This window comes from Amblyomma mixtum, chromosome 1, assembly GCF_055824585.1.
Source record: "Amblyomma mixtum isolate Tamu chromosome 1, ASM5582458v1, whole genome shotgun sequence".
NCBI lineage: Eukaryota > Metazoa > Arthropoda > Arachnida > Ixodida > Ixodidae > Amblyomma > Amblyomma mixtum.
Window position 1 is genome coordinate 78,115,559 of NC_143012.1, and position 144,179 is coordinate 78,259,737.

General features: G+C 46.1%; 1 protein-coding gene and 1 long non-coding RNA gene across 5 annotated transcripts; both read right to left on the reverse strand.

The window, feature by feature from the left end:
• Positions 1-1,682: 1,682 nt before the first annotated feature.
• On the reverse strand, positions 1,683-22,671 carry LOC149366861 (uncharacterized). The gene is made up of 5 exons (XR_016288815.1): positions 22,593-22,671; positions 16,800-16,827; positions 3,491-3,603; positions 1,880-1,900; positions 1,683-1,792 (listed from the first exon to the last, which is right to left on the reverse strand). It is a non-coding gene; the product is annotated as an uncharacterized LOC149366861 (long non-coding RNA).
• An 8,900-nt stretch (positions 22,672-31,571) lies between these two features.
• NfI (Nuclear factor I) lies at positions 31,572-99,222 on the reverse strand. Of its 4 annotated transcripts, XM_089552775.1 has the most exons (17): positions 98,500-99,222; positions 97,753-97,840; positions 97,291-97,414; positions 96,961-97,116; positions 92,816-93,007; positions 83,529-83,712; positions 75,697-75,753; positions 69,934-69,999; positions 60,595-60,675; positions 58,698-58,967; positions 53,359-53,439; positions 48,866-49,020; positions 47,360-47,483; positions 40,408-40,506; positions 38,557-38,675; positions 37,317-37,581; positions 31,572-35,682 (listed from the first exon to the last, which is right to left on the reverse strand). In XM_089552775.1, exons 2-17 carry the CDS (start codon positions 97,755-97,757, stop codon positions 35,627-35,629), a joined length of 2,034 nt encoding a protein of 677 aa, XP_089408901.1. In that variant the 5' UTR covers positions 97,758-97,840; positions 98,500-99,222; the 3' UTR covers positions 31,572-35,626. The 4 variants fall into 4 exon arrangements, with proteins under 4 accessions (XP_089408901.1, XP_089408918.1, XP_089408922.1 ...); XM_089552792.1 differs by lacking the exon at positions 60,595-60,675; XM_089552796.1 differs by lacking the exon at positions 53,359-53,439.
• Between the last annotated feature and the right edge of the window lie 44,957 nt (positions 99,223-144,179).

Below are 144,179 nucleotides of genomic sequence, written 5' to 3' on the forward strand. Positions count from 1 at the left end.
AAAAACGAAGCAAGATTAATTTTAGCCATCCAACGCAGTACAAGAAGCGCGCAGCCTAGCGTAGTACGCGAGTTGGTAATACGTATTGAAATAACGGTACCAGCGCGAAAAAACTAAGGACAACATAAAGAAACCAGCGCTTGTCCGTCTTTTTTGTCTTGTACTTTGCTGTTACCGTTGCTTCGGTAAGAGTACGCCGTGCTTGTCCACTCATCGCATGCGGGAATTTCGTGTAATAATGGCGGAATATTAAAGAATATTTCATTCTCCTGAAGCTTCAAACGTTGTGCGCATTTCACCAGTGCTTCCATTGCGGATAACGTAGGTACAGTATATCCGTTTGTGTATATTCCGTTGTATCCCACTCAACTCGAAGGCGGCTTAGCGTTTGTTTCTCTTTTTTGTGGTCATGTCGGTCTCATTCTTTGCCTGGTGCATTGCAGAATTACTAAACAATGACGAAAGCGTTCCTTGATATGAACTGGTCCTGCCTGTGAACAGCGCTGATATAAGGTTAAGACTTTGGCCCAAGTAGGGACTATGGTTGGAGACGCGAATGTAGAGTGTGATGCTAGTCCAAGAATCTAGACCCTATATACGGGATTGGTGGCGAGGTGCAGAGATGGTAAATTCAGTTTAGCGAGGGGTAATATTTTATTGTGACTCGTAGTCAGCCCAGAGTTTCATCTGTGTCTCTTAGGCTACCGGGTTCTTTTCGAAAAACAAACTCACAGGACTGTCTCTTAGGCTACCGGGTTCTTTTCGAAAAACAAACTCACAGGACGGTTACCGCTATGTTAGCACGACAGCTGTTGAGGTACTTTCATTTCATGATAAACTGAAGTAAATAATTAGAGAGTAACATGCATATATGCAGCCTGACTACGGCCACTGCAGGGCAAAGGTCTCTCCCATGTCTCTCCAGTTAGTAACCCTGTCCTTCGCCAGTTGCGGACATCGTATCCCCGTAAACTTCTTAATCTCATCCGCCCACCTAACTCTCTGTCGGCCCCTGCTACGCTTGCCTTCTCTTGGAATCCACTCCGTTACCCTTAAGGACCAGCGCTTATCTTGCCTTCGCGTTACATGCCCTGCCCAAGCCCACTTCTTCCTCTAATTCAACTAGGATGTCGTTAACCCGCTTTTGTTACCTCATCCCTCCACCCGCTTCCGATCTCTTAACGTTACACATCATTTTCCTTTCCATAGATCGCTGCGTTGTCCTTAACTTAAGCTGAACCGTCTTTGTTAGCTGTTGTATACTTTTCTCTTGAGCGATATTGGTAAACTGCCATTCATGATCTGAGAGAACCTGCCATACGCGCTCCACCCCATTCTTATCCTTCTATTTATTTCCCTTTCATGATCCGGATCAGCGGTCACTGCCTGCCATAATTAGACGTATTCCCTTCATCACCTCGCTACTATTTGGGAACTGCTGTTGGCTTTCGAGACTAAGGTCAAAATTTTTGGAGCCCTCCACTACGGCGTCCCTGTAGCCTGTGTCGCTTTGCGACGTTAAACCCAATAAAACAAAACCATTACGCTGCCGCGTCATACCATTGTCCCTTCCATTTTTTTCTTAAGTGACGCAAATGTGTCGACCACGAATGCAGTGATAGACAGACTACGCATCTTTTTCATTTAGAAAAGAAACTTTTCATTTCGAGGAGGTGATCAGAGCCCGCCAGCTTTGTCGACGGCAGTGCGCCGCTTCGGATGATCTCGGCAGGGCTCTCCTCGAACGCGGCGTGCCTGTCGACCGGAGCCCGTCACATGAAGCCGTACAGCTCTGAAATAAAGGCAGGAACAGTGAAATGCAGCCGTGGAAGGCAGCGCCTACCAATGGTCAAATAAGAAATGTCACTTGTACGCTTACCATCCATGTCGTGGCTGCGACCTGCGAGGAGGAAGAAGAAAACGCAATGTTCAGCGCAATGGCGCTCAAGCATTTCAACAACCTGATGTGCAATGATCGCTTTTGTACCAATGCGTGTGTTGTAGACTAGAATGTACCAATGCGTTGTGTTGTAGACTGTCCGCTTAGTTTGTAATCGCATCTACCAATGTATCTACCATCTACCACGCATCGCATCTACCGCACAAACTAGGCTGAAAGGAACTGCATTTTGACTACGTTCATAGTAAACGCGATCTGGATTTCAACGTTTCAACGCGAAATTCCCGTAGCCAACTGCACTGCTACGTATAGTTCGTGCTGAAATGCTCAAATACAGTTCGCTCTAAAACGCAGTTCGCGCCGAAATGAAGTTTCGGCAGGAACGAAGTCCATTTTCTCGGCCCGTAGCAAATGCACTTTGTTTCAAGGAGAGTTCTTTTGTTCGCGCATCTTATGGACACATGCGCCAGGAAGCTCGCCTATATATGCCTTGTCGCGTAAGAGACTCCAGACGAGAGGGCGCTCAGAAATCCTTGGCGACATGCTACCGAGATGAACTGGGGCGTTCTTCGAACGTCTTCAGACAGTCTTATGTTCGATCTCGGCCTTCGCGTTTACTTAGTGTGTAAGTTTTGCTCCAGACAAGTCGGATACGTCATTGCAGACAACGAAAAGTAAGTTTATTTTCACTCCCAAGAGGGGAGCTTATACTGCGTTCTATAACCTCTTGACGTTGACCTAGCGTCCTAGTATGCCGAAAAGCTTTAGTCATTCATTGTTGTAAAGCGAAATACGTTCTGTTGTTGCTGGCGCCAAATTTCATTAAGAATACGGGGACAGATCACCGAGAACAAAATAATGAAGTCCCAAATAACAACCTTAGATCCCATGCCCTTACCAAAATTTTTTTGACAGTCATAAACTGTCGATAGACATCGGTCTATGAAATCTATATATAGACTATAGACGAATACTAAAGAACAGTTTATAGGCAAAACAAATTCAATAGACCGTCTACAGACAATCTATAGGTTTATGGCCATACACGTTTAGTAGACTTTTGACTATAGACAGCCTATAGATGTTGGTCAAAAGTTTAGGGGAATCCGCAAGGTGGAGTAGATTTGTAATAAGGGAGTAATCACTCATTGACATTGGCTGCGCTTGGGTGGATGTCAATGAGTAATTACTCTCTTAAGACAGTCTATAGACTATGACTAGACAAAAACAAATATTTATAGGGAGGCAATAGGGTCTATATGACGTCTATAGACTGTCTATAGATCATTTTTATAAGGGTGGCGGCCAACGTAAAGATCTCGCATTGTTATGTGAGACGCCACACTCTTGCCAAAAACAAAAGAAAACAAAACAAAAACAAAACTTTAGTCGCAACTACGTATTTTTTCTGTAGTATTGCAGTGCTTTTCCGTGCTGACATAAAATTCTGTTGTCACTTCTCAAACTTTTCTTGTTACTACGAATTTATGGCTAAGAATACTACAGAAAGGCTGTCCTGACGACAAATATTTTCTGTTGTGTTTTTCTTTAGGGGGTAAGTGCACCGTGTGAAAGACACATAAGACGCACTCTCGGTGAAGATGAGCATGTAGGCCATGACGCAGAGGCCGAAGAAGACGACGACCACCGCCGCGCCGCTGCCGAAGTACACCAGGGCATCCGGGATGATGGGAACCTCGCAGCTGCAGCGCCCCCCAAGGGAAAACAAAAACAGTTCAGATTAAGTTTTATGGCCGAGAGTCATAAGTCGGATCGTGATCGAAGGATAACATGTTCAAAAGGGCGAAGCATCGCATCAAAACTTAATACCTGGGCATGCTAGCATATAAGACATGCCTGTGCGTTAGAATAACTTTGAGATCGCTGAGGCGACCTTCACTGGAGCAATGTGAAAGCAAAATGTCCACATAATATATCGACGTCCATGGCTATTTTAACGTCTGAGTGTATTTGTTCGCAACATCCGTGGCTGTTCTGACGTCCATGTACTATACCGACGTCCATGGCTATTTTGACGTCTAAGTGTATTTTTCGCGTTTAATCAACTAATTACACCTTATCAACCAAATTTTTCCCACGGCAACCTTTTATCACACACTATCTATCACAATCACACTTTCATGCATTTATCTTCAGAGAACGACGTAATAGTGCGGATAAATTTGCGGACACTTTTTGGTGACGCGACGGAGCAGTATAATTCTCTCGCATTAAAAGGGAATATCAAAATGGTGGTTATTCTAGAAAAAGTCCGTATTTGTCTCTGTACAGCAAGTGCCGTGGCTGCTCTCGGTGTCGTGATGAGGTTGAACGCCTTGCTTAGGCTTTTGGCTTAAAGATCACATAACGCGCGAAAAGGCAGATGCTTTCCACATTGTTAGATGAGGCAACGAGTGCGCTAATCATCACTCGCTTAGTTTGACAAATATTGTTCAAGAGACGAAGAACAACTTGCGGTACAGAGCTCTTAGGCCGAATATGCCTTTTGTGCTATAAAAATTAATCATCATCGTCATGAAATCTAAACTACAAGTGGTGCCAGTAAACCAGGCGACCAGTCCTCTCTGCTCTCCACATGTTAGAACGGCGCTTGATTGGACGTAACTTCCACCATTGCAAGCCGCGTTGACACCGACTGCCTAAGTGACGGACGCGTGACTACCACAAATCACTGTCCCGTAGCTTCAATTCCACAGCCTACAAATAATGTACAGAGTTTCAGTGTAAGTTAAAGAAGCCCAAGCGATCGAAACTAACTCCACAGCCCTCAACTATGCGGCTCCCTTACGGCAACACGTCTAGGTTTGGAACATTGAACTCCGCATACCAAGGCAATTCAACAGTTTGTCGCTAAAGGCAATCACTGGTTCCGGTAGCGTGTGTTAGGAATAGCTCTGAGTCTGTACCAACTATAACGTACTCAAGCCTTTGCGATGTCAGTGCACGTTAAAGATCCCCAGGTGGTCTAAATTATTCCGGATCCCTCCACTAAGGCACCTCTTTCTCTCTCTCTTCTTTCACTCTCTCCTTCCAGTCTTTCCTTCGGGAGAGCGACACACTGGCCTCCTTGCTAGTGTGAATTTCGGCCCTGTCGACGCGCGCTACAAATTTAAGTACATGGCTGACTACCCATCGGAATTCGTGCAAATGCAGTAAGGCGACCTAGAAAATTTGCAAAGCCGAAGTAATACACTGGCGTTAAATTACCACATCTTTCAGAAAACTACCAAACCTTTTTTTTTTGTGACGCGGTTAGACGCAACAGGATTGAGAAATTCATTTATCAGTATTACCAAATGAGATAAAAAAAACAGTGCGAAGTTTCTGAGAAAGCTCTATTGCTTTCCTTTGTAGCCGTATGGCTGCGCTTGGGTGACGTAAATGAGTGTTTACTCCCTTATTACGAATCTACTCTACCATGGGAGATTACCCTAAATATTTGACCAACCCTCCTAAAGCAGTACACAGAGAACAATTCAGAGGTATTCTGAAATTGTTTCGTCCTCTTCAGTGATTAGGTCACTAAATTAATGTCACGAAACCACTCTTAATGGCTCACTTCATTCTCAGAACTGAGTGAATAAATTTTCTTAGTTTTCCCGCAGTAATGTCATTATATACTGACATCTATGGCTGCCACCATCAACAGGAGAGCCGTATAGTACTGGAACCACCGCCACTGGAAAGGCAGTGATAAATAGGCGCATGTAGACTAATCAGTGGTTTCCAGTCTGGAGCTGATTTATTGGTTGTAGACTTCCAACGAACGCCAACAAGCCTTTGTAGAGAAATTCACCCATAGCGTAGTTTAGCCGGCACGCATGTACAGGCGCGGACAAAAGTAAACGGAGCGCGCAACTGTCTTCGAATATTTTTCACGCGTCACCTAACTGAAATTGCCAGCAGTGGTGCGCGCATGCTGGTAGAGGAGGTTGGTGGGCTTTCTTGTAGACAAGCAACGCTTCTTCACTACGAATCAAGAAAGCGTGAGTGCACTTCAAACGCAATAGCGTGCTCCGTTTACTTATGGCCGCGCCTGTACACTGCTTGGTCTCGCCGCTATAGAGAAAGACCGCGCGCTTATGCACGAAAAAGCGTGCATTTCGCTGTGCTCTGGAGCAAAGCAGCATTGCGCGAATTCGCCGCTCCAGAAGTGCTCTGCTTCGCCGAAACGAGTACGATTACATGGAAAAGCCAACTTAACCATGCAATTCAGCTCGAAGTATACCGGGGGTGCAAGAGCAGTGACTCAGTGGTTATAGTGTTCGGCTGCTGACCCGAAAGACGAGGGTTCGATCCCGGCCGCGTCGGTCGCATTACGATGGATGCGAAATGCTAGAGACCCGAATAGTATGCGATGTCAGTGCATATAAAAGAAACGCGGGCAGTCGAAATTATCCGGAGCCCTTCAATACGGCGTCCCTCAAAGCCTGAGTCGCTTTGGGTCGTTAAACCCCCAATAAACCAAACCAAACCAAGTTACCTGATTTGGTTAGTAAGCTCTATGCAGTAACATCAGCTTGGCACTACAGCGGTGTTCGAACCTCCAGTTAAGGGGATGTTAGGCGATTCTCAAACGAAATCATAAGCAAATGCTACGCGGCCGTCACGTCAATGAGCTTTGACACGCCACCTTGTAGGATTTAAAAAGCGCACGTTATGAGTATGTGCGAGGGTCTCCGTGCCACATTGTTTTCATATTGGTCTCGCCGGCTACCCACACAAGTTCCCAGCTTAATCGCATTTAAAAATCACTTTTATAACCGTAGTGAAAAAAGCTATAAGAAGCAATAGCCTCAATGGTTTGTCATTAAAATGTCATACAAATATCGACTAGTGTCTTACAAATGTCACTCATTTTTGCGGAGTCACATCTCTGTCATACAAATGTCATTCAATATCATACAAATTGTAAGAAATTTGTATAACGATGCCTGCGTGAGGTTATTGCTTCATAGAACAATTTTCAGTAATCTCATCCTTCGTCATACAAATGTCGTACAAATTTCATTCAATATCATACAAGTTGCATTACGTTTGCATATATTTTCAGTAGGGTCGCTTACTTCCCACACAACGCATACTTCTTCGTCCTTCCAGGGCTTCCGTTCAGAGTACTGCGCCAATTACCCACAGTAATTAAAGCACTTGAAAGACAAACGTTTTACCATTTTTGCCGAAAAAGTGGTAGATTATCGTTGCACTCACACCTATGACCTTCTACTACTACGGCTTAGAGCAAGCCCACGCTTCGTACACTTCTAATCATTCCTGTGTGTGACCACCAGCATTTCAGTGCTACTGCGGCAAATCCAATAGGAGGATTGTATACAATACGACCGCCCATAGACTAAGCTCAGCATGTCACGCTCCTTGAAACGACAATACATTAGTACAGAGCAGTGGGGAGAGCAGGCAGGCCTTTGAAAGAGCCGAGATCATTAGGGCAAGACCGAACACCCAACGAGAAGGTCACCGTATCGGAAAACTCAACTTTCTTTGGCCGTTTATGCGTCTGGCGACACCCGCCCCGAAGAGCACATTACGGAAATGAGCTGGAGGGTAGTAACGAGCCAGTTCATCCAACAAAGATATATCAAAGTGCAATGCTTTCCGTAAAACTTTATGATGCGCGAACGATCACGAATGATTACTTTTTAGAGATAAGCCCAACGCGTTAAGAAGCAGCCAGCTTCAAACACGACAGCTCTCAAAATCAGGAAGCGTGGCCCAAGCCCTGCACCATTCATAAGTTTATATTGCCGCGAAACTTTGTCGCGTTTGTTTGTTCATTCTTCAAAGCTGTCGGCACGCCACTTTATCGCTTTGTTTGTGATGCAGGACGCGCCCAGATTTATCTTGATTAATCACAACCAGGCGGAGCCGATTCTGAGTTGTTCCAGACTGTTCTAGTAACTTTCCCAGCTTTATCTCGAATGTTCGCAATCAGCGTTAAAGTGAACACGCCCGAGAGCGGCGGGCATTCTGTTCGACGATCGCCGAGCACGCTTGTTGCTTTCGCCGCCGCCGACTCATTCAGTCCATTCTGGGCGCAGGGCATCCCCATAAACAGTTTTCTTCCGATTAACTTTCGGCTGGCTTCCTCACTGCTTCGAATGCGGTCACCACTACGTGACAATATGTTGATCTGCGTATTTCTGATAGGGCTACATGCCCATGGTTTAAAGTGTAAGTGAAAGTTGCGCTCTATGCCGGTTAAAACAAGTAACAAAGAAAGTTTGCTGAGTATATCCTGTTGAGATTAAACCGCGCAAAGACATGAACCATGAACCTGGAACAAGAAAAAACCGCTGAAATTTAGGAACTCAAGTTGCTTAAAGTAAAAATAACGTTTTCGCAAACCAAGATGCTGGCGTTTAAGAAACAAGGCGGCTGGAAGTTACTATAAGAATTTTTTTCTCTGGGAAAGCGCCGACTTTGAGCAACCAACGTTTAACAACGAAGTCTGCACTAAGTGTTATTCGTTCCTTCATTGTTCATAAGCTCGTGTCAGCGCAGCTGACTCACAATACGAACTACGAGCAAATCCGCCTTAACATGTCAAGTGATCATGCCGTAACAGAACAAAAACGAAAGCCAAGAAAATTTAAATGAACCCACCCCCTCAACCAGGAAAAAAATTTGGCGGTGGAAAGTTGCAAGCGACATAGGTACTATCAGCAACGAATGAAACGCGAACAAGAAAACTGAGGTGGCAACACAAAAACACGAACGTATTAGCTCCTGTATTGCAAATACAAGCGCGGTTGAATAACACTTCTAAAGAAGAGCCTTCGTGCCTTCAAAATTAAAATAGCAGGAGGTAGTATTCAGCTTCCCCTGGCTAAGAGCTGCGCATTTTCCAGTGCGTGGTTCAGTTGCCTTGTTCGCGTTTCGTTTCTTGCTGATAGTACCTACACATAGCGCATATAATCTCAGCCAAAGTTTACCGTATTTTTAACCAGTTTAGCTGCTTATTTTAACCAGTAGTGGTTGAGGGCATAGTAAATAGTATTTCAATCTCATTACAAATGAAATCGCGTTTGGGAAGTAAAACCTATTTTCTTCGAAACAGAAAAACGTAACGCCAACCTTTGATAAATAATGCACAGCGCTCGAGTTTTTGAAGTTCACCAAAGAGAATTTTCAACACGTCTTCACTTGCGTTCCTCCCACTGTTTACCCCCGGTCGCTCCAGCCCGCGAGTGCTTTTAGAGTCCCTCCAACACCGATACCCTTATTAAGCCTTTGCGATACATTTCTCCCCGTACATTCGGGCCGTACAACGTTTGTCTTCTCAGCATTTAACTAAGCAAACACGGAGTAACTGCTACGCCTCAGCGCGGACAAAGCAGCAACGCACAAACACACCCATTCCTAATTCGAAGCCTTGTTAGCGTTTTGTGTCCGGTACGAAATGCGGCTCACGAGCCGGGCAAATTAGCAACCCGGGAGGTGCTGCCTCATTACGGCCTTTGTTTTCGGAGCAAGCAGCAAGCCGGGAGTCGTCGTCATCAGTCATCGTTAAGAGGACGCTAATACGAGGGAGCGACTCCCCCTTCTCCTACAGCCCGCTCGCTCGCCGTAACTCAAAATAAGCTTCCGCCATGTTGCTGGGGTGTTGCGAGAGGTTACACGAAAGTTGGAAACAAAAAACAAAAGAGCATTATCTGCTACTCTCTGTAATGAACTTGTGTTGTGGTGTTCCGGTCATGTGCATGGTGAGAGATTCACGACGCTTACGTCACGCAAATGCTTTCGACGATTGGCTGGCGAGGTAATTGCTTCAGGCTATGATTATCGCGTTGTTGTATGTGAACCCTGCATCAGACATTGGAATCGCGCTTCAAAAAGATTGGTTTATTGGGGTTTAACGTTCCAAAGCAACTCAGGCTGTGAGGGACGCCGCAGTGAAGGGCTCCGGAAATTTCGACCACCTGGGGTTCTTCAACGTGCACTGACATCGCGCAGCACACGGGCCTCTAGAATTTCGCCTTCATCGAAATTCGACCGCCGCGGCCGGGATCGAACCCGCGTCTTTCGGGTCAGCAGCCGAGCGCCATAACCACTGAGCCACCGCGGGGGGGTTCAAAAACAGTAGCGCTTGCTATTTGTGAGTGTCGAATATTTGTTTAATGCACTTCGAAGCTGCGTAGCACCAGCGGAATGACGGAAGCGCCACGGTGTGGGTCGTAACCCTCTCTTTTTTTTTCGTTTTAACATTGGAGGATGCGCCGAGGCTGGCCATTTTTCAAGCAAGCGCGCTCGCGGCGCTGGCCTTTTCACCCGAGCGACCCTTATTGTCAAACGATACTTTTGTTGTCTCAGAAAGGCAAGATTCTGGCGCTCTCAACCCTGTTGCCCTTCTTGGCTAACTGCATCGAGGTCACAGTTTAAGAATAAGAAACATTGAGCTCCCCAAGGATACAAAGGACTAGTTGCGCTGGCGGTCGTTTCGAGCGATCCTCAAGGAAGTCGCTAACTAAGCATGTTTTTGGAAAACTCCATGAAGACAAATCTGTCAGTTTTCATAACTGCATAATGTCAATCGGTAATAAAACATTTACTTCCAGTCAAACAAGTTCCCTTCTATTTATTTATTTCCATAGAATATGAATTCATTGACTCGGGTTCCTCTCGAAGCGAAATATTTCTATTCCCCTGCGCCTAATGGTTCACTACCTCGATAGTGGATAGATAGTGTTCGTCCGGCGGCTACCCCCCAAAAAATTGGAAGGGACACTTCAACTACGCCTGTTTGGGTATGACGCGATAACATATTAATTCCAAAATATGGTTAGCGATGCACCTATGCTGGGTAGCTGGGCAGGTCCTATGCTGGGTAGCTACCCTCTGAGCACAATCCAAGATCTTGTCCTGGAGATCAGGCGCTGGGCTGCGCAGGGCAGCCTCTCATTGTTCCTTAAAATGAGTATTGAGGGATTGTGACGGGGGGTGACGAACACAGCTCGACATGATGTGGTCGAGGTTGGCATTGGCCGGGCATAAATTACAAGCCGAGCAGGGATTGATAACTGGGTGGATGTGGTGGCGGAAGGTGAGAGTGGGACAATTATGAGTCTGAAGCTAATTCCACAGAATCGCGCGATAAGAGGTTTTAGGGTGTGCAGGGGGTATACAAGGCGACCGAGGCGGTAATGATGAGACATGTCATGAAAGTAGAGGTGGCGGTCCCGCGCAGTGAGCTGGGCCACATGGTCGAAGGCGAACTCCATGGCCGGCACCTGGACAATGGGACCTGAGCCACCTCATTACCAGCGTATGTGGGGGTCCAAAGAAGAGTGATGAAGTGGGTTGGGAGGGTGGAGGGTGTTTCAGGAGGAGGGAAAGGGTTGGATGGCTTAACCAACCCGCGCCAAAATAGTGGATGGCTGACTTTGAGTCAGTGACAATGGTGGTAATATAGGGAGTGGTTACAGCAAGAGCGAGGGCCGTTTCCTCCACCTCCTCGGAAGAGAAGGTATGGATAGTGGCAGCCATTTTGGGGCGTCCGTTGAAATCAACGACTGAAAGGGCAATGGAAAGGCCGAAAGGATATTCAGCTGCGTCGACATAGAGCACGTCCGTGGCGTTGCAAAGGCGTTTTTGAAGGTCTTCCGTCCGTTTTTGACGTCGTCGTGGATGGTGAACAGGGTTTATGTTCTTTGGTAAGGAAGGTTTGGTTTATGGTTTATGGGGGTTTAACATCCTAAAGCGACTCAGGCCATGAGGGACGCCGTAGTGGAGGGCTCCGGAAATTTCGACCACCTGGGGTTCTTTAACGTGCACTGGCATCGCACAGCACACGGGCCTCTAGAATTTCGCCTCCATCGAAATTCGACCAGACGTCCGGGACCGAACTGGCGTCTTTCGGGACATCAGCCGAGCGCCGACGTGTTAATGGATGTGGTAAGGGATAGTGTGCTTGGACTGAGTAATCTAAGTAAAGTCGATGGGTGGGGATTGAAGTATATGCCGACCAGGGGTGGTACGGGCAAGGCGGGCAAAGTGGGGGTGAGATGAGCCTCTGCCAGCTCGGGGAAGAAAATGAGGATGCCGGTGTGAAGATGTTCAGTAAAGGCACTAGAGGGAATACCAAGACCGTATTTATCGGCAAGACGGGGAAACATGTGCTTAACGCCAGTGTCGATGGATGCATGGGCCACGTTGTTAAATGCGCCATGTAGGTCGAGACTACGGCTTGTGTATCCATGCTGCCACTGGTGACCAGAATGTCATGCTTCAGACGGAGCACGACATCTTGGCATCAAAGTGGCTGGCAGATTAAACCCATCATTTCAGGGAGATATAAGAGATTGTTCTCCATCTTTTTTGCAAAGGTTCCTCGATATATTTTGGGGTGGGCCAACTCCCAAATTCTATGCCATTTTCTCCCTCAAGAATATGGTTACAATTAAAGGCCAAGAGTTTTTTTTCTCTCTCTTTTCGTTTGGTTGTACGTATAAAGTCAACGCAGTAGTTTTCTACGCTTAACGTTGCCTTCGTTTGTGTGGATGAAGTTCACAGAATCGAGTGCGTGGAAGTCTAAACTGGCCATCACAGGCGTGCGCAGACGCAGAGGGTGGGAGACGTGGCCTCCATACATATTGTCTAGGCGGGCCCAAATTTTACCACATTGCCCCTTGCAACCCACAATACACGAACGGACGCCATATATATTAAACACCCCCCCCCCCCCCCCCCCCATTATGGAGAGACCCTTGCACGCCTATGCGGGTCATGTACCGAACTTCGGTCCCTCTTTGTCTTCCAACGCTCGTACGCCGTCCGCGATGTGTATTAACAGCGGGGTCACCATGTCGCAACGACACACGACAATACAGTGCACGTCAGAGCAGCGCCGAACGCGGCACTGCAGCAACAGCATCGTAACGGAAAAGCACGGCGAAACAGTAGCGCAGCGCCAAGGAACAAGTGCGTGATTGAGTATTAGGATTATCATAGCGAAAAAAAAAGCATATAAAGCTTCCACCCTAGCGAGCACACTGCTTTTGCAGTGGAAGCACATGCACCCTTCATCGATAACCGCTTACTGGCTTTATTTATAGATTTTTTTTCTTCTCTAGTCACGAACATAACATAAGTGTTTAGTACCCAGGGCGCCTTTCAGTTCTGCAGGCCCCTTTCTGCGTTAGTATCCTTTGTAATCTATGCTTAACAAGATAAAAAGCGCAGGACATGCCACTCAGATAAGGTGCATGCCAGCGTGTCTCAGAATTAAGCCAGCTTTAATTATGCTTTTTCTTCACTATTCCTCGCACATTTTAACCATCAGCTGATGAAGATATGTGTGGACCCTGGCGAGACCCGGTATATGTTATCGCATCCTGGACTTCTATGCGTGTGTAAATTTTGACGGTATAAAAAAATTACAAGGAAATAGTCATATGTCTTCCACCTGTTTAGCTTCAGTGCTGTTTCCTCAGCCAGCTTTTTTGGCGTATTTTGTCGCCGTGTTGTTTTTTCACTGCCCCCCCCCCCCCCCTTTTTTTATTGCTGTTCTGATCCGTGCTTTTACTTTTCCGCGTGTTCAGACACAATATACCCTTGAAAGCCAACGAGACACCGACCTCAAACGCATCATAAGTACTGAATTGGCTATGAGGGGCGCCGCAGTGGAGGGCTCCGGAAATTTCGACCACCTGGGATTCTTTAACGCGTATTGACATCGCACAGTACACGGGCCTCTAGAATTTCGCCTCCATCGAAATTCGACCGCCGCGGCCGGGATCGAACCCGCGTCTTTTGGGTCAGCAGCCGAGCGCCATAACCACTGAGACACCGCGAACAAGACAACCAAGCAACGAACAGCAAAATAAGAAGCTTTTAGCCAGGAGAAGCTCAATTCTAGTACAGGTTATTTTAACATCGAAAGCGCGAAACTTCGTCTGTATTTCCTCTACAGGAGCTAATATGCTGGTGTTTTTGTGTTGCTACCTCAGTTTTCTTGTTCGTGTTTCGTTCGTTGTTGGAAGTATACAGTAAAAGCTTGCGTTAAGTTGGGCACCTATCGCTTCTTAAAGGGAAGCTCAAATGTTTTGAGAATTCCAGGATATTCAAGAATTCAAATCTACCTTCTAGGTAAAGCGTGCAAAGTATTTTTGCCCTAGCATTTAAAATGGTTAAATAATCGTAGATTAAAACCGCGACGATGTTCAGGCTTCTCCTCATTGCATTGAAGATAGCGGGAAAACTCGTAGTGTCGTCATTATAGTCGAAATTTCAAATGTCCGCTGCCTTCGCCTTCATGCAGCTGTGCTTTATCCGATGCAGCCAAGCAATGCTTCGTGAGCTTCACCTTTGACGGCATTGATTTTCTTCCCCGAAACAGCCTTTTCTTCGCCGCAAACTCCACGTCGTACGTGACGTCATTATTGGGGCCTCTATTCGTCGCTGTGCACTGCAGGGAAGCCTAAGCGCCGACGTCAATTTTTTCTTTTTGGTGATTACGCCACCATTCCAAATGGCAGCGCAAAATAATTTCGCAAGCTTTACCTGCATGTTTCACGCATTCGGACCTTTAAAACTCATCGAATTCTAAAACCACTTCTGTTGCCCTTTAGGCCATGCTCACGTCGGTTCTCATTAATTTCAAAGCTGCCACACATGCGGGCCTGCAACGCCGCATTATGTATATGGTAGGATACAACTTAAAAAAAAAAAGGAGCAGTTGCTAACACTGGGCCGCCGTCCGCGGTATCCTGTATTACTCCGCTGGCCAATCGCAATACTAAACGAAATCAGCTTTTTAATATCAAACAATCCATGTATCAGATTCTAAAGCTTAATCTTTTCCTTGTAATACGCTTTTTGTTTTGGTAACAAGAAACGTTTAAGCAGAAGACTACGTTTTCGTCGTGGTGGAATTCTCTGCGCGGAGTCTGAATGTGGGCGGAGCTTCACTGCAGATGTAAGCAGTATCCGACTAGCGACATTGCTACCATGGTGGGGGAAAAAAAAAAGGCGTGCAAAAGGGAAGTGCATAAATGCATTTCGACTGCGCGCCAACCCTTCTTTTGAAAACAACGGGCGAAACAAGATTCTTTTTCTCTGATTTACGCCACTTTCGCTCTCGCCTGCCAGTCACAGCGGTCTACTCGTTTTTGTTATCTTTTAGGGCAGCGGTGTCGAGTTTGCAATGAGCGTGCAATAAGGGAAGTTGTCCAATTAATGCGCTCTTTTGGCGCAGACATGTCACCAGACCGGGTCGCGTAGATTTGCAAGTGATTGGTTCAGAATTAGCCCCTTTTACGGCAGAAAGCCTTTAATGGCTCATACTGTCGTCCGTTAACAAATCGTGTCACACGCGTTTAACTCGAGAACTAAAAAGATAGAAGCCGCCGCGGTGGCTCAGTGGCTATGGTGCTCGGCTGCTGTCCCGAAAGACGCGGGTTCGATCCCGGCCGCGGCGGTTGAATTTCTTTGGAGGAGAAATTCGAGGCCCGTGTACTGTGCGATGTCAGTGCACGTTAAAGAACCCCAGGTGGTCGAAATTTCCGGAGCCCTCTACTACGGCGTCTCTCATAGCCTTAGTCGCTTTGGGACGTTAAACCCCATAAAACCAAAACCAAACTAAAAAGATAGAAGAAAACCAGTGGTTGCTTCAGATAGAGGCGGAGAAATTAACCCAGAAACCAAGTTTGATGGCTGTAGATTAATTAATTATAGGCAAAAATGTCGGCAGTGAAAATTTTCACAGAATGGTCGGAAAAACGTCGGATTTCTGTCAAATTAGATGGAGAAATGCAATTAAGCGTAATTAACACTTAAGATACCCGAAAGATGTACAGTTTGGGTATCGATATAACCACGGGAACGGTGTGACGTCACATCCACCGGAAGTCGTCACGGCATAGTGTCCTCGGCTTTCGCCTCTCAACATTTTGGAAGTATCCTCGCAAATTTTATTTTTTTTTTCTTCTGTAAAGCAGAGGAAGCGGCAGATGGATTTCTCATTTTTAAACATGCGTCATTAATACACCAAATGTCTCGTTACTACAATGCCTCCCACGCGGTACACTTCGAAGTGTACGAGACGATGACAAACAGTTCCAGTTCGTAGATATTCATGTCGAGAAATTACAACTTCGAAATGAGCAACACGAAGAAAACTAGAGAAGCAAGCGTTGCATGCCTGCAGAAATGAACTTTCTTTTTAGAGCCACGCTTACGTATTTTATCCCCTGCCGTATTTTTGCTAATACGCGTGGCAAACATCAAAGCGAAATATTTTTTTTTCTGGTCTATTTAGTTTATGGGGGTTCAATGCCTCATAGGCGCTCAGGCTATAAGGGCCGGCGTAGTGGAGGGCTGTGGATAATTTCGACCACCTAGGGTTATTAAACGTGCACTGACATCGCACAGTACACGGGTCTCTAGCATTTCGCATCCATCGTAATGAGACATGCAGTCGCGGTCGGGATCTAAAGCGCATCTTTCGGATGAGTAGTTGAGCACCTTAACCACTTAGCCACCTCGGCGGCTTTGAAGTTTTCTATCCACGAGGCAAAAATCAGAGGATCTCAGAAACCATAATCATAAGTTTCATAGTCATAAACCTTATATTCCCGGGCGTGTTTCTCAGGAAAAAAGAAATCTGCTGTGAGTGCAGCGGGGTTTCATTTATTTCGTTCTTTTCTGTTGCGTCTCGTCGCGCTGTTCTTTTTTTCCTGCACATTTGAAAAAGTCGGCGACATTTCATTTTGTTTTCTACGTGCAAGTTGACCATGGAGGGTGCAGCGTGCCCGTGTTTAAAGCGCGGAGCGTAGAAATTAAAAAGAGTCGATTTAGCATAAAATAGCGTTGACGTGTACGCCTACTTTAACACGAAAGTTGATTGATTGGAGACTCCACTTACGGCTGAGACCGCGGAGTTTTCAGGACAGCTGCCAAGAGGGGGAAAAGAAAAACAAAGATTCAGCATTAATACATTCGGTATGGCACTGAACAGGGTAACACAGAAGCACAGTTAAACCTCGTTGTATTAGAACCGTATACGGGTCGGAATAATGCTTAAAATAAACGTAATCTTCAAACCTTCCGGGCCCCGTGAAATAATGTCTTGTTTTAACGAAGTAAGGTTTTCTTTCTAATCGATGTAACGAAGTTTTTCTTACTACGCTCCGTTTCTTGCTGCGAATGAGCGCCGAACAGCTTGCTAGTGCGAATTCGATGAGACAACTTCCGCACTCCAAGAGGCCGCCTGGCAAAGTGCCAAATGTGCTAGCCATTTCTTGGGTGCTGGATGCTGTTATCAGACTGCAGGCTTTGGTGAGCACGAAAACGGTTCAATCGAATGGAGAGCGATCACTTGTATTTTGTGTACAGCACACAGAGCTAATTCTTCAGTTGCTCTGTGCTATTGTAAGGCCCTCGTTGCCGACATTAACAATAATGGCATATGAACTGCCAGCAGAAAATTTCTACGGAATGCCTGTCCTCGAGAATGAATTTATTGTAGCGCTGCCCCGAGACACAGCAATCACCCGATATTGATGCCAAGGGGTGAACATGTGAATTTCCTCAAATTTAAGAAAATTTCAGACGATTGCCATCCGTGATTGCGCCGAAATATTTTTTTTTTTTTGCCGCACATCCGCATCCCGTAAAGTTTTACTGCCGACTGTATATAGCAAAACCATTGTTGCACAAAAAACAAATATTCTCTATTCCGCAAACTTTGTCGTTATAAGCTAAACTTTCGACGGTGAATATTTATAAAGTGAGCGTGAGCTTTTTTAAACCTATGTTCACTTAAACCGGCCACAAATTTATTTGCATTATGTTTGCTGTGTGCAGAGAAATTACAGGAAGCAACTAGCCTTCACAAAATACTTTCATGATGCAGGAGATACGGGGCGACGTAGTGGACGTGGTACGTACAGTTGATGCAAAGCCGTCAAGCTGAGGCATATAGGCGCCAGTCGCATAACAAGAACGACACCTTGACAAGTTACATTTAACTAAGGAGCTCCTTCCCAGGAAAAAGTCATGGTTTTGAGGAAATAAAAGACGCAGTAACTGCCCCACTTCATGTACACCTCAACTGCACCGTGAGGGAAGGGAGGAATGTGAAAGTGAAAGAAGAGGCCGCGCCGTAAGGGAAGGAATAAAGGAGGGAGTGAAAGAAGAAAGGAAGAAAGAGGTGCCGTAGTGGAGGGCTCCGGAAAAAATTCGACTGCCTGACGATCTTTCACGTGCTCTGACATTGCAGAGCGCACGGGAGCCGTTTGTGTTTCGCCTCATCTAAAAGCTTCCGCTGCGGCTGGGTTCGAACCCGTGTCCTTTCTATTAGGAGTAGTTATTGACAAATGCGAATTCCAATGCTAAGGGGAGAAAGGAAAGACGCAGTAACTAACTCCGTCGAGATGAGACTGGCGTGCCAACTTTCGACCGAGGCGAGACGCAGACTACGCCCATGTGCTCTGCGATGTGAGTGCACGTTGGAGAAGCGTAGGTGGTCGAAACTAATCCGGAGCCCTCCACTACGGCACCCCTTTCTTTCGTCCTCCTTACACTCTCTCCCTTCCCTCACGCCGTGGAGGAGGTTTCCATGGAGCAGCGAGGCAATTACTGCACCCTTTCCTTACATCAAAACCAATTTCAGTTTTTCCAGGGCGTTAAACGACACATGCCTTTCGTAAGAGTGTGGTTTAGGCGTCCATTGAGACCGAAACAGTAACTACACCGTTTCTTAAAATTCTTCGTGTAATTTTAATTTGCCTTTATTTCAGGAGGGACGAGGTGGATAAATATACAGAGTGTTTCACCAAAGACTTTCTGCAATTTTTAAAAATAAGCTATTTGAATTAGATGCGCGCTTTTTCTGGCATAGCATTGTCAGTGGTGTAGTACATCATAATTCAACTAAGACGTGCTAACTAGCAGGCTTGTTAACCAATATTTAATAGTTAACTTTTAAACTATTACCGTTGGGCTCCGTAATTATTGAGAGGCATGTAGCCCACCGTAAGTAATGTCCATATCCGTTTTTAGAATTTCGAGAACGCGATTATCCTCGGCGCTGTGGCCCAACAAATTTTGGCTATTTCGACGAGTTAGGTTCACTGGAGAGGTTGCTTTGCCTGCAAGCTTCTCAAACCGCATGTATTTTGGCGCGATGTAGGCGAAATTTGTTGGGCCACAGCGCCGAGGATAATCGCGTTCTCGGAATTCTAAAAACGGATATGGACATTACTTACGGTGGGCTACATGCCTTTCAATAATTAAGGAGCCCAACGGTAATAGTTTAAAAGTTAACTATTAAATATTGGTTAACAAGCCTGCTAGTTAGCACGTCTTAGTTGAATTATGATGTACTACACCACTGACAATGCTATGCCAGAAAAAATGCGCATCTAATTCAAATAGCTTGTTTTTAAAAATTGCAGAAAGTCTTAGGTGAAACACCCTGTATATCTGCATGGCCAGGCATAACACTTTACTGTAAAAGTAAAGCCGGCAAGCACTGTTCCACCCACTGGGAAGGGTACCAGAAACATACACAAAAATACTTTTGAAAAGTAATTAAGTTACATTCCTAATTACTTTCAGGAAAATTAAGAATATGTAATTACATTAAATACACCAATAACCGCTCGCAAAAAAGTCACTTTACAATTGTTTAGATAAAGGAATTGGAATGATACGTTGGAATTACTTTTTTTATTTTCACACGCACAAAAAACTAAACTGGACACAGCCCCTACAGTAATTTCAGATTTCTCAATTTACTGAGTCGCAGGAGCAGCTGAGCTTCAAAGAGCACATGGGAAATTTTGCCTTTTATTTTGAAGATAGGGTGCCCTGCGCCATTCTGAATAGCAGTGCTGCTGATGCATGTTACGGCCACCCTGTCTTGTGCATGACGCAAAACTTTTTCAGCCTTGAGTTGCATTAAAAAATCTGAAACTCTCGCTTCGTTACTCCTGTGCTCGTATGAAGCCCAAAAAGTTGCGTAGCTTTCTCTCTTCCCTGTTCCAAAGTAGCAGCTAAGGCCTAAAACACGTCGTCACTTTCAAAGCGTGTGGAACGCAGAAATATTCTTCTGTGAACCCGCATCCCGTGAACTTCTCTCCATGACTGTACACAGCCCACTACGTTAGTATTAGAAATGAAAAAAAAACAACGTGAGAAGGACCCGTTGGTAGTTATTGGAAAGGTAAGGCGTAAAAACAACTTTAGATTTTATTCCATTTCTTCCTCTTGATTTCGACCAGGATGTCGTTAACCGATGTTTTATCCCTGACCCACTCTGCCCTCTTTCTGCCTCTTAGTGTTACGCCTTGTAGTGCCGGCGCCCACATTTCGCTGGCGGGCCTGTCTAAACCAGCGCTGCGCGCCCGCCGGCGCTCAAAGCAGGCCCAGACTTTCTCGGACAAGTCGCGACATGCAGCGTGACTCATCCCGCCGCCGCGGCGCCGACACGGACCCTTCCTCCTCTCCGTCGGTGCGAACTCCTCCGACGCTCGCCGGCTCTCGACCATTGGTCTAATTTGAACGGTGGCCAGTGATTGGAGGATTTGAACGGCTGGCTGCCGTAACCGTTACCAGCGGCTTTAAAAGCGGAGCCGCGCTGAACCCGACCAGCAGACGGGCAGCAGAAGAGCCATCACGCCGGAGCTACGCTCGCCGCCGGGGCCGCCCTTCTTCTTTGTGCTAGCCCGTGGTGCTCTTGACCCTTGTATCATGTAAAAGCCCTTGTACATAGTGTACATAAACGTCCTTTTACTCACCGTCGCCTCGACCGTTTCCTGGCTCGGACTCTCAGCCCCAACAACCTATCATTTTCCTTTCCATAGCGCGCTGCGTTGTCCTCGACTTAAGCTGAACCCTCTTTGTTAGCCTCCACGTTTCTGCCCCATAGGTGAGTACCGGCCGGTAGACATAGCTATAATATAATGTCTTGAGGAACATTGGTAAGCTGTCATTCATGATCTGAGAGAGCCTGCCAAATGCGTTCCACCCCATTCTTATTCTTCTAGTTATTTCACTATCCTGATCCGGATCAGCGGTCACTACGTGCCGTATTCTCTTACCGCTTCCAGCACCTCACTATCAGTTGTAAACTGCTGCTCCCTTCCGAGACTTCCGATACCTAGCATGCTCAGTAGGATCCTCAGTAGGATCCTCAGGATATATCGTTTCTGCGAGGGCTGCTCAACGAGCCCACAGCTGTCGATGCCACACCCCGTGCAAAAGAGCATGTAAGTGCGTAGCAGCCTCCTGTCGTGCACGTCCCCGGTTTTAGATTCACGAAGCATCCAAGAGCTGCGCTGAGGAACACAAGCGAAATGTTACTCGCTCCGGCATCGACACTTCGCCCTCGTTCACACGTATCACTTGTAGGCTTACATGGTTGAACAAGCATGAAATTTGCAGGCGTCTCGGCAGCTGGCGCCAAATTTCGCTCTCGTGTGCGTACAAGTAAGACCGAAAACGAGCAAAACAAGGCTTTTAAATTTGCTGAATTCATTTACACCTCTCAGCCCTTGCACGACTAGGAGAGCGCGCCGAGTTCTTTAGTGAGTGCGTCAGTTAATGTTGTAGCTTTGCGCGTGAGCACACTACGCTTCCTATAATCGTGGTCACTGTACCAGACGGGACATGGTACGAGGGCTAAAAGACGAGGACTGCAGAGCAGTTTGAAACCACGCACGCTGAAGCGTCGTCTGTGGAATTGGTCTTTTAGGGTTGGCACCACGTCCTGTCGTGTTCAAACCAACCAACTAGCCCATTATACGTCTGTGCAAAAAACGGTAAGATCCGCTGCCCGAGTATTGATTATCTATAAATATTTCTGACGACGGAATTACCAAGTAACGTCGGCGCAAGCGTGAAGGTGAGGTGGTGTGGTGGTGTGACACTTTTTATTAACAGCCTTTATGGTAGGCGTTCAATAGGTCCTGGGCCAAGGTGACGAGGGCGCGTTGCAGGTTCAGGTCCCAGGAGGCAAGCCAGATGGGCCACGGTGGGGGTGGCGGGAAAGGATAGGCGGGGGACTGGAAGGCTACGTGGCACTGTGTAAGGCAGTGTTCTATGTCTGCATATGTGTGTGGACACTTTGGGCACTGAGGTGTGGAAGTGTGCCGGTACAGATTAAGTTTTTGCCTGGTGTACGTAGGAGATTAAACTGTATTCGGCGAAGAATGCGAGCTTCACGGATCGATAGGGTGTATCAACGAGGGAAAAGCCATCTGCGAGAAACGACTTTGCCGCGACGGCTTGTCGAGTTGGTCCGTTTAGTTCATTTATGCTTGGGCCAGTAACTTCGAAAATGTGCTAGAGGCCCTGGCCCCTTGTACTAGACTTCGCATTACGACTAAAGGTAGCAGATGAAAACCACCAGTCACGCCGATTCTCAACGCGTGCCAGTTCCAGCATCGAACTTAGAGCACGACACGTTGTATATAACACGAGCTACCGGATAAATGCCAGCAATGAGCTGAAGCGGTGGACGCCGATGACGGACACTCAAGCAATTTGAATGCTCTTGTCCTATCTAATCGTGCACCGTCGTGTCCGGCGGACGAGTAACTCATGTCTAGATCCCGCTCAGTCTAGTGGTTTCATTGCCGCCTCAGGCACGACGCGCACAGATGTCGTGAGTCAGAGCCCGGCGGTGCCGAGCCCAGCCCGGTCGTCCACTCACCAATGTCCGGCATCCTCTCGGGCCGGGGTCCTCGGTCGAAGTAGCCGACGGCACCGCTGCCAACCTCCGAGGTGATCATGACTGCTCGCTGCTGCGTTCGGTGTACCACAGGCTCAGTTCTCGACGCAGGCTCGCGCCCCAACAGCTCAGGCCTCCGTGGCTGGAACGAAGTGCACGCGCGACAGCATGCCGGCGACGACCGACTGGGTGCGCTACGGTCGCCATGGTGGCATTCCTTCTTCCTTCTTTTTTTACGAGTTTTTTCAAGCGGTGTTTATTGCACCAAGGCATAAAACAGGATGACTAACTGAGTGAGGAAATGTTTGCTGATCCATATGCAATCCAGGAGAGACTGATCATGCTGCACCTGTGTGCAAACAGTATAGGACACACCACTAGACCAGAAAGAGACCAGCTGCTGCCTGGTGCTGGACCCGCGTAGGTTTCAAATGCTGGGTGGACCCACCACAGGATAGTGAATTTCTTCTTCGAGTTTTCGGGAAAGGCCCACGGGACAGCCGGGACGAGGAAACGAACCTCGCAAATGAAGCCGGTTTTGAAAGACTGCATGCCTACCTGAGCTAACCCCCAACCCGGATTCTCTTATGCACACGGGTAAGGTCATGCGAGTGGGTTACTGCGCATGGGGGTTCGGTTGATTGATTGATTAATTGATTGATTGAACAATTTTTATTCCTCAGAAAAGACGCTGCTCCCCGCCTATGGCACGCAGGCCTAGAAGACGTGGAGTTGCGCGTCTGCGGTTAGAGGCTGGCTGGCAGTCCTTGACTGGTAGTGACCTAGCTCTTCCGCCAGACGGATGGTGGTTCGCTGGAGCTCAGGGCCCGGGTTTCTTAGCAAGGTCTCACAGACTTCTTTACTATCAATATTTTTGTCCGCCCCGCGAAAATTTGGGCACTCCCAAATTATGTGGTCGAGGGTCCCTCTCGCCCCACAATGTGTACATCTTTCGTGCGACCTCAGCTCTCGGTACACGTGGTACGCCGAAGGTTCATAAATGTATTAGTTTCAAGCCGTTTCCACGCGACAGCTTCTCTATTATTCAATTTTGGGTCCGGTAGGGGTACCAGGGGTATATAGTGAACTGTATAGTTCACTATAATATGACTGTAGTGGGAGGAAGCTTTTTAGGCCAACGACACCGACGAATCCGATCGCCGGACGGTCAGCCTTCATGTCCTCGGCAGGTCGGCGGCTGAGCGAAAACATGCTGATGAGGCGACACTGTGTATATCGGTGCATATATTGGTGATTCTACATTATTCGTATTGGAAAAAAGCGAAACGAAAGGCTATATTTCACATGTGCACACTTGAACACTCACCAGCGATAAGCGCTTGCCAAATTTTAGTCGACGACGACTCCCGTCCCTTCCGCGACGATTAGGCCTAGCGAGTCCGCAGGCTTCGGTCTGTGATTGCGGCGGTTGTGAAGAGCGAATTCGCAAGTTTTAGTGAATGCAAATGGCCAACGAGTGTAGTTTTGACTGACCTGAAATCAACGATTGTTTACATCGCACGGCGCGCATACGATGCACTTTTTTTTTAGAAGCGCCGGTGTGGCCCAGATTGCCGAGCGGTGTTTTACGGCAGCAGTCGTCGCCATCGCTAGCTTGCGGACAAGTTATAGCCGTTTCAGTTAACACGAACGGTCATCAAACAGAGTTCTGGTAAAGTAGTTTAAAATAAAGTACTGGTAACATTGGAGGAAGCTGAGACAATTAGCGAGAAGCGGCTGTCCTACGCGATGTCATCAACCCAGGCAAGCGATCGCATCGGCGCTTCCCACAAATTGTCACACTGTGAAACGAGCACGGGTACAACCTGCAGTACAAAAGAGAAGGGATTATTTAATAGAATTAAAGCGCAGATTGCGTTTATGCCATCCAACGAGCACTAGCTCTTCGTACGCTGCATTGTAAACAGTATATATATGAGTGCAGTCGTCCTCATCGCCGCACTCTTGGGGAAATTTCATGCTCACTCGGTAGTTGTTCATTGATGTGCTGTTACCTCCAAGCACTCACTTAGCCCGAACACGAGCTATCTACGAAACAAACAGCAGAAAAAAGCGAGCAGCGGGTATCGAAGTGAACTGCAGCCACAAAGCCGAAAGCACATGCGCGGCTGAGGGCGGGGCGAAGCGATGGCGGCGAACGTGCGTTTGTTCATCAACACTGGGCCTTGTTGTAATAGCCGAGAAAAGACATTCAGCAAACGTTCCGTGAATATTCAGAGTGACCTGCCGGCACGGATCCATTAGGGATGCCCAGCGGATATATTTATGGTCCATTGGGATAGGCTAGCTCGGGCCGAGATGAGATGAAAATTCAAGTCAGAGCGCGCCCTGTTGAGACAGCGAATCGCGTCCTCAATTCCGCTAGCATCAAAAGCCAGCGTGCCCGTCACTGGGAAAGCCCAATGGATTTCAGTTACCTCATTTTCACAGCTAGCGAACGTAGCGCAGAATATTCCAACATCGTCGCGTGCTCGTAGCAATCACGTTTTGTTGCCCTGTTCGTTTTCGTGCACAAAAAGCAACCCCTTAGTTTCTTCAAATAGTCCTGGTCCATGTACCCCAGCTATGTGTCTGCATGGCTTATGCGCAGTTTCGTTCGTGTACTCAGCACATCCATTTAAAAGTGTAGAAATAATTTGGTTTGTGGAGGCTAGCTAAGCCAGGCGAGTGAGTCTGCTTGAGGACCAGTTAGTGGGACAAGTTGGACTGCTTGAGGACCAGTAAGAGACAACCTGAGGACGTCTGAACATCCTGTCTCGGAGATCCTGATGTCATACTCAGGACGTCTTTGCGTTGTCTGGGAAGGGTGAGGAGGAAGACGGCGGCCGACGGCCCGTGTGCTTGCTGCTTCGGTTGGTCCGATCGAGGAGATCTGATTCGTTGATCGCTAGTGTAGTTGGCGCCATCTATGACAGCCTCTTGTAACAGCCACTTTTTCCAGCTATCCGGATTTTTCGGTACGCTGACGCGGTTTTTGTGCAGAACGGTGCCCTTACGCTGTTGTGTAAAACCGCCCCTGCATGGCGCGCTTCCGGTGATCGAGGGCGCTTAATTGGTTCATTTACCGAGGATAAAAGTCTACATATGCCACAAATGTGCCAGGTTCATCATGCAAAGCTTGCCTGCGTCCTGTGTAGCTTCAGCTTCAATTTCGGAGCGATATACCTATATGGTGGATAAGACATTGAAAGTACTGGGATTACATATGGCATATAAAAAATACAATATCGTCCCCACTTCTTCGTTTTAATTCACTCCAACTTTGCACTGCTCTCCCCAAAGAGCCAGAATGACAGCGCGTGAACAAGCAGCAATCGCGCTGCAGTTTTAATGCAATAGCATTAAAATTGTCATCACACCAAAAAACCCTGCCAATGTCCACAAGAAATTTGCCGACTAGCTGAGAGGTCACCTGACCTCGTGACGTCCTTGCAACCTGCCCACCAGGTTTGCTTGCAACCTAGTTGCAAGACAGCAACTTCGACAGAAAACCGAAATCAAAAGTCAGAAAAAGATTCTATAAGCAAATGTCCGCCCATTCACAGCACATCAGATCCCTGCTGCTGTAGCTAGCAGTCCAAATATGGTGGCTGATGGACCGAAAATTGCCAAAAAACTGATGCAAACACACAGAATTTGCAACAGAAGCTGTGATGAATGTGAAATCTAATGCTATTATATTCTACTCTTAGGGTGACTAAGCATCTGCATAGCTTTTTTGCCTTGTGCATAATTTTGAAGAAATAACACAGCAAAATTCAGTGCACTGCACTGATGAACAGTAGCAATCAAGGGAAGATGCATTCTTGAGACCAAAAATATGTACAGGTACCGTCAAAAGTAAATGGAAGGCAATATTAACGAAAAAATTTAATCACTGCCCGCTCAATTCATGCATCCTTGAATACATATGTGCAGACTTATTGTGACTGTGCGAGTAGCACTGTGCACCAACAAACATGGACCATTATGCTTTAGATTTGAAGAAATTAAATTTTTTTCACAAAGTCGGCTTCCATTTACTTTTGACGGCGACTGTACAAAGTCGTATTCAGTGGGACAAAAAATTTGCTCAAATTCAAGGGTTGGTTATCCACCAACTTCCACCAATTTCAACACTAAAACCGGTTAATGGAGATGCAAAAAGGTTTTATTGGCTATCTCAACAGCAACAGGTACAAAATCCAGTCAAAAACTGCTGGAAAAAAGACAACAAAAAAAGAAAATGTCGGGGAGGAGCAAACAAACAAAACTCAACAAACAGAAACCCGCGTGCGGGCTGGTGGTGGTGGTGTGCGCCTGCATCGCTGTGCCTCGCACCGGCCCCGTCGGCCTCGCCTTTTCTCTCGCACTCTCTCTCTCCAAGGATGCTTGACTAGAACCCTCAACAAAAAGATACATATCCCACCACCAGACCTCTGGGGCCGCGGGCAGCCGCCGCAGTGAACTGCACACGCCCACGTTTGATTGCAATCTGAGCTGCAAGCTTGAACCGTGCCCACACATACGGTTCACAGAAACAAACAAGACCGCCTTGACTCCAAGACACCCTGTAAAGAAAGGCTCTGCTTGATTCTCGCAAATTATCAACGATAAAAATTTCAATTCTCAACGACAACCTATGTATTGCACCTGACTGCACACACACATACTCCACCTCAGTAGTTAGTAGTTCACTGCAGTGTAGTGGAAAGCCATACATGCCCTCTACCAGTAGGCAGTGGGAATGCCTGCCAGCTAATGTAGATTTGCACCTTGTCGTTTAATAGTAGTCTACTTGGGTTCACTGATCCAAGAGACTACAATTATGATCGAATGACATAGTAATGCAATAAATAACAAGAGGCTACTCAATGCATGGAGGTTTCTGAAAGAGGCGAGTTTTGAAGGCACTAAACTTCACAGCAGAAATGTGTGCATGGTGCAGTTCCAGCACACCTAGCAGCATGGCCAGCAGACTACTGAGATGGAGTATAATGTCGCTCCAAATGGCTATTTCACTTTTTTTTTTCTCCAGAGAAAGTACTGTCCAAGTATACTCAGCAACAGCTTTTCTTGGCATTGAAGGGAAGGCTACAAGGGCAGAGCGTCCGTATCTGTTGTTCTGCCAAATAGCTCGGCCTCCCGACAGCCTGGCTGCCTGGCGCATTGTCCTCTTCACTACGTCGATGGTGTAGCTCACGCCATCTATGGACACTTCTTGTAACAAAAAGTACCTCGGAGGTTTGTTGTCGGTTTATTGGGGTTTATCATCCCAAAGCGACTCAGGCTATGAGGGACGCCGTAGTGAAGGGCTCCGGAAATTTTGACCACCTGGGGTTCTTTAACGTGCACTGACATCGCACAGTACACGGGCTTCTAGAATTTCGCCTCCATCGAAATTCGGCCGCCGCGGCTGGGATCGAACCCGCGTCTTTCAGGCCAGCAGCCAAGCGCCGTAACCACTGAGCCATCACGGGGGTGGGGGGGGGTTTGTCATCAATAAACTTATTTTTTCCAACTTTCTAACATTAAAATTTGATAGCTGTGCTAGAAATGTGCCTAAAATAACAAATATTGACAATATAATATGTTTTAAAAGAAAACCAAGGACTGCAAACGGGGACTATTTCACTAGGTAAAAAGACAGGGCGTGCTTTGGCTCTGTAGCTTCCACTTCATTGCCAGAAAATGTTCTCACAGAGTATAGACAAGGACACGAAGTTCAATGAAGAACAACAAAATGGGAACCGTTTCGCGTACTTCTGGACAACAACGGTTGCAGCATTCTTAGGGGCCAGATTTGTAAAACTTTAGTACTTAAGACTTGCTCAGGACTAGCTGGCACTTTAACAACTGGCCCACCAACTCTTTTCATCGGCCAGCAAACCAGCACGGGCCAGTCACATAGTCGACCTCTCGTACGACCAGCTTTGCAAACCTGGCCCCAAGCTTTCAGGCCGACCACCGTAAGGACATGACGCAGAACTAGGCCACTCATGTTAACCAATGGCTTGCCAGACGACAACCAATGACAACACAATATTCGAGCAGGACTTAATTGAGGTCCCCTGCGTCAATGCCGCAAGGTAGGTTTGCCGTCAGCAAAATACGGCTAGCAGCAAACAAATGCAAGGCCACACAATCTGGCAACATCGTGAAGTTCGGGCAATTTTGAATGCCGAGTGCAGTTGCACAGTGGGGTCACAAGGATGCAATGAGGGGCACAGCATAAGTGAGCTTAATGCAAGAGGCACTGGCGTGAGTTTTAGTCAGGCTATGGGTTCAAGATTTGGACAACAGCAAAGGACCGAGCACTGAGGTCGCCATATCGTTCTGGTTGTTGCACCAGCCTAGTTAAAAAATAAAACGACCAAAATGGTAAGAACCATCCGGAACCAATGGAACCTGAGTGGTTTCAACTTCCAAATGGTTCTGGTTGGTTCAAATGTGTTTTGACCCATTCCAGTTGGTCTTTTTCAACTGGGTTGGTGCAAGAGGGTTCAGAGAAAAGAACGGTGTTGAATAAGGGGCCTGACGGCAACAATCTGTCTCAATCTGTCATTTCTCGGGTGTAGAGCACTTTTTCACAGCCTCCTAGGTGCCCTGTTGTCTCGGCCATGGATGCTCGTAGCATGTACCAAACATGACCGCCCTCTCAATGCATCCTGGGACATTGCATGATCACCTCGACAACAACAGTGTACAGCTTTCTGTGAGAGCACTGAAATGTCAAACAACGAGAAAAGTCGCTTTCTCTCCCCCTCTTCTGTTCACAGTTCCGATTATTTGTGAGATAAAAATCAACAACTCACACTATACACACCGCTGGTCAAGCGTACTGAGAGTGCCCAACTTTTGTTCGGGAATAAGCACATTAGAAGCGCAACGCTAAGATGGCAGTCAACCCTCTCAAGAATAAAGAAAATTTTCCGCACTGCAATACCGCCTTCCCTTGCATCCTATTAAATGCTGAAAAATCAGCCCATACTGTTTTGTACTTAATATAAATCTAATGCTGCCTTGTGGTTGTGAAGTTGTCGTACAACTCGTACTACCTTCAAACATTTATGCATGTTTGCCAGCTCAAAGCACACCATTGCAGTGCGGGGCTGAAAAAAAAAAACAGCACCTTGCCCGAGGGGTTGAAAGGATGTCTTAAAATTCCACATGTGCATCCTCAGCATGCTTGACCGGTGCCCCTCATCGAGCATGCTATATGTTCTCAACTTTCTGAGCACAGCTATAAAAAATAAAACAGCCACCAACCCTACTAAGCAGACTGCAAAACCACCCAAACAAACAACACTGCGACTCCAAGGTTGCAGTGAGCTGCAGTTGTGACATCGGAAGCTAATTTGCGATGGGGAAGAGCACAAGATGCCGTTGGCTTGCATCATCATCATCATCAGCCTGAGTGCTCCCACTGCAGGGCAAAAGCCTCTCCCATGTCTCTCCAATTAACCCTGTCCAGGTGAAAATCTTTCCCAGCTCAACTGGTTTATGGAACAATTTCCAGTTGGTTCCAGTTGGAACCAACTGGAAACCAGCTGGTTTCAACTGGAAATTGTTCCATAAACCATTTGGGCTGGGAAAGATTTTCGCACTTGTCATTTGTTCACAAGTGGGTGAATCACACAAAGTCTGACTGCTTACACTTCAGTTGCCAGTCATCCTCCTTATCCATTGGCTCTGCGGACTGCCTCTAATGTGCAGATGTCCTCTGCATCCGATACAGGCACTTAATCGTGACCATGTTCCCTTGCTTATGGAAGCTTCCGACCATGTTCCCTTGCTGATGGAACATGGTGACAACACTGGTGGAACGGACTTTTGACAATTCTGCGTGCCTTACCGTGCCCGCAGTTATGATTCCTTTCTCTGCAAGACGGAAGGACTTTCTACAGGCAAAGCAACAGAAATTTTCTACAAACACATTACTCCAGCAGTCCTTCACTAGCATCCAACCATACGCTTTCCTGCTTTCTCGTACCTACTTTCTTGTTTTACTGCTGCGTACCGAGACAAGTCACGCCCCACTAAACAATGGAATGTCATCTGTCTCAAAAGGACACTGAGGACTAATAGAAGTTGGCCTGTATCAACAGACTACCGCGTGCTAACCACAAAGAGGCCACTGCCATCAAAAAAAATGCTTCATAAGCTAGAAATGACAGGTGGCGCCATCACTGGCCGATTTTGCACTTAAATGCGTGCGCTGACACTCATTTTGGGTCGCGGATCTCAGAGGCTACACTATACTGCCATTAACTTCAGACCGACAGCATCCTATCTTCATCAGTAAGAATGCCACGAGCTTAAGTTGATTAGCAGGAGGGTATTTTAACCCAATGTTCTCGCCAAAAAATATGTCTTTTGCTACCAAACAAACATGTACATAGCTGGAAAAGGCCCGAGAATAAATTTTTACAGAAAACAACATCTGGATTGAGTTGCCCACCGGGTCCCTTTAAAGGGAGCCCTTATCTGTTATTGGCCTTTTCCTTAGTGAAGCATATCGCATCATTTGTGGCATCAAGTGCTCACTATAAAGTGCGTGCATGATTAACATTACTGCTGAACCTGCTCATGCAACAAACATGTGAAAAAACGTGCCTCTGAGAATTCGCACAAACCATGACAATGCATTAAGAGTTTCAATGTGACCAGACAAGGACCACGTTGCATGAATAAAGTATGCCTTACTAGTCCATCAGCTTCCGGCTCTCCCTTTTGACCTCAGTGCACATAATCGACAATGCATTAGTTCAGTTCATTCTCAAAACTAAACAAACCGCTATCAAGTGCTAAAAATTGATTGCGAGACACCCTTCTGAGATCACAACAGCAGTTCACTCTCAACCTTTCACACATCTATTCTCCCAAAAGCATTTCATGGTTTCGCACACTCACAGCAGCCAGATAAGGGGTCAGAGAACAACACCAAGTTCTTGCACTGTGTCTAAAAAACATTTGCTGGTCACGACAAAGAAAAAAAATAAACGACACCGTCTCGGGCAGTGATGCTTGGAGCCAGACAGCTTCTCAAACGTTAACACTCGACTGACACGGTTCTGCACCAGAGCCGCAGGTAGTGGAAAAAAAAAACAAAAACAAAAAACAACGACATTCCCTGCTAGAATGGCAGTCTGTGCAAAAAAAAAACGCACCCTGGCGACGTTTATGTGCGCTTCCCTTCAAGAATGCAGTTTGGCTTGCAGAGAGCTTTGGCGAAGAGCGCGAGTCATGAACACTTCAAATGGCAAGCAGAACTGACTGCAGCTAATGTGTGCATCCCCCACAGACAATTAAGAATCCTTAACCAACACAGCCATTGTCACTAGATCCACTGCGAAAGGTCCTTTCCTGCTTCGGAACGTTTAGCCAAGATGCAAACTTGACCCTACACAAGCATTTCTTCAGTGCGACTCCTCAAAGCTGGCTCTAGTTGAGAGCATTTCTAGCGGCGTCTATACTTTTTAGAGCCTATGGAGCTGCAATCATGCGGTAACAAACAGCATAGACCCTGGCAACATTCGCACAAAACTACCGTAAAAACCAGAATATAGGTCGAACTTTTTGTTCAAACAACCATGGCAAAAAGTCGAACCCTGTCTTGTATACGTCATTGGTTGGTTTGGTTTACGGGGTTTAATGTCCCAAAGCGACTAAGGCTATGAGAGACGCCGTAGTAGAGGGCTCCGGAAATTTCGACCACCTGGGGTTCTTTAATGTGCACTGACATCGCACAGCACACGGGCCTCTAGAATTTCTCCTCCAAAGAAATTCCAGCCGCCGCGGCCGGGATCAAACCCGCGTCTTTCGGGTCAGCAGCCGAGCACCATAACCACTTAGCCACCGCGGCGGCTGTATAGGTCATTGGCGGAAAAACTACGGAACTCTTGCAACAATGGGCAGCTGAAGTTAACAGCCTCTATCACCATCGCCATCAGCAGCAGCTCGGTATGGTGACATTGTGACACCGCCAATTTGCGTTTTCGTTGTCACAAAGTTATTTTGGTTTGTGGCTGGGTGTTGTCGGCGTGGAAATCTCCCCCCGCAGAGATGGTGCGCAAGTCTTTTAGTAAATGCAGCATAAGCAATGCGCTAGATGGCACAGACGATAGTGCTTTACGGGACGTGGGCAGCCAGAAGCAATTGTCATCCGACTCGAGTTCGGACAACTCTGATGACTCGGAGTAACGCTTGCGCACTTCGTGCCCTTCTCTGTATTGTACACCCAGCCAATTCTTTAACAGTATCGCGCGACCATTGCCTCACGTGTTTGTCGGCACCTTACCAAGGAGCGGCGAAAGAGGCGAGTAAGCGCATGTGTACACATGTGCGTATCTCGCTTGTTTCGCCGCTCAGCACCGTTACTAAGGTGCTGACAAGCACGCGGGTTGATGGTAGCGCGATAGTGTTAAAGTACTGGCCTAGTACACATACGAGCAGCAACTAAATGAAAATAAACACTGTCATCGTTCTGCAGCCGATTGAGTTGCATTTGTTTCAAGGCAAGGGTGTCTTTCAGTACTTTTGCCATTGAAAAAGATTTTCTTCATTTCTAGAATCGCTTAGTTGGGGGGTCGACCTATATTCCGGTTTTTACGGTAAGCAACACAGAACCACTGAGCTCTTTTCAGTGTTCTCCGTGCTGCAGTACCAAGCAGCTACTCAATGGCAGTCCTAAGAGCAGAGCTGAAGCTATGTGCATCAAAGAGCTCCGTTAAATTCATTGCTCATTTGCCATGGCTCATCAACCTATAGGGTGAGCCGCGAACATGTGCCAGCAACTTCTTGCTTCAATCAGTGTCTCCTTTGATCAGCCCTTGCATTAAGTATGTATAAAAAAAAAACCTGTTGAGAAACACACACACACACCTTCTGCAACCCATCGCAATCACCTGCGCCTCGGAGAAAAGTGATCTAAGTAAAAACTCTGCCTTTAACTAGAAAGTGATCATGATAGATGCGTAAGTAGCAGCGCCGCTACGAGACAAAGCAAACAGAATTTTTTTTACAGAAAACGATGAGATGAGAGATCACTAAGCCTGTACAGTATTCAGCGGCATGTTTTCAACAAAAAAGAGATGAACAATGCAGCTTTGAGCGCAACGACGATCAACAATATAGCTTGCAGAGCTGACGCTACGGGAGGGTTAAGGAGCGGCTAAAAAACGAGCCCTCTAAAAAACTACATTCGCAAGAGAGCGGCGAGCTTGTAAAAATAGAGTGCTCTAACAAATCTAGCACCCGCTCTCTAGGAGCAACCAGCAATTTGGCTGCACCATTTTGTTCGTTGAAGCGAGAGACATTGAGCTCTGGAAGCTTGAAATGAGAGCTGCAGAGTGGGCATTGTGCAGGCCACACCTTCCGCGGGCGCCAACGGAACGAAACGCCGTTGACCGACACCCCGCTGTGAAGCGACGGCAATGAGAGCTCCCCTTCTCCCATGTCCTCTACGGCTCTGGTGCAAACACTCCTTTCAACTCGCTGTAAATTCCCACACTGGAGGCCATACGGCGCGATGCAGTCTTGCATGTTTCTGTCTGCACCTACACACACACGCGAAGCCAAATACATCAGGGGTTGAAGTAAAAAAAAAACAAGCCCAGGGGGAAAAAAATAAACGGAACAACAGACTGCAAAAAGCAGCAGCAGCAGCAGAGCGGCGGCAACGTCATATTCTACAGAGATTCCTGTAGTTGTTAAACAGCAGGCTACAGAACAGCTTTGGGCTTTGTTTTCGTTATTTTTTTTTTCCTCCATGAGCGCACCGGTGTAAGTGAGCGGACGAGCGCGCCAACGAGACACAAACAGAAAGCCCGTCAAGTGCTGGCATTTTGCATACGGCGCTAGACTCGCAAACATCTTCCAAAGGCACGTCTAATCTAGCATGTATCAACAGCAGAAGAGCACGGGAGCGCCCCTCGCGTAAGGCTACGGCGAGAAACGAAATTGGCACACACACTCAACTTGGAAGGGCGGGGGGGAGGAGGACTGGCAGGGGGCGCCCTCTGGATATTTTGTACTAGCGCCCTCTGCAGGCAAAAATGGGAAGAAGTGGGGAGGGGGGCAACAAGCGAAACAATGGCACTGCGCGGCCGCGGAGGACGGGCCGCCCCTCGCAAAAAGGCACTGAAAAACTAACCTGTCGCCAGAGCGCGGCGCAAAAAATGAACAAAGCACGGCGGGAGCGGGGCAGCGGGCGACGCCTGCCCCTACCTCCCCAGCGCATCATTATATATTATGTCGCTCTGGCTGTACACATGGCCGTATATACAGAAGAACGCAAGTGCGTAAATGTGTTTGTCTGTGTTCGTGTGTGTGTGTGCAGCTGAGGATAGAAAAAAAGATTTAAAAAAAACACAGTCGCTCTCGACCCCCTGCGAAGAGACGAGACACGGCAACGAAGAGACGATGATGCACCGGGCTTTCTGAGCGCCGCTGGCTCTATGTACAGTGACGATGTGTCGCCGAGCTAAATTATTGCCTCAGGTGTGAGCGGGGCACGGCCAGCCCTCTAAGGGCTGCGGCCCCCGTTGCATAGATTTGTAGAGCAAAGTTTTGTAGGCATACTTGTGACTCTTGAAGACTGGCGCCAACCACTAAACTGGCTATATGACGAAAGGAAAAAAAAAAAAAAGATCCAAGAACGGAAGGCTTGCACGTCATTTCTGCACATGCCACCTGCAACGCACGTTGCCTACTCTCGTGTGTGTCCGCGTGTACAGGCATGTGTATATATAGTATATATAATATGTGTATATATGTGTGTATATAATGCTATAACGTTGTATATATAACTGTCTCTAGCGTGGAGCTTGTAAAAAAGGCCCTTACTCCTGTCACTCTTTTTTGAAAAAATGAGCTACAGAGCAGCATGTCTAAAAAGGGCTATGGTACAACAATCGAGTCTCTGCCTATCACAAGAGAAACCACGTGTCTTGTCTTTTCTTTTCTGGCCTTGGCACCCGGGCTGGGAACAGAGGGGGACCCCTTGAGCAAATGGCTCAGGACGGCTTGGACGCCTCTTCGGCTTCCCCGCTGGCCACCGAGAAGAAACGTTCTGCGGGAGAGGTCAAACAAGACACACATCAGGCGAGCTAAGAAAGCTTACAAAAATTCTTGCTTAAGAGATGCACCAATGAGACCACTGTTCTATGTTGCTTACACCAAAGAACTGCTGCCTGAAGTCTGTTTCAATATGAATGAGACAACTTCATAATCACAAACCAACTAAAGTACAGTCGCTGACCGATATTTCAGACTCCAATAATTGAGACTAGCGCAATATTCCAGACTTTGCTGAGGAACTGTCGCACACTTCATAGGAACGTGTACATTTTCACGACTGATATTTTGGACTTTGCGGAATCTAAAAGCTCGAATTTTCGGACTAAAATAGACGCCAACAATATTGTGGTGATCATTTTTCAACTGAAAGTTAGTATTTCGGCCTAATATAGACGCGAGCGGGCATCGCTGTCACAACCAACCCCTTGCCGCCACCATGAAAGGCGCCATCTTGAATTTAAACGGAATCTGCTCGGCGGGTGCAATTGGACTGGCTTGGATAGGCTTGGCTATTTGTTCTCCATCATCGCCATTCCAGATAATCAGATGCTCTCCATTGCCATCGAGATGGCCTACAAAGGGCGCGCGATCGCATTAAAAACGGTACAGCGGGACAGCTGCAGCGTCCACTGCAGCTTGGACGACGCACCCCATGGTGCAGGGCAGCAAATGCAGTAGACGGGGAGAAGGGGCGGGATTGCATTTGGAGGCGCTCACGGGTCCCGTGGGTTACCTCTCGGTCTAGGCGAACGTCACTGCCCCATGCAAATTGACTATTCTTGCTTTGCGCAGCGAGTGCATTCATTCGCGGCATGACCGCGGCCGCATCGCACTATCTGGCATCATGATGTGATAGGGTGCGGACATGAAGAAAGCATGGCTATGACTCAGATAGAGTCTAATGTTATGGCTTGTAGGCGGAACATGGGGAGTGGCGATTTCCACGATTTTGAAAGCCGGTTTTTCGCAGAAAAGGGCATTTTTTTAAGTTCACGAATTTTTCGGACTGTTTGATTATTCGGACCATTTTTCGTGTCCCGCTGAGTCTGAAAAATCGGTCGGTGACTGCAATTCTGGATTCTATGTACAATCCGGAGAAATGCCGTTAGAAGCACTGGAGGAATCTCTGGGGGGGGGGCGTTGTTGTACAATGGATGCAGGCCATACTGGATGCAGCGCTGTGACAGGGGCAAAGCAATGGGGGAGACTGGTTGACCATGGCGGCAGTGCCGTACTGGTCATTTTACTGAATCATCTTTCAAATGGTATGGAGCAAGCTCTGCACTGAAGCAGGGCATGGGGACACAGTCCATGGGGTGGGGGTGACGTGCCTAGACACCCACCAGGTGCCACTCAGCTTAGTGACGCATCTAGATGAACATGAAAATTGGTTTTGAGAAAAAGACGATGCAGTAACTGTCACTTCTCGGTGGACACCTCAACTAATCGTGAGGGAAGAGATGAAGGAGAGAGTGAAAGAAGAAAGTGAGAAAGAGGTGCCACAGAGGAGGGCTCTGGAATAATTTAGACTCCCTGGGGATCATTACCGCGCACTGACATCGCACAGGACATAACTATTGTGCTACAGAATGACCAGTGATCAGCTGATCAGTGCTGCCAGCTCACCGTCATCGTGGGGCGGGCCCATGAGTGAGTTGTCGGGCGGCGGTTGGGCCCCGGCAGGGGGCAGCAGGCCCGCCATCATCTGGTAGTCCATGTTCTCGTCGAGCGCGATGAAGGGCGGGTTCCAGCGCGGCGGCAGCGGCGTGGGCGTCGTGGTCGTCCGCGCCGATCGTGGAGACGCCAGCAGACCGCCTGCTCCGGAGGGGCTGAGCACCGTGGACGACAGCGTGGCCGCGCCACCCCCCGCAGCGCCCGGGTACGAGAAGAGCTGCGAGCAGAGGCCCAAGCGTTAAGCGAGTGTTGTAACCAGTGGTTAAAGTCAGGGGGTGGAGTCTCACACTCCCCACTAGTATTTACAAGGGATCTGAGACCCCGATGCCAGAATGTAGGGAGTGGACAAATCTGAAGCAGACAATCATTTTTTATTCTTCTCGTCAGTGATGATCGGAACATCTCTTCTCTATCATTTTCGAAAATTTTACAGTGATTTTCAGTAAGAATCGCTGTACAACCAAGAAAAAATGCACTTCCCCTCTGTAGCACGTGTTTTAGGCCTGACAACAGTCATTTCATAATGGCGCCACACGTAAAGAATTCCAGTGGACCCGAGAAAAAGGGGCACTCCTGGAGCAGTTCTGAAAGCAGCTTTGCTGACAATCTAGAATTTGTTTCCGACAGCGACTCTGACTGCGTTTGTAAACTGGAGAAACCTTCAGATGAGCAACCGAGATGCTGACAATGGTGATGCACATGGTAGTAAATGTTAACCACTAATGATAAAACCTTGCTTCTGTTAGGATGAAGCGACATCTATGCACTTTGTAGCGTGTTGCAGCGTATCAGATCAAATAAACATGGCATATTTCAGTATTTTTTTAACCCATTATTAGGGCATGCCCTATGAGAAAGCTACACTGAAGAACAACTTTTTTTTTTAAATTTTTGTGTTATTTGTAACCAGAAACCAATGAAGTCTTATGTTTTCAGAAACAGAATTACCTACATGACTAATATTATGACTACACAACAGAATTTGGCGAATTTGGTACGTTTTTCAGGAACTAATCTGGCGGCTAAGGGGTTAAGGAGGGACACGTAATCGGGGCTCTGCTTTAACTGGAAAAACGTCGGTCCCATGTAAAGGCCACACCCTGTCAAAACCGCGAAAAGAAACAAAAACAAGTGTGGCCCTTGACACGAGTATACATGGTCGGTCAGTGAATGGAGCGAGCGACCAGCTCACCTGCCCCTGTGAGTGGATGTGGCCAAAGGTGTGCTCAGCCGTTGACCGGGCCAGAAAGGGGCTGGACGAAGACCGGACCGTGGCAGTCACGACCGAGTCACCCCCACCACTGCAGGCACCTGCATTGGGGAGCAATGCCACGAACCTTTGTAGTGTTTGTTTGTTCATTCTTCGCCGCTTTATCACTTTGTTTGTGATGCAAGACGCGACCAGATTTATCTCGATTGATCGCATCCAGGCGGAGCTGATTCTACGTTGTTCCAGAATGTTCTAGCAACTTTCCACGCTTTATCTCGAAAGTTCACTATCAGCTTTAGAATGAACATAGCCAAGAGCGCCGGGCCTTTGTGCAACGACCACCGAGCATACCAGTTGCTACGCTGCCGCCGAGTGATTCAGTTCTTTGTGAGCGCAAGTCAGCCCAAATAAGTTTAGAAGCCATTTTTGCTGTCTACCTGATCACTGGACTGCAGTCACCACTACGTGACAGCATGAGTACCCAATCCAACAAGAAAAACCAGGCTGTTTAGTAGCATGGTACAGTAACCCATGATTCGAGCAGCTTGGAGCCAGTCGCGAGAGAGTGTCAATGTTAACTTTTTCACACGCTATGCACACGATTGTGTTGAAAGCGAACTTGGAGCTTTTGCTGAGAGTGGGTTGCACCTGGCAGTGGTTTCTTTGTTTCGGGTGAATTTCACGTCCTTCATCTCACAAATACGTTGGCTTTTTTTATCCCATACAGTGAATGCAGTAAATAATATTTCGCAACACAGCCAGCAGGGCAGCATGTCGTCCATCATTTCTGTGCAGACATATTTTGCCACCAGTAATAACATAATTTTTTTTTTTTGTAATTTCAAGCCTAATATGCGCCTTGAAAATAGAAATATTTTCATGATCCTTTGGGTGTTTACTTGATATATCGTGGCATTTTGGTCTTGCTATTTTCACCAGTTATGACACTTTGTACGACATTTTGCACATCCCAACAAAATATCAACCACCAGTATTTTGAACTGATAAACTGAAAAATTTCTTTCTTAGGCTTGAATATACTATTTAGATGGAAAAATATTTCATTTTGATGGGAAAAAATGCCATACCAAAGCATTAACAGAAAACATAATGGTTTGTGACAGCATCAGTCCTGATATCTTCCCAAACTACCTGAAGTTGTCTTGTTCAGATGCGTCAATGTATGCATGTGTTACGTGTTGAATCCGTCAAGTAAATCCTCTTGCATTTTTATTGCATGCTGATTCCTCTACGACACTTATCAACCCCGACAGCGAAAAATTTGGCTGAATCCTGTATTAGAGTAGTGCAGTGAAACCTTGTTATAGCGAATAGTTAAAGAATCAAAACAGTAGTTCAACACAGTCGAAATTCACAATGCAATATTCTGCCAAAAACTCAAGTTGGAGAAGCAAAATTTAATCAGTGAAAAAAACGGCAACTTGGAGAGACCTTCTCTGCAGCTTTAGCACTGCTTCCGCTATGCAGCAAATCAAATAATAATTACTGTCCGAAAAATTTTCTAAACTTCGAATGTTCGCACACCCCTAGCAATAACCCCCTACGACTTATACTCACTGCCCTGCCGCGGTGGCTCAGTGGTTATGGCGCTCCGCTGCTGACCCGAAATACGCGGGTTCGATCCCGGCCGCAGCAGCCGAATTTCGATGAAGGCGAAATGCTAGAGGCCCGTGTACTGTGCGATGTCAGTGCACGCTAAAGAACCCCAGGTGGTCGAAATTTCCGGAGCCCTTCACTACGGCGTCCCTCATAGCGTCAGTTGCCTCGGGACGTTAAACCCCATAAACCAAACCAAACCAAACTTCTACTCACTGCTGGGGCTGGCCGAATCTTCCTTGGGGGTGCTGTCTTCGGGCCGAGCGCCTTCCACGCTGGGTGGACTGCTTTGAGGCTGCGGTTGGTTGCTGGGACCTGGACACGAGACACACGGCGGTCCCTCAAGACTCGCGTTGAAGCAGTATCCGCTACTTCTACCAGCTGACCACAAAACCCTAAGAGACTGTCCGCCTCCGAAAGGTAGCCTGCATTTAGTTTTTTCCGTTTCTGCAAAGACATCGAAAGCCATCTACTCCTAAGAACCCGTGCGATTTTTTTAGTTGACCTACAAGGTCTGTCCCGAAAGTAATGGGACAAGTCGCAGCATGGCACGTGCGTGCGCCAGATCAGGAAACCGCTTTTGTGGGAAGGAGGGGGAACCTTCAGCTCCACAATGCAAAGACCTCAGTTGGCTTCGAGCTAGTCAAGCGAGTGGACGTGTTCGAACGTGTTCCTCTGTTTCATCGCTGCGTCAAGGAAACCATGGAGCAAACGTTGGAACAGCGCTACGCGGTGAAGCTTTGCAATAAACTGAGTAAATCACCTACCCAGACATTTGACAGAGTGTGGGAGTGATGCAATGTCCAGATCGCAAGGGGTTCCAATGGCACAAAGCATTCACAAATGGCCGTGAAGACGCTCAGGACCACACAGTCAACATTACCGTCCGTAACCGTCATCGATGGGCGCCCGGACTGTTGCTCATCGTGAACGTCTTCACGACCATTTGTAAATGCTTTGTGCTATTGGAACACGCGACCTGGACATCGTCGTTCCCACATGCTGTCTTGATCATGTCGATTGACTCGGTAGGTGACTTAATCAGTTTATTGCAAAGCTTCACCGGGTAGCGCTGTTCCAACGTTCACTCCATGGTTTCCTCAACGCAGCGACGAAACATGGGTACACGCTCGAAGACGTCCGCTTGCTTCACCTGCTCGCAGCCAACTAAGCTCGTCGCATTGTGAAGCTGAAGGTTTCCCTTCCTGCCCCCCAAAAGCGCTTTCCCAATTTAGTGAATGCGCGCGTTACGCCGCGACTTGTCTCATTACTTTCAGGACTGACCCTGTATGGCTACCCTTCTTAAAAGGGACACTAAGAACAGATTACACTACTGCGTGTTAACAATAAACATGCAACTTTCACTGAAAACAGTGTCTCTATTATAAGCTACAGAAGGTCAGAAAATGAAATACAGGTGTCGCAACCGCAGGATATTTTCGCAAGGAGACTACAGTGCGTCCAGACAGTTTTTTGTGTACGGATCACTGAGGCCAGGCTACAACACTATTCATTTTTTAACAGTGATCATGGAGTCCTTTCAAGGACGGACTGCCCTCATTTTGAGGTGAATAAAGAAGTAGATGATATTTTTTGGCTTAGTGACAGAAACCTTCCGATCGCCATCAAGCCTGCCCTTACGGGCACATCAGAGGTACATAGGCTACAATAAACCATGCAATAAGCGAGATTTTTACACAATCGCTTGCCCTGCCGGTGACACTTTCAGCCCCCTTTGGAAGCCCCATGCAAAATTCTGCAGGTGGGCTTCCCCACATACCACAGTTGACACAAATGGAATGGCATAGCTGTGAGGGTGAGAGGACCAGTGCCATGATTGTGGGTGTTAAATATGTAACACAGTATGAAAGGATCAAACAAAAAAAACAATCAAACAAAAACCGTTCGATGTGGATGGCAGGCAATCTGGTTTGCATCAAATGTGGTGCGTGGTAAAGCACATTTGTGGAATTTTGCATGAAGTCCAACCCTAGCAGTGTTTGCATGTGACCACAATAAACGATGGAGAAAAAAGTGACAAGGACGCCTTTGTGCAGTTTTCCTAACACTTTAAACTGGATCTTCGGATAATCTGTCAGACACTGTGGTCTTGCCATAGTCAGATTTATGAATTAAAGTCAGCGCGGTATTTGATCACTGCTGAATATTTGGCAGTTCTCGAATATTGGTTTCTCAAATTGAATACCAACTGAATAAGAAACATCTGATTCAGGTTCAAAATTTAGAATACCCACACACCTTTTCCAGGAATACCGTATTTACCCAATTCCAACGCGCGCCTTTTTTCGGGGAAAATACGTCTCAAAATCGCATGCGCGTTGGATTCGAGTGCAAACCGAAACTGCCCCATAGCTGCCCATCATCATCGCCATTATACGATATGGGAGTTCACTAACTGCTGGAAAGCATGGGAGCACGTTTGCTCGTTTTCTGCGTCGCAGGAGCCGTTTTCAACCGGTGTGGCGCTTGTCATTGGTCGCGTGCTCAACGACCACGTACACGGCGACGGTATCCCGTGCACTGCCGCGGGCGGACGCCTCATCACTGCCTTTGCACGATCGAGATACGCGGCTCGAAGAATATGTTGATGAAACAACGGTTGTCGGAAACGCGTCATTTCGGCGGTAAAGTTCCAAAAACGATGAGACTCATTTCTGCTTTGCGGCCGATTCTCTGACAGAGATTACATCGTCCGCAGACGGGGCACGCCGTGCCGCTGACGAGGTCGTGCATCATGCCGATCTCACAGATAACAGCGCTTCCGCGCTCGTTTTTACGCTTGTTTTGGCCGCCGAAGATCTTTATCTTTCACTCAGATGCACTGACGAAGTCATTGATGCTCCGCAAGAAGCTTGAAGGATCCAAATGGTGCATCGCCGTTGCCGCAGTTACGCCTAGCAGCAGACGAACCTCCCGTAGCCGGAGCTCTCCGTTTGCGCTTGGGGCGTCTTCCTTTATACTGATGCTTTGTCAGGAACTTGCTTGAACGAAAATCTCGTTTCTCAGTCACATCCATAGCGGAGAAAGGAGAAAAACCCGGGCAGAAGCGTTGGTTCACGTCTCGGTGGCGGCAGAACGAAGAGCGTCTGCGCCCGACCGTGCGGTGGAATGCTCGTAGCCAATGGAAGGGCTCCGATCGTACCACGTGATTTGAAGGGCCAGTCGCGACGCTCGACTCGGGCGCGACGATCTTTTTTTTCGTATTTTCATAAAGAATGCGCCGCTGCCGAAGTGGCTTCTCGCAGAAGATGGGTAGGCCTACTTCCCCGCGAATATTCAAGAGCGGGCGACGCCATGGAGCGAAATGCCGCGTTCCCGAAATTCGGTCAAATTTGCACTTTCGCGAGCCACCGCGAGTGCTTTAATTGCATTTTTTACTAACTTCCCATTGATTATCGGCTTTGATTTTTTTACACATAAAAGAACAGGCTTGGGGGAATACAAAACGCAAGAAAATACAAAATCGACTTATCGAAAAAAATCGCGGTTTTTTTCACCCGCATCTCTCCTTAAAACATAAAAACGGGTGCAAATTATTTTCATTCGTGGAAGTCGCATGCACGTTAGAAGCGGGGCTTGTAGTTTTTTTTTCATTACCAATATTGGGCGCGCGTTAGAATCGGGGCTTGAATTTTTTTTTGTTTTTTGGTGCCGTAAATTGGGTGCGCGTTGGAATCGGGGGCGCGTTGGAATTGGGTAAATACGGTACTGTTTTCAAAAGGCTCTAAATACGCTGTCACCAGGGCTGGCAACCTTGACAAGCTAGCTTGCTCGAGTGAATTAAGGAGCAAGCATGTGACTGCATCAGCAGAACTTAGATCATTTCAAGGTTGTTTTTTTTTCACTAATTAATTAGCCACCTAATTAGAATGACTTTTATTGTAACCAACATCCACCGCAGCTGAAAGTTTGTTCCTGAAAAGATTTTCTTTCTATTTCAAACTCCCCAGTTTTAGAAACCTTCGACATTGTTTGCAGAAACATCCTTTGTTTTTGGGTTTCATTTCTTGGGAAATTTAGGGAGTAAATGAGCACGCTGTCACCAGGGCTGGCAACCTTGACAAGCTAGCTTGCTCGAGTGAATTAAGGAGCAAGCATGTGACTGCATCAGCAGAACTTAGATCATTTCAAGGTTGTTTTTTTTTCACTAATTAATTAGCCACCTAATTAGAATGACTTTTATTGTAACCAACATCCACCGCAGCTGAAAGTTTGTTCCTGAAAAGATTTTCTTTCTATTTCAAACTCCCCAGTTTTAGAAACCTTCGACATTGTTTGCAGAAACATCCTTTGTTTTTGGGTTTCATTTCTTGGGAAATTTAGGGAGTAAATGAGCTGAAATTCGGGCATGAATCAGATTAATCTAAATAAAGTTTCATAATTTTTGGGTTTCATGGTGTATTTTTTCCAGCAAAAATAACTGATATGTAGCATGCTCCTTTGGCTGCGTTAAAGCGCGGCCAAAGCACGGTAGCACATAAAAGAGGAGACTAAAGACGGCACTGGGCTACGGCTCGCGACGCCATGGACTTGATACATGTCAGTGTTATGTTTTCATAGCACCTGAGACATACGCCTACAGATTATTAGTGTTCATCTTTGTACACAACATGAAACGTTCTATTTATTTCTCATTAATTTCATAAACAATCTAGATCTAGAAATATTACTTTGCACAAAGAAACTGTTTGAAAAATAAAAGATTTTAAAATTTTTTTCTCATTTGTTGTGGAGCACTGCTGTGTCTCTGCTAGACTTGCCTGCCTCTTTTCGTACATTACGAAGATGCTCATCACAGCAGCTATCAGAAACGTAGAACAGCCTTGCAGCAGGGTGTGGTTAGTGTGGGTAGTGCACTGTTCAACAATTTCAATAACATTTTGGTAAACACTAATGCTGTTGAATAAAGCTTCTAAAACATAATTTCTGGAACTTGACTTTAGATTGACCAACGTCATGGATAACAAGGGTTAAAAAACCTAGAATCACCAAAAATTAAGTGACAACATCGCTCCAGAATAGCCACGAGACACTCCCTAGTTTCCATACGAGACTGCAGCTATGTTTACAGGCAGTCTATTTTCTTGAAGGTGTATTTTCGGGTATCGGGCAGATACCCGGGAAAAAAAAGGCCCTATTTACCATATTTACTTGCATAATTTGCGCACTTTTTTCATTAAATTAAGGCTTCAAAAAGAGGGTGTGCAACTACACCGAAATTTTCTGAACATATGTCCGAAGAATCCTACAAAGGTCATAACGCGCAGTGTATACTGTATATTGCCACCTATATATAGACTGGGCCCCCTCTCGCATCCCTCACTGACCAAAAAAAAAAAAGGCGACTCCAAATATAACACGCATACCCCCTCACACCCCGCACTCCACTGTTCCCCACAGGTTGGCATGACGCCGCGTGCGCAGTTCAATGCAATAAACACACAACGATACAGTTGTGAAGAGAGCAGTGGGATGCAGGGGAGATAACGGGTGTTATCAAATGATGCCCTCGTGTCATAACATAATCATAACAAAGTGAATAACTTACAGTCATGTTGTTTACATCAGTGACAGCAGGGCTACATTTAATGCTTCGAGATGCTGACTTTCTTCATGGCAATCGGATCAGTGCTGTTAGCACAATTACATGTTCCCTCATAACTTCATGTTTGGCAAGTACCGTGCGAAAAAGACAAAGGCCAATGCTAGGCCTAATTTTTGTGCTCAGACCAAAAACCACATACTGCACGCCCAAAAGCCACGAATGCAGACATTAATTGCAATGCTGCATTAAACGTGCACATTATCGTTAGTAAAATTCGTTTGCACTTTTCACCAGCTCAACTTACACCCAAAGAATCGACCATACAATGCGGCCAGGAAGTCCAAGAGCACACACATAAGGCAGCATTAAAACAAATGGCGGATGATTTAGTGTGGTTAGGCTAGAGGCGAGTTAAGTGTGCCAGTACTTCGATTTCAGTTTGAGGCTCGGTTTTCAAGGTCAAGCGGGCTTCAGACAAAAGATCACAAAATCGGACTTATGCTCCACCTTAAGGATATGGCGCGATAGTGTTAATGGGTTAATGCCCATGTATGAGGAATTGGTAAATCTCTACTTTACATTCCTAGATCTCTGCGAGTCCTCATACCACTCCTGGCGCAATAATGTACAGACCTGCGACAGCAGTGCTCATGAAACCCAGTTTGCTCAGGGTTCTTCCCGAGCACTATTAACCCTTTCAGGCGCCATTTTTTGTTTTATTGAAATCAGTTATTTTTTTCACCTCAGTGGTATATTCAGGCCTCAAGAAAGAGAATTTGTTAGTTTTTGAGAGTGAATGACAAGCGGGTAAGTTTTTACAACAATGTGCAGAATTCCGAACAAAGTGCCAGATTTGTTAGAAATAGCAACATCGAAATGTTCTCATGTGTCAGGTAAACACCCTAGGAATCGTAGAATCATTCTGCATTTCAAAGATGCATATTATGCCTGAAATCGAGCAAAAACAATTAATGTTTTCACTTGCAACAAAATTCGTCTGCACAAAAATGGTGGACAAAGTGCTACCTAGCTCACTGTTGAGTGAAATACTATTTACTGCGTGCGCTACATGGCACAAAAAACCAACTTATTTGCGACAAGAAGGGTGCTGAGTTCGAATGGAACAATGAAATCACTGCTAGGTGCACCAGTCTCTTGGAAAAAGCTGTGAGTTTGCTGTATACACACACAGCCGCCTCGGTGGCTCAGTGGTTATGGTGCTCGGCTGCTGACCCGAAATATCCGGGTTCGATCCTGGCCGCGGCAGCAGAATTTTTTTGGAGGAGAAATTCTAGAGGCCCGTGTACTGTGCGATGTCAGTGCACGTTAAAGAACCCCAGGTGGTCGAAATTTCCGAAGCCCTCCACTACGGCGTCTCTCATAGCCTTAGTCGCTTTGGGAAGTTAAACCCCATAAACCAAACCAAACCAAGCTGTATACACAGTTGTGTACAAAGCGCCTGAAAGGGTTAAGGTCACGGAGAGAGGTTTTAGAGAAACACCGGCAAAATCTGAGAGTGGGGATCTTAGTGATAGGGCATGATAAAAACTGCTGCACTTGTGGAGCACATCACAGGTCAACTGCCGGGTGGGGTATACATACCTGTGGACCGGATGATGGCAACAGGCCGGGCCATGGGCGCTGGCGGAGGCGGAGGCAGCATAGAGCTCGAGTAGAACTGCGGGAGCTTGGACGGGCTGCCCCGCACTCCCGCATCGGGGCTAGCCTGCAAGAGTCAGGAGCAGACGCCAAATCATCATCATCATCATCAGCCTGACTACGCCCACTGCAGGGCAAAGGCCTCTCCCATGTCTCTCCAACTAACCCTGTCCTTTGCCAGTTGCGGCCACCGTATTCCCGCAAATTTCTTAATCTCATCTGCCCATGTAACTTTCTGCCGCCCCCTGCTACGCTTGCCTTCTCTTGGAATCCACTATGTTACCCTTAAGGACCAGCGGTTATCTTGCCTTCGCATTACATGTGCTGCGCCAAGCCCACTTCTTCCTCTCGATTTCAACTAGGATATCATTAACCAGCGTTTACATCAAATCAGTGCACTGCTAAACAACAGGTCACTCACTCCAACGGGGTTGTCTTGGCAAACATAACACTCTGTGCAGCCCACTGACACACATAAACAAAACAGCAGACAATCCAATGAGAATAAGACAAGCGTGCGGGAACAATCACTTGAAAAGCGCGGTCTAACGACAACAGCATGCATTTTATGTGGGAAGCAATGTAGTACTGGGGACAAAAGTCTACAAGATGGCTGAGGTGCAAACCCAGCCAATCACACTCATTGACGTGTGGTGACTAAATGGGGTGATCACTGGCAGACATGAGACGTTGAGCACAGAACTGCTTTTCAGGTGGGTGTCCCATACATTTTTGTCCCTAATATAGTACACTGTCTCTCCTATGATGAGTGAAGGCCTTTGCCAGCCCATATACTCCATCGCATAAGAAAAAGTGAGAAGCTTGATGACCAACTGGTGAGGTAAGACTGCATCAGAGGATAAATTTGACATTTTGAGGTATTGCCATTGAGATCGCCAAATGGGACTTAAGAACCACCTTTTTCGCCACCTCTGTGACGGTCGACGTGAGCATATGGTGGTTACTCGAGACCTACAACACAGACCAGGACGCAAATTTCCTGTCACTATCGACAGAAGTGAGAGGTGCAAAATGGTCTCGACTGCCTGGCAAGATACAAGTGCCAGATACAGCATTCCACGGTTATAAAACTTGCTGCACCGCGTCACTCGAGTAGTGAGGCAAAACCTGCTGCCTGCCACCCAAGCGGGCACATGCTTACGGCACGGCAGTTCGACATATCCGTTTTATGGCAAACCGCATTCAATACAAAGGGTAACAATTACATGCATTTGTGAAAAAAAATTTAGGTACAGTTCGGTATGACCAGTAAATGGTAGTATCTGTGTTCATTATATACAGGGTGTGACTAAGCACAAGACTATGCCATGGCATCGTTGCAAGCATCATAACAAGACATGTGGTCTAGCGTGTGACAGTATGTGACGCACGTGACATGACATGGTGCAATGTGTCACCTGACTCGGCCCAAAGGGAGAGTCAACACACCTGCGTGCCGGAGTTGTGTGCCTCCTGGCAGACGAGGTTGACAAAGTCGGAGAAGGTGTCGCCGTTCTCCTGGTACTTCCCCGCCGGGTGCAGGTAGTACGAGGGCCCGCCAAGAGGTGGCGCTCCCAGAGGACTCCCAGCACCACCCGCCACACCTGTGCACAAAGGAACAAATAGGGAAATAACTGTCAGCAGTTCAAATGTCAGCAGTTCTTGCTACTTGAACTTCATCTCCAAGCCCTGACTGCCTGCTCGAGATAATGCCAGAGGACAAGTATACACCCAGTCTGCAAGCAGGAACATCATGACCTTTGGAACAGACTGCAAGATGCATGGAACCCATTTTCAGACCTCTTACCTTTTACCTGTGGCCTCTTAAATGCTACTACAAAGGGAAGCATTGTCGCTGAAATCAGCAGCTTTGAGGAAATGATCAAGGCATCTCGTAATGGAACATGTCACATACCACAAAGCCTTCCCAATGGGCACTGAAGCTACCTTGGATGTCCTGGGGACGTGTGGGACGTCCTGTGGACGTCCATTAATGCCCAGTGGGGTTTCACTGTCCATTGGGTTTATGCTGACTAGGGGTGTGCGAATATTCGAAATTTTCTAATATATTTCGAATATTATATTTTTAGTACTCGAATTCGATTCAAAATCCAAGTATTCGTGTTGTTTCGAATATTCGACCCGACGCGAATATTCGTATCTAGCCGAATATTCATTGTGAGCCCCGGCGTTCATTTCCATCCGCAAGCCCTATCGACAGATACATAACAACATGGCGGCATCTACACGGAAGGAAAATTCTTTCTTCCTCCAAGGGCCATGCCGTAGCTGACTGCGCTGGTGAGCTTTTTTGTGGCTATACCTACGAAGCTGGTATAGTCAGAGCTGTGCACGAAGTACCTCGCAATACGTGCCAGGTCAGTGCCATGTGAGAGAGCATTTTCTGTGGCTGGAGGAGTCGTTTCAGTTAGAAGGGAACTACTTCTGCCTGACCATGTGGTGCAGCTGGTTTTCCTTCACGACAACCTTTTACGTCATCCCAGCAACGCGCTTTTGTGCTGATGGCAAGCTAGCCTTAATCAATGCTGTGTACTAGCCATCTTCTCTGATATTTCCACTTTTCTAAGAATAATGTTCGAGACTTTGATACTTTTTGTGCAGCCACACACACCTTTTGTGTTCATTTAATCATCGATAGTTGAACTGTGATGTTCTTGGGTGCCCAAATAAATGTTTTGTAGTGATTAAATGCGTCTGTCCTTGATTATTCGATATTCGATTCGATATTCGGAGCCAAGTATTCGTATTCGATTCGTATTCGAAAAATTTGATATTTGCACACCCGTAATGCTGACATGTGTTTGAAGCTTACCCAGAATTTTATGCCTTCCCTCTTCCTTCACAGTGCTATATCAAATCTCTCACTCCACTCACTTGCCATGCAGGAATACAGATGATACACACAGCACCTAAAATCCCACTGTGGCAATAATCATTGTCCCCCTAACCACATCCACAGCAGGACAAGGGCCTCTCCCACATCTCTCCAATTAACCCTGTCAGGTGCCAGCAGCGGCCACTTTATCCCTGCAAACTTCCCCCGAACATCAGCTCCCCAAGTGACTTATGGCCACCCTTCAGCGACATTTTTTTCCCTCGTAGAATACACTTCGTTACACTCACAACTGGACCATAGGATGTATGTTCTCTGCATTAAGTGTTCTTCCCCAATCCTACTTAAGCTGTTAATTTTGCCAAGACATCATTAACCGAAGTCTGTTCTCCACGTTACTCCCTTCCTGTCCCTCCCTTATCACTTTCCTTTCCATAGACCACAGTGTTGTCCACATTACAGTTCCAAGATTTTTGTTAGCCTCCAGGTTTAGCTCCACACTTTAGTATTGGTGGGATTCAACTGACGCATACTCTACTCCTGATGCCCATTGGTAGGTATATATTAGTAATTCGCTGCATTTGATGACAGTGCACCTGCTAAATTCCCTGTCACCCATTCTTATTCACCTCATAACTTCTTTCTCACGGTGTGGTTCTACTGGCACTACTTGGACCCTATAATCCACTAGCATAAACTGTTGCTGCTTTCCTAGATTGTTATGTCTCCTCTTTTTGTGTCCCATGTCAGTGCTCTGTTGTGCAACATGTTCTTGAACCTACACCATCTAGCTCACATGTGCACCCTTGTTGAAAACTACTTTAATTGTCTTCGTATTAACTTTTCAGCCTACCACAGATATGTATGCGTTTATACACTCAAGGACGCACTGCAATTCATCCCCCGGATTACGTAGGCAATATGATCATAAGCAAACCAAAGATCAATAATGTGTTCATGAAGTCTTTTGCCTGGTGTTCCCAATCCAAACCTCACAATTATCTCTTGTAAGCATGCAGTGAGCAGTTAGCAGATACACTGTCTCTCAACCTGACACCCTTTCTTATTACAATTCTTTGACTCCTTCTGAGAAGGAATATGGTGAAATGTGTCAAACAAGCAGTTAACAATTGATGTACAATAAATGTGGCAAGAGTGATGGTATGTAGTTGGCTAAGGAGTGTGCTACTGCATGAAAGGAACTAATGTCAATAAGTTTTACACGTACTGCTGAGGACACATGAAAAACATTCTTTGTGCATAGGTGTAATTTTTTTCAGTGACCGCTTCATCTCATTATGACACATTACAGCATGACAGTCTGAATTTCACCTCAGCTAGGGTGGTCTCAAGCAGTAGTTTAACAACATAGATACTGGCCTCGGTGGTAGCTTGTATGTCCTGGAGACTTGTCTCCTATTGTACATCCTTAAGGTGGTAAAAGAAACTAAGTGCCCACAACAACAGGTAAGGGATGTCCCAAAACCAATGCCAATCTGACATTCACGAGATAAAAAGATATGGGAGTTTCCCTATTACCAAACAGTTGCATCTTGCGTCCATTTGCAGGGTGGAATTTTGGGCAAGTCGGTACTGATCCATAACATACAAGTAGCGCAAAACCAGGACGACGGACAAAAGGGGAGAGAACACGCACCAACAACACAGGCGCTAGTTGATTCATTTGCAGAGCATGCTGTTTTGGCTTCAGACTTAGATGTCAGTGCTTGATATGATCATCCAGTAATTCACTGTCCAATGTGCACAAAAGGAGCACCACAGACATCACAAATAATGATGATGTGCGATTACACTGATATTCATAAACTGAAGCCACATAACTAAAAAAATATAGTGCACTGTTAGTATTAAGCATCACCACTGACAACACAGTAACAAAATTTCAGCAAAACTGCAGTCAGTGTCTAGCATCTTCCTAAAATCCTTCCTTCCTTTTAAGATTTATAAGTTTCAGAGGTCTGAACAGGTTTCATGCCCCAGAAATTTTTCATATCCCAGCAGGCACTGCCCAATTTCTGCAGCATTACTGTAAATCGATTCTGTTATTCCACCTTCTTACCTGCACTTGATAAACCTCCGTTACCTCCTCTATGAACTTCCATTACTGCAGTTCTCAAATGCATGCACATGCTAAAAGATCATTCTAAACTGTTACAAGCACCTCTTGGCTTCTTTAAGTTTTGGTACAGAAAACATTAATCACAAGTACTGCTGTCTAATCCACATGGACTAAATGGAACTAGCTCAACTTTCCATAAGCTTGCAAAGCTGATACACCAAATAATACAATAGCGGAAAAAAAATTATCATGTGCTCTGCACTACCAGTCTGTTATTTGAAAAACTGTTCTGCACTGCTTCTAAGCACACATTAAAAGTTCACTGAAGAGGAATCTGAACTCTTCTTTTTGCCACGGGAACTCGATCTACACGTTCCCAGCGTTCTTAGAAACTTCGATTTCTTGCCCTGTGCGGCCAATTTCTCCAATTTAAATCGGATTAACGTACGGCCCCACTTTTTTTTCTTTTGAATTCCCCGCATACGATGGGGGGAGTCGACCAACGCATGGCGTGGCTTTCAGGCAGTCGCGTGGCGACTTTGCTCTCGCTTTTATATTGTTTTTTTTAGGTTTCCGTAAATGAATAGGTCTAGTCAGAGACTAGATAGCTGCAAATAAGGCCCAAGGAAATAAAAATACGCGTGGACTCCTTGCTTTCGCCGATCACTATGTATCACTCCGCCGATGGCAGGGCGGCAAGCCGCCACGGGACTGGGTGAAAGGTTGGTAGACTCCTCCCACCGTTTGGGGGGATTCAAAAAATCAAAAAAAGAAAGGCGGGAGCCTGACGTTGATCCGATTTAAATCAGGGAAATCGGCCGCACAGGGCAATAATTCGAAGTTTCAAAGAACGCTTGGAACGTGTAGATCAAGTTTCAGCGATAAAAATAACAGTTCAGGTTCCTCTTCAGTGCACCTTTAATGCATGGATGAAGACGGGCGACTAAACAGGGAAAGGTCAACAAAAATGACTGCGCTATCAGGCCACGGTGCTCGGGCAGTACTCACGCGGATGCGCTGGCTTGGGGTCGGCTCTGCTCAGGGCGAATGCCTCCATCTTTATTTTGGCATGCGAGGCACCCAGGGGCCCTGGAGGGAACACACACACAGGCCACACAGGCATGCAGCAAACAAAACTCACCGCGGCAGCGGGCCAGGCAACGCTCGTCGTCAGAGCAAACATGCCAACCACGCGTTAGGAAAACAAACTGGCCAGCAAAACAAGCAAAACAAAAAGAGCATTCCAGCATCCACAACCCTACATTACCGCGTGGAACCAGAACGCTGGTCAAGATATGTATGCAAAAAAGGAAAATCACAACTACTGCAGCGATTGAAGTACCGTGCAGAACCAGAACGCTGGTCAGGATATGTATGCAAAAGGAAAACGCCACAACTACTGCAGTGATTGTAGAAAGGCGGTCTCATTTCTGTAACAGTGCTCAATTCCGATACAGCTATGACAGTCAACTCCCAATATCTCATATTCAAAGGGGATTGACAATCTGTTCAAATTAAGAGCAGCTTCGGAATACATTTGATGGTGATACAATAAAGTTAAATAAACAAGCAGTTTGGATTGACAATTTATTTGAATTAAGGATAGCTTTTGAGTATATTTGATGTTGATACGATAAATTTAAATAAACAAGCAGTTCAAATTAAGCGAGCATCAGTTAACAACAGTCCCCTGTAAACTTTTCACTAGTGTTCCCAAGAAACTTGTGCAAACTGTGTACAAGAACATGACCAGTAGTTACAATAGAAAGTAAGCCTTCAGCAAGTGGCTACTCAGCTGCTTACACAATCATTTTCTCAATTACTTTCTGTCTGTCAAGTAGGGCGTCCAGCCTTGTCTCCTAATTGTATGGTACGTTACAATTACTGTGCACTGCTCAGCAGTCAAGGGCAAGGTTGGTTGTGAAATACTTGACAAAGCTGTTTTACAGGCATATCAAGAGGAGTTCACTGCAACACAGCTGAGAATACCACAATATTTCAAACCCACTTTTCTGCATGCACACCAGCCCATGTGAGACTGTGTAGATAAGCCTGCCTAGTAAGTATGACTGCTTTGTGAGAGCCACTCACCTTGAAAGTATGGAATCAGGATCGCCTCCTTGTATTCCTTAGGAAAAAGTGTGTCAAACCTTTTCCCTGGTATCACCTTGACCACTCTGCCACCTTTGTTAATTGCACATGACCACTATACTCTCTCCTTTCATGCAGAAAATGTGCTAATCATGCAACTTGAGCACCGATTGATAAGCGTTTTCTGTTGTTCAGAACTAAAACTACCGAAGCAGGGCCAGTCAGTTTATACCAGACAGTTATTAGCTTCTGGAAACTTTTAGATAATATTGCTAACCCTTTCCTTTACTTTCAATTCCTTGCTACCCTTTGCAGTTTCTGCTGCATTTCAAAACAAGAAAATCCCCCCATCAGCTGTGTTCCTTGCATAAAAAAAAGCAAGCCTTGAGTATTCTATGTTTACTATAACACATCTTATCATTCCTGTATCATTCCGTTGTTATAGTTAATATGTGTTTCTTTGCTATGCACTTTCCCCTCTATTACTGTTAAGTATTTTGTTACCCTGGCAGTGAACAGATGCCATGGATTGCTTTTCAAAGAGTGCAGAGCTCAGTCATGTGCTAACACATTCCGAAAAGACACTGACATGCCTTGGACATCCTGAAGACATCCTAGACATCTGTGGGACATCCAGGGGAGGTTTAATAATCATTGGGTTACAGCTGATCCCCCCCGGATTTGAATGTAATATCAACCAGAACCGTGGGACAACTGGGACAACCTCACATAAATTCACTTTGACAGTTGCCATTAGAAAAGTGAAAGACTTAGCGGGGCACTCGGACCACATTAAAAGTTGGCCCGTATCGACTGATTACTGCAGTATAATGAAAAGGAGGCTTATTCCACTAAAAATGAAGTTTTTATAAGGTAGAAAACACCAAAAAATGCAATGCAGTTATCCTCACCAATTTTTTTCACGATTTCAATGAGGTGATGTGAATGATCTTTCTTTTTTGTATGCCAATCCCCATGGCAATGCACACTGCCATTGACTTTTAGTCAGTGATCACAGAATCCATGTTCCTCTTGATGTTATCAGCAATGCTATGAATTTTAAGTGAATGGTGGGAGAAAAATATTCATTTTTAATTAAAAGTTTCCCAGCAATAAATGCATCTTTTGCTACTGAATGAGTGCGCTACGTTTTCATGAACCAGTCCTGTTCTATAGCTCCCCCAGAAGCCCATGCAGTTCGAACTTAGCTGTTACATTGAAACTGTGCCAGCATTCCCACACAGTACTTCGCAAATGTCACCTCGTGATAGTGACATTAGATCATCAGAATTTTTTTTCTTCTCACCTGCAGCTTAAAAAAAAAGCAATTTCTGGATTCCAATTGACAAGGGTTGTGTAGGATTGAAGTGGCCACCGTGGAAACTTCTGTTCTAGCTTGAAGTGGTTCTCAAACAAAAAGAAAAAGAAAACAGCCTGCGTTCTCTTTCACTAAGACTATGCATTAATGCGGACACTTGCATCAGCTTAACATATGTGCCATCTTGCAAATTTTCGGCACTAGAGAGGAAGGCACATGTCCTTTCCTGACCCTGCATGCATCACAATGCAAAACTGTCTTTTACAGCATTTAAAAAAAAAAGCATCAGTTCTGCAGTCTAAGTGACCCTAGACGTCACACAGTACTCACTATGACCCTAAGCAGTCACCTTCTGAAGAACTGTATACCAATAGGGGCATTCTGAACAGCCTTTTAAGTTGGTTGCTTCAACTCAATCCGATATTCGTGATTCCAGTGACCAAATAACTGCCCAGTTTCTCAGGCTTCACCACGACTCTATTTCTGATTTTCACTTAAATATGTATTCTTCCGTGTATGTATTCACCTAAATATGCATAGCAATATTTTGTTGCATGTTTCTGAAAGTATAAAAAACTGTTTAAGAGCAATGAAGAAAGGAAAAAAAAAAGAAATCCGACCTATGCAAGGAAATATGTTGTCTGTGTTCATGGGGACACAAAGAATTCAGAAATACATATTTTGATTAACACTGACAAACTTTACTGCTGAGGTGATGAGGATATACATAAGATGGTGACCAAGAACTACACCAAGGAAGCCAACTCCTGTTCTTTTGAGGGAGTATGTTTTTGTTACTCACGCAGTGAGTCTTTCCAATGTGTTGAACCTTGACTAGCATAGCCTCATTGGTCCTTGGGCCCAAAACAAGAACAGTTACAATAAATGACAACGACGATGAATTTCTATGATGCAAGGGCAGCTTTGGCCAAAGAGCGCCATGCACAAGATATTTTCATCTAAAAAGGTCAAAGACCGACTTCTCATGGTTTCACCCCAGATAAGCTGTGCGCTAGGCCAGGGGAAGCTTGTACCCATTGTATCATCAGTGAGTACCTGGTGGAACAGGCAGCATTTACAGTACAGTGTTAGAGTGAAAGTAAGGTCATTGTCATTAAAATCAGTAAGCAATAAATAAAGGCCAACTTGAATACAAGTAGGCCAACTAGGACCAATTAACTGGACAATACCAGTTGACACTAGTTGAAACCAGTTTTTTTCAGTTCATGATTTTCGCCCGAATTCCTTCCTACCATTCTTCAAACGTTTTTTTTCTGCCTTTTTTAAGTAGTGCTCACGCAAGAGTGCCCAGAAAACCATTGACTCAGCGAAAACCCCTAATACCGGGGATATCGGAAAGAGCTCCAAATGTCATGGTACTGTACTGCACTTGACGGGGACATGCTGTGGATGTCCCAGAGACATCCCACATAAAAGATTCCAGGGACATCACATCATGGGCTCTGTTTCAGCATAACAGATCTGCAGCTAACGCACTGGCTTGCTCAACTTCAATAATACGACTTGTCACGGTAGTGTGAAAAAATAAAATGTCCTTAAGTGTCAATCATCAGGTCCTCATGCGGTCACATCAGGCCAGTGCTCACCTCGCGATATGCAGCTATCACGTTGACTATGCAGTAGAGGCAGTAGTAACAGAACACCAGTTTCGTGCCTTGCGGCTGGCGTGGCGCACATGTACACATGTGAAAATTTTCATCTAAGCTCGCGAGCTAAGGCTGAGTAATGAAAAAAGCCTGTCTGTTTCTCTGGCAATGCCACAGCGTTGGATGGGGTAATAAGAATGGCGCCTGCGCAGCATGGCAACGTGAGACTGGTCTGACATGCATGTATACACTCTCTTTTTTAGCCTTTTCCATGAAAAGCGTCATTCACCAACACTATGTGCGTGTTATGATCGGCAAATGAGTGTCTGCTTGCATCTTTTATAGTCACCTGTCTGATGTTTCTGGAGCGATGTTTCTCACAGAAAGTAAACGAAGGGATCAAATGTTAGGCCTATTTCATGCCAAGTGTAGGAAATGGTGTGCTGTGTGTCAATGAATGATCACGAAAGCAAAGAAGCCATGTGAAATATGTGCCTTGGTGCACTACCTGCCCTCTCTGCTTTCTCTCAAGTTAATATCTGTGCAGTACAAGACTTTGACAAAGAAGAAAAACAACATACAGACCCAATATAATGTGTCCCTGATATATCCCTATAAAATCCCGTGTGGATATGGAAGGGATCGCCCTAGATCACACAGTCAGCAGGCATAAAGTTATACATAGAATATATTTTCACATTTCTCAGGGATATGGGTTCATGGGGTTTAATGCCCCAAAGTGGCTCAGGCTATAAGGGACGTCGAAGTGGAGGCCTCCAGCTATTTCAACCATCTGCGGATCTTTAATGTGCTCATGTCTGATGAGGATATACATATAAGGTGGTCGCCAGGTAACACACCAAAGAAGACACCTCCTGTTCTAATGAGGCAGTGTGGTTTTGTTACAGTGAGCCTTTCCAGTGCGGTTGAACCTTGAGGAATACTGATCGCCCACACAGGATATCTATGGGATATCCCTGGGACGTAACTTTCTTTACTGGGAAATCCCTCAATTAAGGGTATTTACTACCTGTTTCCCATGAAATCAAAGAATAAACTGAAATAAAATAGTTACTCAGTACAACGTTCAATGGCTGGCCACAACTATAAAAGTTTAGATTATCTTATCTTTCAAGACCGAGCTGAATCAGACACCCATTTTTTGAACATCTGTTCTCAACTTCACTTTCCAAGAATTTTTGTTGTCAAACTGTTCCCTTCTTAACGCATCTTATGGGTTAATGCATCCTGATAACAGCCCTCTACCTTTTAATAAGGAGGTCACCTGGAAACACATAGAAACTGACTGAGATGAAATAACTACTGCACACCATGGTCAACGTCTGGCCAGGGGCTGGCATAGAAGTGTCCCGCCGCTCCACCTCCGCCGGCTGCAGCAGCGTCCTCCTCGGCGGAGGGCAGCCTCCGCAGCCGTTTGCACCGTGGCGGCGCCCCTTCGCCCGGACTGGCCGCACGCAGGAGCCCCGCCCCAACAGAAGCCGGCTGCAAAGCCGGAGTCGGATCCGGAGGAGACGCGTAGCCGTAGTACGGTGGCTCCAATTTCACCGTCTGGCCCCCGTTGGATGCTTGCAGAACGGACCCTGTGCAGCAAAATAGTTTAAGACACCCTATGAACTACTTGACACATACACCCTTGAGGCACAAACTGAAAGACATTTGTACGTGAACAAGCACTGCCGTGTGTTTTCAGTTCACTTTGTTCTCAAGCACACAGCAAATCAGTTCAACGACCACAAGCAACTGCAGTTAAACCTAGGCCTCCTCAAATGGCAATAGATATGGTAAATGAAACAGGTGGTGATTTTAACCACCTCCTCTATGAATTCAACCACCGGGCAAGCATCAGTAACTAGCCATTGTCGCAAATACAAAGCCCATGTTTTTACACACACTTAAAAATTTGCCTACATGCATCGATATCACATGTGATCCACAAACACTGGACACAGCTCCGCACTTTCCTTGGTCATATATGTACTCCTTCCTGTTGAAACATTGGAACATCGTAGGCTGAAAGCCAGCACTAGTTAGATGGTACACAGAACAAGGCAATAGTGGACCAAACAATTTGTTGCCTGTTTTCTTCAATTTCAAAGGAGAACTGATCTTCCACTGAGCTGTGCAAGAGGCCAACTCAGTTTCTTGAAGCAAGCACCTGGTCAAAATATACTCTCAGCCTAAGGATGCGTCTGATTCAAACATAGCATTAGCCCTGGAGAATACTAGCACTTTTGAGTGTAAAAGAAGAGCCCCAAGAGAGTGTAGCTAGTATGCATAGGTATGCATCAAACAGCGTCGGAAAAAGAATGCACTAATTAAGTACTTTTTCCCTCGTTACCATCCTGCAAGTTTCCTGTACAAGAATATGCAATACGAAAACAACGGCAATGCAGCAAGCTTAAGCGTGCCCATGTTACAATCTCTCGGCACACAGAATGATGCCTAATGTTCAAGTAGCTACTGATGAACAAATGGCTGCCCTCTCTTGTATCCTTCCAGAAACTACCCGATCTTCAATCCTTTCTCGTGAAAAACTGCAAGAATGAAGCTGTGCACACCAACTACACTGCAGGTGCTGAAAACACCTCCAAACTCCATAAGCTGTCTGCCTAGCAATGCGATCACTCATTACCCAGAGAAGCAACTGTATTGGCAACTCGCTCAGCAAAAGGGTGCCAGTGGACAAACGTTCAACCTCACCGCACGACATGCACTTATGCATCCGCATCGATGAGCTGGCATTTCCTCACACGTATGTTCCCGACACCACACAGGCAGATCATGCAAAGCCTCAACACGAATACCACAGTCAATGCCACAGAGAAAAAAAAAAAGGATAAAGCTTCAACCTCGTGCTCAACATCTTCTCCGCCGCGGAAGTGGTCTCGCAAGAAAAAAGTGACAGACCAGCCAGTCACGGTGCAAACAATTACAGCACCCTGTGGAGGGCTAACGGCGGCCATCACCACGCAAACCACCAACCACAAAAACAAAAAGAAGAATGGAGGCGGGAAAACAAGAAAAAAACAGCGAGACAAACGAAAACAAATTCTGTGACCCTCGGGCATTGAAGAGAGGTGCCATATATCCATGCGGAGGTATCGTGAGGCAAAAGGGGGGTGGGGGGGGTGGGGGTGGGGGTGTGCACTGAGATGGGAGGGGGGGAGAGGGAAGAGGACAGTCGTCCAATCGAAAGCCTTCCCTTACCACTGCTTCTGGAGCTGTCAAAGACAAAGGCCATTGTTTGTCGCTCCAGGAAATCTTCCTTCATTTCAGAGAGACACCTCGCTGCAAAGAACAATGGGCGCCCATTCGTCATTGCCCCCGGGTCGTCCTGCGAGCCGCAGCAAGCCGAGACGAGTCCGACTCTGGCCACTGGCCTTGGAGGCACCTCTCCCTAGCTGTGCCATACATTCTGAATGGAATGCTGGGTACAGACGCCGGACATGTGATGCCGGGCTGGTAAGCTAGCAGCTGTTCTGGCTTAACTGCGGCTAAGCAGCCTGTGACAGCACCAGTTAAGGATGTGGCGAAGCTGCTAACTTGTAACAACATGATACCTATAACTGTTCGTCAAGAAAACATACTACTGCTGTGCAAACAGATACACTGCTTTATTTAGAACCGAGATGAGGCACTGATTATGGTACAAGATTGGTAGTAGACTGAACTGTGTCGCAATTACTTGGCTAAATAAAAGTCGTCTGTTAAGCGTAGCTTCCGAGAAAGCTGAAAGCACTGTCAGTAATACGTATCATTAGCTTTTGTCCTGATTTCCATATGCAATACAAACATACAACAACGATCGTTCATAACAGTTATTTTCAAGTGCAGGAAACAAAAATGAATACAGTGAAAAGAATGAGTCTTAACAAAAATGCGAAAATCTTTCCCAGCTCAACTGGTTTATGGAAAAATTTCCAGTTGGTTCCAGTTAGAACCAACTGGAACCCAGTTGGTTCCATCTGGAACCAACTGGAAATTGTTCCATAAACCATTTGGGCTGGGAAAGATTTTTGCCAGTAGAGGAACATAACTGCTGATTAGCTGACCGGTAAGCCAGAGAATTCACTAGGGCTGTTTAGTTAAGCATGCAGGCCTCCGTTGTCTCTGTAAAATCGATAAGTTGATGTACACCACAAAAGCAGCTGTAGCTAGCACTTTTTTGTACACACAACAATGGCACAACAATCCATTAGCGGTTGCATCAGTAATCAAGTATCTTTGTTTGTTATAGCTCCCTCTGGTCCTTAATACTAGTAAGAAAACAGATGTTTGAATGTACAATTATTTTATTGAGAGTTCTATTACTCAACACCGAAAAACCAGGCTCAAAATAGATGTAACCTTTGAAAAATTCATGCTATATATCAAAGCTGTTTTATGAACAAGTCAGTTTCACCATTTTTTCAGGCTACATGAATTAGGTCAGTGATAGCATCGGCCTCAGAGCTATTAAAGGACAATATCAAACGAAACATATGAATAAGATACGAGCAACAACCGCTGGTTCAGTACAAATATCTGTGTTGACACATCAAGGCTTGTACACACAATTCTGAAACTGACACTTGTGCCACAACAAAAACTTAACACAGGTATTTTCAAGCCACGACCCCTGACTTGTGTTAGTTGCCGTAATTTGACGAAAACTCCCTAATTCCTGCAAGATTAAACAGCCAATGTCTACGTGGCTGCAGTGTGTGGATCGCAGCAGTCACCATCACTGAATTTCATGTAGAATGGAACGGCAGGAGATGCCAGCAGCTGCGTCGCTAGACGCGAAACACTTGTAGAAAAGCGGCGTCCAAAACAAAAAAACTTCCAGAAGACCATCAAAGAAGCAGTGAATTTCAGCTCATGCAGAAACTCGATTCAAGCCAAGCACCAACCTAATGCACACTAAAACTCCCATGGACATCCAAAGGATGTCCCAGGGAGTTCCAGTGCCTATTAGGACCTCTGTCGTAATAACGAGAGACTGTGTGGCGCGTTACGGTACGATGCTTGGCACGACTATGCGACACTTGTCACAGGCCATCGTACCATTGACTGACAGATCATGGCAGCAGCTAGGGTATTATAGCAAGTGCTGTTGTGACACTGTATCATGGGGTCGCATGAGAGCCACTGTGGTTATCCTGTGCACAGGTGCAGACACCTAACATTGCAAAACTGGTCAACATCCCTTGTACAGCTACAGCTATGAAAATGTATTTTTCATATACCACTGCCCCAATCAGTAGTAGCTGCCTAACTATCCTGTGAACGAAAAGAGCGGGGGGGTCCCCCTACAGCAAATGGCCAGCGGACAGAATACTTTCTACAATTATCACCTTTCATGATGGGTGGCGCCAAGAAACAAGGAGCACCTGATTACAGACGATGCGAGCGAGCAAAATGCAAGGCTCTTCATTTCAGGCAAATCCAACAATCAAATGTTAAAAATTCTTCAGTGCAATTAACTTCTACAAGACCAAATCCTGCACGTTTACCTAGTTTTGTTGCAGTCGTAGAATAACCATTAAAACCGAACATGAACAACCAAACTTGCACTTTTTACTGTATCCAATTATTAGCTGCAATCAGCAACTCCAGCGGTTCTTGGCTATTGATGATGAATTAACTGCACGCAGAACTGGTCCCTGTGGCCTGGAACTCTAATTATTAGGCTTGGTGGACATGCCAGAGATGGTGTACATTTTAATGAAGAGGTGACTGGGCTGAAGACAGACGTCACACGTTGCCATCAGTGATCCTGCTTTGTTTCCTGACCAGCTGGAGTTCCAAATGCTAAGCATTTTGAAAACAGCATAATGGTGAGCTGCTTGAAGAGTGCAAGCAGTTGCTGCTTGCAGACAAGGAACGGCACCAACTGGTGCTGGCCATAGGACGATGATTGGAGTGCGTCAACGGAAGAAGCAAGCTCTTCAGTCCATGCCTCTGACCATGAAATGGCCGACGCCGCTGGTGTTGATGATTGCGATGATTGGTGGAGAAGACATTTCACAGACATCATATCAAGGCTCAGGGGTCATGTCCTCCGCAGTGGCCAAGGTACATCAGGCAGGCTGACACAGATGCAGCAGGAGCAACTCCTTCGGCAAACCTCTCGTCGTAAAGACAGCCATCGACCGGAGAGATCTTCCCATAAACGCCATCCTTCACTGCACATTTCCAACGCTGCCATCAAACAACTTATCTTCTTTTATCAGCCAATCTCTCTTTGAAACCCGCACCACAGGGTTTTCGAGGTACCGGAAGCAAACTACTCAAACAAATAAATATAAAGCATGCTCCATGCGCTCACGTTGCTTGCACCAATGAGCTGCCATGTAGATGATCACAGGAGAGGGCTCAGAGCTCTTTGGCAGTGAACTGCTGGAGGCACATGCTTTGCAATGCCATTATGCATTCCAGGAGCTTCCGCTTTAGTCAGTTGTGCAATGATGTCATCCAGTGGTCCAGCAATTATGTCTGCCTTCTCATAAGCCACCTCACGAAACAGGGTTGAAATCGTGGTGGTACCAGGAAGTCTCCAAGTCCATGCGTTGAAGGTGGAAGAGCGTTTCAACCTGGCCGGCCCACATCTATACGGTCTTGCAAGTGAATGATGGCAAGCAGAGCTTAGTTGTTGCAACGTCTTGTTTACGTGGTGTAGTCTTGTGTGGAACACTGCCTGGGCGTGGCAGGCTATACAAGTGTGGCCATTTGTCAGGCCAGAGTCAATGGGTGAGGCGGCACCATGCCAGGGAAAGGCGACCAGCTTTGCAGGCTTCTAGAACAGTTCTGCAATGATGCTGTGCTCGTATGCATGGCATGGGCCATGCATTCTTAATTTCATTTTCTTTCACAGCCAGAACTAAAGTGCTAGCTATGAGGGCCAGTCTGAACGCTTCCACGACAATGTGCGTGAGGGCACTACAAACGTACGTTAGACAGCCCGCAGTGCGAAAGTCGCTACTGACATCAGCACCACCGCATCTTCGCGATGTCACGGCGTGAAGGAGGTGACTTTCTGTGGTGGTAAACTTAACTCAGGCCTTCCTCACTCGTCCATATGAAGGAAGATGTTGGAAAGAGATTTGACTACGCTATGCAGCTAGTGTTAAGCACCTCAAGCTTAGGACAGACAACAAGATAGTATTTCCCACAATTAGAAACAGGCACAAAGCATATTTATTTCTTAAATAGTTCACAAGAGGACTATAGATAAAACAGCAGGAACAGTTTATAGTTTTAAGGGATGAAGAAATCTGAACAAACGAGCTAAAATAAGCACTTAATCCAGAATGGCTGTCATTCAACATGCTGTTCTGTGTGGGAACTGCATGCTTGGCATTGGAAATTATGCACACTTTCGCATCAATACTAACGATAACACTACGTAGCACTTATGTATGTGAAGCTACAAGTGACAAAGCATACAGCGATGGGGTTGATTGGTTATCGAGCCTCTATGTGCCAAAGCTCCAGGGCACAATGCAGTGAAGGCCTATGAATGAATGTCAGCCACCTGGGATTCGGCAGTGAAATTTGGCTACAGGAGCGTTTCACAGCGAAACCTGCTAAAGGGACTATGAAATTATATCTTACGGTCAATTTCACTGCCCTCTTTATCTGCTAGCACATATTCACCATGATAATGTAAAGGCAATTGTTATTCCTGAATAAAATTATTTAAACAAATATGATAAAACCTGGAAAACAAAAGTTGACTGGGGCTGGCCAATATATTTTTTTATTAGTTACCCGCATCATCCCATAGGACATTACAGCAGAGGGGCTACAAGTGTTCACGTCTGTACAAGAACAAATTAATTTTTTAGAGCACGGAAAAAAAGCAGTGTTGGAAGTAACCATCAGTAGTAAGCTCAGATTTATACTTGCTAGAAATACAAATTTTTGCCTAAACAATAAACTTGAGATAAAAGCATTATTCAAGCTAGAACTGTGACTTGTTATTATGTTGTCTGCATATCAATGTCACAATACCTGCTTTCTACTTTTAAAATATATTCTTGTCCCCAGTCACATGTAACAACCATGCAGTGGGAACCTATCACATCCCTCAACCTCTAAACCTCCATGGGATGGAAGAACTCAAACTTTTATGGCCTTTTCGCCTTTGGGGTGTTGTAATTACTCCGCAATAGGGGGTAAAAAGCAAACAATCTTACTGAAACATTTCCGATTAAGGTCATGCAAATCACATTATTGCAAGGTTGCGAAACAGCTTAACTTCTCCAAATCTTAGTCCTCGACGCCATTCATAGAGTGCACTTGGTTGTGACATACATGGCTGAAAGCCCGAACTCTGCCTCAAGTCTCTTGTAAGCCTGCCCAGCTGTGTCCTGCCTCACAGGAAGCATCCCCACCACGTTATTCATGCGTCGCACTGAAGCCATGCTGGCATTAATACAGTTATACGTTATACGGAAATATGGTTATACGGAGTTATACGGAAACTTCTTGCGCAAAGATTGAGACACAGCGTGATGCAATGAGCACTCAAGTCATCAGTGCTACACGGTGCCACAGACAACACCATCAAGCAGAATGACAATGCGAAAAAAATTTGCCCAATTTTCACATTGTGACTAAGTACATTCCAACGCCTGCACATTATATAAAACATTACAGTATTTACATGATTTTGACATTATCATCATCATCAGCCTGACTACATCCACTACAGTGCAAAGGACTCTCCCACGTCTTTCTAATTCACCCTGTCCTTTGCCAGCTGTGGCCAACCTATCCCCGCAAGCTTCTTAATCTCATCCGCCCCCTGCTACGTTTGCCTTCTCTTGGCATCCACTCCGTTACCCTTCAGGACCAGCGGTTATCCTGCCTTCGCATTACATGCCCTGCCCAAGCCCATTTCTTCCTCTTGACCATAATAGTCCAGCCTAAATGGTGAGAATTCTTATGATCACAATAAAGCTATCATTGCAATAAAGCTATCAAGTTTCCCAGAGGTGAGAATGATACTTCTCCTATCCTCTATAGACATTTTGAGCTTCGGTGGTGTTGTAACTGCCCGACTGTAGCACTCCAAAGTAGACCCTGTGGCCAGGGAACTTTTGACCGACTCTGTACCTTATGCCCTTCCAACAACAAAAAATGTGCCTGAATCAAGCAAGAACACTGATGCAATCCCAGTCCTAACATCTCACTGTACGTTTGTATGCACCTAACGGGACACCGAGGTCAAATCTAATCAGTTTTTGCGGGTAAAGTCAAAATTGACTGCTTGGATCTTTGCAGCTGTGTTGGTGTATGTTTCGCAGCACAAGACTCATTTATTGCCAAGAAAATTGGGTTCATAAATTAGCGTTTTTTCTGCAAATTGATTTGAACTCATGACATCGAATGGTGGAAAGTGCTCCATGGCCACCAGCTAGAAAAGAATGACGACGTAGCCCGGCATCAGAGACCCACAACAACAACAAAAAAAACATACTGACGTCACTACTGTTACAGTTTGAGAAAATGTTGTGTGGCATCAACTCCAGTATCACATTTCATAGCCTTTTCTGGATAATGAAAGCTCCACGTTCAGTGAAAGCAGCCTCACTGTCATTACAGCAAGCATGGTAGCTGGGAATATGGTAGCTGGGAATCTATTGTGCAGAGGCAGAGCCCAAGATGATGTCTCTGAGATCTCCTATGTGAGAGGTCCCTGAACGGGACATCCATGGCATGTCCTTATCCAGTGCAGTGCAGTACCTGGACGTTGGGAGCTTGTCTGGACATCCCTGGGACAAAGTGTTTTTACTGGGAAGCAGTAATCGGTCAAAGCAAGTAAATTTCAATTTGCCCTCAGTGCCTCTTTAACACCACCTCTGACTGCACATAGCCAACTTGCCTAGTAAAGAAGCTCTATCAAGGCAGGCAGCCTTCAATCTGATGCGAAAAGTGCCATGCATGTTATCTTGCCTCCCAACACATCAGTAGCTCAAAGATCACTACTTCCTCAAGTGATAAAGTGCTCTTTATCTTTGGAGTCCAAAGAAAGGTGTTTAATTCTGGCAAGAATGTGTCCCTGTTGACAATGAAACAATTCCAGAGATATGACAGGCTAACCAAGTTTGTTCAGAAAATAAAAGCAGAATGCATTTAGATGACGACTCAAACAAGACGGTCGGTGGCACCACTGCCAGGCACTCCAAGGTGCCAAGGTCCACAGTTGAAATTTCGATGGTGCATAAAGATGCTGTCGACTCTCATTAACTTTAAATGAAAGGAGACCAAAATTTCTTCGAATATATACGGAGTTCCAACTAAAGAGTAGCTTTTTAATATACTTTTTGATAAAACCGAATCGTCAATTCGAATAAACTGGAAAAACGAATTGAGTGAGCATGAATTAACAAGATTCCACTGTATATTAGCTTGCTGTCCTGCACGATTGCGGCAGGGAGTCATCAGACAGAGCCATCTGTACTCCATCTTGCAACATACTATTCTGTCTATTCCATCAACTATGCACATACTTTGCCACACAACTTGTCAGTAGTGTAGAAGTTACGAGTATGAGATAGTGGCTTTCATAAAAGCGCTGTTCTCTCATGTGCCTGAAAGCCGTGGGGTATATGATGAGCTTCCAAACTCCAATTTCTTTCCACTAAATAGCTTTTCCAAGTAATGCAGGAGAGGAACACTTCTGCCAACTAGTAGCAATGGGGAGGCTAAGACAGGCCACCCATTTTCTTTTAGGGTTCATCACATCCTCACAGATTGCAGCTGTTTCAAAAACCATCTATCCAGAAGGCACTTTATGCTGAACACTGTCTTGGGAATGCGAATAAAAAAAAAGGAGTCTTAGTGATCACAAATGTTCAAGTAACAAATTTTCATTTAAAATACCATGGCTTTTTGAGATCACCAATCACTATCATCATCAGCTTCACTACGTACACAGGACCAAAGCCTCTCCTCTCCCACTACCCTTTAATTAACCCTGTCTTGCGCCAGTTGCAACCACCTTGAACCCGCGAACTTCTTAATTTAATTTAACCTGCCCAGCACCATGCATACATCCTCAAAAAGCTAACAAACCCCAAAAATAGCTCACTGCAACACCCTCCTCCCCACGGATACAAGGAAATAAATAACTAAACAGAAAAAACGCACACAATCTTCAGGGCCCAGCGTGCCAGTACGAGTAGACCCACTGATCAAACCTCAAGCTGTCGTGAAACAAAAGATGAAACAGGGCACACATACACACAAAACACTCGTGCACAAAGCAGGAGTAGCCTGTGAGGTTAACTACCAGGCAAACATCTCTAGTAATTATTAAAGTGTGCCTCTTCCTGACTCAAGTTACGGTCTGCAGCAGACACCCCCTGCTGTGACACGATGTTGGTGACATAATTCCATTTTCTCAACAATACAGTACCACACATGGATGGATGGATGTTAGAAGTGCCCTCTTTGAAATGGAGTGGCTGTATGTGCCGCCATGCTCGGTTCTTCTTTTTCTCAATATTTCTCTCACTAGCAAACACCAGTATCTAGAAATTCTCCCCTTTCTTAAAATACAAAATCGCATCTATTACTAAGCTCGATCAATTTTAAGGACTGACTTGTATCTTTATATCACTGCCCTGCTTCTAAGCCACCAGTCTTGCAATTGCTTTTTGCTAACATCGACTGCAGATTCATTCACATATAGTATCTTTGTTATCTCGAAAACCGAGGGCCTCAGGTAGAGTGACTGTGCTGCACCGACACCAGGAAAGATACTGCGACCTTCTAATAAAATATGCTCAATTTGTTTCTAGAGCTGCCCACTTGTTGCTTAATTATTTCAACACAGGGTGGACGGATGGTTAAGGCTGCACACTTTAAATTTGGTGGTAGCTCACATCACCCACCCACAGCTTATGATTAAGCAGCACCAACTGACCGCAAATAGAAAAAATTTTCAGAACGAACAAAAGAACAAGAGCGACTATTCCCACAGGTTCTGCAGCACAATGAATTAGCGCTGCACTTTTAAATGCATTAAGACGGGAGTTCTAATCTATTTGCTCAATTTCTCTCATTTATCTTTCTTGTACCAAGAATTCATCATCATCATCAGCTCGACTACGCCCACGGCAGGCAAAGGCTTCTCCCATATGTCTCTACAGTTAACCCTGTCCTTTGCCAGTTGCAGCCACCGTATCCCCGCTACGCTTGCCTTCACTTGGAATCCACTCCGTTACCCTTAAGGACCAGCGGTTAATTGCCTTCGCGTTACCTGCCCTGCCCAAGCCCACTTCTTCCTCTTGATTTCGACTAGGATGTCATTAACCCCACGTTTGTTCCCTCACCCACTCCGCCCGCTTCCGATCTCTTAATGTTACTAACACACAAATCATTTACCATCTTTATTGGGTGTACACTACCCTTAAGGCTGCATGCTGACATGCTATCAAACCGAAATCACCACTTAAAATGCCGTGAGATGGTCCGAGAGGCAAAACTGGATGTTGGGACACTGTACCGTTGAGAGAATGGAATTATGTTTAGGCGGGATGCAGAGAGTCTCACCTTTGGAGAGCCGGTAGAGTTCGGCCGATGTGAACACACCTGTTGCCAAAATGCTGCTGGCATCACCTGCGAAAAGTATGCCACAACTCGTTTTATCCCTGGCATTTTCTTCAAGAGTGATTTTCATGCAGGCTTAGAGCATTTATAGAGTAGATGCAAGTATCGATGTCAGCAACATCAGCCAAGCTGAGTCAGTGCAAGGGTAAAGCAAAGAACAGTGCACAATGCAAGACTGTAATCCGTCCAGTGTGATATGCTTCCAATTCTAATGCACATCTGATGTTCATGTTCATGAAAATAATAACACATAATGTTTGCACAATTCTTCCAGAACTCGATCTGTTGTCTTCTTAATGGCCTGATTCCCCACCTACAGGCTATCTTGGGCAAGCCTTGCGATCTGCAAGACTTTGGAAGTACTACCTGTCGAACCTCTCTGCCAGAGGCGAGATGATAGAGGCGGTACAGCAAACCCTTTTCAACAGAATACGAGCGCAAACTGCCGTGCTTACCATGGAGCACCTTTCCTACTTTCACCCAACATGCCTTCAATGAACCATCTTCTCTTTGCTCTTTTTCTAACACCTCCTTGGTGAACTGCATGGGACCGACGCTTATAAAGAAGTATTTTCCCTACTTTGTCCAGAAGCTTCCTTTCCAGCCAATACCACTTTTGGGCCCTCGCCATTTTTACTGGCAACCTCGTCATTGACTACCCTAGGACTTAATTTAGCAACACCCTCCGATTTCTTCCAATTAATATCTGGATTTGACGGCTCATGGGCCACAGGTATATTTCCAATTATGACATCGTACAATGGTGTCTCCATGCACTTCACCAGGGCTGTCCCAGTGAAATAAGGGGAAGCAATGTAGACTTCTGCTTCGGGAACTTCCAGACTACTGCCATCAACAGGGAACACCGTAGATCTCGAGCCGGTGAGAACTGAGTCAGGAACTAGGGCCCTCCGCACAACCACCGTATTACTTCCCGTGTCCCGTGAAACACGTACGGGTAGGCCACGGAGCTCTCCCTCTAAGACAGGCATGTGTTGCGCGTCTGCAGGACTTTTCCGGACAAGTCCGACCACCACCTTATCCACAGCTGGTTCAAGCCTACCTGCTTTTGTGGACACCTGTTCAGGCACAACACTCTCTGGTTGAACACAACAAACAATGCTAACCTCTGCATTTGTATTAGCCCTCATCCATTCTCAGACAGTTCTTGCTCACCATCTGTTCAGCACAATAGTATGTCAGTCTCCATGGCACCGTGGTGACAAGCATTCGCAAAAACCGTGGCAATTTTTGCAAGGATGTACAACATGCTGGCAACGAATGATGACATAGGAAAACAGCAAAAGCATCAGTGATTTAGCTAGGCCTAACGACTCGATCCTGCCAAATACTAACAGCCAATGAAAAATTGCTGAACAGCCATCTCATAACTGTAATGACACTAGAGCTATTTCCCTGCATGGGGTTTGTTTTGTATCCGATTGTAATGCAAGTACTATCTTGAGGCCCAATTCTTGTACCAAAAAGGCACACATTAGAAGCACATAAATATGGCAAACCTCAATGCAAAACCTATTAGTTGGATGGACTGCTTCAGAGGCTTCAGACAAAAAATCATGGAGGAGGGATTAATGAACACGTTAAAAACTTCAGAAGGCTGCCTTCTAAAGGCTGCTCACAAGGTTTCAGCATACACTGTCAGAATTGTGGAAACAGAATCTTCTGGAAGTGATAATTTGACCACATCAATTAAATTGAAATGATTCTGCACACCGTAACAAACCTTCAATGCTGTACTAAAAGCTATGAACATTAGCCACCAGCACTGTGATGAACACGAGTCAGCATTCTAAACAGCAAAAGACGTGTGATTTATTTATATTCTGTCTCCTTGGCAGGCCCAGCATGGCCCAGTTATGTTGACGTGTGCTTTTTTTTTTTGCCATGCGTTTTGCCTCACGACCTCACGAACCCCAGAAGTTGGCTTCTCCTCGCAATTCTTGAGCCTAGTGGCGAAGCTATCTCAAAAAACGCTGTTTTATTGTCTTTCGCTGTTTGGCCTCGCGACCCTAGACAGCGCGCTTGCTGTGATGCCGTCATTACGCGGGAAATACGTTGCCACAGCCAGACACTCTTTACTACAGCTGTGTCTTTTGAGAAAAAAAATCTTTACCATAATTTGAAAAAAAAAAAAAAAAGTGTACAGTTGTCTATGGAAGGCGGATTGGGCCCCAGTCTCACTTTACTATATCTGAATTTACTAAAGCGAGGTTCAACTGTAACATCCACAGAGTGAAACTAGATCATTATTCACCCAAATGTAGACAGCCTACCTGTACAACCTTTATATTTCTTACCAGTGCCCCAACTGCATTAATTCCTACTTTCTGACTTCTATTTAGGCAATGAACTGTTAGCTTGAGGGCAAGCTGGCAGAGCACAGAAAGTTCACATTACCCTATTTCACCTACACATATGATCAGCATCAGCCCAGCTAATGAATAAGAGTTTAATGAGTTGGATTGAAAGCGAATCACGAGAACAAATGTTCTAAAGCACATGCTTGTCACGTCAATCCTGCGAAACACACTTAATAGTCTTTTATTATGATGACTAACCTCTGAGTGATAATTTTGTGCCCTTGAATATGTACATAAACAAATGATGGTTTCTTTTTAATTTTCACGTTCTCATGACAATTAGGAGTGCATATAGGAGGCTCAAGCTAAAAAATTAAAGAGCGATGAAGCACGTGGATGATTTACCAAAATAGCTTACTTTATGAGAAGTAAAAGTAAATTTAAAATTTTTATCAAGCATATTTTAGATGCAATATAGGGTTGTGAAAAAATTTACAACACAAGAAAACATTTACACTAAACTTTCATCTAAACTTTCACTTCAACTGTCCGAAGTGACCAGGTTGTGCCTATACTCCGTTTCATACATAGCTGTCAACGCTGCCAAAGGTACGAAAGTAGTCCGCTGCAAAAAAGAAGCAAAATGTATCCGTCCGCCTCGCGTCGTGGCTGAGTGGTACGAAGCGCGCGCCTGTGTGTTCATTTTACAAAGGACCTAGGTTCGACTCCCGGCAGGGTTTTTTTTTATTATTGTTTTTTATTTTTCTTTAAAGATTCATTAGGTAGAAACTTGAAACTGTCAAACTCTAATACCTACTTTGAAAAACACAGCGCTGTTTACTTGTCTCGAAGGGAAAAGGCAGTGTAGTGCACGGCACACATACTATGTAACTTGAGTCAGATGGCGTTGACTGCAAAGCTGTCATATTTAACACTGCGATAGCTAGATATAGTCACCTTGCTAGGTCGTTTTTGCGGTGATCTTATTCCAGTAGCGAGACCTTCCTTCTTGAACCTCGTAACTGTCCGAGGGCTCACCCCGGTCATCTCGCCCATAGTTTCGAGAACTTGACGCACATTCTTCTCCGGGAAGCGCTTCCTTACGCTAGAGTAAACGTTGACAATAACCTGCTTGGAGTCTTTCGAAATTTTCGGAGACTTCAGCTTGGAGAACAGGCGAGCAGGAGATGTTTTTGAAGCCGCAGTGGGCGAAGAAAACAAGCGAGTAGGCGATAGCGGTGCCATTTTCGCATACTCGGAAACCGAAAGACGAAAGCAGACGACATCGCCGGCCGGCCTAGCTGCGAAAACCTGATACAGGAGGAGCCGAAAAAAACCCAGAAAACTAAGGCACTCTGTTTTGAAGAACATTAAAGAAAAAGCAATCTTTTTGCAAAATAAAACACCATTATCATTATACTGCAATATCAACCAACATTTACTTTAATTTTGAGTTCATTACTCTTTCCACTTTCGACGCACTACATTACGATGCGGACGAGGAGCGCGAACAGGCGCCGCAGCCTTGGGTGCGTTGACAGCTATGTATGAAACGGAGTATAGGACCACTCAGAGGTATATGAGGCAGGTTAGAGGCAGTGCACACAGATAGGTGTGATGGGAGCAAGTCATCATCTATTTGACTTTATACACAGCATACACAAATACACCACATTACACTTTCTGCAGCTGAGAAAATCATTAAGACGATGGTAATTTCAACACACCCGGACGTTTGAGCCACCTTGAAATATGGTACTACTAATACAGAATCAAAATAAAGCAATTCATCTTATTTCTTCAAAAGTCATGCCTGCTCAAAGCTATTCTAACCAGCACAAGGGACCTGCAACACAGCAAAAAACCATTACAACTGAAGTCGCACGCTCGGACTAAAAAAGGTGCCTAAACACATAGTGCCATGTCAGCAATATGATCTGAATCCATACAGTTTATTCCTGCGTTTCCTTTATATATATCTTAGAGATTCACAAGGCAATGAACTCAACTGACGGTCAACTGTGTGTGTGCGTTAAATTCAGGTTTAAGGCTTCATCCTAGTTTCAAGCTGATACTGATATAGTTTAGTTCCTCCAACCATATTTGATGCTTCCTCTTCTTCCATTAACAAAATTCTGAGGAAAGTGAGCGTAAAGCCAGCCCATTCCAACAAAAACACCATGTCCCGGGAATATCCTAAAAAGCTCCCACTATCCTGGTACCACATCGCACTTGAGAGGGACATGATGTGGATGTCCCAGTAGGCGACATCCAAAACAGGAGACCTCAGGGGCATCATGCTGGCCTCTCTTTAGGCACATAGACCCATAGCTACAGGGCTTGCTTGACTCCAAAATTTGACTTGTGAAGGCAGAGTAAAGAAACAAAATGTTCTCGACCTGTCACTTGCTACCAGGTACTTACACGAACATCATTCAGGCCAGCGTGCAGCTCCTAACATGCAGGCAATGTAGCTAGAACCTCGATTATGCTACAGAGGCAGAAGTAACAGAACACCAGTCTCATGTAAGGCGGATCGCGCAGCACGCAGGCACGTGCAAGACAATTCTGGAACGAGTTTGTGAGCTGAGGCTGAACAATGATAAAGGCTTGGATGCATCTTTCGTGTCATCGCGGCTTTGGACAGATTAATACGAATGGTGCCTGTGCAGCTTGACATTGTTATACCAATCTGACATGCACGCATGTGCGCTCTCATTTACCGTTTTTTCCTTGAAAAGCAACGTCCGCCTACACTATGTGCTTGTTGTGATCAAGGAAAGAGTGTCCTGTGCATCTTTCATTTTCACCTGCTTGATATTGCTAGAGTGAAATTTCTCACAGCAAGCGAACGAAGAGATCAGGCATTAGGCTTTTTCCTTCCGAGTGAAGGCAATGGTGTGTTGTGTGTCACTGAATGATAATGAAAACGAACAAAACCATGGGGAATAGGTGCTCTAATGTGTTACCTGCCCACTCTATGGAGGACACAAGAACATCAGCTTTGAGGTAGGTAATACCTATGCGATATAACCACTAGACAATGAGGAAAAACAATGCACAGGCCAAATATACGTGTCCCTGATAGACTCCTGTGAAGTCCCATGCAGACATGGAAGGCCTGAGCCATGCAGCAAGTGGCCAGAATTTTATGAGTGGGGCATCCCTGGTACCAGTTTCGTTCTTCCTAGGAATGTGTGATCCCCCATGGATATCTATGGGATATCCCTGCGATATAACTTTTCTCACTGGAATACAACGTTCAACATGGCAGCAGCTATTAATTAAATTTAGAAATATCAGTCAGATTTGTATTCTTAGATTTGGGACAGCAAAAAAAAAAAAAAGAGGATGACCTGGCACACAAAAAGTGAAATGCACTCACCCGCATCGTCTTCTTTTTCGCTGTCACAGACACCATCCCGTAAGCCACTCAAGGCTTCTGCAGAAGAAAAGAAGTAATGGTTTACTGCAATGGTCTACTACTGAGCCAACCTCCCTGACTTCTATTAACATATGTAAGCCAGAAAGGAACCAGGGGCCCCAGTATTGGGGTTCCAGGGTTTATGTACTGTTATAATGTGAATACCAGCCCCCCCAAAAAATATCAAGTCCAGGTTCCAAGTTTACTTTCATAATGTGTTACGTGTTAATTAGACATTTTGAGCTAAGAATTTGAATCAGATCCCTACTGCAGCACAAGGCTTTGTAAGCAAGTGCCCTTTAGAAAAATGTCCGTGGCGGGAAAATTTTTAAATTCACTTTTCCCAGCAATAAATTCATTTTTCCCATCACACAAATGTTCAAACACTCCCACAAAGAGCTGGAGAATCAATTTTTACTAAATGAATAGCTGGATGGAGTTGTAAATAGATGAAGCTCAACACTAGATGTAATGAAAGCAGCGTTCTTTTTTCTCTGAACAAAAAAAATTAAGCAATATCCAGCAACTTGTTCCTTACTATTATCATTCCAAAAGAGACACAGAGGGCGAATTGATATCTGTTTCTACTAATTACTGCCTTCTGAAATAACAAAAGGGCTTCTTATACTGAAAACAGGGCTCTAATAACAAAGAAAAGACCAAATATGGAATACAGATATATCGCCGCCATGCACCATTTTTCCAAACTAACTGTGGTGACGTCAATACTACTTTCTTTAGTTGTCAACTTGGACATGATGATCATAGAATCCCTTTCATTATTGATGTCAGAAGTTTGAATCAAGTGGTTGAAAAAAAAACATTGCATTTCTAATCCCAATTTTCTCAGCACTGCACTCATCTTTTGCTGCCAAACAAACAGCAACAGAGTCTCAACCACACAAATAGCCAATTTTTACTGAGAGCAAAAAATGGCTGGATTTGCCCTCTACCTTCACTAATAGCAAACTTCAAGTGTACTAGTTCTAAACTTCTTAAAAAAAGATGCAAGTCAAGAACTGGTTTTGAAGTAAAACTCCCTGCCTTGTCCAATGTTTACAGCTTAGCCTTTGTGCCCACTTTTTATTCTGCACATTTCAAGTAGTAAACCAATTATCCTCAAAGAATTAGTGGCACAAAGATCACAAGTTGCAAAGGGTACCAGTTACAAAGGGCTGTACGTTTATAATGTATTTATGAACAAAGAACCTTGATTAGGTGAGTACTGCTACAATTAACACCAAGTACCTCTACTCGTAACTAGCCTCAAAACCCTGTTCAGATTTGATCACAAGAAGCCTCAACCAAAAATCACAAATTTTAGCTTAAATAATGCCCACACTCAGAACACTGCGAAAGCTATTGCTTCAAAAAAAATGTCTATGAAATGTGCTTGGCATTGGGGAATCTTGAAGGTGTGTGCCATGCTTTTTTTACTCTTTTTATCACCGAACTTTTCACGCATTTTCTGTTTATATGCACCATGCCATAAAACGGCAATGAAAAGGTTCGATAAATAATGAATCTGACTTTTAATCAGCTTTGAAGTATGTAATGCACAGCCCTTTAACGGGCTGCATTATCAAAGTTATATTAGGTAAGTGTATACTGCTATAATCACTAAATATGTATGCAGTGAAAAGGTATATATGCATGCCTTCAATCTTGCACAACATATGCGTATGCTCCAATCACAGGTTCTCAATTTCAGCCTCCAGGAAACCTAATCTCTCTTGAAAGGTGTTTGAAAATGCCTAATGCAAATTCGCAGCTCCCCCAAAGATGTTCAAACCAAATTAATAATGACTGGCTTTATAGCCAAGTCGTCTGTAATAAGCAATCACAGTCAGGTTAGTCACAAAATTGGGGGAGCAGGTGGGGGTCGAGGAGTGCATATATCCAGGTGCTTGGGAAATCTAAAAAGCACTTAAGAAAATCAAGAGGCCCAAGGAACCAAGCCTGAGAACCCTTGCTTCAAATCAAAGCAATGCCGTTTCTATACCGAACTTACAAGATCACGTAAGCGTCCACAGAAAAGCACAAAAATACTGATGAGCCTGAAGCCAGTGGCTGCCACAGAACACACTCAATACGGCTTCAGTTTTGTAAAAAGAAAAAAAATGGCCTTTCTGAGGGCAGAGTTTGAAAGTTGCAACTGTGAGCTAGATCATAACTGGAGGCATCGGTGCATTGTACCCAGCTCAAAGGTAATTCTTCCACAGCTCTAAATAATATTGACAAAAAACTTGCGCACTGGGATAAGAATGCAGGCTGTGGCTTTTTCAGCCAAGTGCAAACAAACAAAAAAACTGCTCATACACAAACACATATGCAAAGTGTTTTTAACATTTCTTTCTAACTTGATTTTTGGTGGGTATAAATCACCGCTGCCACTTTCGTCATCAGAATTTTGCGCTGAAAAGATTACTTTCTTGCTGCACTGAATACGATGATCCCTGTTAAATTGAATATCCATTATTTCTTGAACAGAAGAAATGCATTTCCTCCCTGCCACAGATATGAGCTGGTACACCAGGAAACAGCTAATTAATATATCAACAAATACAAACAGAAATTTCCCAAAAAAGCATAAATAATGCTCCCATCTACTGGACAGTTGCTCAACATCCATCAAAAAATCCGTCACAGCATGTCATCCTGAACAGCTACAAAAATTGCTCAAGCTACAAAAATTGCTCAAAGTTCCAGGCCATCGATTTGATGGTTAGGTAAAAAGACCCGCTTCTCTTCATGTGGACGCCAATTGGATGGTTTTGGAAGCTAGTGGGTTAACTCTTTCGCTACCGCGCCGTAGGCGATCGTTCCCATAGGATCGATTCAAATCGCCCGCCAAAAAAACGCTGATTTCGGAGCGTTGCGAAAATGCAGCGCCATCTAGTGTGGTCTTCAACGACTACTCTTCTGATTTCAGTGGTTGTTTGGGTGTTTCGACATGAGGGGGCGCCGTGAAAAATGGAACTTTGAACGGGGTGAGCAGCGTCGCAACGCGAAAATGGCGTCCGCTTCGTCGCGTGCTCCTCGAACACGAAAACCCACACCAAGCACTTCGGCCGCTTCTGATGCCGTTTTTCGCGACGAAAGCAGTGGTGAGGAGTCAGACAACGATGTGCAAACGTCGGTTTTCAGTTCCGACGGCGAGACTTCGCTGCAGAGGCCTGGAACATCAGCGCATACTCGCACGTAAGTTTTGTTTTCGTTCACTCTTTGTTTTCTGCGGTGCATGGGGTTTGTAATTGATGACAGTGGTTTATTTTTGTGCTTCAGGGTCTTCACAACATATGGCCAAGACAGTTTGCCGAATGCGCAAGGTCGAGTCGCATTTCAACCAAGGCGACAACCAGGAGTCCATATCGGCGCATCGCTGCGGAGTGGCGCTCGGCGCTTCGCTCGACCTCTAGACTTCTTCTTGATGTTTTTCACGGCGGAGGTGATGAAGACCCTCTGTGAAAGCACTAACAAGTACGCATGGATGAGGATTTTGGACAAGCCAACATACTCTCGGCGTGACGGCTCATGGGAAGAGGTGACTCCACTGGAGATGCTGAAGTTTATCGGAATCATCATATACATGGGAATTGTTGACGTGCCGCGACTACATCTCTATTGGAATACAGGAGCGATCTTTTCTGGCCTTCTTCCATCAAAAATAATGTCCCGAAATCGGTTTTTCGCTTTGCTTGCTTTGTTTCATGTAGCGGACCCGGAGGATTCAGGAGCAGCTGCATCTTTTGGCAAGACATGGAAAGTGTCCTGGCTTTTGAAGCACATCAATGAAAGGTCAGTAAATTTTTTTCAACCAAAACGTGACCTCTCCGTTGATGAGCGAATGGTCAAATCTAAAGGAAGATCCGGAATTCGACAGTATATGAGAGATAAAGTGACGAAGTGGGGTTATAAATTGTGGGTATTGGCTGACTCCGAAACAGGGTACACCCTACAGTTTTCTGTCTACACTGGCAAACGTGAGGTAGCAGGACCGCATGGTCTAGCTTTTGATGTAGTCAGCAAACTATGCGCGGAGTACCTTGACCAGGGCTATCGGGTTTACATGGACAATTTCTACACGTCAACCAAACTCTTCGAACACCTTCTTGAGCGGAAAACTCTTGCATGTGGCACAACCAGAAAAGACCGCCGCTGCTTCCCATCCGAGTTGAAGGACATCACATGGGAGAGGCGAGCCCAGCGAGGAGACGTCCGGTGGCTTCGGGATGGCAACATTCTCTACATGCAATGGAAGGACCGGCGTGCTGTGAACCTTATGAGCACCATACACACAGCTAACCAGCATGTTCCCGCTAAACGAAGGCAGAAACAAGGAGACACGTGGACCGTGACAATCATCAAGAAGCCTCTCCTGATCCATGAATATAATGCCGGAATGTTGGGCGTTGACAAATCTGATCAGATAATTGGCACATACAACGTCTTGAGAAAATGCGTGCGCTGGTGGAAAACTCTGTTTTTCCACTGTGTTGACATCGCTTGCGTGAACAGTTTTATTCTGTACCAAGCACACCGAAGAGATCATCCGGATGTTCCAGAGCTCGCCCAACACGCCAAATTTGATCAGCTGGCTTTCAGAGAGCAGCTCATGCAACAAATCTTCGAGTATGACGAAATAAAAGAAGGCCACGCCCCCTATTCTCCCATACAATCAATCCGTCACCAACCGGAAAAAACGAAAAAACGAAGGAACTGCAAGGTCTGCTATCAGAGCAGAAAACGTGAACAAAAAACGAACGTTGTGTGCAGTACCTGTAAAGTAAACCTCTGCTTTACGTCATCACGTGATTGCTTCGCACAGTGGCACCGCAGTCATGACCCCTAACTTGACCGGCCGTAGAAAAAGCAAAAAATTTTTCTCAGAACTGAAACTCGGAGGAATGAAAGATACAGACATGCGAAACAATTTGTATATTTCAGTTTTCCTGTAATCAAGTTCCGGCCAAGTGCAGCCGGTAATTTGTGTTTTTTGTATATACTTTTTTCGTGTTTTTGCCGTATTTGACTAATAAATACTCAAGTACCTTTGCACATATGACTCTTCTGTTTATTTCATTCAGAAGTGCAACTAATAAGCTACATTTTCGTGTATTGCAATGCGCGCTAGGTTTGTTATTTCTTGTAAAAAAAAAATTTTTGTCAGTGCACTTCAAATCGGCCATTTTTCCGCGGTAGCGAAAGAGTTAAACCCACCAGTCTGGACATACTACACGTTTCTTGGTTTTCCATGGCTCCATGCAGCAAAGTGACTTTCATTCAGTGCATGACGCCGACAAAGAGTCTGAGACAAACCAGGCAGGCGAGCCTGCAATATGAATCTTTAAAGCCGCTTGTCTTAACGGGATACTGATGACCGCTCCATCCAATTTGCGTCCTCAGCAAAAAAAATCAATTGCTTGGTTCTTTGCAGCTACATTAATCCAGAGCACACACTTAAGAAAAGTTTATTTCAAAATAAAACATTTTTTTCCTTGCCACTTGGATCAAAATTGTGAAGTAAAGGCCTAGAAAGACTCTGCGATCATGATTTGGAAGTGAAAGGCAGTGTAACCTGACGTGAGAAATCTGCAGTTAAAATTATAGTATTAACGTCTCTGCGGTTATCCTGCCTTCGCATTACATGCCCTGCCCAAGCCCATTTCTTCCTCTTGATTTCGACTAGGATGTCATTAACCCGCGTTTGTTCCCTCACCCACTCCGCCCACTTCTGATCTCTTAACATTACACCTACCATTTTCCTTTCCATAGCTCGCTGCATTGTTCTTAACTTAAGCTGAACCCTCTTTGGTAGCCTCCACGTTTCTGCCCCATAGGTGAGTACCGGTAAGATGCAGCTGTTGTATACTTTTCTCTTGAGGGATATTGGTAAACTGCCATTCATGATCTGAGAGAACCTGCCATATTCATATTCATATTCTTCTTATTCTTCTAGTTATTTCCCTCTCATGATCCAGATCTGCGGTCACTACCCGCCCTATAAGTAGACGTATTCTCTTACTATTTCCAGCACCTCGCTACCAATTGCGAACTGCTGTTCCCTTGCTAGGCTGTTGAACATTACTTTGGTTTTCTGCATGTTAATTTTTAGCCCCACTGTTCTGCTCTGCCTGTCTAACTCATTGATCATGCTTTGCAGTTCTTGTCCTGAGTGGCTTAGCAAGGCAATGTCATCAGCGAATCGCAAATTACTTGAGGGTAACGGAGTGCATTCCGAGAGAAGGCAAGCGTAGCAGGGGGTGGCAGAAAGTTAGGTGGGCGGAGGAGATTCAGAAGTTTGCGGGGATACGGTGGCCGCAGCTGGCGAAGGTCAGGGTTACTAATTGGAGAGACATGGGAGAGGCCTTTGCCCTGCAGTGGGTGTAGTCAGGCTGATGACGATGATGATGATGATGATGAATATGTCTGCAGTTTGCTTGCGAAAACAGCCACTGGTGGCGATACTTGCTTTTCATCTTTTCTAGCTTATAAAAGCTCCGTTTAAGTGCAAGTACAGCAAAACTTCGATATTTCGAACCCGGTTAATTCGAAATCCTCGATAATTCAAACAATTTTTCTGGTCTCACAATTTCTAATGCAAATCTGACCAGATAGTTCGGAGTGGTGGCTTGCACCAGCCCGATGAATTCGAAGACCTAGGTTGCTATGTGGGAATTCACGATCCCAATTTTGCCACAAACCTGTGAAGGGACGGCCCCACAGAGCTGTGAGGCGGCACCACAGTGCAATGCCGATGCTTGATATGTGAAGCGACTAAGCCCCAGAACTCCCAGCATAAAAACCAGTCTATGCTACAGCTTGCGAAACTGCTGAAACGTGCGCCTGCAATTGTACCGCGACATGACCATTCTTTCTCCACTCTCGCGATTGGTTGACTGCCCACAACAACGGCCTGCACCGTTCGTTTGAGTGATAGGTTATGGTTAGAGGGTTAAGTTCCGGCATAGCTGATTAATCTGCGGAGTTTAAGGTAGTTCTGCACTAGCTGGTGGGTAGCATGTACCTTAAGCTGCTATGCTGGTTAATTCGAAAACCCGCTTAATTCGAATGTTCTTCGCAGTCCCAATGACTCAGATTTAACCCTTTCCGGTCATCTGTCGGGCATCGCCCGACAGTGGAAAACTACCCGTCCGGTCAGTTGTCGGGCATAGCCCGACATGTTTTGCCTACTGTTTCTGTTCGTAAATTCGCGCGCCATCTCGTTAGATTTGTTGTATCCTGTAAATTGGTATTTGGCTTTTCTATCGAGTGATAGCAGCACCATACCGCTGGGAAATATTTTTTGATCACGTGGTTTCGAGGTTATCAATAGGTGCCAAAAACTCATGACCTGAGTTCCATTCCAGTACGTGTATATTATGGGAAACTGACTAATGACTATATAGAAAGCGAAGATGGCTTTAATAATGAAGACAACTATACACCGACACCGAAGATAACAATAAGACTATAAGAATTATACACTGACGACCTCCAGAATTTTTGCAAAAATGAAAACCGAAAACGATATTCTTCCAAAAAATGTTTATAACCAAATTATGTGGTGGCACTGCCTTTCTTTTCGAGGGATAGAAGGTCCAAAACAATGCTGACTGGTGCAGTGGTCAGTGGGGAAACTACATCTGACCGGAAATGGTTAATCTATCGGTATGTGCCAACTTCACCTTCTCCTCAGCATCTTGCTAAAACATAAAAGTGCCTGCATATTGGCCGCCCATGACTGCACGCCAAATGTGAGTCTCTCGCAACGTGCAGACAGGGGCACCCACCGTGGCTGAGGATGAAGTTTGCGAGGTACAGGTCTAGCTCTCGGACGGAGACGTTGATGTGGAACGGGTTGACGCACAGGGCAGGGTGGTGGCAGTCGGGCGCTTTCTCCAACCGCTCGCCGTCCGTGCTCTCCAGGGGCACGGCCTTGAACAGGATCACCATCACCAGGTCCAGTCGCCACACCTGCTCGCAAACGCCAACGGTCAATCTCCCTCCCATCCACTTCGCGAACATTGGCAACAATCGGCGCAAGCCCCTACTCTGCTGTGCGAATTACTCACGACATCAAAACTAAATTCTAGCAAAATAACACAAAGGATGAAAACAAGTAAGAAAACACTCAACACATACACGCATGGCGCACAACGCTGTATGTCGACACCCGTACATTGCACCAGTAGTCTCGAGTATTTTCTAACATGCTTCATCTTTTGCGTCGTTTCGCTAGAATTTCGCTATGAACAACCACCCAGTCCAAATCAAAATTTTAATGGGATCAATATGATTTAGCTCCATTTAATTTTCCTGTTCTCCCAGAATCAACCCTCACGGTTTTAGACAATGAGCTATTTTTCTAGGGTGCGTCTTGAATTTCGCGTAACATTTTCACAATATCTCTCATTCCAAATGAGTGCGGACCAGATGCAGATCATTCGCAGGGACTGCACAGACAATGCTGGATGTGGTTTCACCAGGATTTTTATGCATAAAATGTGCACAGTGAACTTCATCATTATAGCTCGTTTAATTCTAACTTCCAATTATTTGACCTCACGCTCAAAGCTCCCAACAACATAAAGTGTTAAAGGGACACTGAGGAGAGCTCTATTAATATTTTTTTTATAGCAAAATCCGATAGTTCGGCATTTCATTTCTTTGTTGCCACTTGGCCGGCAGCGAAAGATGCCTTTATTTCTAAGAAATTTGGATTCGAAGTTGAAATAGTTTTTCCCGCCGCTCTGATTCAAACTTGGGATTCTGCTATGACGACACAGAACTAAGTGACGTGAAACATGACATTCACATGACGTAACGCAGACTCCGTGATTTCTGGCGGCCAGCAGTGCGGCCCAGCAGCAGCCAAAAAGAAAGCTACCGCCGGCCGCACGTTGAAGGCATCTATCGGCTATTGCGGCCGTCGCTTCGTTTACATTTGCACCGGCGTTTTGCCAGCGTTACAATGGATCCCGTTCTCGAAGTCGTCAACGAAGTTCTCGCAAATAGACGCCTTTAGCATACCGTGTACCTTGTTACCGTTAGCAGAATACCGGGAGCCCCCATACCACTGAGAGCAAGCGCTGATTGGTCCCGGCGCTGCAGGAGCACGCGTAGCTATCGGTACGTGGCGCCATCTGGCGACGTCAAGGAGATTTGCGCATGCATTTGCTGCGCCTCAGTGATTCGTAGCTTCTCGTGTCCTAGTGTTGCTAGAACTATTGGTTCTAGCAACACTGTTTTGTTCTATGACGCCATGAAGCTTGTACTTGCGAGTTTGGCCTGTGGCGGCGATACCTGTATTTTGGTTCTTGCTCTTTTCTATGTTACAGGAGCTTTGTTGTCAGTATGAATGGCGTTTTTGTAATCAGGAGCTGGTATTCTGTCGATGCAAGTCAACTTCAATTTCTCCTCAGTGTCCCTTTAAAAGGGTTCCTTTCAATTCTAACACCCTGCACAATTCGAACCAACTATCGGTCTTTTTGTGATCTGCATTAACGAGAGTGAATCGTACAGGTAAAACCTACTAGGTTTCAATCATTTTGAACTCGGAGAACGTCATGAAATTTGCAGTCACATTACTTTTGTTTCCTTCTAACAAAAAAAGCAGCAGTAAGTGCTCAGTGAGTGTGCATGTACTGCATAAAAAATGGCAACTTTTCCTCCTCTGAACTCTTTCAACCCTCAGATATTAAGCTTGGTGGCTAACAAAGCAAACACAGAGAACTACACATTCATAATTAAGCAAGCTTGACAAGAAAGAGCTAACAGGCAAATTGGTATGAATTTATAGCTCACGAAGCAAAGAAAAAAGGTTATGCTTAAGCGTTACGGGGGTTTAACATTCCAAAGCGACTCGGACTATGACAGGCATGGTAGTTGAAGGCTCCAGACGATTTCGACCACCTGAGGTTCTTTAACGTGCACTGACATCGCACAGTACACGGGCCTCTAGAATTTCGCCTTTATCTAAATTCAACCACCGCGGCTAGGATCAAATCCACGTCTTTCAGGCAAGCAGCTGAGTGCCGTAACAAAAAAGAATAATAATAAAGGAGCCAGCAGGGTTCTCATTGCTAGATATTTATTAGGCAGAGTGCTTCAATCAGTGAGAATAATTTTAATGGTACCAATGAGTTCGTTTCAAATTAGTTTAAAATTCTTGCTCAGTAATTAATCAATTTCTTAATCCATATTAATTCCTGAACAGGCATGAAAACTTGCAACAGGTGGCCTTTCAGAGATAGTTAAGCATTGCATTCAAGGAGTTTAATGGTTCTTTGGATGTGAATTAAGCATGTTAACTGTACTCAGCACAGTATATTTTGCTATGACAAACTAAATGTTATGAAAGAAGCCAACAGCCACAGAAACCAAGGGGCACAGGGTATTTTTAATTTATGTATTTATTTTGTGGTGTTGATCAAGTAAGAATATTACTGTCGCTTAAAGCTAATTGATTAGAAAAGCAGAAGAAAAAACAACCGCATGCCGCCGGTGGCATCCGAACCCACGACCTCCGAATTACGCGTCCGGTGCTCTACCGCTGAGCTACGGCGACGGCTGTCAAACCTTCTGTTTTCGGGGGTATTTATGTTTACAAGTAGCCTAACCTTGAGAGTGTTCATCAGCGCCACCCAAGTTCATAAGCGGCAGACGTGGAACGTCCTGAGTTACCGCAGGTGAGACGTAGAACGTCATCGAACGGAGAGGGTGGAAGCTGCGTAAGACCCTCTTATGCTTCCTATGGCGTCAAAGCTGCCGGAACCGAGGCCCTCGCTAAGCAATTAAGCAAACAAAGGAAGGGGAATGAGGGGCTCGTTATAAATATGAAAGAAGCCAACAGCCACAGAAACCAAGGGGCACAGGGTATTTTTAATTTATGTATTTATTTTGTGGTGTTGATCAATTTAGAACTAAATGTTAGGCTGTTTAGCTTCGGTAATGGAAAAAATACTCCATCTGGTACCCCACCATTGATAGACTAGTAATAGTATTACAAACTTGGAGCCTGTGATTGCAGAATAACAGGACTTTATTAAATCAGGCACTAACAAATCTTTTCACGAGTCATGAAATGTGAACAGCATGGTCATTTTAAATAGGTTCCTTGAAATAAGCTGAGACTAAAAAAGATGGGTCATATTACAAGGAATTTCTGGAAAACAAAAATAGTTACATACGTTACTTTATTTACTATTTTTTCCAATACACTTGATTAAGCACAAAGAGTCAAAGCCACATGAAATTTCCCTCCCAATATGCGTCAATTGCTTATTTAGCATGACCTTGCTAAAATACACACAAGCCACAACAGGTCAGCTGGCTTTCTTGTAGCAGTAAGCACACACACACAACATGGAAAGGTGACTAAGTTATCGCATATCTGTTTTTATCAAAACAATGAGCCATTTTTATCCTGCAGTAAGTGTCGCATTTATTCTATGCATCGCCCCCATTTCAGAGAATTCGATTATCAGATGATGGTCTCAGCAAATGTGTTTCCCTTCCAGCGTGTTCGCAAAAACACAATTTGTGGGCTGTGATCCAAAACTGCAACAATGCACAAAACGGACTCCGACAAAGGTGCAACCAAGAGAATAAAAGGAGACAGAACAATTAAACGTATTTTTGTTATTTAGGCATGAAATGTAAGCACACTTGAAAAAGATATGTAACTTTATATACTGTGACTTATATGCAACTTTGTTTTTATATGTAACTTTTTTATATGTAACTGTTTTATGTTTTTATATGTTATATATAACTTTTTTCCCACGCACTATTACAGACTGGAACAATTTAGCGCAGTCGCTACGAACCAGTATTGATTCTATTGAGCATTTGAATTATTGACATTACCTTGCTGTTGTGAATTATATATCCATTTGTGTGTCTGCAATATTCTTCCTTAACTGCATTCATATTGTACCGATGGCTCATTTCTACATAGATTCTCTGCATTATTTGTCCTGGGAATTTCTTTATTATATGAGCGAACCATCCTTTTCCGTGATTGGTTCTTACAGCTGGTTGACTAGTTTGGCATTCTACGCACTGTTCAATAATCTTTTCAATACCTCTGCTTATATTGTTCTGCTGTGTTATTATTATTTGTATGCCCCTCCTGCTTGGGCCACTGCAAGGCCTGCAGTATTGTATAAATAAATAAATAAACAATTTCAGATCTATATTTTGTTTTAAGCTAGCTGGAATAGCTTCTGGGTAATTACAATTAACACTGTCGTAAAGTCATCCCCAGGGCATTAGATAATTAACAAGAAAGTGCAGAAGTTTTTTATGTCAGAATGTTCACAAAGCCCTGTTCTCTGCAATAAAGTTTTAGTCTTTTTCAGGTTCCCAGTACTCATGGAAATAAAAGTTAAGCTCTGGCATGCATATTCACATGAAAATGCTTCTTACAAAAACAAGTTTTAAAAAATTCTGCTTATCTGTATAGAAAAAACAAGCGCTTAATTAGACTATTCGAAGTTTCACGATTCATGTATGGAAAAAAACAAAAAAAACAGAATAACTCTATCACCATCCATTACAAAATGCCGAAGGGATGAGTGATAGCAATCACAGAAAAAGTGGTTTTTGGTTTATGGGTGTTTAATGTCCCGAAGCGACTCAGGCTGTGAGGGACGCCGTAGTGAAGGGCTCCAGAAATTTCAACCACCTGGGGTCCTTTAACGTGCACTCACATCGCACAGTACACAGGCCCCTAAAATTTCACCTCCATCAAAGTTCGACCACCGCAGCGCAGAAAAAGTGAAAGCTTATTCCGTCATCTGTCTCGTTTATCGCCTCGTACGCTTTTTTTTTCATCAGAAAAATGTGGCATTGTTACCAACAGAAGCCCTATCTTCTTATCTCTCCTCTTAATGGTGATTACTAAGATCTTGATGCTCCGTCATCGCAAACACGCGGATTCTGCGATACGCCGAAACAATCAGGATATAGCGATTTGTTCACAATTTTCAAGAACCATGCATAAAAAAAAAACAATTTTTTAAAATTTGGACTGCATATTTCGCCACGAGACAGTGACGACTCGAGAGTTAAGAAAAAATAACTTTATAAATAAAAAATTTTGACCAATTTGGCGAATTCACTTGCTCTGAGCCCTCTAAATTCTAACAACGAATATATGTACGCTAGGTGCTGCTAGGAGTTCCACTTTGCAAAGGTCTTTTTTTGTGTGTTTTGTCATCTTTACATCTGCAGCATTTTGTGTGCAATACCGTTGAATTTTTTTGGCTTAAACTCAAAGACCAAAGACCCGATTGAATCACATGGAGGGGAACTTTTTTTGATACACCTGATGCTGACCAAAGAGGCAGCGTGAAAAAACTAGAAGTTCGAATTAAGCAAGTTCAAACTAAACTAATGAGACTCTATAGTATGGAATTCTTTCTGCCTGAACTATTGGGTGCTGTACAGTACAATTAAATACCTTGGCTGGCATAACCATTAACTGACATTTTGATATTTCAAAACGTAGTTCAATGTGATTCATAGAAAAAAAATGTTTTTCAAAAAAGAGTGACAGGAGTCGGAATAACATTCTATCCCACTGGCCCCATTTCAAGTCACTTAGTTAAGCTGTGGTAAGAAAAAAAAACAAATCCAGTGAACTCGTGGCAGCCAGGTAGTATTTGCTGCTGAGTGTCTCACAATCTGTTCAGGACAAGAAAACCTGCATTTAGCTCAGAGAAACAGTTTGATTCTCAAGACGCTGCTCTAATTTGCACACATGGCACAGTAAGTGAAAATGACTATTTTTGGAACCAAATGTTCCTTTAAGTATCTTCAACAGTGGCGACAAGGCACTTATATAAGGAAGTAAGAAATTTCTGTCAGCTTTCATGAACTCTGGTGTGTTCAAGGAACATGGAAGTGCAGCCAGGAAAGAATTTTCAGAATTTTTTTTTTTTTTAAGAGCTCATTGAAATACCATCCTCTATTAGGCAGATTTATGAGGGGCCCTACCATAAATCCTGGTGTGTCTGAGGATCATTACAGGATGTCCACCGACAAGAACTCGGGAAATTAAACTGGCATTTCTTGCATGCAAAACTGACAGCACAAACCACTTATGAAAGTTTGTAAAACTTAAATGGGTACTAGGATCAATTTTGATTATGACTGTAGGAATTGTTAAAAGGGTATATAATGCTCTATTAGACTACTCAACAAAGTTCTATAGCTCTTAGTTGTTTACACTAAGTAGAACTAGAAAAAACAAACAGTGACAGCAACTATGCCCATGCAACTATGCTTGTGACATATTAACAGATCATGTCTTATCTTTATCAAGTTAGTTCGTGAAGGTGGATCAAAGCAGTAGGTTGTGCTGTTATAGTTAAGATAGCATGGCCTGGCTGACAGACAGACATCTTCTATGCTGATAAGCACCACCTAAACTTATCTGGTTTTCTACAACAGCATTATCCATGGCTTTTTCAAGCGTACTCAGAATACAAAAATAAGGCTTCATAAAGGCAGCTCTTCTTGAAGCACAATCAATGTGCAATCAACACAGTCTAAAGGTTCCGATCTCCACTTCTTAAATGCAAGCAGATCCTTTCTGAAACTGCCTTTAGTGCCCCTTTAACCTACGGAAGCAAGATGATCACACACGGAGATATACAGAGCGTTGCAGTGCCAACACTATTAAAATGTCGGTAATATAAAAAAGGCTTTCCTGCATCCAGGCCTTGTGTCCAGGCTCATCAAGCTCCGTTCATTAAAACAACAACAAAAGCGCAGAACAAACACTCAATTATAACGCACTTGCTAATGCCCTGCATAGCTTGATCTGGTAATGGCAGCTTTCCTTATTCCTGACAGCTATATAATGTTGCTAGATTTTTTGTTCACTTTCTATAAAAACAAGTGCCCTGCATGCCAATTCCTCCCACTATTTATCTACGTGCAACTTAGTAAGAGTGCACTCAATACTTAGCTCTGGAGCGTTGTGGTGATAAAATTGTAATCCAAGCTACATGCCATGCGAAGGTTGTACAGATAGATCCCCATGACATCACTATTTACCCAATGTCACCATGTGGTAAATATAACAGACAGGTGGCCCCGAATACCATACGCACAATAACAGGAGCCAAATGTTTGCTGTTAATGTACCAGGTATGTAGGTGTCCTCATCTATATATAAATATGCTGTATTTGCACTTGTGATGTGAAGATGTCCTTTTGTCAGCAACAAAACAATCAACATACACCTCTCTTGCCTTTTGTATACATCTGACTAATGATAATATGAACTCAAGAGGACTAAAAATTTGTTCAAATTAAGGGGAACCATATTAATGCACTTCACACTGCTAGAACTAAACTACTCCTCAACAAATAAAGCGGTGGTTTTAGAATTAAGCGAGTTTCAAATTAAAGCAAGTCCACTGTATTCCCGTTGTTTTAGAGAGAGATCAACAAAGTCAATGCATTTAAATGTTAACATACTGGAAGCTATCTTGCAGCGTATATGAGGCTTCAATAGTATTACACAATAACATGAATAGAGAGGGACCATCTTCTCACAAATACTACCTGTACATGGAAGGACAAACAAAGGTCTCTCTTGTTCATCTGTTGAAAATCACAGATCCAACTAAATTTGAAATACCCGTTCTGTTATTCTCAACATGGCACAGGTCGGGCAATATTATTTTTCATTCTTTCAGTAAGACCCAAAATAATAAGCGGCATTCACAACTGGCTATCGCCTTCGGAGGTTGACCTGGAACTTTTTGCCTGACCTATGTTCGAGTAAGCACAATTCGTTCGTGTTGTGCACGTGACGTGGGTAAGACTATCTTACTGCAATGCGACTACAAAATAAACTGTAATAGGGCACATCCAAAGCCAGCACCTCGTAATTAAAAGTGCCAGCACAAAAAAAACAACCCCCGCACTAGTGCAAACAGCCAACTTGGTTCCAAATGAGTGTAAACAACAAATGACATGAATGAAAACGAAAGCAAAAAGTTTTCTTTGTCTGTCTGAATAGTAAGAGAACGTTAGCATTCTGTAATGCATGCACTTGCAAAAGGAAAACGGCACGCCTGTTTACTATAACTGGCCACTTATTGTTTGGCCTGCCCATGCTTATAAGAAAAAGTGGCGCTACATTCTACAAGCAAATTTAAAAGCAACTGTCATGACAAAAAAAAAATACACACTACATGAGAAGCTGTAAAACATCATTAGTGGGTCACCCAGATCTACTGAAAAAGTTGGCAAAAAAGAATAGAGGACAAATGCTTTCATGCAGAGCATTCATTTTGATCACATACTGAACATAGATGCTGCTGCGTGTAGAACAAATGCTAACGTCCACATGCAAGACGAGTTCGAAACAACAGCAGTAGAACTTTTAAGTTGCCCTCAGGAATCATAAAATGCATTACTTTCTGCAGCGAAGGACGCAAGGGATAAGCGAACGGCTAAAGCTATCATCCTAGTTGAAGTCAAGAAATAAATGGGCTTGGGCAGGGCATTTAATGCAAAGGCAAGATATTCGCTGGTCCTTAAGGGTAACGGAGTGGATTCCAAGGGAAGGCAAGCCTATAGCAGGGGGCAGCAAAAAGCAGGGCATGTAATGTGAAGGCAAGATTACCACTGGTCCTTAAGGGTAACGGAGTGGATTCCAAGAGAAGGCAAGCGTGGCAGGGGGCGGCAGAAAGTTAGGTGGGCGGATGAGATTAAGAAGTTTGCGGGGATACGGTGGCCACAACTGGCAGAGGACAGGGTTAATTGGAGAGACATGGGAGAGGCCTTTGCCCTGCCGTGGGCATAGTCAGGCTGATGATGATGATGATGAAAGCTGCAAGAGAGATGAGAGAACGAAGGGAAGGCAAGCGTAGCAGGGGGCGGCAGGAAGTTAGGTGGGCGGATGAGATTAAGAAGTTTGCGGGGATACGGTGGCCGCAACTGGCGGAGGACTGGGTTAACTGGATAGACACTACCCTGCAGTGGGCGTAGTCAGGCTGATGATGATGATGATGAAAGCTGCAAGAGAGATGAGAGAGCGAATGGGGGCACCTGCCTTGTCAGCCTGCCGGAGGCAGTCGATCCGGCGCATCTTGCCCTTCTGGTCGGGGTTGCTGAGCACGCAGGCGGCCCGCCGCTTGCCCGTGATGCCCAGCACAAAGTCCTCGCGGCATTCTTGCGTGATGTCCTTGCGCAGCTTGCCCAACAGCCGGGAGGCCCACTTCTGCTTCACCTCCGGCCGCTCGCCCTGTGTGGTCCACGGCAACCAGGTGTGGCCACTCATCTCCACCACCGTGCCTCACTTCCGGACGATCACTCGGTGATTGGACGGGCCATGGTCCCCCCATAACCAATGCTCCGCACACAGGCTACTATTACAGAGCTAGGTTTCCGCTATCCACTCTGTATTATGAGCAGCGGTCACCTCCTCAGGTTGACCTCGCACAAATACGAAGGGCGACGATCACAAAACTCACCACTGTGCCTGCTGACCCTGTGCTTTTGATGACGCAGTCACTGTGATGACTTCAGTAAAGCTTTGTAGGGGGCTAGCTGGTCAAGCATACTGTGACGGGGGAGCGCTAGGGTCTAGACAAGGGAACAACACGAGACACAAGCGCAATGCATCTATGCTGTGATGTTGTTCTCTTAAAATAAATAAATTAATTAATTAATTTTGAGCATCGTGAGGCCATCTCTGACGGGGCACCCCTGGTGCGAAGGAGCGCTTAAGTCTTCAAGTGAACAAACCGCGTACACTAACGATCCCTTACAGCATCTATGCTGTGATGTTGTTCTCTTGTCAAGAACCTAGCGCTCCCCTTGCCTGGGATCCATACAAAGCTACCACCACCTCATATTTAGTTTACACCTGCTCATTTTTTAGGTTTTGAGAAAGGTCACCTCCTCTACGTGTCACCCTTGTAATCAGAGTGACACCACCTTCAGGCCTCACTTTGGACAATCACACTCATGAGTTCAAAGGAAAAAAATGAGCTTGACTGTTATGACACTAGAGTTCAGGCATAACAGTTTTGAGCGTCTGAAATGGAAGTTTGACTCTGCATTGGGCAAACAACTTTCGCTGATAAACAGCCACTGAGCAAAGATGACCTACGGAGTGCGTTTAAAAGACTGTGAACAAATTGCCATTGCAAGTTACACCAACCAAATAACATAAGTTTGATGACAAACTTCGAAAGCAATCCCTAAAGCAAGCAATGCAACGCCCATTTAAAACCAATACCATAGGTCTCATTGAGTTCAAAATAAAGAAAACTGATACTGCTTCCACATTCCCATTGGTCTAACCCTCCATTTTGAGGTATACGTCCCCGTCCACAAGTAACGTTGCCACTTCAGTCACAAATTTGTGACTCGTAACTTTAGCTAATCCTGGTCATTCAACTTATACATTTAAAAGCTGACATATCACTGCAGAAACACTGGCATAAAGTAGAGAGCCTGTGCATTATGCTTAACCTCAATGCTTTCACCCTTGGTGAGCCAATTCGGTTGAGCTTTGATATGTAACAGATACAACTCACATTCCGACCAACTGCAAGCACAGAAATTTTCATCAACTCAAGCTGCTGGTTGCACCACAGTTGGCTGCTAACTAAAGTCAGCGAGTGGTCAATCGCCAACTTGATACTTTTTTTTCCCAGTGCTGAAAAGTCATTGACACTGATGAAGGGCTGTAAGAATGTAGCAGTCTAAGCTGAACTTAAGTGGAAACCCTTAAAGATCATTACTGGCTGTGGCAACCTTAAGGGGTTGAAACACCAAATTTTGAGGCTATAAAAAGTCTGCTATGGGATTGCTCTGTACGCAAGGGTACTCACGGCCAGGTGTTGGACACAACAAACATTTTAAAAATATTTTAATTCAGTTCCAAAGATTACCTAAATGCTCACTCTCATGATCTAGACCCATCGCTAGTGCAATCAACGCCGAACGTCACTACAATGATAGAGTAACCGAAGTTTTAGTGACGTCATACCAAAATACAGTGACGTACGATGAGCAGGGCACTAGCGAGCTTCATTTGCTGCGAACCGCCACTTGCTCGATTAGTTTTTGTGAACGTATTGCAGAACTAGCCATGCTTACTGGAATTTTGCAAAGTGCTTCGCATCCTCACGTGAGGCCCACAACTTTGTGGGCCCACGTGACCAGGCAAAGGAGTTGAGCATCCTAGAAAGTGACGTCACTGTCCAACTCGCCGTTCCGAAACCAAAGCCGAAAATCGTTCACCTAAAAATGTGATATTAAATTATTCGCTGCGAATATATGAATCTTCAAGTGTGTGTCATGCTTCCTAGAGAAACGTTTGAAACAAATAATGCGCCAACCACAAATTTGGTGTCTCCACACCTTCAAGAACCATTCAAGATATGATTACTTTTAAGTAATCTACCTTTACTGGTGTTGAGTATTGCCTTTTCTTTATGTGTTCGGGCAGGCAACAGTACCCAGTAATTCCAGTTGGAGTTGATATTTGGTATAAAGAGTACCTATAATAGGATTTCAAATTAAAAAAAAAAACATTCAAATTAACCAATCACAGCATAAAACGAAATGAACACTTTTAATGTTTGATTCACTCATTTCAACATGTGAGACACAAAAATTCCACGAACTTGTAAATTCATCTTGTGAAAAGCTTTCTGTTCAGATAACAAGAAATGCTTTAGTAATAAACTTTTTCCTTGTTGCGGAGCGAAACTAATAAGTGATGGTCACAAACGTGGGTAGAGCTTCCTTGTAGACTTAAGGTGTCTCCAATTATAGCAAGCACAAGGACAGATAAGTAGAAAGGTGAGGAATAATTCCAACTGACACATGCAGGTTTGTGTCAGTCACAGTGTGAAACATCAGGCATGTAAGTCGCTAATGCGCAGAAATTTTAAAATAAAATATCCACATGCACAATAGTAACAAGCGTTATTGCACTGCCAATGTTTATAAGCCAGAGAAGCGTGAACTGAATGTAAATAAACTATGGTCAACTCTAAATAATTCAAACAAAAGGGGATCAAACTTTTATTTTAAATTATGCCAAGCTCAAATTGAGGGAGTCATTTTGATGCATTTGAGGTTGAGTAAAGAAACTATGGTCAACTCTCGATAATTCACACAAAATGGGATCAAACTTTTATTTAAATTATGCCAAGCTCAAATTGAGGGAGTCATTTTGATACTCCCAAGGTTGACAGGGCCGAATCATCAATTTATAAACTGGACGTACAAATTAGACGAGTTGAAAATAATGAGACTTCCTGTAGCAGTAAAAATTATAAAGTTTGCATGGCCTAAGCGTACTGATTTAAACTAAAATTTTTTCATGCTAACTGCACTAAAAGTATGCATATCCATTGCAGTTGTTAATTCCAAGCCTCAAAGCCAGCAGCTCATAGCAGTATAAGTTCGCCAACAGACTGTTGGGCCAGTGCGGAAGTGAAAGGCGACGGCCTCGGCTCACTAAGTGCGGGCACTCTTGGCGGGAAACACCCTCTCTCGAGTTTTTTCTTCGCTTTTTTTTATTTTACTATCTTGGCAAGGATTGGCACCTGTGTGCAAGCATGCAAGGTAGCTAGAATCCGACAGCTCGCAACAGGGGCCCATTTGGCCCCACACCAGCGGTTGGGGACAGTGACCGACGCACGCCCCAAGTGATCGCGCGCGCGACCTCAACCTCGGGTTTCCTCACTCCTCATTGAGCGCAAATGCCCGCACACGGAGCCGGAGCTGGCGCACATTCACTACGGCCTTCGTCCCGCCAGCTCATGGCGATTCCCCGCTCTTCCACGTGCCGATAAGCATCTCCCGAGAGCTCGTCGTGGTTAGCGAGCTGGTTAGCACCAGACGTAGGAGTTAGCCGGCGAGCACTTCCAAGAAGAACTTTTTCTTGGACGGTCGGTACGGCGACCGCAGGCACGTGAACCCCAAGCGTGGGCCTTGGCGGAGGCCGCGCCGCGTAAGTGGTGTTTTTTCCGAACGCGGCTGTTACCGCGGGGAACCGCCACGGGCCGATAGCGCAGCATGTAGGCACTACAAGCAGCGGCGGCGGCGGCGTTCAAGATTGCGCGCCGTCCGGGGAGGAGGGGGCGAGGGGGTGAGGACCTTGGCAGTGCGGTAGGAAGCAGCGCGAAGGGCGGCTGCCCGGCGGCTCTGTGTCAAGGCCTCGCGTGTCCGCACCTGAAGCTCTTCCTTGCAGCGGCGCTCCTCGTCCAGGCTCATGCGCTTCTCGTGCTTCTTGAAGTACTTGCGCTTGGCCGCCTGGAGGTTGAACCAGGTGTACGAGAAGGCCTTCACATGAGGCAGGAGGGCCTCAATGAATGGATGGAATTCATCCTGCGCACAGCAGACGCGGAAGAAAAACATGCGCGCGCGCGCGCGTTAGCGGCCGCCGCGGCCAAGGTGAGCGGCCCTGACGTAACAGCAGCGCGCGGCGTCACAGGCGGCCAACCTTGGGCGGACCGGAAGCGCGCGCTTCTGCTGCTCGAAGCAGACCTTGGCGGTACCCACCAGAGGCATGCAGTCCCGTGAGAGCTGGGGGAGGCTACAGCTGGCCGGTATGCCGCACGCCACCATCGGCTGCAGGCCGCTGGGCAGGCAGTACCACGACGAGGCAGCGGCTCCGCTGCGACGCCTGCGTCGACCAACACGGGCTCGATTACGAGCCGCCAAGGCCGCCCCACGATAACGGCGCCCCAAGGTCCGCGCGGCCGCGTCGACAGCACGGGCCGCGAGCTCGCGCGCGGCGGCCGGGGCGATGCAAGTCCGCGCGGCAGGTCCGAATGTCAAGGGCTGGACCGGCGGGCCGACCACAGAGGCGGCGGGTTCGCACCGGCGGCGCGCATTTCAAGGTTGCTCTCGCGCGCGCACCGCGGACCCGCGCGCGAGCCGCGCACGCGTCTATTTCGAGGGGGCGGGAAGCGCCGCTAATTCGGGCTGCCCTGGAAATAAACCTCGCGCGCGCGCGCTTACCTCATGGCTTGGAGTCCCCGAGGCGGTCCGCATGGGAGCTCCGCAGCGGAAGCGGCGGCGGCAGCAGCGCGCGAGGGCCTCCGCGAAACTGCGCCTCCAAGGATACCACATTACACAAGGACAGTGCGGCAAACTGGCCGGCCTTGATCGAGCCCGTTCCCTTTTGGGAGCGCGCCCTCGGGACATGGTCGCCCATGACGAGGCTCGCCTTGGCGCTTCCGAGCCGCCAAGGCGTGCAAGGTCGGCCCCGTTCAAGGCTCGGCTGACATAACTGCCGCACACACACACACACCGGGGGGACAGCAGCAGACGCCGCCGCTGCTGCGCCGCCGACGTCGCTGCGGTCGCGGGGCAAACCCCCGGCGCCTTCTCGAAACGCGACACCGTTCGGACACGACCGCGGCAGCCCATCGCGCGCGCGCCGCGTGCTCAGCTTTCACGGCGGCGCGCGGCCCATAACGGGCGATCCGAAACCAGCGCCGCGCGAGGAGGCCCAAGGGCACGCGGGCTTAAGCCTCGCGAACGCGGAGTCTAGGCCTAGCGCGCCGCCGGTCACGCCCGGGGCCCGCTCTCGAGAGTCGCGGGGCGAACGCGGCGAGAGCCAGCGCGGCGCCGCTGACCTGGCTTGGGCCCAGCACGGGGGCCGGTCAGCCTTGCATGGGACCGCGCGGGGTTCGCGGCGCGCGCCGCGCCCCAGAGCGCGCGCCAGAGGAGAAGGCTCACGCACGCAGTAGTAGCTGCACTCACCATGCTCTAGAAGCAGCAGCAGCAGAACCGTAGCACGCGCGTCGGCATCCTTTCCGGGCACAACACTTGGCGGGCGACTCGGTGGCGGCGGCGACGGCAGTCGACTCGGAGTGTTATCACAGAAAATACGCACGCTCCTTCCGGGTTTTCCTCGACGGCGATAGACACACGCTAGAGGAGAAGGCCACCGGTCGAGCAGCAGCGGGCCCGCTGGAGCCGAAAGCCGCAGCCTCTATCGATTCCACTGATCCCGGGACGAGCAGATGATGGCGGAGGATGAAGAGCAACTCGCCGGGCCAACCAAACAAAAAGCTGCGCCAAAATCAATGCGGATTTCAACTGTGGCGTAGTACGGGCAAATAATCGCCGCCGCTGCAGTGGGTCGCTGGGCGTGCGAGGCGGGGAGGAGCGATAACCGGCCCGAGCCGTCACTCACCGCCGAGCCGAGCCAATGGTGGCGCGCCAGTCGCGTGACGCACAGCGCGTCACTGGGGGGGCGGGACGTCGCTCCACGTGAGGCCGCATCACCCGCAGCGTCGGCGGCGGTCGGCCGAGGCCGTCGGCGAAAAGAGAAGAAAGCAAACGAGCCCCATTCTTCGGAGCCCGCTTGGATAACGCAAACCGATCGGCCCTGAGATAAACGGCCGAGTGGAAGAGAGACCGCTGCAAAGTTCGCCACGCCGGCCGAATAAAGTGGACGGCGACTACGACGCCACGAGCGCGCGCGCGCCCAGCGTCGACAGCAGACGACGCCCGCGGCGCGGCGGCGGACGTCCCGGGAGAAAAGAAGCGCGTTTTTATTATTATTCTTTTTGCGCTTCCTCGCGCTTCTTCTTCTCCGGGCCGCTGATGCCCGGTCGTTCGCCTGACACTGGAACTCTGAAAATAGCGCCGTGACTTGGAGCTCTCCGCGCGTTCACTCGACGACGACCGCAGCGCGCGGAGCAGCAGCGCGGTGTCGCTAGGCGCCCGATTCGCGAAGCGGCCGCGGGCGCGCGCGCTAATCGTGCGACCGTATCGGCGATCTTATATAACCGATGCTGACTTCCGATTAGTCGCGCTACGCCAGGGTCGTTCGCGCCGCAGCGTTCGCTGTTCCATAAGAGGTAGGGGGGGGGGGGGGGGGGTAGTGCAGCTGCAGCTTACGCCTGCGGCAGCGGCGTTGGTTGCATATGGCGCCGCCGCAGGCTCGTAAAAAGCGGTTGCCCCGCGGCGGCTTTTCCCAGGCCATTCATCATGCTACCCGAGACAGGTGAATGGAAAAGCGGCTCGTTACGATCCTCGGGCGAGACGACGAGAGGCGGACGATTGTCCTTTGCCGTGGCGCGTCCTCTGCGGTTGCTGCTGCCGACTACTACACCGAGCGTCGACCGCGCGACGTTTGGGGCTGCGTCTCGAACTCCGTTTCGCTGACTACGCGGCTTTGTGCCGTACCCCTTCGCTGGTCGAGCCGAAGAGCGGATGTTCCGAGCCATTTCCGGGCTCTTCACGGCAATGGCAGAACTTAGGAGATGAAATATTCCCCTGGGGACTACCCAATGGGCACTTGAAACCCCTTGGACGTCTTGGGGTCGTTTAAAACGTCCTGCGGACGTCCAGTGGGGTTTAATTGCGTTTTAATCTCGGAAAACGGAAACAAAGTTATCCAGCAATAATGTCCGGTTGGCTGCAGTACACCGTAAAGAGCGCTATAGTAGTCAGCGGCTTGGCAAATCACGCGGTTTACAATACTCCCTGACGCAGTAGCCGACGTGTGAAAAAAAAAAAAATAGTCAAGCGCGCCGTTAATCAACATTCAGGTACGTGACTACCTTACTGAACGAGTGCGTATCCACGCCTTCGAATATCGAAATGCTTTTTCGCCAATCTCGGCTGGTTAAAGGTGAAGCCACGGTCCCAGGATTTCTGGATTTCCGCGCAGAAACAACCGTCCAAAATTGAAGCTTCGAGAGACAGTTCGTGGGAGTCAGAACGAAGTTCGTCGAGTTGTTCCGGCGTTAGCGTCGTGGGCTCTTTGATCGAAACACTTTATGCTCATTGAGCTGTCCTAAAGTAAACAAAGAAAAGCCTGTACTCCTGCCATCGGTTTCACTAACGCAATGCGGGGTCTAATCGTAGTAGTAGTTGGTTGGTACTGAAAAATATAAACACAAAAAGGAATGGAAAGATGTAAGCCGCGCCAATTGTCATCTAATTATCTTAAGCACCCGAGTCGCAGCCGGCTGTAATAAAGGGACAGAGAGGTGATAGCAAGAAGAAAAACAAGGGGGGGGGGGGGGGGGGGACGATAGCGAGAAAGGACAGGGGAGGGGCTTATAAATCATTTACAATATTTTCAGAAATATAAAAAAAAAATGTGAACGAATTTGCGCCGCTCACACGCGTGTGACCAGGTAGTATACTGACCGAATTACAACCGTGCGCGAGCGACCACTGCACATATTTACAACACAGAAACATTGTAGATACAAAGTCGCGCGCACATAGCGTGGCAGTAAAACATCTTGTTGTTTACATGGAAATACCAGCACAAAGATAAACCCGGAGAATCGAATTCAAGATGGCGGAACCTTCGGAACAAAAATAAAATTGTCTCGAGGCGATTAACTGTCGCCTAAGCGCTTTGACAGACACTTCTGTCGCCCCCTACCAGGCATTATCAAAGGCAAACGTTGGCGGGATGCGAAGTTTAAATGTGTATTACAGGAAAGTAACATGCAGGCTGCAATGTTTGGTTTGGTTTATGGGGTTTAACGTCCCAAAGCGACTGAGGCTATGAGAGACGCCGTAGTGAAGGGCTCCGGAAATTTCGACCACCTGGGGTTCTTTAACGTGCACTGACATCGCACAGTACACGGGCCTCTAGAATTTCTCCTCCAAAGAAATTCCAGCCGCCGCGGCCGGGATCGAACCCGCGTCTTTTGGGACAGCAGCCGAGCACCATAGCCACTGAGCCACCGCGGCGGCCTCAGGCTGCAATGTATTATTGGAAGATATTATGTGGATTATTCTTTTCTTTTGGGGCTCGCTTGGTTTAACTTCGATAATATATTCTCGGGCTGCAAGATCATTTTGCGATTCCGACACTCTGCTTTAAGTTGTCATTGCTCCTTTATCCGCCTTTCTTTGGCTGCTGCCTCGCCAATACCTCAACCCTTCTGCAACGTTAGAAAACATTCCACCTAACCCGCCCTAGGGGAAGGAACTTTTCCCTCTCAAATAACATCCCTCAAAAAGAGAAATTCTCCATAATTTAATTCGTTAAGTTTTGTTGGCAGTAACCATGTCCAACGTTCTTTGAGAAAATTTTTGAATACCGCAAAACTGTAATGTATACTCGTTGGGAAATATTGAAAGTAAGGGCCCATTCTTCCGATATGCAGCCAAATCTTTCTTTTGAACTGTTTCCAGCGGTCGCATCGAGCAGTCAAGACTGCCATAAAAAACCAATGCGGAACGCGTTTGATGATAGCAAAAAACGTTAATAAAAAAAATGCGCCCCGCCGCGACAGCTCAGTGGTTACGGCGCTCGGCTGCTGTCCCGAAAGACCCGGGTTCGATCCCGGCCGTGGCGGCTGAATTTCGATGGAGGAGAAATTCTAGAGGCCCGTGTTCTGTGCGATGTCAGTGCACGTTAAAGAACCCCAGGTGGTCGAAATTTCCGGAGCCCTTCACTACGGCGTCTCTCATAGCCTCAGTCGCTTTGGGACGTTAAACCCCATAAACCAAACCAAACATTGCAGCCTGCATGTTACTTTCCTGTAATACACATTTAAACTTCGCATCCCGCCAACGTTTGCCTACGTTTGTCAGCGCACGCTAAAGAATCCCAGGTGGTCGAAATCTCCGGAGCCCTTCACTACGGCATCCCTCACAGCCTGAGTTGCTTTGGGACGTTAAACCCCATAAACCAAACCAAACATTGCAGCCTGCATGTTACTTTCCTGTAATACACATTTAAACTTCGCATCCCGCCAACGTTTGCCTACGTTTGTCAGCGCACGCTAAAGAATCCCAGGTGGTCGAAATCTCCGGAGCCCTTCACTACGGCATCCCTCACAGCCTGAGTTGCTTTGGGACGTTAAACCCCATAAACCAAACCAAACATTGCAGCCTGCATGTTACTTTCCTGTAATACACATTTAAACTTCGCATCCCGCCAACGTTTGCCTACGTTTGTCAGCGCACGCTAAAGAATCCCAGGTGGTCGAAATCTCCGGAGCCCTTCACTACGGCATCCCTCACAGCCTGAGTTGCTTTGGGACGTTAAACCCCAATAAACCAAACCAAACCAAAAAAAAAAAATGCGAGCGTTCCGACGGGAGATCTGCGGATAAATTGATTGTTATAGCGAAATCTTACGAGATATGAAAAAATTGCATTAATAAATTCTTTCCCATTCACAAATGCTTTTGTTCAGAATTGTTGGATATGAAAATAGTATAGGCACGCTAATGTTGCTTCACTCCTGTACTGTAATTAGTGCCAGCCGCGTTGACATTAACAACCAAGCGGCGTATCCGACTTCATATTTGTGCCATCACTGGATTTTAGGGATTTAGTTTGGTCAGCACTAAGCAAAATGAAATTAAATACCAACTGGTGATCGAGGCTTAAAGCATGATGGTGTCTCCATATGCGAGTGATTTTTGTGCTATCTGGATGGGGTAGTTAGACAAAGGTACCGGCAGTCATACTTACAGCTACAGCTTACAAATATAAACAGCTGAGTTTCTCATCACCGACGCCAACAGCGACACAGATTTAAGCCCATCATGAAGCTGTTAATGTCTAAAAAATAAAAATTAAAATCGTAACAAAATCGCTCGTTATTTAAAGAATAGCACAGCGCGTATAAATATCGCCTTATACGCTTGATGCAAAAACTACGCAGAAATTCCGAACACAAAGGCACCTCAGGCGACAGACAACGCCCCGGTAATAACGAGGGAAGTACGGAATCACAGCGGGGGAGGATGCGCGGGAATATTCGAGCTAGAATATGATAATGAGGGTGGCTGCCTGGAACCCAAGTGAATAGGGTCGTGTTTGTGACTTGCCCTTTAAGATATTCTAGATATTGGTTAATGCGCATTCTCATCTACCTGCGTCGAGGAGCTCACTAAACATCTCCGTTTCAATTAATATCCATTCATCCATTTACAGCTGCAAAAACTTGGAGGTCCTTCTTAACCATCTTCTCAAAGGAGAAAATGCAATAGCAATTGGAAGTTGGCTCACCCCCATGATTTCACAGGAGCCTCGAAATTTTGGAATTAGGTCCACCCCAGATAATTGATAGAGGTGGATTAGTGGGTGGATTAAGGTTATTAGTGTACAGATTAAGTTGGAGTAGAGGGTGGACTAAGGTGGACAATGCCAAAAAAAAATCAGGCCATATCAAAGTCGCATGAATGCATTTAATTTTTCATTCTTTCCGCGCTCAATTTCAGACTGGAATTTACTACCGGAGGAGGTAGCACCTGCGCCTAATTTTTCACCTGCCATAGAGAACATCATCTGAACCTGTTTTACCTTACATGCAGTGTACTTCATCGCGAAACTGAGTAACATTTTTTTGTTCTTTGTTTCTTTTACACTTGACATTGAATATGTTTTCACCGGTTTGTTAGAATGACTGTTTAAATTATTTTCTTTTTTTCCCTTTAGAACTGATTGTATGCTTCCGCTTCCGTTTTTCCGTTCGAAATTTTCGTTTTGCAATCTTTACGTTCGCAATTAACGCCTCTATGATAATGCCCAATGGGCGCTGTAGATAACTGTAATAAATAAATAAATAAGTAAATAAATAAATAAAGATTCGGGAAGAGGTGAACTGAGAGTGTTAGTAGATGGATTAAGGTGGAAGATTGTGTCTGGTTAGTGTAATCCTATATGATAATTCAGTCGAAGGTACTCGAACTTTATAGTGTTGTGCTTTTCGAATTTGGCGGTGCTGATGACATCACGATCCTTTCGACCAATCAGGTGATTTCGTTATGGAGAAACGGGGCTGTTTTTGCAGGACAATCTAAAATGCTGTCGCACTGAAAAAAAATCAACGAGGTGCGGATACGAGATCGGCGATGACCGTCAGATTTGTTCTAGATGTGTGGTAGCGTTTCTCAATTTATTCAGCACCACTTCATCATGCTGGGAGCAAGGCAAAAAAAAAAAGTCAACAAAATCGTTGGCTTGACGGGAACCGCGCTCACGTTACAATCAGTGGCGACGGCAGCAACGTCGCAATTTGTGACACTGAACAGAAGTTCAACAATTAAGAAAATTATTTTCAAAAATAAATGAAAAAATTTAAGACATGCAGAGTGGACAAAGAATCTTACAATGCTGCTATACAGACTATATAGAGATCTACTTTTGAAACAGTCGTTTTCTAACACACACTTTTGTTTTTCACATGAAGTGATTTTCAGAAGTACGAGATGCAAGGACAAAAAACGGCGATCGCAAAAAGGAAGTACAGAAGGTAAGGAAGTACACAGGAAATTCAGGGAAGATATTTGTCATTAAAAGTAAAATGCGCACACATTTTTTTTCTAGGCATTGCAGTTTCCATTTTTTTTGGCTGTAAGGGAGTGGGGATGGATGCTTGAGGAATGTGATTTGTTTGTTAGAACGTACGGTAGCTGATGTTCAATCCATTGCATACGCAATGAACGAAAATCGCTTATTTTTTTACTGCGCTAGCACTTATGGTGGTTATTCCCCGCATTTAGCCGCTGTGTTTGTCTGTATCTGTCTGTTTGTCTGAGGCCTGCTCTGCGGTAGGCTGACCACCTTTCCACCAAGTTGTGGGCAACCTCATCATCATCATCATCAGCCTGACTACGCCCACTATAGGGCGAAGGCCTCTCCCTTGAATCTCTAATTAACCCTTTCTTTTGCCAGTTGCGGCCAGCGTATTCCCGCAAATTTCTTAATCTCATCCGCCCACCTAACTTTCTGCCGCCCCTTGCTACGCTTGCCTTCTCTTGTAATCCACTCCGTTACCCGTAATGACGAGCGGTTATGTTGCTTTCGCATTACATGCATACCCTGCCCAAGCCCACGTCTTCGTCTTGATTTCGGCTATGATGTCATTAACCCGCGTTTCTTGCCTCACCCACTCCACCCGCTTCCGATCTCTTAACGTTACACCCATAATTTTTCGTTCCATAGTTCGCTGCGTTGTCCTTAACTTAAGCTGAACCCTCTTTGTTAGCCTCCACGTTTCTGCCCCATAGGTGAGTACCGGTAAGATACAGCTGTTGTATATTTTTCTCTTGAGGGATATTGGTAAGCTGCCATTCATGATCTGAGAGAACCTGCCATATGCGCTCCACTCGATTCTTATTCTTCTAGTTATTTCCCTCTCATGATCCGGATCAGCTGTCAATACCTGCCCTAAATGGACATATTCTCTTACTACTTCTAGCACCTCTCCACAAATTGCGAACTGCTGTTCCCTTGCTAGGCTGTTGAACATTACTTTGGTTTTCTGCATGTTAATTTCTAGCCCCGCCGTTCTGCTCTGCCTGTCTAACTCATATATCATGCTTTGCAGTTCATGTCCTGTGAGGTGCATAAGCACCTGGCAGGTTGCACTTAGGAATCTGCCAGGTGCTTATGCACTGTCCGCCGTGAAAACTGCCCAAGATGACAGGCGGCGATTCAATAATGATTGGTCGAGAGAGGCTGCTCAGGGGTAGCAGCCTGGCTCCCACTAGCCCCACCGATGGCCGCACCTGCCATCGCAGGACAGTGGAGCATTGCTTAACTGTTGCACCACTGTGTATATGGGAGGCAGCGGGTATAATGTCCCCGGTGCCGGTGGCAAAATGCGACCCAGGTTGGCCTGCCCTAGACGGGCAGTCGCATATGCCCGTCTTCCTTCCCACGGAGTTGCACCACTGCGCCAGGAGGGGTACATGGACTGCCAGTGACCTGTGAACGTAAACTAAAGTGTGACAGTTCCGCAGATATGGGCATTCACCCATTAATGGGAACAACTTCCACCCGTGAACAATGGATCTGAACACCGGAACCGAAGTGAGAACTCAAGTGCCAGCGCACTTGGCCGGACAACGTAAATCCACCGTCAATTTTTTATTCTTTTCTTTTACTTTTAGCTATAATTCGGCACATAGAAGTTAATTACTCACCAGAAATTCGCATGTAGCTCCACTTATAGCCATTTCTGCCTTAGACAACCGAGCTCTTTTCTGCTGCTGTTTTGGGGATGGAGAGAGGCCAGCTGTCATGTCGCTGTATTTAGTTAGCGCTGCTTAAGAGGGAATTCCGTGGTTGCTTTCCGAGACCCTTCATATATGGCTTGCTAGCTGCCCAGGTTACCTGCACATAATAAAATTAAACACGCCAAGGACAAACTTCTGTTTCTGTACTGTTTCTTCTTTACTTTACTGTTTCTTCTTTTTCTGACTCGGAAGTTCAAGGTACCCGATCTCTATTCCGCTGTAGTTGCATTAGAAACGCTACAAAAGGGTTTGAGAAATATCTTTCGATCAGGGGTTCCCAGTGATGGAAACAATAATAAGCGATCGAAGTGGCAATCAGGCGCCGGCAAGACTGAGGAACTGGAATCCTGCGTAGAGCAATGCGAATGCAGTCTTGCCACAAGCCTTGAAGACTGTTGCACTACTTCTGTGCTAATATACTGCACACCGCAGACCCGGATGATGAGAGGGAAATAACTAGAAGAATAAGAATGGGGTGGAGCGCATATGGCAGGTTATCTCAGACCATGAATGGCAGTTTACCAATATCCCTCAAGAGAAAAGTATACAACTGCTGTATCTTACCGGTACTCACCTACGGGGCAGAAACGTGGAGGCTAACAAAGAGAGCTCAGCTTAAGTTAAGGACAACGCAGCGAGCTATGGAAAGAAAAATGATAGGTGTAACGTTAAGAGATCAGAAGAGGGCGGAGTGGGTGAGGGAACAAACGCGGGTTAATGACATCTTAGTTGAAATCAGGGGGAGGAAGTGGGCTTGGGCAGGGCATGTAATGCGAAGGCAAGATAACCGGTGGTCCTTAAGGGTAACGGAGTGGATTCCAAGAGAAAGCAAACGTAGCAGGTGGCGGCAGAAAGTTAGGTGGGCGGATGAGATTAAGAAGTTTGCGGGGATACAGTGGCGGCAACTGACAAACGACAGGGTTGGTTGGAGAGACATGGGAGAGGCCTTTGCCCCGCAGTGGGTGTAGTCAGGCTGATGATGATGATGATGATGATACTGCACACACGTTGCACCTTTTTTACTTTAGTTTTATTAATTTCGCTCGTGCATGAATGCAGAAGCATTGATTTATGTAATCACATTCACGGTTCCACCGCAGGCTAACCTCCCTGAGGAGCTATTTTCTAATAGGAGCCGTCGCTGGGCAAGTCCACAACAGGTCCGCACATCACACATGTCCGGTGCAGCGTCGCAGTGAGGGCACCTGTCAGTTGCTGGCAGATCTTTATTACGCCGCCGATGAGCGACAAAATAATTTATTTATTTATTTATTTTTTTATTTATTTATTTATTTATTTATTTATTTATTTATTTATTTATTTATTTATTTATTCATACTCCAGCCCTATTGGGCTATTGCAGGGGTGGGTGTGAACAAAACACTGTAGAGAAACATGGATCACGACGATGGTAAACATCCGAAGCAATATGAGTGAAATGCAAGAAAAACGGCAAAAAATATTCAATAGCACCTAAAAACAGCTCTAAAGGAAGAGAGCGAGTGGAACCGGGTAAACAATTCCAACATTCAATTACACGCGGAAAGAAACTGTATTTAAAAGTTTGGTTTGGTTTATTGGGGTTTAACGTCCCGAAAGCAACTCAGGCTATGAGGGACGCCGTAGTGAAGGGCTCCGGAAATTTCGACCACCTGGAGTTCTTTAACGTGCACTGACATCGCACAGTACACGGGCCTCGAGAATTCCGCCTTCATCGAAATTCAGCCACTGCGGCCGGAAAAGTGCCCGTGCGGGCAAAATAAGGCGTGATGTTTAGGCTGTGGTGACTTCTAATTTTAGAGTGCACAAAAACACTAATCAGATGGTATAATCACACTAGTCACTCTACCATACCAACTCCTCGCGTCTTCGCCGACAAAGGGACTTCTGCACAGAGTCATACAACACCGTGCCAAACAGAGCTACGGACTGTTGCTCTAGTAATAATCACAGTGAGGCTGCAGATGGAGCAGCTGGAATGACGCCAAAACATCTCTCCAATTACATTGTAAAGCGTGTCAAAAGTCCTGTTGTCGGTTTGGCGCGGTCGAGCGACGGGCTAATGATAGGCTAGAGCGGCGTCATGACGGAGATTATGGGTCATTTTCCGGTCGACGAAAAAAAGAGAACCGAGGAAAATAAATACTTAAAAGGTCGGACACGTCCGTTAAACTGAAAAGAGCCGTTGCTTTGTCGCTGCAGTTGCACGACGAAATATTCGAACATCTAACCACCAGCTAGAGGACCCTAAGGGTTCAGCGGTCGTATGCAGACAGACGTGTAGGGATTCGAAAGCACAACCATAAAAGAATTACACGAATCTCGATCTAAAAGCATTAACAGCTCGTAATGATATCGTACTGCCCACAAATTATGTAATTAGGTGTCCATGATATTTTTTTTCTTTCTGTCTTTGTCTCCCGGAGCGTTTTGCGTACATCCGTCGACCGCAATGCTTATCTCCAGAATGAATGAGGAGTGGCGAAAAAAGTAGCTTTGTAAGAAAGCCTGTAACCGGCATCGTCGTCCTGAAAAGACATCATCCGTTAGAAAACATTGCTTTTACGGAGTAAAGTTTCTGTGTGCCCGTGACATCCACCTTCTGGTGAGCAACCAAATCAGAGCCGGTACATGTCAGGAAACTAGGTGAAATTAACCTACATAGACGTAAAAGTGGTTAGGTGGTCGTCTCTCATTGTATAGCTGATTGTGCAGAGTCAGCATATTTGCGTTGTGCTGTTTTCGACTTGCTAGCGCTCAGACTGCTGTTAAGGGTCGCTCTTCTAAATAAACTTCTTCAACGTGAGACGTATTTCGTCTTGCATATTGTAGCATGGATGCCGCTGTTCGTTTGGATTACGCTGCATGCTTTATGTGGGTTTAGCGTCCCAAAGCGACTCAGGCTATTAGGGACGCCGTAGTGAAGGGCTCCGGAAATTTCGTCCACCTAGGGTTCTGTAACGTGCAATGACATCGCGCGGTACACGGACCTTTAGAATTTCGCCTCCATCGAAATTCCACCGCCGCGGCCGGGATTCGAACCCGCGTCTTTCGGGTCAGCAGCCGAACGCCATAACCACTGAGCCACCGATGGCGCTGTTCACTGTGCTGATATGTTAGCCGATATTTACAGTGTGTCACTTCTTCCGTTTTTTTGTGCTGTTTTTTTTTAACCCGCTGCGGTGGCTCAGTGGTTATGGCTCTCGGCTGCTGACCCGAAAGACACGGGTTCGAATCCCGGCCGCGGCGGTGGAAGAAAAAAACACCATGATGAGGTCTGCAAAACAGAGGGAGATGGGGTAACATCTAAAAGGGCGTAATCACTGCGTTTCGCTGGACTGGCATTTGGTTCTGTTGTTATCACGCCACTTTTCTTCTTCACGTGTTGTTTTAGCGCCGGCATGCCGTAAACTCTTTTAATAGTCTGTAAGGCGAATTTCTTTTTCTAGGCAGTTTGATGTCGCTTAAGGTGGGAAGCGGTTTTTCAATCACAAAAAATGGCCATAAAATTGATTTCTTTATGAATGTCTTATCCGCTTTTATGCCTCGTGTTTTATGCTGTCCCGAAGTTTCATTGCTGAAATTTAAATGCTGATATAAGTGCTGATATGAATATTTATTCCGCTTAAGCTGTAAATGCCGGTAGTCATCAAAAGGGTGAAAGAGAGACTGTGTGTGCTTCAGAAAAAGAAATTGCTTAAAGTGGGCCCCCGCCCATAAAAGCAGGAGAGTGAGGACTAAATAGACCGGCTCAAAGAAGACGACGCTACATAGTCCGCAAACTTTTTCATTGCTATTTCACTGAGGCGAGGAAACCACACAAGCCTGATTTCACGAACATGACACGGCACAAGACCAAAAACTGACGACAAAAAATTAGAGGGGACAATTGAGTTCTGCCGTAAGGGCATGACGTGATTGCGTGATAGGTTAATTCCCGTATATGCAGATTGTCATTCTCTATACTTTGCATTCATTGATCCCTGGGAAACGTCATACCCTTCTTGGCGCAGTGGTGCAGCGGTTAAGCGATGCTCTGTACTACCCTGCGATGGCACGTGTTCCCAGCGGTGGGCCTTGTTCGGCCCAGGTTGATCTTCCCGAGTGACCAATCGTTGATTTAACTGCCACGGTGGGAAGTTTGCTCACTATCCGATGGGGAGGTTGTGATGACGTCACAAGGTCACGTGACCTAGGAGGCCCACCTGCCTTCTAGGCTGCTGTCTGGGCACCACCTGCCAGAGCCATGCTCGTGATTTTTCGCTCACAGCACCGACAACGCCAACGCCGGATTTTCTGGTTAACGAGCCCTTTAACGCTGCCCCGTTAAAAGCAGACCTAATAGAAGATGCAAAGGCTGTACAAAGAGAAAACGGCATCAGTCACAACAGTGGCGCTGGATTGCTGAGGACATAACCTTGTATTGTATTGTATTGTATTGTATTGTATTGTATTGTATTGTATTGTATTGTATTGTATTGTATTGTATTGTATTGTATTGTATTGTATTGTATTGTATTGGGTTTCATGTCGCATAGGCAACCCAGGCCATCATGCTCCAAACACACGGTATAGCCAAGTTGTTTTCCGCAGAATTTTACAGGAACATTATCTATCAGTTGTGTATAGGGCCTAAAACAGGGTTTCGTCTTACCTAGTAATGAAGGCAGAAAGAAATTTTATGAATGGCTAATATTAAAGGTTTTTAAAGAAGGTCGGGTAGCCTCAGCAGCCATCCCTGGCTGAGCAAGGATGTTGAGCCTCCCAACCAGTAAAACAAAACCTCCGTCTTCTTCCCAGCAATGATAAGGTGGCTGGGGTGTTGAGGACATAATGTCCGGATGGCTAGTACCTATTCTCCTTCTAACGAGACCATTTACGCAGTGCACCCTATGCGATACCATGTGAATAGCGTAAAGGTAAATAGTGTTAATAGTTATCTTGTGAGATCCATGGCTCGGATGCTGTCGGTGACAATCTGACGTGAAAGCCGCTAGAAAGCATTTATGCGCTAAGGAAAAATCGAATTATCAGTGCGGGATACTGAACAGACAGTGTATTTGCAACTGCGCTAAAATTCAGGGGGGCACTTTGTTGACCTAAAGTGCGGTGAGGCGAAAGCCTTAAGCGTGGTGTTGCTGCTTGTGTCACTGATGTGTGGTTAAGATGTTAAGCTTCGCCTCTAAGAGTGGAACACGACAGCGTCTTGCAACGCTGCCAAGGATTCCACAGAACGCCATCGCCAGTTCGGCTGTACGGCTTGCTTGTCGGTAAATTGGTTTTTGAGTTAAGGAAACGTGTCTGTCTCGCATACCTCGGTGGACACCTGAACCTCACCGTAAGGGAAGAGAGGAAGATGAGAGTGAACGAAGACGCCGTATGCACTAGACGCGTCTTTGTTCATTCCAAAACATCGAGCTGGCATGGCAGAGCGGTTAGCGTGCTCGTCTCGCACATCGGAGACCCTGGTTCGATTCCCCAACTCGGCCAAATTCTTACTCGCTCTTATTTATCTGGTCTGACTATAAAGGTTAATTAGGCTAATTGGTCAATTAACAAATTAGCTAAACTCAGTCTCACTTACTTGGAGCATCACTATACCATTTCTTTAATTGGTTGCATGGTTACCAGCCAAAGCACAGTTGGCCCCGTTTGAAATTCGCGCACTGTGACGTCACGACCGTTTCGACCTATTGAAAAGCGTGACATTTCTGTCGACAACCCCTGCTTACAACGATAAGGCATTAAAGGCTTCCGCCTTAATATATCAAGTGCGTTTTGCAAGAAGGGTTACGACGACAGGGCCTTGAAGAATGTTCCTCCCATAGAGTTGCGGGCAGCCGTATACAGAAGCTGTTGAGAAAAACGCGGAAATGGGAGGTCAGCGATACCTGCAGCACTAATCTCGCGATAGTGGCCGGCGTTATCTTCGAGGTCACTTTCGCGCATGCGCATGGCTAGCTACGCGCGAGCCCGCCTCTTCAGGGACAGGAGAGTTGCTCTTGTCTGTGTCGTGTAATAGCAGCGGCCGCGACAGCGGAAGAAACTCGCGGTCGCTGATAAGGTGCGTGGCACGCATAGCCGTACTTCTCTATTGCCATTTTCGTCCTCTGCATCCCTGGCCTTGCATGGCGCCAGTATTCTATGCGGCGGTAATAATAATAGTAATAGCAATAATAATAATAATAATGCTCATTTGCCAGTATGCAAGCACATGATGGCAGGGTGACCGTAGTAAAAGCTGTCTTCTGAAAGCTTGTCTACGCCACGGTCACCGGACCTTGACAATGGGCGGCATACAGCGGCTAACAACATGAGATATAATACAATGAAGACAGATACAATAGGCGTTTAGTGCATGTAAACCCTACGACTACGAAGAAACCAATGAAAAATCATTACCTCCACGTTATGCTAGTCAACAGAGACATTTAGTAGAGGGTGACCCTATATGTTAGGGGATAGGGGAACAGCGGGGCGCCAGTGCTCAGGCGCGGGACAGTAACGCCCCTACGGTTACTCTCTTGCGCATGTGCAATGGCCCCCTGCTATTCCCCTATCCTCTCTAACCGACAGGGTCACCCTATTCTAAGAGTCCCTATATGTATACCCTCATTTAAAAAAGATGCCCAGGCTTAGCTTGGTTAAGCCAAGAATGCGTTGCATATTGCGCGGTCTTTTTGCGCGAGGTATTGCTTGGCGGCACTCGATTTTCTCAGCAGCTTTTCCTCCGTGACGTATGGATGGATGGATGGATGGATAGGAGCGCCCCCTTTGAAACGGGGCGGTGGCAACCGTCACCATGCTCAGCCGTCTTTTTTTCTTTCTTTTTTTTTTAATGTGGTTTGGTGACGTCACGTCACCACGTGACGTCACGTCACGTGGTTTGGTGGCTGCCCGGCCGCGCCCAAGGGCTGAACTGAGTGATTGCAATATGCTACCCATAAGATCCATACAGCAGAAAATCCAACGTCGTCGCCCTCGTCGGCGGCGCCGTTGTGAGCGATGAAGTAAATTGCCCAACTGCCACGTACTATAAACAGAAAGGAATAAAAAAGGAGTAAAGTCGTCCTCTAGCGCACACCTTTTTTATAAAAAAAAGGTGTACGCTAGAAGACATTTTACTCTCTTTTCACTCCCATATAGGCGTATTCGTGTATAAAGTGTAGGTCATGTGACCTTGTGACGTCATAACAACCTGCCCACGGCGTCTGCCATCGTAACTAGAAGCACCTGGGCTGCGGCCAGCCTAAATTAAAGGGACATGGAGGGAGAAAGAAAGAAGGGAGCGGCAAAAAAGAGACAGGGTAGGAGGGAGGGATAATATTTATTTATTTATTTATTTCGTGTACCCTCAGGGCCAGAGGCATTATAGAGGGGAGTGGTTACAAAAATTTAAGAAAAAAAATGTACAGTGCAGCAAACTAATTAGTAATACAAAAATGATTGCTCCTAGTTATACATTATTAGCTGTTGGGTTCTTGGTGTGCTGGTTAATAGTATATAATACACAAAATACAGCGCAGCAATACAGTGAAAAACAAACAAACAAAACGCTCGTACAAAAAACAACAAGAATATAGAATTAAAAAAAAAAGATGATGCTCCTACTTATACAAAGTTTTCTAATGCTGTTTTGAAGCGTTGGTTGTCAGTAATGGTAGCGGTAGATGCAGGAAGGTGATTCCACTCAGCAGCTGTGCGCGGAAGAAATGACTGAAACATGGCATTGGTTTTGCAAAATGGAATTCCGACTTTGTTATTGTGATCTAGCCTTGATGAAATGTATGGGGGAGGGGAGATCAGTTCGTGGCAAAGTGAAGGATGATAAAATATCTTGTGAAAAAGTGAGAGTCTAAGGGCTTTACGGCGAGATGCTAAAGATGGCAGGCTGAGATTTAATTTCATTGCAGAAATGCTGGCAGTTCGGTTATAATTACATACAATAAAACGAGCAGAATTATTCTGGACCATTTCTAATGAGTGAATTAGGTTTTGTTGAAAGGGATCCCACACTGCTGCAGCATACTCTAGCTTTAAGCGGACCAGTGTCTTATATAGACGTAGTTTTAGGGAAGAAGGTGCCTTAGAGAAATTACGTTTTAGATATCCCAGCATGCGATTAGCATTATTAATTACGTAAGAAGTGTGAATGGACCAAGTGAGGTTGCTAGTAATATGGATACCAAGATATTTGTAAGAAGAAACAGGATCTAGAGGGACATTATTAAGGTGATAGGAAGGTAGCTGGCCGGATGTTCTTGATACACGCAGAAATTTACATTTTTTGATGTTTAATTCCATTGACCATGATTGGCACCAAATACAGATAGCGTTAAGGTCTGATTGAAGAGAAGATATGTCATCGTCGCAAAGTATTTCCCTGTATATGACGCAATCATCTGCGAATAAATGAATGTTAGAGGAAACACAAGAGGGTAGATCATTAATGTAAATTAAAAAAAGTAGAGGACCAAGTACCGACCCTTGAGGTACGCCGGACTGTACTTTACTTGGCTGCGAGGTTGAGTCATTAGCAGAAACAAATTGCGAACGGTTAAAAAGAAAGCATTCGATCCAAGCAAGCAGTTTGGGATCAATGTTAAGTTGATGTAACTTAAACATTAGAAGGTTATGGCATACTTTATCAAATGCTTTCGAGAAATCTAAAAATATACAGTCGGCAAGTGAACAGCGGTCAAGGATGACGTTTAGCTGATGCGTGAATGATACTAGTTGTGTTTCACATGAATAAGTCTTGCGGAAGCCATGTTGCGATATAAAACTGATTAATATATAACACCGAGAGTTTTCTCGGGAAGAGCAACTTGGGTCGCAGAAGCCCCACCACTGGCAGCACCTGCCATCGCAGGGCAGGGGCGCATCGCTTAACCGCGGCCCCACTGCGCCAGGAGGGGTACTGGGGCTGTAAAGGATCTATGGGTGTAAAGTAGATAATGAACAGTTTCGCATATGGGGAGATTAAACGAGTAAACCTATTGCGTCATACCCTTTAGGTGAAGCTTAAGTATCCTCTCCAGTTTTTGTTAGCGCCGCTAAACTTTTAGACATCGGTATGTGGCCAGTTAACAACATTACCATTTGGTTCACTTTGTGCAACTATAGCGCGTTGTGGAAGACCAAGTCGAAGGCCTCGAAAGAACCTGACGCTCGTAGAGAGTAATCATTGTTTTAATAAAGCATATGTCTTTTTATTTTCCCTGCAACATTTGGCAGAATATGAGAGACGAAGAATTGTTGGACTCTGGCTGGAAGTCACACGTTCGCGTCCAATTTTCTACACACAATTTGCTCGCGGTGGACCCATGGAGACATTTTGACCGAGGAGCGCTGGCTGCTGAGAACATGTTACACCAAGACTTTGTATCCAAGTTCCATGTAATAATGAACACACGATGTGCAGAAAGCAATATTTTTTGAGTAAAGGAAATGGCGCAGTATCTGTCTCACATATCTCGGTGGACACACGAATTACGCCGTATGGGAAGGGAGGAAGGTGGGAGCAAAAGAAGAAACAGAGAAAGAGGTGCCGTAGTGGAGGTATCCGGAATAATTTCGACCACTTGGGGCTCCTTAACGTGCACTGACCGCACAGCACACGGGCGCCTCTTGCATTTCGCCTCCATCGAAACGCGGCCGCCGCGGTCGGGTTCGAACTCGGGTACTCCGGTTCCGTAGATGAGGTGCAAAAAGTACGCAGCGAATTTCCGGCATCGGGACGATGAACTGTTAAAGAACTCTATTTGGTCGAAATAGATCCGGAGCCCTGCACTATAGCTCTTCTGTCTCTCTTCTTTCTTTCACTCCCTCCTTCATACCTTTCCAGACAGCACGGTTGAGGTGTCCACCGAGAAGTGAGAGTTACTGCATATTTTCCTTTCTCGAATTAATTCGTAGCAGGGGTGATGAAAACATTTGTTATGCTATAAATGATCGGGAGGTATGCTTGAATCAGCCCGTAAGGGCCCGGTCCCTACAAGCACTAGGTGGAGGTCCCTAGTATGGGACCCCAGTGGCGTTGGCCGCCGCCCGGGCGCGCCCGACTAAGGCTTGTTGGGCCTGTAAGTCGTGGCAGCCGAGCAGGGTCGCCTCCCAGTCCTCCCGGGTTGGGTTGGGGACGGGGGGGAATGGCCGGGTTGGAGGGGCAGGCCCACCCCATGTGATAGGTGACAGAAGACACTGCACTACAGTGAGGGCAGCTCCGGTGTCTGTTGGGAGCGTACGATTACCGCGCTTTTTGTAACAACACAACCTGCGTTTCTCTCAGCTTTGCTCTCTTCCTGGCCGCTGATAACGACATGCGCATTGCACAATGCTCAGTGTTCATGGGGCGCCACATGAAAACTCCCATGACACTAGGAGCAGTGCATCAACGTTTTGTCCCTCTCTCTCTTGCGCAATGGCACTTTTCCGACCAGTAGTGGCGGTCTAATGACAAGAGCCAGAGTGGACGGATCGGCTTTGAGGCACGCCCTAGTCAAGGACTCCAGTTAAGCCTCAGCGCTCAATTTGAAATTGAAAATTGAAGCGCACTCATCATGCTCCAACTCTGATGAACCAGGAGTTTCGAAAATGTTAATAACTCAAGGTAAGAAAAAAAGGGAGGTGGTGGATAATGAGGCGAGGTGTGTCTTTTTTCTTTCTGACTAGGAGTGCCGTGATTTTGATTTCATCTTACTGTTTTATATAACGCCCTGTTTTCTTACTTCGTTTTTCTAGAAATGTTATCAATCGCAGCTATACGACGCTCACTGAATCACTGGACTTTGACAGCTCAACGAGGATTAATCTCCCAATCTCAAACGCTGTCTACCGCAACGATCGCGTAATTGCAAAGGCGAAGGCCGCGAAGTGTAAGGCAGTGGCGACGCAGTTCTAATCGCGGCGAGGGAATCTGTCCTCACATTCCGCTGGGAGTTCGCTTCGATATCTGCTGCTCTCTACGAGTACTTTAATCCAGTGCAGTACAGTGTCCTTAAAAAGGGACACTGAGCAGAACTAAATCTAGTTTTAGTTTTTAGTAAATATCGTCTCTTTAGCTCTTTCTGGCTATCTTGATATTTGTCCGGAAGAAAAGGATGCATTTATTGCGACATTGGTACTTGAAAACGGGCTTTTCTTGATTGCATTCATTAAAACTCGACGTCGATAACGAAAAGAGCTGCGTGACAAACGTCGAAGTGAATGGCGGTATGGTATAGCCTCAGAGATCCCCAACGCTCATAATACTGTCATAACTCCAGTTTGGAAAAGGGCAGGGTGTGGCGATACCTGTGTGTCATTTGCTTTTTTTTTCCTCGTTCTAGGAAAGGAAAGCTGCGATTTCTGTGAAGTAACATTTTTTTTCATTACAACTCACTAAACAATCGGTAAAGAACAACTTTAGAGGCACGGTGCAGGCTAAGTGACTGACGTTCTGCTGCTGCTCCTTAGGTCGCGGGTTTGACTGCAGCCGCGACGGCAGCAAACAAAAACGACCGTGTGCCGCGAGATGTCAGGGCACGTAAAAGAGCCTCCGCAGGAGGAGGATATAGAAGAGGAAAGGCAGGGAGGTTAACCGAAATAATAATCGGTTTGCTACCCTACACGGGGGGAAGGGGGTGAGGGGATAAAAAAAAAGAAAGAGAAAGGAGAGTAACAGAAAATTGAAGTCACTATAAAACGTCACTGTTCGTTAAAGTCACAGCCTATCGTGCAGGCCAGAAGATCTCAAGAAGCGGAGCAGTGCCTTGCAGGCCTTCTCCGCCGACGACCGCCGCGGCCAGGGGCCGAGAATCTTCATTTCCGTGAAAGGGCGTGTATCTAGGCGCTCCAGCGCACGGCTGAGAGACTGCCTTTCGGTGGTGTAGGCAGGGCAGTCACAAAGAATGTGGGTTATGGTCTCGTCTTGCCCGCAGATGGAACATGCAGGACTATCAGCCATACCGATTAAGAATGAGTAGTGATTGGTGAACGCTACACCAAGCCAGAGGCGACACAGCAAAGTTTCTTCTCGTCGTGGTAGGCCTGATGGTAGCCGGAGCTTCAGGTCTGGGTCCAAGGATTGTAAACGGGAATTGCAAAAGAGCCTCCGGGGTGGTGTAAACTAATACGGAGCCCTCCATTTCGGCATCCTTCATAGCCCATGTGCTGGTTGGGGACGTTAAACCCCAAAATTTACAATTTCCAACTGCAGTTTGACGCCGGTGTCACGTAATACATGATGACGTCATTGTGACGGCCCGCCTACTGCCGGAGGAGAGGGTAGGCGCAGTAGCTGCCTTACCAGTGTCTAGGTGGCTTTGGCCTTACCCGCAGTGGACAGTCGAACGGCGATGGAGGAGGGGGTAAAATACGGGAGGGAGAAAGATTAGTGGACGGCTCCGGATTAAGTTTGGCCAGTAGGGGTTCTTTAATCGGACTAAAAGAACAAATAAACAGACGAATTAAAACCAGATACGTTTAGTCTAATAATTAACTAAAACACGGAAGAAACTATTAAAAAATGGCTGTGGTTTAGCTCTGGTTAAACCTGGAGTGACGCGAGAGCTCCTCCCAGCCGCCTACTTATACAGCTGCGATACCTCTCTCCCTCTCCACTCCCCCCCCCCACTCGATATGGCGCATGCGCACAGCTGTTGCAGCTCGGTTTCGCCGGCGCGCCGCGACGCCGGCAGCAGCAGCTGCTCTGCACCACGTGACCAACCGGCTCAAGGCCACGGCGCCGCCACGGAACTCAAGGGGTGCCACGCTGAAGGCTCGACGAGCTAACGTAGCGTAGCTCTCGCTACAAAACACAGGGCGCCCTGGGTTATGTCTCTTCTTGCGTCCTGTGTCAACACGTTGTTCCCTCATCATTATCTGGAATCTGCGCCACACAACCCTCACTATTCTGGTGGTTTGATTCGATTGGTTCAAGCCAGTAATCACGAATCGGTTTATAACAGCTCGTCTACACCTACAGACTAAAAATTGGTGGTTGAGATGAAGAAAAAAGAAAAAGCCGGACGATTTAGCGTGCTGCGCCAAAAGCAATATAGGTGCAGTAGCACTTTGGTTTTCACTTCGGTTTCGTTTTCGGTTCAAGGCTTGCTTTTCGTTGTAAAACAGGCTTCAGAAAAGAAAAAGTGGGGACCTCAGTGCTCGCGAACTAAATTGAAGGGGAATGACGCGATATCATTACTGCTTTAATGCCCGTATATGCAGAGTTGGTCATTTTCTACTTCACATTCGCAGATCTCTGGGAGTACTCATACCCTTCCTGGCACAGTGGCGCAGCGGTTAAGCGATGCGCCACTACGCTCCGTTGTCAGGTGCTGGCACAGGTGGAGCTTGTAAGACCCAGCGTGGTCTTCCAGAGCAACATTATACCAAGCAATTCTGGTCAAAAACATTTTTCAACGGGAAACACTTTATGAACGCAATTTTTTCATATAATGTAAAATTTCACTATAGCAACCAATATATCCGCAGATCAACCGACACCAGACTTGTATTTTTTTTCTATTAACGGATTTGCTGTTCTCAAAAAGACTGGTTGGTTTATGGCGTTTAACGTCCCAAAGCGACTAAGGCTATGAGAGACGCCGTAGTGGAGGGCTCCGGAAATTTCGACCACCTGGGGTTCTTTAACGTACACTGACGTCGCACAGTACACGGGCCTCTAGAATTTCGCCTCCACCGAAATTCAGCCACCGCGGCCGGGATCGAACCCGTGTCTTTCGAGTCAGCAGCCGGGCACCTTAACCACTGAGCCACCGCGGCGGCCTATTCTGAAAAAGACCTCACCATTGGTTTTCTATGCCAGTCTTAACTGTTCGATACAATCGATTGAAACACTTTAAAATAAAAATTTCACTACATATCAGAAGAATGGACCATTACCTTCAATATTTCCATAACCATACCTTACAATATTCTAATATTCAAAATTTTTGCCCAAGTCAGCTCGGCTTCCTCAAAAGCCTCCTGCCATGGAGTGCAGTTTGCTCACAATCCTGCGGGGAAGTTGCGATGACGTCACACGGTCATGTGACCTAGGTAGCCCACCTGTCTAAGGGGGACACCTAGACAGAGAGACAGACAGTGGCGAAATTGGCAGCCCACGCCGCCAGACAGACAGTGGCGAAATCGGTGAGTGGGGGTCTCAGTGCCAGCGAACTAATAATAAGTTAAGACAAGTAGTAAGCCGCAGTTACCGCAGTTATATACAGGTAGAACCCTACCGTAATTATCCAGTTCTAACACACCCCCGCGCGTCCGTTTGGGGCGTGTTTTAGGTTTGGCATCACAATGTAAAGCGCGAGCCGTTTCAAGGTTCGATTTTAACTCGACATTGATAAAGGTCTGGTTCAGCGGATAACCTGGCTTCGTCGTCGCCGGTGGCAGGCAGGGTGAAAGAAAAATCGCCAGCGACCCTAGGGCTTTGAGAACCAGATTTCTCTTCCCGAGTACGTGTCACCTAGGTCACGTAAACTTGTGACGTCATCACAACCTTCCCATCGGATTGTGAGCAAACTGTCCACCGCGTCTTTACGGTAACAGTTAAATTAATGACTGGTCACGGGAAGTTGCTCGGGAAAAACGACCTCGTTCTCTGTAGCCTTATCGATGGCTGTTTAAGGGCGTTGATTAAGAGTGGTGGTGTGAGGACTTACAGCGATCTATGAACGTTAACTATTAAATGACAAATTATGCATATTTATTTATTTATACAGAATACCCCTAAAGGCCCTCGAGAGGGTATTACATGGGGGGGGGGGGGGGCACAGGCAATTGAACAGAATAAAAAAAACCACAAATATAAAACAAACAACAAAAGCACAAATAAGACACACTGGATGAAAAAAGTAAGCAAAAAAATCAATCAAAAGCACAAATAAGACACTTTGCATGACATATAAGTAAGCAAAAGAATCAAAAGAATGGCAGCGCGGCAAAGAACGAAGATTACTGCATTATTAAAATTGTACAAACAGAACACTAATACAATGAATCTTTTTAGTAACAAACCCTGCAAAAAAGGAAGCCATGAACAAATAAATTCATATAACGGGTCAATATGGGTATTGACCCGTTAACGCTATGAACTCTATGCCTCAAAGCGCAGCTTGTGTGTCCCCTGCAGTTTTTCTCTTTTTTCTTTTTCACGAAGAAAAGTGCGCGCTAGAATCGGGTAAATACGGTAATTATAGTCCATGAGCGAATATGTTCTCGCTCGTTACTGCTACGATCACTACTGTTGATGATTAGTAATGCACCAGCCAATTATAGTCCAGGAGCGAATATGCTCTCGCTCATTACTGCTACGATCCCTACTGTTGGTGATCAGTAATGCACCAGCCAATGCCAGTGTTCGTAGCTTGTACCCACTCTAGCAGAGAATCTCAGATCCAGCAAGGACGACCAAACAACACCAAGTAAACAAAAAGGCCCCGAGCGAGGGGCAGCTGAACGACAACGTCCTTCGTGCTCTTTCGATCCCTCTCACGATATGCAAACGTACGAGCGTTCAGAGCTGAAGCATTCGTATACGTCGGGAAAAAGAACGTGTACTTAACGTAACGCATAAACTAAGAGAAAAACAGCGCATAACGGTAAGGATTTCGTCAATGAATCATCGTGTTTCCTTAACAAGCGAGGCCTTGTGCATATTTTCTGAGACTTCTAGCTAAAGGAGGTTTGTACCTCGGGCTCCTATTGTTTGCATTTGAAACCCCCGTTTCCCTTCTTCTGTACCCGAAATATTTTTTTTTAAATCGAAATAAATCCAATGTCTAACCGAAAACTGTTTTTAGGCAACGTATTTTGCCAGTGCGCACAACTGAGAGTAGCTACCGCTTTCGATTTAGGAAAGAATATAGGCATCATGTATTTCAAATAAATTATGAAAAGGTAACTTCTCGGCTGTACTCTAAGACGAAAGGAGTGAAATGGGATTAAGCTCTTTTAACATCATCACACTTCCTTTTGTAAAAAGGAGCGCGTTATAGGATAGATTCTCCTTTTTTACTCACATATAGGCGCATTCAATTTTAGATTGTGCAGAGTCACATCAGCATGTTGAGTGAATGTCGAAGCTTTCAACTGCGTTTATAAAGCATCTATAGCACAGTCGGGCGCCGTTGAGTCCGTATGTCATTCTTCTAAAATGTCGCGTCAACGTGTCAGTGAAGCACCGTTATAAATCCCGATGCATGAAGAAAATGTTTCCGTAATTTTTTTTCTGGCGGGTGCGCAGCATTGGAATTGACTACTTTTGTGGAATTGTGTTCCTTATTTCTTATTGAATTCGCTCAGCCACCTTGATCTGAAAGAAAAAAAATTCGCTGTGGCTTAGCTTGGTTAAGCCCGGTAATTGCGAAAGCAATATTCGTACCTACTCGATGGTTCAGCTGGTAGTGTAGCTGGTGGTGGTGCTTGTGGTTAGACTTGTGGTGATGCATCTGTTATACAGAAAGTAGATTGAGGTTGAAAGTAACCTCGCCCGCTCCACTAAAGAACCGCGGGTAATCCAATCCAATGCAATCCAATCCAATCCAATCTAATCTAATCTAATCCTGTCCAGTCAGGCCGCCGTTCATGTGCACCGCCGTCGCACACGGACGGCGCGAGATCGCGAAGCAATGTTAAGCCGCTGGTGGTTGGCACAGCTACTGCTTTCTAGCGACGTGAGTCGAGCCTAATCTCTTCAGCATAACGCCACAATCGCGCTCCTAGCGGAAAGCGCAGGAGTTAGGCGCCGGTGGTGGCACCGCCGCGGCTTGCGACGGCGCGAGTCGGTCGCCCTTCTCTTCGGCGTGATGTCACACATGACGTCACACAGAGGTCAACTAAAGGTCAATGGTGGCACCGCCGCGCCACGGAAAAGGCTGAAAGTGCAAGTAGTAAAGCTTTCGCTTTAAAAGCTATGACGACTCCGAAAGGCGGTTCTGTACTGTACGCAAGGCAAGATCTACGTACATGAATTAAAATTCTGGCGCACTCAGTGCACCTGACGCAAGGTTGTCCAGTGGCGACCTGGAACACGACTTTCCTTACTGTAAAACAGCGTTAGCTCTATTAACTCGTTCATCAGTGTCGCGCCGTCGTCGGCGTCCGCAGCGCCATCTGCCTCACACTCTAAGAACTGATACTCTCTGTGATAGAGTATACCGGCTACTGTACTCTCTCTAGCAGCAGTTTACTCCGCCCAAACTGCCTAAGGAGTGAAACGACTCCTTCGGTAAAGAGTAAAACTGCGAGCGCACTCCCTCTAGGGCCTGAGGGAGTTGGAGGTTGTTTATTTTCTTAGCTTTTGTACTGCAGCGGAGCCTTATATATAGTGACCTGTGTCGCATCTCATGCAAACTAGTGATAAGCAAAAACAACCAAACAAGAAAGTGCGCTGTGCTCCGCCCACAGAGCCAGACGTTTTACATAACCGATACGTGCAGTGTACACTTTGGAGATTATTGCGTTGCATTCATACAGCATATTTGATTTGATTTCAATGGATTTTACGTCCCAAAGCAACTGCACTGACATCGCGACATCCCAAAGCAAAGTGCACTAACATCGCGCAGTGCATGAGGCTTTGGAGTTTCTCATTCATCGAAATGCGACCGCCGCGGTGTTCTGAATAGTGTATACCATTCAGCGAAGTCATGCACTTCCGTAGAATGCGTTTAAGAAGAGACTGTCATGGTAACTGTCGCAATTTATCCTAAACATTAGTTTATTGCTGTGTGAATATATTTTATGCCCTTCGGAACCGCCATTCACATTTTGCAACATCTATTTCAGCACGACAACCTCCAAGAAAAAGCGGTTCGCAGAAACGAGCGATGCTTCTGTTAAAGGAAAACACTTCTGTCAGATCCCGCAAACCTTCGCGGTCGACGGCGAAACATTAGTCTAAACACTTTATATGGCATTCCTACTATGGTATGAATGATCGACGAGTGCTCTAGGGAAGCTACACAACATTTTAATACGAATAATAGTGCATCAGGACACCAGTTAACTCGTTCGCGAAGGGCGAGTCAACTGACTGTGCACCATGAAATTGCTGTCGAGTAAAGATTTACCGTGGCGTTCAGATGTTGCCTTTACTGTTTCATCATTTACTGAGCTGTGCCAACTCTAACCAGCCAGCGATCTACCAATTTAGAGAACAGAACTCGCGACATATACGCACGAAACTGCCGCTGGACTCAAAATGTTAGCATATATAACTACTGAAAAGCATTACCACTCGTCCCAGGTATAGGCGAGAGGTAGCGCACTCGGCTCGCAATGCAGAGTTTCCCGGTTCGAATCCTCCCTCCGGCGCAGCTTTTTTTTTTTCCCAGCCATTCGTAATAAAGGAGTGTTTCTACTCCTGCAGAGGGAGTGCGCCTAGCAGGAGTGCGGCGACTCTGGATAAAGGAGTGAAATATGGGACAAGCGTATACTCCATCGAAAGGAGTTCCCCGCACTCCTTTTGTTTTCCACCTGCCAACTGCAGTTGGCAGGTGGAAAACTGGAGAGAGAGAGAAATCTCCCCTCAACGTTAAGGGGAGAGGGGAGAGAGGTTAGGATGCGACGGGTGGTCTAGTTGCCTGGGCGTCCGCCACGGCTGCGGGAGGTGGCTGGTTCGAATCTCACCGCAATGAAAGGATGGGTAAAGAGTTTTTGCTGTCGGTGAAAAGCGATAGTTGGCGTTATAATGCTGAAGCATTACAGTTCATATCAGGAGAAAAATCTGTCGTACGTCACGAAATTCGCTGATTGGTCGGGGGAGGTCGCTGACCTTAAGACGGCGTCACAACCTGCCCACAGTGGCAGGTGGAACATGGCCACCGGATTATGAGCAACCTACCTACCGTGAAACTGGCAATTAAATTTAATGATTGGTTGAGAGAATTCACGTGACTTTTTGAGGTCATCACAACCTGCCCATCCTGTGATACTGCAAATGTCGGACCGACACAGCATAGCGGATACATGGTACTGCAGCTAGCAGACCAAATACGATGGTTGATGCACCGACCATTGCAAAGAAACTGACGCAAACACAAAAAGAATTTGCGACAGAGGTTACGACAAATATGAAGTCTAATGCTATCACATTCCACATTTTTGTGCCATAGATTTTGTGGCTCGGTTGGCATCTGTTTGTCAACAGAATACTTATATGTTGCGGAGAAGTTGAGGATCAGTCTGGAAACTTTTTATTTTGCCCGTTAAGCCGATCCAAACGTCACGTTGGTGATGACGTCGAGTTCACTGGGACTCCCTGGTTTGTGAAGTGGATGCTCGGACTCTGTATTTGAGCCTCAGCGATGACCGAACAAATTGCACTTCACGTCATTGCAGTTTATTTGTGGAAGCGACCCCTGGTTACGTAGCCAGTTTTTCATTTTTCAGTATTAGTGCGAAAACACTTCTACGCTCACCAACGCCGACTAAGAATCTTTTCACCCTACGTTCACCGTACATACATCTGTTCACCATACGTACTGTCTCGTGTCGTTGCCTAGCAACCCGAGTTACCACCCGAGCTTAACTCGGGTAAGCTCGGGTAAGTTCGGAAGAACGTCGCGGCAGCTGTGTGAGAAGTTGCTCGGGAATAGCAATTACGGGTCGCACAATTCCTACCATTCCTTTGTTGTGTCCCGTCTTCTTCGCGCAAGTACGTACCCGTTCAAAGATGAACCAACTCGCCCAAACAAGAGTATTACTCGAATAACTACCAGTGGCTGTGAAAGAAACAGCCACCTGCCAGTGCAGTGGTGCATCGCTTAACCGCTGCGCCACTGCCCTTGTAGTGGTATAAGGACTCGCCGCCATCTACGAACGTTAAGTAGAGAATAACCAATACTCCATGTATGGGCACTGACCCCATAAAGATATCGCGTCATACCCTTAAGGCGGAGCTTAAGTACCGCCTCCAATTGAAGAATGAACACCTGCTTTCGCACGCGTGCTCGGTTTAACTACTTTAAACCCCTACCAATTTTTCTCTAGCTTGTAGAAGTTCTGTTTCCGCTTAAAGCAGTCCCTTTGTCTTTAATGCATGATAAGTGAGTATGTCTGTTTAATCTCTAAGGTCAGCACGTGCTTTGTTTTCTTCAAACCGTGCAAAGTAAACCCTTGCAGCGCATACGAACACCACCTGAACGTACGCTCGCTGCAAGGCACTTCTTCTGGCAGTGCCCACTGGTCGCTCTACTAACGGCAATGTCGGGGTAGCCCGCAACTTTCTTTTTGGCTGCTCTTAGCCGCATACCGTTGGATGCGCGCAGCGGGCCTCGCATAGTCAAGGGCGACCGTGAGAGGAGGGTCCTGTGAAGCTGAGAGGAAGGGGGAAAGAGAGAGAGCGAGAGAAACGCTCAGGCCTGCCATCACTCGCGCAGTGCGGCTGCGGCCGCCCGCCTAGCCATATGCTGCGGCGGTACATAGCTGGCGGCGTTTCCCTACGGGCCCGCCATCTGTCGTGCGCGCCGACATTCCCAGCACCGCCGCTAAACGGCCGTGGACGCCTTTGCGCACAGTGGCCGCCGCAGGAAACAACGCTAGTGAGCCTGGGATGAAGAAGACCTGGGAGCGGGAGGCGCACGAGCGGAAGTCTATAAACACGGCATGCAAGGGATGGAGCTTTATTGCTGGCAGGCAGGCCTACCTGCAAGGGCTCGAGCCGCGACGGTTGGTCACTGGTTGGACCGCCGTGCAGGCACTCGTAAATGGACTGCAAAAGTAGTTTCATATACGTACACCCCCCTTCAAAAGTATACAGCCCAACGGGTGTGCTTGTCAGGCTTGCATCATGCCTCGTTATGCATGCTCGGCGACCGCAATCTTTTGAAAGAGGAAGAATGGCTTTGCGTCCTCAATCCTCCCAAGGTTTGGACTGCTTGATGTGCTATAGGGAGCCACGCTAAACAGCTTAGAGTCAAACCCCTCGGGCTGTATACTTTTGACGGGGGCTGTACATCAGTCAATCGCTTCCAGAAAATGGAGGGGGGAGGGGGGGCTAAAATTCCCTCCAACACTCTTTAAAAAAAGTTAGTAAAAAGTTAGTAAATGGGTAGTAACTGCAGCAGTTACTAACTCTGACTTCGTTTTACTACTTTTTGCTGACTACTTACTACCCTCTTCAAAATATAGTTAGTAAAAGTAGCCGTTGCTACGTTTTTTTACTAACTGTGGTCGACAGTTACTACCTAGTTAGTAACCGTTCCTTTTACCCCAAAATAATGTCAAAATAAAGTCAAAGAATGTAACTGACGCAGACTGTCATGCCAATAAATTGGTTTTGTAATTAAACATTTATGCAGGGGCATGCGGTTAGGTAGATTAAGCTGTTTCTACAATATCAACTTCATAATTAAAGCTGGTATCTTAGCTCAACCGGTACGAGCAACTAACTAGCCCGTAAATGCCAGCCTGATTTACGGAGTATATAAGCCTGGGAAAGATTTCCCTACATGTGCACGCGCAGTGCGCGAGTGTGACTCTTCCTGATTTGTGCTTTTCCTGGATTCTGGATCTTTGTGTGCGCGCGGTAAGGTTGTTGATGCCATCATCTCGCATAATTTCTTCATGTAATGCGCGGTAAGCTTAAACCTAAGTGTGTGATTTACGGCCAGCACGCTCTGATAGCTCTGTCTGGATTCCGGAATTAGTGAAATTGACTGTGAAGCTTTTTTATTTTTCGAGTACGCAGAAATTCGACAAGCCACGCCAGCACACCATACGAAGAACCTAGCAGCATATGCGAGTTTCTATTCATTTTCTTAGTAAATACTACTAGCTTCCCGCTACTAACTGCGGGTAGCAGCCGTTACTAAATCAATGGGTTAGTAACTGTTACTACCCTGTCCGTTACTAACTGCAGTTGCTAACAGGGTAGTAACATATGTGACAACCAGTTACTAACCCAAACTTAGTAAGTACTACTACCTTTTTTCTAAGAGTGAAGTGCTGTTAAATGGTTGCGTAGATGCATCTCCCTGGAGTTCATAGCCTTGCCGTTGTCTCTGTTTTTTATATCTACGATTTGCCCCATGGCATATGTTGGGAGTTAGCCGTGGGGGCTTTTATCGTGCAAGAGCCTGACCAGGCGGCTCTTTATTGTTCTCGTCATCTACCTAATGATGCACTCCAACATATCGTGGCCGTTATTACGAATTCCTACAGCATTTTTGCCCTTGAGGCCTTTGTCCCAGCACGAGCACACACCGGGTGGTAGACGTCCACATCAGAGCCGGCGTGGAACATTCTGGGATGTGCTGGGCATGCATCTTCTTGAGAGGGTTATTGCCACGTGACTGGCGGGTAAAGGACCGCCCCAGCCCTTATCTCACTAAGGGACACGTGTGGTGATCGGAAGCTTTAAGGACCACTTGTTCGGCTATGATAATGATATGCCGGTATGCCAGAGTCGTATATAAGGGCTGTGGAGTTGCGCTCTTGAGAGCACCCAGTTTGTGATGACGTAGCCCAAGTAAACCAGAGCCATGCGAGTCCGGGAGTGGCACGTCGAGGTTATGGGGAAAGTCCGCTTTTCCCCATGAGAAGTTAAAATTCTGTGTTTTTCCCAACAGAAGCACCTTCAATTCTTTCGCGATTATTTTGCCCTCGAGAATAGTGGCATCATCCGTGGACCGTCGTAAACGAGCAGATAGGCGAGTTGTGAGTTCATTTGCATTGGACACACAAACTTGTTTGGATGGGCAAAAATCGTTTCCAGTCTGAAGGTCCTAGCCCCGGTAAGCCACTCCCCATGTCCGCCCCTGTGTACTCTTACGGCTGGTCTCCATCCAGCCGCCGCTTTCTGGTCTCGGTAAGCCCAAATCGTGAGAGACAACAGACGGTTCAAAATGGTTCGGGGTGGATTTGGTAGATATTGGTTTCGTTTCAAGGAGCTTAACACCCCAAAGCGACTCCGGCTATGAGGGACGCCGTAGTACAGGACTCCGGAAATTTCGACCACCTGGGTTCTTTGAGGTGCACTCACATCGCATAGTATTCGAGCCTCTAGCATTTCGCTTCTAACGAGGCCACCGCGGACGGCATCGAACCCGCGTATTTCGGATCAGCAGCCGGACATCATAACCACTAAGCCACCACGGTGGCATTTGGCAGATATCATCACAAGGTTAACAGCAGCTTACTATCTTCGTCATAATCGGCCCACATACGTCCACTGTAGGACAAAAGCCTCTCCCACTGAACTCCAGTTAACCCCGTCCTGCTGCAGCTGTGTTCAGCCTGAACCTATGAGCTTCCTAATCTTACCTATCCACCTGACTGTCAACCAACCTCTGCTTCTTTTGCATCCTCTTGCAATTCACGCCGTATACCCTGAGATACGTCCGGTTATTTCGTCTCCGCGGTGTATTCCTTGCCTATGTTCATTTTCTTTTCTTGATTGCAGTTAGGATATGATTGTCAATGCTCATTAATGGGACGGTATGCGTAAACGTTATGTTCTTCAAGGCGGGTCTTTGGAGTATACGGAAACTACCAATGGAGCATCAAAGGACACGGTCTACGGGGCGCCAAATTGTATGTCTTGGTAGGTGATTGGAAAACATCATGCACTGGGATAATATTCCGCCAGAAAATGAAAGACCGAGATGAACTTTGAGCCGGAGGTAAGGCGCGTAAAACAGATAAAGTGGACATGAGAGAGAGGCTCACAAACAGTGTGGTGCGAGTCGGCGACTACAAAGGTTCATCTGCAGAGAGGAGGTGAAGGAGTTCATTGGTACGAATGAGTGTGGACGCAGCTTCCGCAGGGCAAAGGTAACGGACAGCGACAGGAAGAGGAACCTTTCTGTTGCAATGGACTTCAGGGGTTTAGTAGCCAAGGGGGGTGGGGAGGGTGTTTCAGTGTCAGAACACCCCCAGGGACTCAGAACTCAGCGTGTCAGAACACCCCACAAAAATTGTTGTCTCACATGTGTGTTGCCTCCTTTGCACTTTTCGTGTTCTAGCGCTTGATGATGAACTTCGTTTCCTCCTTCCCCATCCTCACCTCTTGGCTATATAATCACTCGCTTTTGGAGCAAATAAAGCGCTTAGTCAATTCTCGTGGGGATAGTTTCAATTCGTTAGCAAACCGAACGTTCGTTATATCCGAAGGTGGCACTCTGAAGTTCGTTGTATATACCACATATCCACATATCCGCATATCCGAGGTACGTACCACATATCCCAGGTACAGGCACGAAAGTTTGTTACGTCCGAGGTTAAGACATGAAAGTTCGCAATATCCGAGGTTGCCTACATAGGTTCGTTATATCCCAGGTCAAGGCTCCGAAGTTCGTTATATACGAGGTGGCATACTAAAATGCGCTATATCGGAGGTAGTATCTAAGTTCGTTTAGGCAGTATACTAATTTAGTTCTCAGCAGTATAGGCAGGCTGCCACCTGCAACTGGCTAAACTGACAGACGGTGGTCGCTATAGCCGCTTGAATTGACCCCTATAATGAGAACGCATTAAAAGATTTGCAGGTAGCGCATGTCACTTCGTTCCTTCTTTTGTGGCTGTCGTTTTGTTGCACCTCATCTTCGTCAAGCTACACACAAACTTGCTCCGCAACGTTTTTTATAGCCTTTTCGAGGAATGCACTGCTGTAAGGTGTTTGTTTCGAAGGCTAAGCGGTTATAAAGCACCGTGAAGGGAACAGCACAATCTGAGACACTCACAGCAGGACGGACTATAGTACACAAGAGGACAATATCCAGTGCCGTGTTCGTCTGCTGCTTCGCCCTGCTCTGTGTATACTCCCTTCATGAATACTGCCGAGAAAGCGCTCTGCCTCGTCTTATAGTATTAAATATGTTTGCCATGAGCAGAGCGTAGGATTTTAAGTGTTTAGGCCTTTATCTTACTCTCCACATCAGGTGCTAAAATCATCTGAACAATAGCAGCCGGTGTCTTGGGATCCATGCGAAAACATTCCATTCAGTTTCCAAATCAAATCGAGGAACAGTTTTATTCTGCGTGTGTCCTCAATATAGTTGAATATACATCTGTCTGTTAACATTCATTCGCAAAAAAAAAAAAAAACGCTGGTTGAAAAATTTTTAAAGATTCCAATAGAGCCGTCCATCAAGTTATCGGAAATTGCGAACAATTTTGAAGAGAGAAAGGAAAAGCAAACTTGGATAACCAGATCATCTAACTTGCGGAAGAAATCTTAGAATTATTTTGGCACAGTAATATCGCTGTAAAACTTGTATGAAGAAACAAAATAGTTAAAGCCGCCACTCTGTGAATTGAAAACAGTATACCGCAATTTAAGACTGTAAGGACTCCCTTTTAGGGATTATGCATTCAGTTATTCATTTTTTGATTGATCTATCCACGAACGGAATGCTTGACCACCACGTATTACATGCATACTTTTTTGTTGAAGTGATAGAAAGCGCTCTGATGCAGTGCCTGTTAGAAATAAATAAAAAATAAATAAACAAGCATGGACCGCTATGTGAAGCAACATAGTCCCTGCAACATAAGGATGAATGAAATAATAAATGAACGATATCAAGCCATCGCAAAAGACCGGCGCAACGCGCTCCCAGACATGAATTTGAGGTCGCTTGCAACTTGTTTTATTTTGTTTTCAAGGACTAAAGAACATCGACAAGGGCTTCGTGCCGCCAACACCATGGATGGAGGTTAAATAAGTTTTATTTGATTTGATTTGAAAGTGAAGGCACAGCTGCAGCTCGGAGGAAGCCTCCCTTGCTCCTAAGCGAGAAGTCTTTAGGTAGGAATACCATAATGAATGCCATTTTAATGCGAAGACATTACATGGCTATGTCGCGTTAGAAAAAAAGTGTCTGCAAAACGTATCCGCAAATTTTATCCGCACGATTACGTCGTTCTCTGAAGATAAATGCGTGAAAGTGTGATTGCGATAGATAGTGTGTGATAAAATGTTGCCGTGGGAAAAATTTGGTTAATGAGGTGCTATTAGTTAAAAATACACTAAGACGTCTAAATAGCTATGGACGTCAGAACAGCCATGACCGTCGATATAGTATGTGGACGTTTTGCTTTCGCATTGCTCCGATGCTGGTCGCTGGAGTGATCTCAAAGTTTTTTTTTTTTCGATGAAAAAGTCCCCCCCCCCCCTCCCCCCCCCAAATCCGCCCCTAAAAGAAGAAGAGGTTGGGCGAGGCAAATTGCACATACCGTGTGGTTCGAAGGTGTTCTTCAGCCTGTAAGAGCTTTATCTAAACCCCAACTTGCTGGTGCGTCTGTTTTACTAGGGAGGATAGTAGTTATAGCTCGTAGTGGAAGCAGAACAGTCGATTTCGACTGGAAGGAGCTGGAAAGAGATTTCGATTTCGACTGGAAAGAGAGAGAAAAAAAGGTCCATTGCGACGAAAAAACTCGTTAGGTCTTGGAATGCACAGGATAGTGTACGCTAAACCATTTTTATCTGTGCAGGTGAGGCGCTACAACTTTTCGAACCGACGTCCGCAGAGATAAACCAACTACATCAGCCTAAATCTTTAATACACAGCAGGAATTTCGTAAAAAAAGTGCCAATCCAGAAACTCTGTTGCTGCGAGCGGAGGTGAAAAGCGCGTTCTTGAGACATCGGAACGTAATGCAGTTCAATTTATTAAGATCAGGGTTGTGGTTACCGAGAAGTCTTAACTGATATTTATCGCACTCACTATCACTTTCGTTGTGCGTTAACTGAAGGGCGAAAAAAAATTGGCCAAATGCCTGTTTATATCACTGACTACGGTGCCTCACGCGCATAAGACGTATGGGACATCGCAGATTTGATTCTTGGCAAAGACTACTGGTTTTGTGTGCAAATGTTTTCTTTCGAACGAATCTGAAAAAAAAAGAAAAAGGCGTTTCGTTGAACTTTCTTAGCCAGAGATTGATTGTAAAACATTTTATTCGCCGGGAAGAGCTTGGCAAGAGGTCGCGTTAAGTGGTCGAGAGTACATAGCCCTCGACGACTTTGTCAGCCCACTCCACCGCCAAAACTTGCGTTCTGGGGTCAGAGCTAACCAGCACGGTCTCCCACCGCTCGAGAGAAGGAGCTGTAACTAGATCACCCGGAGGTGGCTCTATTTTGCAGTCCCACAGGATGTGATCGTAGGTAGCACGTTGGCCACAGTGTTTGCAGTTTGGGTTGTAAAGATCTGGATAAATGTGCGCGAGGAGTGATGGGGTGCGTATCGATCTCGTCTGTAGACGACGCCACGTAACCTCTTGTTCTTTAGTAAGTCTTTTGTCTGGAGGGGGGAAAATTCTCCTCTCTAGTTTAAAATGATTGGTGAGATCATGATATGTGATCATGGAGTCCTTCGTGAAATTCAGGGAGCCAGACTCATCCACTGCCCGGTCGACGAAACCTCGGGCTTTATTGTGGGCTGCCTCGTTCCCCGGATTCCCCGAATGGGCTGGGACCCATATCAATTGGGAATAATTTGGTGAGAATTTGGTTACGTTAAGGATTCTAAGGGAGATGTTTGTAATTCGCCCTTTAGCGAAATTATTGATACCCATTTTGGAATCGCTGAAGATGATGCTCCCTTGGGTATGCGCTAGGGCGAGGGCTATAGCCGCCTCTTCTGCCGTTTCAGAGGATTTCGTTTTGATTGTCGCCGAGACGATGTGGTCACCATTCTCGTTCACAACCACAATTGCAAAGGCATTGGTATTTTTGTATTCTGCCGCATCTACATAAAGTGTTCCAGCGCACTGTCTGTATTTGTTATGTAAGGCTTTGGCTCTTGCTTGTCTTCTACCCTCATGGTGTACGGGGTGCATGTTTTTGGGGAGTGGTTTGATTAGTAGGGCCGTCCTATAGTCGCGGGGTAAGTCTACTTTAGCATCGTTATTCGTAGGTTGAAAGTTAATTCCGAGCCTGGTAAGAATACTCCTGCCAGTTCTGGAATTGGCTAATCGCGCTGTTTGAGCCATTAAATGGGCTTCTTTCAGTTCGTTGTAGGTGTTATGTATTCCTAACCTCATAAGCCTTTCGGTTGAGGCATTTAGTGGGAGTCCTAACGCAGCCTTATAGGCCTGCCGTATCATACTATCCAATTTGTTCTTTTCTGCTTTCGAAAATTTGAGATAAGGGGTGGCATAGAGTATCCTGCTTAGCGCAAAGGCCTGCACTAGTCGGCATAAATCTCTTTCCCTCACCCCTTGTCTGCGGTTAGCTATGCGGCGGATTAATCGCGCCGTCGCTTCTACCGTGCGTTTTAGCTTAGTGAGTGTGTCAGTATTCTTTCCATTCATTTGTAAATACAACCCCAGTATTCTCATGGTCTGTACCTCTTTGACAGATCGTCCATTAACATAGACGTTTATTTGCGGGGGGGATGTCGTGGTACGCCTAGCTCTTTGTTTACGACGGATCACGAAGAGTTCAGATTTTTGCTCAGAACAAGTGAGGCCGGATTCCCATGCGCATGCCTCAATGATGTCCACTGCTGCTTGGAGTGTGTCTTCTATGTAGCCTTCGCATCCTTTGGTTACCCAAAGTGTGATGTCATCTGCATAGAACGTGTGATGTAGGTCTGGTATTTGTGCCAGTTTGGGGGGAATTTTGATGAGGGAGAGGTTAAAAAGGAAAGGGGACAGGACGGAGCCCTGTGGCGTTCCTTTACTTCCTAGTGTGATTGGGGCAGACTCTATTGTTCCGACCGTTATCACTGCTGTTCTGTTAGTGAGGAAGGATCGGATGTAGTTGTACGTCCTTTCTCCGGGGTTGATTTCTGACAAGTTTGTCAAAATGGCTTTGTGGGTGACGTTGTCGAAAGCTTTAACAAGGTCTAACCCCAATATTGCTTTCGTTCCTGTTCCCTCGTCAGCTTCAATTATGTCCTTGTTAAGCTGCAAGAGTATGTCCTGGGTAGATAGTTGGGCCCTGAATCCTAACATTGTTTCAGGTAGGAGGTTCATGTCCTCCGCATAGTTTTGGAGCCTATTGAGGATGACATGCTCCATGAGTTTGCCTAGGCATGATGTTAATGAAATTGGGCGTAGATTCTCAGTGCTGAGTTTCTTACCCGCTTTAGGAATAAAAGTGATTTTCGCGTGTTTCCACTCTGGTGGTATGTTGCCTGCATGCCAGTATTTGTTCATAAGGTCTGTAACCGCCGCGATCGACGTTGCGTCTAAGTTCCTGAGAGTCTTATTTGTTACTTTGTCTGGTCCCGCCGCAGATGTTGTCCGCAGTTTTCCAATTGCGTACCAGACCTCTGCGTCTGTGATGTCTGCGTCTAAATTTGGATTTGGAGTCCCCCGGTAGTCTGGTTGAGTGGTACCATCATCCGTGTTGAGATAACGTTCTGCTAGCTCTTTGATTAGGTCTTCAGTTGTACCCTCATATTTATGTATGAGTCTGTACAGTTGACTTTGTTGCACGGGACGTGTTTGTTCTGGGTCGAGCAGGTGTCTTAGAAGATGCCATGTCTTCTTATTTCCGAGCTGCCCATTGACGCTTTCACATATTTGGTTCCATTGTTGTTTTTGGAGAGTAAGTGTATGTTCCTCGATTCGCCTCTCGATTTCAGCGATCTTTTTGCGTAGTCGCTTGTTGTGTTTTTGCTTCTTCCAGCGTTTTTGGAGGCCTTTTTGTGCCTGCCACAGGTGTAACAGTTTTGAGTCTGCAATCTGCTCCTCCTTCTCAACTGGCACCACAACGCTAGTGGAGCTGACATCCTCATTCAGGGAGATAACCCAGTCGCTAAGGTTAGAGATCTCCTTTGGAGCTGTTTTGTCGCGAAGTTGCCTGAACTTGTCCCAATCCGTGGTTCGTATTTCTTTTGCTTTGTTTTTAAGTTTTGTCGTGGGGAAGGTGATGCTAAGGATGAAGTGATCACTACCAAGGTTTTGCCCGGTGTTGACCCACTTTGCGTCCTTGACGTTTTTAGAGAGGGATAAGTCTGGAGATGTGTCTACACATACACTGTTACCCATGCGTGTGTGGTCGCTCGGGTTGTTTAGCGTTGTGAGCCCTAGTGACTGTATGATTTGCCAGAGCAGGTTCCCTTTCGGAGTTGCTTTGGTATATCCCCATGCTGGGTGTTGAGCGTTGAAGTCTCCCACAATTATTAGTTGAGCCCTAGCAGCCAGCTTTACTGTATTTATCAACAAGTGTGGGAGTCCATTGCCTTTGTTTCTGGGCGGGTTGTATACATTAAGGATGAAGAGATTTGAGTCTCCTTTTTGCCTTGGTACTATTTCAAGTAGGGTGTAATCTTCTTCCGAATCATTTATAAAATGTTGAATTGCGGTGATATTTCTATGCACCAGAGTGGCTGTGAAGGAGCCGGCTGCGTTACTAGTATCATAATGAGGTGGCAGATATGCTTTATAGCCTGGCAGTGTAGCCCTGCCGCTAGCTTCTTGCAATGCAATCACGTCTGGGGTTGGAACAGACGGTGCTTGTTGGATGTGGAGCTGCAAGTGGGCCCGCTTGCGGCGGAAGCCTCTGCAGTTCCACTGCCAAATTTCAAATTTTTGGCGTGGTGCCATGTTGGGTTATAGATGGTTGTGGCGTCGTGGACAGATCCAAGATGGGGGGTAGGCGGGCCTCGATAGTTGTAAGCCTATCCATTATTTGCTGCATGCAGGTGGCTATTTGGGATACCTGTCCCTCTAGTGTTGCAAAGCGCATATCTATCTCAGCAAATTTGGTAGTAACGAGGCCTTGGAAGGTTGCTTGTTCTGTTGATATAGCGCTAGTTCTCTCTGACAGAGTATTGATGTCTGCCCTGAGTTTGGTAGGCGCTTTCGACGGCTGCGGGGTGTCGGCTTCCGAAGCCTCGGCCTTTCTTTTGGATTCCTCGCCTTCTTTTGTAGGAAGCGGTCTTTTAGTTGCTATTCTGGCGTCTGTGTCCGTCGCGTTATGGGCCGAAGACTGGGACGCGGTGGAGGGAGTGTGGCAAATGGCGTCCGTTTCCATCGCATTATTGGTCGAAGCCTGGGACGCGGTGGGTGGCGTTCTAGCCGCAGTGGCATTCTGTACCTGATGCGCTTGTAACAGGCGTTTAATGTCAGCCAACTCTTTTTTAAGGCTGGCAATTTCTCTGTCTCGGGATTGTAGTTGGATCTGAAACTCCTTCTCTCGAGCGTCAATAGATTGGGAGGCCTCTGCTGGCCAGCTCACCTTTTTATTGGAGCGGCTATTGCTGCGTCCGCGGCTCGAGCTTCTCTTGTCGTTCCCTGCAGGGTTCCCCAGGGGCGGGAAGGAGCTGGAGTTGTTCCGGCTGTGGCTGCCTCCTTTTCCGGTAGCACCCTGTTCCTTCTTCCTGGGCCTAGATTGGTGTCCGTGGAGTGATGAGTCGTTGTCCCCTTGCTTGGGTGCCTGGTTGCCATGGGGCGTTCCTTGTTTGTTCTTGGTGATCAGCCGGAATTTGCAGTTCCGGCTGCCTGTGTTGTGGCCCCCGTTGCAGACGATGCAGACGGGTTGGCAGGTTGGCTGTTCTCCCTCAGGTGGAGGCGAGTGATTTTCTCCGCAGCGGCGGCAAAGGTTCGTTGTAGGTTTGTAGCAGACGTCGGCCCGGTGTCCTACCCTCCTGCAGTTGTAGCATACTTCATGTTGCTCCCTGAAGGGGTGGACCCGAAAGACGCCGCACTGATAGATTACTTGGCTGGGTAACTTCTTTCCAAAAAAGGTGATTTGTATTGTTCTGGACTGTCCGATCCTTCGGGCATCCACAACTTCTATTCCTTCGTTTCTGTTTCCGAAGCCTTGGCGAACCGCTTCGGGCGAGTCTCCCGCGTAGGCGTTGTAAATGACCCCTTTTACCGAGTCTGCGGGCGCCGCCACGTACGACGTAACGTTGTAGGTTTTACCTTGGAGGTTCAGTTTTTCAATCTTGGCGTATGCAGTCGCCCGTTGACGATCGGGCGTGCATAGCGTGAAGGTGTTGTTGGCCGTATTGACTCTGATAATGTCTTCATTCTTCACCGTATCATACGGCAGCCTGGACACCTCGCAGGCGCAGAAGAGTAGTAGTCCGGGCGCAAAGTCCCTCAGATTCCAACCTTGTGGTCGGCAGACGATTTTGTAGTCATCGGTCGGTAAGCGCGGGAGAAGTGCTTTCTTGCTGAGTGCAAGTAGCTTTTTCCCGTTCTTTCGCGATGGAAAATTGGAATTAGACTTGCCTTGGCGGTGCCCCTGCGCAGGCTCGTCGTCGGTTGATGCGGGCCCTTTATTCTTCAGGCCTCGTTGTCGGTCGCGGTACCGAAGAATGGTTTCCCATTTTCCGTCCTCGAGCTCCGACGCTGATATTTTCTCGCCTTCCACGGCGTACTCCATCTTTGCAGGTCCCTGGGAGCTCAGTTCCCGGCGGAGAGGTGACGAGCTAGGTCGAGCTCGATGGCTAGGCCGGCAGTCAGCCGGCAATATGCCTAGGTGTCCGTAGATTGGCAAAATCCGGCTTCAGCAGGCACTGGACAATGGCCCGGATGTCGTCCAAAATATTCAAGCCCGAAGGCTGACGCTTTCTGCCGAAAAGTGGCTTCGAGGCAGGAGCCCATGCGAGACACGTCAGCCTTAGCCAGAGAAATAGTTACACAAAACAACCCTTGAACGGGCCTTGCAAAATGCGCCAGGGTCAGATAGTGAGCGGACGAATTGTCCCGATGTTCGAGCGAGCAGAAAATGCGTCAGTCCGTACGGTGGCGCTGGCGGCGTCAAGCAGCGTTTCCACCCTTCCTCCATGGTTTCCACCGCCTTTCTTTCCTGCTCCCGGACCCTCGCTGGCCTCGCCTCTCTTTTAGTGACGGTCACTATCGCTAGCGATGGCAGCGCTGTTGTTCTCTCCTGGCGGCAAACCCTTACAACTACGATCGCGGCCTCCGAGATGTTGCGTAACAGCTTTCCGCAAATACAAATCTCGGAGGCTATACTGGGATGACGCCGCCCGCTTCCAAATTTACCGGCGATGATCAGTGCCGTCAAAAACGGACGTCGAGGGCCGCGCATTCGGCGAAGGCGGTGCCGGCTGAGTGAAAAAGACGGCGGCCTCGGCCGTCGCCCGCTCGGCCGCTACGGGAAGCAACCGTTTCGGTCTCCGCGTCGGCGGCAGCATTCACCTAGGGAGCGGAGGCCGCCCGCCCTTTACGAGAGCTCGTTTGCCACGAAGAGTCGCCCGTTATTGCTCACTGTGTCAGGTTCCGTTTCGAGTATTCCGTGTCCGGTCTCTTGTAGCCGCTTCTCTTAGTTCGTTTGCCCGTCTGTATTTGTACAGTGTTCAGTCTATCCGTGTTATACGCCTGCGATTATTCTGTGCAGAGGTACACTTGTGCGGGCATCGCAGGTCACGAAACCGGCCAACGTCCTTCATACATTTATTAGCACTGCAGCGTATTAGCTTCAGTGGGGGAAAATATCACCAACCACCTAATATCACCAGGATGACAAAGGAAAATCGAAGGCATTTAAAAGCATAGGTGATAGCCTCGAAGAGTACGGGTACCCGTACCCGTACCCGTACCTGTACCCGTACGAGTACCCGTACGGGTGCTCCGTTAAGAGAAAGCACCTAGTGCCTGAACAAATACCCTAGAGCTATTCACGCAGTAGGGTAATCCAGGCATAGCACCGATTAAACTCCAATCTTTTTTCCATGCAGACATATGTAATCTGCGCAGTAATTAGACGACAGAAAAAAAATTCAGAAAACGGCTCCATACTAGGCTCATCGGCTAGTTACTGACTAAGCGCATTCGCTATCCCGGGACCGTGGGCTCTACTGATAATCAGAAAAGCAAACTGAAGTGTGATATCTTCAATTGTTGGACTGACATATAACGGGTATGTTTGAAAGCTTCCAAACATCTATAGAGTTGCCGACCTGGAAGGGGGGGGGGGGGGGGGGGGGGGGGGGCTACCCGTGCTTCAGATTTTATTTTGTTCTCCGTACACTACCCGTAAGCACGTCGTGATTGATTTTAACGCGATAACCCTTCCAGCCGCACTCCCCGGGTTTCGGCGATGTCTGTGTGAAGCCCCTGACTAGCAAATGTAACTGGCCCACTCTGTCAGTGGACACCTCAATTGCGCTGCGAGCAGGCGGTAGCGTCCACCTGCAAAAAAAAAAACTGTGCTCTCGCACAGTACTGCATTTCGTGCTTAGCAAAGCTAAACCATTTGCATTTTTTTCCCTAACTTCTCTCTTTCGCCAACGTCATACCTCTTCTCATGTGCAGGGTGGCCAACTGCGAGTTATGAGTGGTCAATCTTGCTAAATTTCTTTTGGAGAAGGAAATTGGTCGACACCGAGGAATTGCCTTGCACAGCTCGATTTTATGGACGGGGCGGTATTGCACTATGGATGTTGTTAAATCACTTGTGTGCTAATGCATAGCTAAGGAAGCATTAATTCTACTGGGAAATTATCTTAGAACGCACAGCGTGAGTCCCGTTGAACTCAAGTGATTTGAGGGAAACTACAATGACGTGACTCTTGACATTTTTGTTCGACCACGTCAGTGCTAGCACTAAAGTGGTCCCTGCTGCCTGCAACTCTTCTTTCAGACTTTCTCCTCTCCTTCTTTTTTTTTTTGGGGGGGGGGGGGGGGGGGGAATTGTGTGCAGTTTGAATTCGCAGTTTTTCTTTTCCTTGAGAGTATGCTATAGCTTAGAGTGATTTCTTCGCTTCAGGCGGTTCCAGCGCTCCTCATATACCAACTGGGGTGCTTTTTTTAAATCTTAGCTAACGAAAGCCGGGAATAATGTTTCTGAAACCATTGTATTTTCAGCGCGTCCATCAAAAATTCATGTTGACAGAGTTTGTAAACCGGCGAAAATATCATGTTATTCTGGCTTTCTAGTTTTATCTGCAACTTCGAATAAAGGGAAAATTATCCCCCGATTGCTGGAATCCTTACGCGACAGATCCTCACGTTTAGGTCCTACATGTTCCACCTGCTGAGCTTTGTACAAAGTTTTGTACCACATGCCTGTAGAAAATTAACTATTGGTGCTGCGCGTCGAACTATCATTGGCCTTTTTTAGGCCTGCATAAACAGTTTAGGCGCTAAGAAAATGTTCACTATAAATGGCGAGCTGCTGCACAAAGCGGAAAGCTTATGAAAGCGCCTACTGCAGATCCTACATTGGTCACACGCGCCGTCATTAGGTTACCAAGCAGAGCATGTTCTCAAGGGCGCCCGTACCCTGTGACATCATGCTACGTCCATCACGTATAAGTAGGTTTGTTTAATGGCGTTTTAATCTCCAAAAGCTACTCAGGCTATGATGGACGCCGTAGCGGAGGGCTCCGGAAATTTCGACCACCTGGGGTTCTTTAACGTGCTCTGACATCGCACAGAACACGGGCCTCTAGAATTTCGCCTCCGTCGATATTCGACCGCAGCAGCAGGGATCGACCCCGCGTCTTTTGGGTCATCAGCCGAGCGCCATAACCACTGAGCCACCACGGCGTCTCGTCGTCTAAGCAGGATAAAGTACCAGATGCCTTGAGCTATATCCGCAATATTCACTACATACCCTGGAAACAAAAGAGAATAGCGATCATATTTAGAACTGAATGATTATAACATGCTCAAGGTTAGTGAAAATCAACCGGGAGAGCTAAATGCAGCTTAGCCCGCCATTCTCTTATGGCGCGGTTCAGGTGTCCACCGAGATATGTGAGACAGGTACTACGCCATTTCCTTTCTCCCCAAAAAAAACCAGCCAACCAACCGCCATAAGTGTTCGAAAGTAGTCGTTCTTGGCCTTCGGGGGCCTTTCTGACATACTTGCAGCTCATGCAATGATTTTTTTTTTTAACTTCTGAAGCGAGATATACGTTTGTCCTCTACTTAGGCCGGTTTCAGTCGCTTCTCTCGCGGTCAGCGGTTACTGAGGATACCTCACAGGGTGCAGGAAAAGAAAAAAAATAAACGGCTAAATCCTGCCAAAATTTTTGGTCGCGACGAAGGTTATTGTCGTGGCGATGGTCTTAGCTCGTAATATTTCGGGGTTGCTTAGGTGCCTCGTCGAGAGTGTACACTGAGCCCTTCGCAATTGCAGAAAACTCTCTCGTCTTGTCAACCGACAGGAGGACGACAGATATTTTTGTCGTACTTTGGCACCGACTCTGTTATTACGTCAGAATTCTCCGCCGTCATTTTTCAGCGGGAATAGACAGGACAAAAATATATAAAAGAGAGGAAGCAATTGTGGCTCTGCGTTTTTCGTCATGCTTTCCGGTTGGAATTTTTTTTTTGTTTTTGGCTTCCCTTATTATAATTTCGTCAAACGGGCCGAAAGCTGTGTTTGAGGAGGAGGGAAATATATTTTAGCACAATGATGGTACTTTGGCCTACGTAGGCGAAAGTTCCGAACACCAAAAAGTGTTAAAAAACTACATTTTCGGGCTTCGTTTGGCGCAAAATTTTTCCGGCCAACACTTTGCGCAGGCACTTCTGTGAAATTTTGTGACCTGGTAATTTGCTAATTCGATAAGAGACACAATCGGAAGCAGTGGAGTTGTGAGAGAATAGTCTCTCTAATAAAAAGTTAAAGATAACGAACATATCAACGTTTCAAGACTTGATAGTTGTGAAGGATTTTGACAGCACGTTCATTCTAAGTTCATCGAATCCTAACCCGCATGAATCATTCCTCTAAGGAATTCAGCGCCAGCATGTATACTCTATTTAATCACATAACGAATGCCACGCGCGTAATGAAGGCATCTCCAAAATTATTTATTAAATTTTCAGAAAATTTAATTAAAATAAAGTTTATTTGCCCCCCCCCCCTGCAATAACGCTCTTGAGGTGCTGCAGACACTTGTATAAATAAATATAAATAAACCATTGTCTCAATTTTATGCAGTGTAATAAACGCACACCCCAAATTGCCATTACCGTGTTTGAAGAAAGAAAAACTTATTAATCCGAAATAATGTGGTATATCTCATTAAAGCATGCCGTGTGCAGGCTTCACACATTATTCTCGCAACTATATTTTGATACCCGTGTTGCACCTATCTCCTCTATGCCCTCTCGCTCACGTACATACACCGTCATAGTACGACTCATCGCACCTTTCATGGATGTGCCGTTAACTGTGAGGCCATTTGGTTGCAATCAATCAATCAATCAATCAATCAATCAATCAATCAATCAATCAATTAGTCAATCAATCAATCAATCAATCGACCGACCGATACATTTTAAAATTCATTTGAATAATAGTAATAGTATTTGTATCGAGCCCAAAAACAACTCCAGGGTGTGAGTTCTGGTGCGCCATTCATAAAAACGACAAACATTTTAAGTATAGAATAGTAATGAGGGAAACCAAACATTCAGTTCGCACGGCAATAAAGAACATCAGGTGTTATGGAAGCCAATACAGATGCAGATAAATACATGAAGAACAGTGCGAACAACAAAGCACATTGTAACAGCCGCATGAGCTGAGCTCAGCGCATA

Excerpts from the sequence above, each read along its gene's own strand:
- NfI (XM_089552775.1), bottom strand. Across the intron at positions 97,117-97,290 it reads CACGGGACTGCATGCCTCTG|GATGAATTCCATCCATTCAT; the intron begins GTGGGTACCGCC and ends TGCTGTGCGCAG. Across the intron at positions 60,676-69,933 it reads ACTCTACCGGCTCTCCAAAG|CGAGGTGTCTCTCTGAAATG; the intron begins GTGAGACTCTCT and ends TGTTCTTTGCAG.